General features: G+C 34.5%; 6 protein-coding genes, 1 long non-coding RNA gene and 1 other non-coding gene across 9 annotated transcripts; 4 read left to right on the forward strand and 4 right to left on the reverse strand.

Moving 5' to 3' along the window:
- Positions 1-7,999: 7,999 nt before the first annotated feature.
- On the reverse strand, positions 8,000-11,527 carry LOC107631098 (putative serine/threonine protein kinase IREH1). The gene is made up of 7 exons (XM_088510261.1): positions 11,390-11,527; positions 10,801-10,889; positions 10,050-10,101; positions 9,881-9,937; positions 9,603-9,776; positions 9,291-9,504; positions 8,000-8,133 (listed from the first exon to the last, which is right to left on the reverse strand). Exons 1-7 carry the CDS (start codon positions 11,525-11,527, stop codon positions 8,000-8,002), a joined length of 858 nt encoding a protein of 285 aa, XP_088366387.1.
- A 4,389-nt stretch (positions 11,528-15,916) lies between these two features.
- LOC107631097 (PLAT domain-containing protein 3) lies at positions 15,917-16,843 on the forward strand. Its single transcript, XM_016334426.3, has 2 exons — positions 15,917-16,124; positions 16,216-16,843. The coding sequence occupies exons 1-2, from the start codon at positions 16,053-16,055 to the stop codon at positions 16,687-16,689; spliced, it is 546 nt and encodes a 181-aa protein (XP_016189912.1). The 5' UTR covers positions 15,917-16,052; the 3' UTR covers positions 16,690-16,843.
- Positions 16,844-17,490: 647 nt separating this feature from the next.
- LOC107633661 (inactive TPR repeat-containing thioredoxin TTL3-like) lies at positions 17,491-19,528 on the reverse strand. Its single transcript, XM_088510260.1, has 5 exons — positions 18,651-19,528; positions 18,367-18,562; positions 18,113-18,285; positions 17,701-18,034; positions 17,491-17,607 (listed from the first exon to the last, which is right to left on the reverse strand). The coding sequence occupies exons 1-5, from the start codon at positions 19,526-19,528 to the stop codon at positions 17,491-17,493; spliced, it is 1,698 nt and encodes a 565-aa protein (XP_088366386.1).
- Positions 19,529-47,149: 27,621 nt separating this feature from the next.
- On the reverse strand, positions 47,150-49,650 carry HCC2 (Thioredoxin superfamily protein). Its single transcript, XM_016334424.3, has 8 exons — positions 49,438-49,650; positions 49,257-49,337; positions 49,056-49,179; positions 48,906-48,981; positions 48,071-48,277; positions 47,885-47,974; positions 47,622-47,754; positions 47,150-47,537 (listed from the first exon to the last, which is right to left on the reverse strand). The coding sequence occupies exons 2-8, from the start codon at positions 49,319-49,321 to the stop codon at positions 47,423-47,425; spliced, it is 810 nt and encodes a 269-aa protein (XP_016189910.1). The 5' UTR covers positions 49,322-49,337; positions 49,438-49,650; the 3' UTR covers positions 47,150-47,422.
- Positions 49,651-62,968: 13,318 nt separating this feature from the next.
- Positions 62,969-65,161, forward strand: LOC107631095 (uncharacterized). 2 transcript variants are annotated; one of them, XM_088507585.1, is made up of 2 exons: positions 63,119-64,230; positions 64,867-65,161. In XM_088507585.1, exons 1-2 carry the CDS (start codon positions 63,261-63,263, stop codon positions 64,974-64,976), a joined length of 1,080 nt encoding a protein of 359 aa, XP_088363711.1. In that variant the 5' UTR covers positions 63,119-63,260; the 3' UTR covers positions 64,977-65,161. The 2 variants fall into 2 exon arrangements, with proteins under 2 accessions (XP_016189909.1, XP_088363711.1); XM_016334423.3 differs by lacking the exon at positions 64,867-65,161 and having other exon boundaries at positions 62,969-64,639.
- Positions 65,162-83,411: 18,250 nt separating this feature from the next.
- LOC110270330 (uncharacterized) lies at positions 83,412-86,854 on the forward strand. Its single transcript, XR_002359745.2, has 3 exons — positions 83,412-83,525; positions 84,425-84,504; positions 86,279-86,854. It is a non-coding gene; the product is annotated as an uncharacterized LOC110270330 (long non-coding RNA).
- A 5,377-nt stretch (positions 86,855-92,231) lies between these two features.
- Positions 92,232-95,802, reverse strand: LOC107631094 (protein neprosin). The gene is made up of 7 exons (XM_016334422.3): positions 95,355-95,802; positions 94,643-94,729; positions 94,246-94,494; positions 93,979-94,143; positions 93,845-93,898; positions 93,616-93,762; positions 92,232-92,954 (listed from the first exon to the last, which is right to left on the reverse strand). The coding sequence occupies exons 1-7, from the start codon at positions 95,511-95,513 to the stop codon at positions 92,577-92,579; spliced, it is 1,239 nt and encodes a 412-aa protein (XP_016189908.1). The 5' UTR covers positions 95,514-95,802; the 3' UTR covers positions 92,232-92,576.
- Positions 95,803-135,859: 40,057 nt separating this feature from the next.
- Positions 135,860-135,967, forward strand: LOC148572453 (small nucleolar RNA R71). Its single transcript, XR_015908196.1, has one exon. It is a non-coding gene; the product is annotated as a small nucleolar RNA R71 (small nucleolar RNA).
- Positions 135,968-144,179: the final 8,212 nt, after the last annotated feature.

Below are 144,179 nucleotides of genomic sequence, written 5' to 3' on the forward strand. Positions count from 1 at the left end.
CTTAGCTGAAATATTGAACCTTGATTCTGCTGATGTTGTGGTTGAAAATATTAGTGTTATATCTGGTAGATAATTTTATTTTAGCTTATTAGGAGAGTTGATATTTGATTCTAATTTTTGTTTTTGTGTTCTATTATTTTGATTCTAGTTTTTGCTTTCTTTTTCAGTGATTTTGATTCAATTTTTTTTTATATTTTTGTGTTTGTGAATTGAGTAAAGTAGGTAACTACGTGATCCTTAGTAACATAGAAATATTGATTAAATTTTGTTATTAATTTTGTGTATTTTACATTGCATTGATTTAGGATAGTTTATGCTTCTCTACTCATCCGGCGTTGTCCTTTGCCTCTGCTGGTCTGATTCGGCTGTCTTTCTTCTCCTGCTGGTCTGGTCTGGTCCGATTACGTCTCTGCTAAAGGTAACTTCAGTTTATTTGAGTATTGTTAAATATGTTGTTAGTTGATAATCTTAGCTGAAATATTAAATCTTGAGACTGCTGATATTGTGGTTGAAAATACTGTTAGTTGATTATGCTGATGTTGTTGTGGTTGAAAGTATTGGTGTGTAACATGGTTGATTATATGATTTTTTGGTTATTTGGAGAGTTGATATTTTTATTCTATTTTTTGTTTCTGGATTTTATATTTTAAACTTCCAAAAAATTTGCAGTGCCATCCTAGAACCGGTGTCGAGCCTGACATCCAAGAATTGTGGCAAATTACTCATCAAAAGACTAATGGAGAATGGGTCAATGAAAAAGCTAAACAAATTGATGTAACATTACTAACCTTTTCCTTTTTCTGTTGCATGAAAGTTAAATTTTATTCATGAAATTTTTGGTTTTGAACCACATTCGGTTTTGCCAATTGGTGTTGTTGCGCTTGCCGACAACACATGGTTTATGCCTATTCCAAAGATAAAGGTTCTTGCTAGCAGTGCGGTAAGACTTTCGCTTGAGAATTGCAACTCTGCTTTGTAATTGGTTCTTAAGTATGTAACATTAAAATTTTCTCAATTGATGCATAGGTATTCTATACACCATTTTTGAGACACATATGGACATGGTTGGGTCTTACACCAGCAACAAGGAAAAACTTCCTCTCCCTCTTGGATAATGGCTACAGTTGCATTTTAATACCTGGTGGAGTGCAAGAAACATTTCTCATGGAGCATGATACCGAGGTGTGTTCCATCTCACTCCTTTTTAGTATTTCTATTCTATTTTTGATAATTGTAGTACTATGATTGATGCAATGTTTAGTATTATATTGTTATGAAAAATTTTCCTTCTAATGCTATATAAATAGTTGAGGCCAACTATCCTATAACATGACATACTAGGAACTTGGCATTCTACATTTTTCTTGTATGATTATATTAGTGTATAGTCAAAAAATTCCTAAAAAAGTTGTAAATATAATTAAGGAGTACATTGTGTTAGTTAGATCTTTTAGTGCCTACATCTTACTGGTTTTTCTTGATATTTGGTTTTGTACTGTATTTCTCCTTTCTACTGATTTTAAAGACAGGCTGAAAAGGATTTGAAATAAATTGTGTCTTTCAAGATGAGCATCATTATTGTCATTGCATGATTTATGTTAAAAACTTTAAATGGGTCAGTGATATTAAGATATTTTTACCCTGTAGACTGCCTATCTCAAAGCAAGAAAAAGATTTATCTGCATAGCAATGCAGAAGGGCCAACCCCTTGTTCCGGTTTTCTGTTTTGGACAGGTACTTATTTCTTGTCCAAATCAGCTTTACAACACTAAAAATTATTTAGTGTTTCACATCCTTATATGTTAGTGTTACTGATTTATGTTTATCATTAACTACCATTTCTCATTTTCCTTCGTCACTGCAATGTTTGCTATAGTCAGATATCTATAAGTGGTGGAAACCTGGTGGGAAGTTAATTCTGAATTTTGCAAAGGCTATCAAGTTCACCCCCATATACTTTTGGGGAATTTTTGGGTGTGTGTTTCTTCTACATCCCAATTTGTTAATCCTCATCATTTTCGTTATCAATGTTTTCACTAGACAATGTTTCTTCCATGAAAAATCAGAGTAACTAAATTTATATTTGAAGTTGAGTTGGTTTAATCTTTTAACACAAATCATCTCTTCAACTTCTAGATCTCCAATACCATTCAAGCATCCAATGTATATTGTTGTGGGTAGACCGATTGAGCTTGACAAAAATTCAGAACCAATAACAGAAAAGGTATATGTCCTTCATGCAGCGTTTATCCATTAAGTTATCCTGGGATAACATATTAACATGCTGCATTCTTTTTCTCTCTTGTATTGTTCCCTATTCATCTTCAAAATGTTCATTACATTGACTTGTGTTATGCTTTCACTAAAGATTCTAGCTTCCATGAAAAAAAAAAACTTTATTCAAATCTTTTATGGAACCTTATATTTCAATGTAAAGCATGTGGGGTATCTCTAATATTGTTTGTAAATTTGATATCTTTCTCCATATTAGGTTGCTACGGTGCATAGTCAATTTGTTGCATCACTTCAAGATCTTTTTGAACGGTACAAAGCTCGTGCTGGATATCCAAACCTTGAGTTGAGAATTGTCTGATGATTAGTCCAACATTCTGGGGAATTACACCAATCTTTCTTGGTGATCATATGCTACCTTGAGGGCTCAAGACTATTTTGATGCATAGAGACACTAATCTATGTTAGAACTTTTATGTTTTGGTTGAACTTATATATGCAAGACATATAACTTGTAGAACTTATAGAACTTGTAGATATATACTCACTAATATTATTTTGTTTGAAAACAATTTTAGCTAAAATGATCTTGTTTGACTTATGTATGTTTTTGCATATTATATAGATGTAAACTTGCTTATCAAAATAGTTAATATATTAGTTAATTTAAAAAATAATTTAGTAAATTATGCATGCAATTTGTATTAAAAAAATTGTTACAAAATAATTAATTTGCTTTTCTAACTAAAGAAAAAAATGTTACAAAATCATGTTACATTTTGTAATAAAATTTGTTGATAGAAAAAAATAGATTGTCACGAAAAATACCTTCAAGATCAAAATTTGTTACCACTTTTGTAACGGTTTTTAGTTTTTTGTTTCAAAACAAATTGTTACAAAATATCATATTGAATTGTAACAGTTCTATTTTTCGTTACAAAAACCTTTTGTAACGGGACTTACTGCAACAGCCCCTTTTTTTGTTACAAAAAACTTTTGTTTCAAAATTTCGACGTTTTGTTTCAAAATTTCGACGTTTTGTAACAATTTTTTTTTGTTACAAATACGCTTTTTTCTTGTAGTGTTAGTGTCTTGATTAGAATTGGAAACAAGTTCAAATTGATGAGAAACTTGATTATTCTTATATAGAAAGAAATTTTCATAAAAAATTACATTTTTAGAAATGAAAAATTGTTTGTTATTAATGTCCATCAAAAGATATCCTTTTGTTTCTGTTTTAAAGTCAAGAAAAATGCATTTTCTTCCTCTTTTATAAAATTTATTTTTATTTGCAACCAAAGTTAAAGCAAATGCAAGACATCCAAAAATTCAGAAGTGTTGAATGTTTGGTATTTTACTAAAAAGAATCTGATAAGGACTTTTATTATTAATAGATGAACTAGGCACTCTATTGAGAATATGTACAGCATGTGATGCAGCATATCTCCAAAAAAAATGGAAAAGTCTAGGGGGCCAGCACCTTTATTAAATTTTGGCCAGCATGTAATCAGCAAAAGAAAAGTGAATAATTTCTAGCCATTGGATGAAATCTCACACCATTAAAATCATCATTGATGGCTACTTGATGGCTACAAATTACAAAAGTTGCTGCCCCCTGGCACTCCTCAGGAATATGAGCCTTAAAAATGAGTGCCCCAGCAATATTCAAAATATCTTGATATTTTTATTCTACAACTTCATTTTGTTGAGGTGTCTTAACACATGAAGTGTGATGAATTATTCTCTATTTTTCATAAAAGGAACTCATGATGAATTCAGCTCCATTATCAGTCCTGATATTTTTTATTTTTGTTTGAAATTAGATTTCAATTAGTTGCACAAATTATTGAAAAAAAAAAAGAAGTTTCACTTTTATTTTTTATAAAAAATAGCCAAGTGAATCTGCTTTTTTTTTCTACTATTATTAAAAAATACTTATGACCAGCAAAAGATGGAGTAGAAATAGGTCCCTAAATATCCATGTGAACTAAATCAAATAAATTGACAAGATTTTTTTTTACTCAAATGAAAAGGCAATCTTCTTTGTTTTGCATAATGACATGGTTCATAAGGTTCATCTTTTAATGGAAATACAATAAAAAGATAACTCTTTTTCATTTCTTGTAACCTATCAATTGAGACATGTCCTAACCTATAATACCAAGTTTTATAATTTATAGTGTCTGTGATAGCATTAACACTAACTGAATTATTGGTGTTGACTAATTCTCTATTCTTTATTTCTAAGTTGACATAAGTTGCATTTGAATTGAAGATATACAAGCTACCTCTTTGTCTAACATGACCAATCATCTTCAAGAAAAGGTTGTCCTGTATCTCACAGTGTGTATTGTTAAATAAGAATTGACAAGGTAAAAAATTAGTTGCTTCAGACATAGATATGAGATTAAAATTGAAAGAGGGCACATATAATACATTTGTAAGGTAAAAATCATGGGTTAAAATTATAGTTTCACTAATGGTTGATGTGGTCTCAATTCTATTTGGACCTTTGATTAATATAGGATCTATTGTATGATGAGAGTGAAAAGTATGAAGAGAAAAAGTAACATGTGCAGTGGCACCTGTGTCAATTATCCAGTTATATATTGTAAAGGAATGTAAGAAACTGATAAAATATGGTGTATACTTGCTATAGGAGCTATCACTGTGTTTATGACTTGTGTTTGAAGAGAACTATGAGCAAGATCATTTTTATGTTGCTGGAATAGAGAAATCAATGCTTGTTTTTTTATCTTCAGAAAATAAGTTGTCTAGGCTCTTACTATTCTCCTCTTGAGTTGAACACACATCAAGTATGTTGCTATTTTCACCTGTTTTATCAACAACAATCATATTGTTCACATTTGCTACTCTAAATTTTTTTACAAATGAGGAGGAAACTCATGCTTATGGTAGCAGGTCTCTATGGTGTGTCCAGTCTTCCCGCAATGAGAACAACTTCTCATCATTCCTCTTCCACTACTAACTCTACTTCAGCCTCGGCCACGTCCGCCTTTGTCACCTCGATTTGTGATACCAGAATTTGCATTCAAGATCATACCAAACTCTCTATTGTTTTCATTACCAGTTCTTCCAATATTGACAGCATTAACAAGCATTCTTTTTTTACTTTGATCTAAGTTGGTTAATTGTCTTTCTTGTTGCAAAAGCAAAAAATAGATGGAATTCACACTGGGCAGTGGCACCATCAACATAATCTGTGATTTCACTGTGTTGTACTACTCATTTAACCCTCTCAAAATTCTAACATCATATTCTTGGCCTCTATATTCTCTTATGATCTTTAGTCCACATGAGCATGATACTCCACAAGCACATGATGGGATTGGTTTGAACTCATCAAGTTCTTCCCAAATTCCCTTAAGTTTAGTGAAATATGCAGTGATGGATAGATCTTCCTGCTTCACCGTAAACATCTCTTCTTGAAGATCAGTTATCTGAAATAAATCACCTTCATAGAATTTGTGCTTGAGATCATTTCAGAGCTCCGAGGCCACATTACACCAAAGAACACTCTGAAGAATCTCTGTACTTAGGAAAAATGCAACCATATAGTATAAAGGTGTTGCATCTATCCCAAACTTCATAAGTTGAGTCAGTTTTTTCAGGTTTCAGAATGCTTCCATCAATGAATCTCAACTTATTCTTCGATTTGATGGATAGTCAAACCGATCCTGCCCATGAGTAGGGGTGGAAACAGGCCAGGCCAGGCCAGGCCAGGCTTTGCTCTTAACAGGCCTGGCCTGTCATACAGTTGATTGGCCTGAGCCTGGCCTGCAGCCTGTTATAGGCTCTTTATAAAGTACTAGGCCTGGCCTGTTATTCAGCCTGGCCTGGCCTGAAGCCTGTTAAAAGGCCTGCTAATTTTTTTTTACAAAAATAAAAATATTATTTAAAAAAATTATTTTTTAATAAAAATAGTTACATGTAATATGTCATATATTTAATATTTGTAAAAAATTTTAAACTTTTAACATATTTAAAATATACAAAAATATTTATAATAAAATATAATAAATTTAAAATACCTCATAATTTTATTAATAATAAATAATTATTTATATATTTAATTATATTTTAACAGGCCCAGGCAGGCCTGACAGGCCTATAAGGCTAATTAGTGAGCCTGGGCCTGGCCTATTAATGTATTAAGGCTTTTAAAAGAGCCTGGAGCTGTACCTATTTTATAACAGGCCAGGCCAGGTCAGGCCAAACACAGGCCAGGTTGCAGGCCCCTGGCAGGCCGCCTGGCCTTTTTCCACCCCTACCCATGAGTGATAATTTCGAGTTGTAAGAGAAGTTTGAGTTAGTGATAAACCTAAACTTTCATTTGGATGGAGGTAGAAGAGACTTGTCTGATCTGGTCTTGAATCGAGTTCAATATTGATCTCCCTACTTGTGTCTGAAGGCTAGCAAGTTGATTCATCAATCTTGTGATATTTTGTAAATCACTCACTGAAAATGTTTGCAGGTTGTGAATTTTCTAGATTCTCCACTCCAGCTTCTCGATCTACCATGGATGTCGCAGAAATAAGGGGCAAAGTTCACACTTCTTGCTTAATAATATTTGCAGCTCTTCCACACTCACCGCACCATGATGAAATCTATTTTGAGCTGCAGATTTCTTAGTAGAAAAATAAATAAATTCTGCTATGCAAGATAAAAAAGAGAGAAATGCATGTATCTATTGCATTAATAGAGAAATCACACTTTTATAAAAACAAAAGGTACAGTTATATACCCAAAAAGAAAAAAAATTATACTAGTTATCTCTTCATATTCTATTATACAACTGTGATCTACTAATATCACACAATATCCAATAAAACAAGAAGTACCGAGAATACTAATAGTATTGATACATTAATAATAGTATTCACACTACAAGAAAACAAGCTTTTTTCTACACTTTTAAAGCGTGGTGAAAAGTCAAAAAAAGTGTAACGATAGCTTTTCGCCACGTTTTTTGAGCTATCGGCACGCTTTTGAAAGGGTCACAACTGCAAGGGTGCCGGTTGCTCTATCGCCACGCTTTTGGTGACCTACCGCCACGCTTTTTTTGTCGCCACGCTTTTATCTATTGCCACGCTTTTAAGCGTGGCCATATGTGAGAGATATGGCTACGCTTTTAAAGTGTGCCAATAGCTAGGATATGGCTACGCTTTTAAAGCGTGCCAACAGCTAGAGATATGGCTACGCTTTTAAAGCGTGCCAACAGCAAGAGATAACGCTACGCTTTAAAAGCGTGCCAATAGCTAGAGATATCGCTACGCTTTTAAAGCGTGCCAATAGCAAGAGATATCGCTACATTTTTTAAGCGTAGCTGTTGATGACTGCGGTACAATATGGCTACGCTTTCAAAGCGTGGCTATAAGTTTATTCAGGTTCTGTTGTTTTTTTTTTTTCGTAATAAAATCTTACAAAATTCATAGATAAGTGTAAAATTTAGACAATGACAATTATCAATCAATTTGTTTGAAGACTTTTCTACAAGTTTCAAAGATCAAAAGATGAATAGTTGTGAACATTGCATTAAATGAGTTACACGAAGAGTATTTGTGCATATTATGGTAGTACCACGCTAAGCTAAAAAGCACAATGCATCAATTTGAAAGTGCCACAACAAGAAACTAAGATTGCATCAGGAAATCAATGGTACATTATTTACATTGACATGAAACTGAACAACAATATGGGGCATTCCCCCCTTTGACCACAATTCCAAGTTCATCACTTGAAGCAGCTAAGGATCTGCTTTACCAGCAACCTGTTCATCACTTGAATCATATTGATCTTCACTTATTTCCTCATCATCACTTGATTTCTCTTCTGGTGCAGCTCCTACATCTTCAGCTTTAGCATACTTCTCACAGTACTCTGAACAATTCAAGCACACTGTGTTAAATTAAGAACTTTATTGATTCTAAAGTTAAAGACCATTAAATTATGCATAAATTAGTCTAATGAAGAACTCAAGCCTAGAAAAGGAAATCCAAGTGATAATGGCTTCAAGTAATAGATAAACATAGACAACAGCAGCTGTATAAAAAGAATTCATAACTATGGCTTACCCTACTTATGTGCTTTCTCTTGTACTAATTATATCAATGAGTGAAGCTAGTGTGCATTTCATTTTTCTTACTTGAATGGAAAATTTCTACAGAAAATATTCAGATAATGTAAATGACACCACATTGACAGATCCATTTAAATGTTAGATATAAACCAAAAATTAGAAAAGAACAAACAGACGGTGAACCCCTTATAGGGTTGTGTGTAAGTGTGTAAGTGTGTAAGTGTGTAGTGTGAGTGAGTTGTAAATTTGTAATATGAACCAAAAGAAAAAAGGTGAGAAAGGGACAAACATCACAAAAACATGATGTTGAAAGGTTCTACCCAAATTAAAAACTAAAAAATTGCAGCTAGCCAAGTTATGGAGACACAACACAATATAAAAGAAACTTGGTCACCCAAAATAGCAGGACAAAAGCATATTCTCCCATGCAAAAAAATAACATTATGTTACCGTACAAGCAGATGGATACTTAACACTACGTTCCAGTAAAGGAACCATATGTATATAAATCTGTATGATGTTTTTGTAATTTTATATCCGCGAGTGACCATAGCACATTTGCAAAATGAATTCTCAAGGGATTTCTCGTCGCACCTAGGCATATAAATACGAGTATCTTATCTATTAGCTTTGTATTTAATTGAAACAATTTGTACTTTTCCCAATTTGTACTTTTCAACTATTACTAGTATTGTCTATTGTGTCTAAACCTGTAATACATATCTGGATAAGAATTCACAGTAAAGTATCTAGCCCAAGTCTCAGTTAGTTGTCTACTTTAGTTTTTCACAAAATGAAACTGATATAAATGAAAAAGGATTAAGAACCCCCCATCCCCCAGAATCAAGGATCGTTAATGCAAAGAAGGGGCAGAAAAACAAACGAGGAGAAAAAATACGAGAAAATTTGTATGCTCAGAAAATTTGTATGCTCAGAAAGAAGGGGCAGAAAAACAAACGAGATGTATCTGTCAGCATATAAATCTCGGTTGTCAAGTATATTCCTGCCAAGACAGTGCGCTTGGCATTCCAATCAATATCAGAAGCATTGTCACCTGTAGCATGCCAAATCTCATCCACGAACATTGCCCTCTGTTTAAAAGAGAAATTACTAAAAGAGTAGTTGACTGATGAACTGGAATCAAACTCAGCAAGACCCCCACATTCGTCTCCCTGTTTGTATATTTTTCACAGGAGAAAGTCATCACACAAACTTCAAATTGATGTGACAGTTAATATTTTATGTTTAGAGATACCAATAAATGCAGTACCACTTCATCTTGGCGATTGCTCAAGCAACTACTGCTACCACTTAAGCTATCAGCATCACTAGAATCCTCAGCATCACTTGCATGATATACAAGACCGTCTGAAGTATTCCATGAGTAGCGAGAAGTGAAGTAACTAGTGTCTAGAGCACTCTCAGAAGCAGGAACAAACGCAGCCTGCAAACCAGAACGTTATTATGTTGTTCAGCATACAACATCTACTACATCAAGAGACATGCAGTACAATGAACAAAAATTATGACTTGAGAAGCATTACATACCTTCTGTCTAGCAAGTGTGTCCCAATTTATATCCTTAAAGAAAACATGTTCTTTCACCTGGATAATTAAGCATCTATCAATGTGACGTTTGAAATGCAAGTAAAATGAAACATGATCATAAAAATGGGGAACAAGCATCTGTATGCTAATACAGTAATAATTAAATCACCTCTGATGCACCTCTAGCTCCAAGTCTTTGGTTAGGATCTTCAGTAAATAATCTGTAAATAAACACATTTCAGGTACTAATCCAAGAAAATATTCATTTTTCTATCCTAATCGTGACTTCAATTTAGCACAATAACGCAGGACAAAAAACCATAATTTATAACAGATCGGCATCCAGCTAAGGGAGCATAAAGAAAAAGCTTTAGATAGAATAAAACCTAGATTTTGTACAGATTATAATTATATTTTCATTTTTACACAAAGTCACAGTTAAGAGGGGGTAAAAAATGAATCATGGGCTTGTTATGTAGTTGACAACAGTCAAATCATTCAGAACACCAAATACAACGAGATTGTTGCTTTGTGACATAAGTTCAAATACTTGAAACAGCTTCCTGCATGTGAGGGTAAGGCTGCACATCTACCCTCCCAAAAAGCCCCACCTAGTTGAAGCCTGTTCTCATGGTTTAAGGATAATGCCATGTGAAACGTGAAACAGTAGTGGTCACTGTCACAAGATTATTAACATAAAGTTCATATTTAACAGATAAAGTATGGCACCAGGATTGCTGAACAATATACATTCGCAAATGCTATCTTCAGCTTAAGCAGTCAAGCTAAAATATCCAAATTAATGGAAGCATACTCAGTATTGGAAACATAAACAAAGCATTCATATTCTAAAATGCTTACCAGAATAAACAGTTTGCAATTGCCAGATACATATAACATGAACATAACATGATTATTACCGATCAATAAGATCTTGAGCTTCAGGACTCATTTCTTCAGGAACTGCAGGCCATGGTATCTTACGATTAAGAATATTATCAAATATAGTCTACAAACACCCCCAAAAAGAAATATCTGTCAGTAAGAGCTAAACCATACAGTAAACAAGAACAGAAACGCAAAAATCCTGGCAAAAGGTATGCTATAAAACCCAAAAGCTGCATGCAAGATATATATCCAATGCCTAATAAAACTTTATAGTCAATTAGGTATACTCGTCACAATTTATTCTTCTTTATGTTTTCCAAATAAACATCTCATTGATTCTACAGCTAGTATAACTTATTTAAATATACTAAAGTTATTGTGAAATTACAACAAATATGCAAAAGTGAGTTGGTGATATGAATAAGCATGTCATGTACTGAAGAAACAAGCAATTCTAACACATCATTGGCATTGCAAAGGGTACTATCATACTATTTATTTCTATCCCTATCTTACCCTTTTGAGTTTCCTACAAACAAAAAAGAAAATGAAGATTTTGGTCTCAATACTAGTCTTAATTCAGGTTGATCCATTTTCATAATACAATAAACATAACAAAACCTGATACTTAGTCTTGTAGATGTTAACAGCAGCTGCATGAGCTAGTAACTGATAATGTGACACTATATAAGGTTCAGTGGCAGAATCACCCAACACTGCAATTAAGGTTTTGCCATGATGAACATCTTCCAGGTGCATAAGCTCCAATTGCGTAGGCGAATTTTCCAATAGACCATGGCTCGTTGACTGTGATCCAATGCTTCACTCTGTCTCCGAATTCTTTAAAAATCTTTTGACAAATATAAGTAAGAAATTTGAATTACACTATCTTAGGACTTAAAAGGCCACCATATTCATCTTCTAAGACTTGAGGGATGTCCTAATGTAAAATAGTCACAAAAGGTTGAATATCTACATTGAGTTCCAAATGGAAGGTACTAATATCATATTTTAGGCCTAAATTATTGAAACAGAAAAAGAAAAGATTGGATTAAATAATCAAATATTTTAGCCACATATACAATATGATGAACCTTTAGCTAGTAGCTCACTGATGAGGTTATTATAGTACTTGATTCCTTCCTTATTTACACCTCCACTGAGCTTTCCCTCTGCAATTAACCAAAGGATCTAACGTTTAATTAACTTAATAATAATTAATGAACCACTTCACTCTGATGAATAACATGACATAAGTAAGAATAAGAAATATATATTACTGAATTTAAATTAATGAAGATCACAATATAGCAAGCTATATAATATGTTGATGACTTCATGTCTTCATTTTCATATTGGACTTTTACTTGGTGTTCCCTTTAAAGACAGAGACAAGGAAAGAGAGAGAATTAGAAATGTATTTAATTTTCCCCACATAACAAATTAACAATCTAATAATCTTAAAAAGATAATTCAAATCTATTATATTAAGTTAATTAAGAGATAATAGTTTCAATGGTCTCTGAAAAGATCACATGTAATTAATTTGGTCTTCTAAAAATCAGAGACCTCAATAGGACCAATTTAAAGTGTTTTATCTTTCGAGTACTAAAATGACGCGAACCATTTTGATTAACTCTTACAATTATTTTGCAAACTTAAGAGTAAACTAGTGTCATGTTTCTTACTTAGTAGTATTCTGGACCAAGAGATGGAGAATCTATAAGCATCCATGTTTAAATCCTTCATGATCTCAACATCTTTCTGCATTATCAATGTTTTTCTTTTTTCAGAAGAATCAAAATGATTATGCCTAATTTCTCTGTTCTTGAATTGTTACATACAAGCTAATGATTCAGGTGATTTGAAGTACTGCACCTTGTAGCGATGATATTCATCCATGGCTATCTCGCCATTACTTCTATCTTAACTTTAAAATTAATTCCTCACACTATCTTATACTTTTGTACCTACTTAATGATGATAAAGGATGGTTAACAACAATACAACCAAAGGTTATTATCTCACTAAGTACAATTTGATCAAACAAATTAGAAGCATTTATATATAAATATAAATTAAAGCTTTAATTTCAAAAAGTAGAAAATAACAGCTGCATAGTTCACACAGTTGAAAATCCATAATCATGAATTCTGAAAATTTACATAATCATAACACAATTCAACCAAATAATAAACAACCAAAAAATAAAACACCAAAAGACAATAGAAGATACCTTCAGAGGCATCTCCAATCGGGACTGGGAGAAGGAGCAGGGGAGTCGACGAGCAGAGAGCAAAGGAAAACCTTATACTAATAAAAAAACCCTAGCGCTTCCCTTTCATATCAATCAGAGAATCTGAGAAAAACCAGCAATTGTTTCTAGGCCCAGAAAATTCCAAAAAAGAAAAATGGAAGAGAGAAAGAAAGCTCACGGTGGCGAAGGGAATCTGAGAAAAACCAGCAATGATGCCAGAGGTCTCAAAACAGCTCCACGGAAGGGTTTCTTTTGGCCATCAACGGAGGGCTTGCGACGGACGGTGAGCGCCGAAAGAGTAACCACCTACGAGAGTCACCGCCGAAGGAGCAGCGATGGTGGGAGTTCCGAAAAAGAGAGTAACGACGGAGGCATTGCGAGCGCTGGGGTTCTTTGGAGGGTTGGGTTCTTCGCGGAGGGCTGGGATGAGGGGCTGGGGTTCTTCGAAGCTTTTAGGGTTTCTGGGTTCTTTGAAGAGAAAAGGGGTTCTTTGAAGAGAAAAGGGGTTCTTTAATTTCGAATAATGAAGGAGAAGAACGCAGCGTTTAAAATCATGAAGGAACGCAGCGTTTTGTTGTTTGGAGGACCTTTTGGCCACGCTTTTGAAGCGTGCCAAAAAAGTTACAAGAAACGGCCACGCTTTTAAAACATCACCCTAACAAAACCTTGTCGCCACGCTTTAAAAGCGTGCCTGTTTCCCTCTATGGCTACGTTTTTTAAGCGTTACAAAAAAAAGCGTGACTAAATCTCGAATCAATTGTTACTCTCATAAAAGCGTGGCCGTAGACCCTTTTCGCCACGCTTTTTAAGCGTAGTAAGAAAAAAAGTGGCCAAATCTCTAATCTATTGCCATCCTCATAAAAGTGTGGCCATCGACCACTTTTGGCCACGCTTTTAAAGCGTGGCAAGAAAAAAGCGTAGCCATAGGCCTTTTTTCTTGTAGTGTCATACATTAATAAATACCACTACAAAAGTATAAAACCAATCATAATCTAGTAGATAAAGGTGATGTGTAAATAATTTACATAGTTTATTTTCTAGTATTAAGTTTAGTTCTTTATTATAGTAGTTTATTTCCATTCAATCTAGTCGTATTAAATAACTTTAGTAATATATAAGTATATAATTATATATATGAAAAATAAAGAAGGTTTAAAAAAATTAGTAAGTACAAAAGAATTTTTTTTATTATAAAATTATTTTGAGGCGTATTTAAAATGGACTATATGCGATTGGGTCTTGAGTGATATGGTTAGATATGGTGGTGAAGATGTTGACAATAACTTCAGTTCACCTCAATCTTAGAATAGTGAGTAAGAGGTACCTGCAAAAGATTCTAATACTTAAGTTAATAAAGAGTTAATTAGGTTTTATGTAGAATAGAATTGAAAAGTACCTGAATTTGATAAAATATTTATAGAGAATAATGATTTGATCATCACTTCTTCTGTAAATAGATAGTGGGTGATTTTCTTCCTTTATATCATAAAAAATTATTTCAGATTGTGATAGTTATTGATCTATAGATAATACCATAAGTAGTAAGGTGACAAATTATTGCTTGCCGCCTAAGTCAGGTCGGACACATATATATCGTGGTACTCGTGCCTTAACTATGTCGAATAGGTTAATCCATATAGCTTTAAGATTGATCTTTTTAGATTTGGATAGCTTTCACATAATGGACCAACTCTTTTGGACCATAACTTTAATTATTTGAGCTATGGTATTAAAAAAATATGAATATATATGTATATATTCATATTTATTTTACATATTTTTTAATAAAATAATCAATAATTAAAAAAATTAATGTTAAATAGTCAAATTTTTTATAATGGAATAATCAAATTACTTTACTAATCAAACTTTAAGAAAAAATCAAGGGTATTTTTTATTTCTGAAATTTGATAAAAATTTTAAAAATATCCTTAAGTTTTATTTTGTTTCAATTTTGTTTCAAAAGTTTTCGATTTGCATCAAATATACTCATGATGGCTAATTTTTCAAAAATTTTAAAACCAATTCAACAATAATTTCATAAGAACAACCCTCAACATAAGCAAATCAAACATAATTTTTATACATTATTGTTAGATTGGTATTAAATTTTTTGAAAATTTAGTCGTTTACCTTTACCTGTTTAGTTTAATCAATCCTTGGGATACTAGACCCACTCTTTAGCACACCATAAGATCGGATATATATAAGGGCTTTAGCCCGAGGGAGAAGGGGTCCCAGATCTAGTTGTGATTGCCATTGAGCTTTATCTCATTCGATAGAGGACAGTAGATCTATTCCCAGTAGAAGAGATTATGATCCGAAGGAAGCAATGCCTTCTAATTGAGTCTGATCCTACTCCCTTAAGGTAGACGAAACTAATAAGAAATCCAATAACCCTGGCTTTCGCCCCTTAGATGAAATGCTAATTCTCTCCTCTTTAGGAGGTCTTACGGAGGGTCTTTACTTAACTCGACCTCTAAGCCGTAGAGCCGATAATATATTTGATACAAATAGAAAATTTTTGAGACAAAATTGAAATAAAATAAAACTTAAGAATATTTTTAAAATTTTTGTCAAATTTTAAAGACAAAAAGTATACTTTATCCAAAAATCAGTATAAATTACTAATGTTGTATATTTTTACTTGTATTACTTACGATTATATTCCTAAGATATTTATTATATATGAGTCATTAGTTTCAGCCTTTCAGGTGTATATATAGTATATATAAAGTAGTATAGTTGTTTTTTAACGTGTATTTCTTTTTTCGACACATTTCGATTAAATTAATACAAACAAAATATAAGAGAAATGAATTTTATTTCAATAAAAATAAAATTGTTTTGTTAAATTAATGTTTTGATACAAATTAAAAATCAATGGTTTGTATATGTATGTAAGAGAGAAAATGAAGAGAAAGTGTTTTTGTGAGGGAGGAGTTGATTGAATCCAGCAAGCATGTGACCCACGCTGTCTGTTTTCAATATATAACTATATGCGGATCTTACACTTATCACATAAGCATGGCTTCCTCAACAGCGTTCTTCTCTCTCCTCTTTCTACTGTCTCTCTCGTTCGCCGCAACCATCAGATCCGTAAGAACACTGCCCTCCAATCTCATCTATATATCGTTTTTTGATTTCGTGCGTAAGAATGTGAATGAATATAATATTGTGATGTACGCAGGATTCTGATGCGGAGTGCGTGTTTACGGTGTACGTTAGGACGGGATCGGTGTTGAAAGGGGGAACGGACTCCAAGATCGGATTGAAGCTATACGACAAGTACGGTTACTACATCTACATCAACAACCTCCAGGCCTGGGGAGGCTTAATGGGCAAGAACTACAACTACTTCGAACGCGGCAACCTCGACATCTTCAGCGGCAGGGGACCGTGTCTCGAATCACCTGTATGCGCCGTTAATGTCACCTCCGACGGCGCCGGTTCTCATCACGGATGGTACTGCAACTACGTCGAGGTCACCACCACTGGGCCCCACGTCTCCTGCGCTCAAGAGCAGTTCGAAGTGGAGCAGTGGCTTGCTGTTGATACCGCTCCCTATCAGCTTTGGGCCGCTAGGAATAAGTGTAGGTACAGCTTGGACCAGGCTCGCCCCAGGCCCAACAATGGAGGAGCCAGTCTATCCATGTCTCTATGATGTGCCTCCGGTCAGTGCTGTTTTGTTGTTGTAATGCTTGAATGCTTCGGGGCAACTTTGAGAGCTTTTCCTTTAGGCAACACTCTACTGTTTTGCGAGTCTTTGTAATGTTGCCTAATAATAATGAAATGAAAAATGATCTTTTTGTGAGTCTTTTTATGGTACAAATCATAAATTCTTTTATACGAACAATAACGAAAGTGGTAGATCTCATCTCTCTCGATAATGTTGTATTCAAAATATGGCAGGCTGGCTACGTGGTGATCACATCGCTGCGCGGGAGGATAAACCCTAATACTTGTTATCTGCATTACCCCCCATGGATCTTACTCCAAGCAATTAGGTGTCAAAGTCAATATATTGATGCAAGGAATGTAGAGATCCAAATCAACCTAATTACTATTGCTTCCATTTTGAAAATCCAATCACCTAAATATTTAATTGAACCAGTTCTTCATGTTAGGCCTGTCACATGTGAATCTCGCGGTCGCAGTGGCACATTAGAAAATGTGAAAGACATACCCCCGCGAGATTTAGGGTCTCAACGTAACATAATTATTTAATAATTTGCATGTGACTAAGGGGAAAAAATGTACAAGCTTGTACGAATATTATTCATTCAATTTACTATTTACAAATTACGAATTTAACAAACAAACAAATCAAATGTATACTAGTCCATAAACAAATCGGCCCTAATCTTTGGACATTAATGATGCAATTCCTCCATATATTGGAGGTAGCTGTTTCTCTAACTATCTTCTCATCTAAACTATACCATACAAGTAAGGCCCTGGCTAATTACTTTTTACTGAGTTGCTCTTTGGCCTCCAACAAAGCCCTGCTTACTTCCTCATCTTCCGGTGTCTCTTTTACCAATATTTCATAGTCTTGTATTGCAGCTTCCCATTTTTTCAACTGCAATTTCACCATAAATATATCACAGTTCAATTTCTCTTCTTTTTTTTTTTTATAAAAAACATGGAAATTGAAGTTTAGGAAATTGAATACCTTTGCATTACAATTAGCTCTTCTCAACCTGGCCTTGGTGTAAGATGGGCGCAAACTAAGAGCAGCCGTACAATCTTCCACAGCTTTGTCGTATTGAGCTAAGTTTGCTCTACAAGCAGCTCGGTTGCATAGCAAAACCGAGTTATAAGGATCATGGGCAAGACCCTCTTCATAGGCAGCACAAGCCTCGGAGAATTTCGATTCCTTGAAAAGGTTGTTGCCGTTTGATCTTGCAGCTGCCATGCCTTTCGCCTTCCTCATCACTTTGCTAACCTCCCTGTTATTTGAGTCTAGCCTACCTGCTTCTTGAACTGCTTCTAATGCAGCTTCAAATCTGCCCAACACTTAAGCCATTAAGCACTTAAAAATCAATATTCACCACTGACCACTCTACTTGTTTTAAGACACTAACCTGCCAGCAACCAAATCAACTTGAGCCCGAGTCACCAACAAATTTGCATTGCTTATGGCTCCAAAGAACTTGGTACAATCCTCAACTTTAAACTTTGGACCCTTTGACATTGCTTCGTCTGCATCTTGATGCCTTCGGAGCTTTAAAAATGCTTCTGCTTGCAATGCAAATATCTTCCAGTACAGCCACAACCAGAATCATATCAGCAAATGCACATGCATCATGCATGTATGTGTAAGATAGAAGTTGCTCACCTGTGGAGCGGAATCTGCACCGCATGATATAGCGTTATTAGTCTCCTTGATGAGGTTGTTCCAATCTCCTAACCTGCGAGCCTCGGTGCACTTGTTTAGCTGGAGCTGAAGATTCTTTGCTCTTGCAATCTCTTCTGGATTAACCTCAGGTCCTGCATGTTTATAATGATAAAGGGCCTTATCTGTTTCCCCTAATCTGCAGAAACAAACGAGTGAGTATGACAACACCCTTGTAATTGACAAGTTAGTATCCAACCACATGCACGTTTTCATATCACACTAACCTTGTGTACAAGTTTCCCAATCGATGATGAGCTCTATGGTAATGAGGCTCTATTTGGATGGCTTCTCTACACTCAAACACAGCTTCCAAGAGCCTACCACGTGCAGTTAATGCTGCACTTCTGTTGCTCCTATACGATGCCTTATTCGGATCAAGCGCAATCGCAGCATCATACAAAGCTAAAGCCTCTTCAAACCTCCCATTCTTGTAATCTTCATTTCCCATGATCTTCAACTGCTCTGGATCCATTCTAATAGATAGTGCTCTGCAAAAAGAAGCAGAGTCTTTCTTTTCTATTCTGGCCACATTTTGCTCCGTAGGATTTGTGTTTCTTCCGTTATAAGCAACCGGGTCTGGGTTTTCTTGCCTAATATGTTTGCCCACAGCACTATTGCTTGAATTGGTACTCTGTTGCCTCAGGTTACCTAAATCACCAGCCAGCATGACATTGCTTGATGAAGCTCTAACAAGGGTACTGCTTCCATTGGACTTGTGGTGATCCATGATCATTCTTTCGAGCTCGCCAGATATGCCAACGGCTTCTTGGGGCACCCTCTTTCCTTGAGTGACATAGCCCTCAGCAGGTGAAACTCTTGATGTGCCTCGTACTTTATTTTCGGTCACAGCAAGAGTTGGCTTGTATTGATGAGGCTTGGAGGAGTTAGAACGTGATGAATAATCCTGGGCTTTGGACGTAGTTGTTGGCACCGAAGATGCATCTTTGGAGCCACCTCCATACCTTTTCATGTTTTTTGGGTTCGGTTCCTTCACAAAATTGTTGTCATTGATTTTGGCAATGGGAGTAGAAGTCTCCGAGGTTGTTCCGCGTCTCCAGAATACTAAGCAGCAACCATATTTATGCGGCAATATATCTCCCATCTTCTGGTGATCTTATGTTGAGGATGTTCTATCGATGATTTCTTAAGCTAAAGCAGGAGCTAAGACAAGACAAGAATGGCTGCTTAAATGTCTTGGTCCATAAATGATGAAACAATGAAAACTAATTAATGCAACATGAACAAGGTTATAAATCAGGACTAAACATCTCGAAAAACGGCAACTCCTTCAAGTCTGAATGTCAACAAGAGACGAAATGGCAGGATATATTTATTATCAATGCAATGGAATAAGTGAGTTTGTTAAGAAAAAAGTGAAAACGATAGCAACAGCTGGCTTTTCAGTTTTGTTTGGTGGTGCAGTTTCAATATCCATAGGGATCCTTTACATAATAATCCAGCTTAACGGTCTAAAAACTGTAACACGCATATCATCAAAACTCCTAGCTTATAGCTATGTTGGCCTCTGCCAATAACATCTTTTTCATTCAATCCACCAGAAAAACCTGACTCTTCTATCTGAAATAGGTCGAGCTCCATTTGGACAGGTTGATTCAATGGATTACCAGTAGTTGTTGGTGGAAAAAAAATGGTTTTCAATATTTTCCCATTTATGAAATACATTAAGTACCCGATATGGACCATTAACCTTGTAACACCCTACCATACAGAGTCTTATGCTTAAGTCATAATTCAGAGATGACAAGTTATTACGACCTCTAAAACCAAAATTTAGTACGTTTAGTAGTATGAATAATTGATTATAACTAGGAGCCTTTGTAGAAAAAGGGGTAAACAAAAACCGTAACTCGAAAGCGCAACACTCCGATCGATAACGTAACGAACAGGGATAAGTTAACGCGAGATCATATATATACAAAGAAGTGTCAAAAACAGGAATATCAAGACTCAAAATCCGGCTGCGAAGATAACCGGTCCGAGCATAGCAATATATACATATAATAAAATAAGGAAAACCCCAAAGGAAACCCAAAGGGACACAAATACAGAAATCTATTCTCCAAAATCCCCTCTAGAAGGAGTCATCACAGTTTGTATTATATAATGGAGATAAAAGTATCTATGCAAAACATATAAACCAAAACAGAGCCCCGAGAACAAATATCTTCGCTAATCCGGAAGTCTCCAGCATGCCTTAACGAGAAGCCTCGCGTCCTGCATCTGAAAACCACAAAATACGCATGGGTGAGAACCAGAGGTCCCCAGTACGGTAACAGCTTCCACATATATAATACATAATAATAGAGGAAAGTCGAAGGCAATCCTAGAACTTCCTCCAGATAATATCAAAGCTTATAAACAAACTAAACCGTAAGTGGCAACTGACTAAAGATCCTTCAGTCTAACTAATACTTCCCTTTCCAATTCCTTCAGACCTCCCAACCACCAGCAGGAGTATAATATAGCAAACACAGTTATATCAGACAAGAGATTCACAAATAGGATCGAATAAGGCATTTAGACAATTAGCAAGTAATATGCAGTCAAATAGGCAATCTCAAACAATTCATGTAGTATGCTTATGATGCATGCCTGTCCCTAGTGGCTGATGATATCATCTGTCGGTTATAGAGCCAACCCGACAAGTCCTGGTAGCTAACCATTGGATTGTCCCTCTGTCGCGCATCCCCAACTCGAGTTATACTCATCATAAACTTGATCATAATCATGATTGATATCCATCACCCTCACTGGTGAATATTTACGGGGGCGAGCTCATCCGAGCCTTTCACAGTGCCCGGCCACACTTACGACATAGGGTTAAAAGAGCTTCGAGTCTCAACCTGGAGCACGTGGTGGCTAGCCACTACTTCCTCCCAGGGAAACCCTCATCTCCGATGGTGGAAGTGCAAACATTCACAATTCATTCAACAGCATATATGCATTTATACTTAGCCATAATCATGGCTCCGCCGTAACACGGCAATAATCTAGCCATCTGGCTCACGGTTAAATCCATAACCAGTCAATTCATTAATAATTACGGCCCTTCGGTCCATGGCACAACAATCACTTCCACCGCCATCCTCCGCATCTCACATAATCATCTTTGATCCTCAATGATCATTCATTTTTCCCCTTACTTCACTCGCAAGTTACCACATTTACTAGCCCTTTTTCTCATGCTAGGCATATCATAATGATTCAAGACATAAGTGGTGAGATCGGAGGCTTAGAAGTATGAAATTTGGCTTTTAAAACTCAAAAATCAACTTTGGGATGAAAGCAGGACCACGCGTACGCGCACTCCACGCGCACGCGTGGATGGCCTTAAAACTCATCGACGCGCAAGCGTCATACACGCGAATGCGTGGATTGAAAATTAGCCAAACGACGCGCAAGCGTCAGCCACGCGTACACATGGGTGCTTTTGCGCCCCAGGCACAAAACTGGCACAACTCTAGCACAACTTTCGGGAAAATGGCTGGGCATTTGGTGCAGCGCACCGACGCGCCCGCGCACACAACGCGCACGCGTGGATGGTGCTTTCTCGAAGAACGGCGCGTATGCACCAAGTGCGCCTACGCGCGGGGGTCATTCTGCTAAAAATTTCTAAGTTAAAAGCTGCAAAATTTACAAATTCAACCCCCAATCTTCCGAGGGACATAACTTTCTCATTTTAAATCGTTTTTCACCCGTTCTTCGAACGGCATGGACATCCCGGATCCAATTTCATTTCTAAACAGATTTGGTACAATTCAGAGATCCGTAGTCCAAGTTATATCCCATCAAATTATGCCCAAAAACCGTGTTTTCATACAAAACCATAAGGTGCCATTTTCAAAATAAGCCACTTTCAACTCTTTTCAAAATCAATCAAAATGTACCAAAATCAATGGTGCACGAAATTGTGATGTCCAGGCTCAAACAATCCCTGGCAACGTGAGCAACTTGGTACGTGCAATCGTGATTACACTTTGATTATGTAAAATTCATGGCTCTTTCTTTCCCTGGCAATGGCGCCAAGAACATGGTGCCAATACCATGGTTCACAATTTCGATACAACTAACCAGCAAGTGCACTGGGTCGTCCAAGTAATACCTTACGTGAGTAAGGGTCGAATCCCACGGAGATTGTTGGTATGAAGCAAGCTATGGTCACCTTGCAAATCTCAGTCAGGCAGATATAAATTGATAATGGTGTTTTCGAATATTAATTAATAAAATAGGGATAGGGATACTTATGTAAATCATTGGTAGGAATTTCAGATAAGCGAATGGAGATGCTTTTCGTTCCTCTGAACCTCTGCTTTCCTGCTATCTTCATCCAATCAGTCTTACTCCTTTCCATGGCTGGCTTTATGCAAGGGCATCACCGTTGTCAGTGGCTACATCCCCTCCTCTCATTGAATAATATGCTCACGCACCCTGTCACGGCACGGCTATTCATCTGTCGGTTCTCGATCATGCTGGAATAGGATTCACCCTCCTTTTGCGTCTGTCACTAACGCCCAGCACTCGCGAGTTTGAAGCTCGTCACAGTCATTCAATCATTGAATCCTACTCGGAATACCACAGACAAGGTTTAGACTTTCCGAATTCTCTTGAATGCCGCCATCATTCTAGCTTACACCACGAAGATTCTGGTTAGGAGATCTAAGAGATATTCATTCTAGCTTATTTCATGTAGAACGGAAGTGTTTGTCAGGCACGTGTTCATAGGGGAGAATGGTGATGAGCGTCACACATAATCATCACCTTCATCACGTTCTTGGGTGCGAATTGATATCTTAGAAGCGAAATAAGATGAATTGAATAGAAAACAGTAGTACTTTGCATTAATCTTTGAGGAACAGCAGAGCTCCACACCTTAATCTATGGAGTGTAGAAACTCTACCGTATGAAAATACATAAGTGAAGGTCCAGGCATGGCCGTGTGGCCAGCCCCCATGGTCTAAGAACAATGCATTCCAAGATGGTCAAAAAGACGTCTAATACAATAGAGAAAGGTCCTATTTATAATAAACTAGCTACTAGGGTTTACATGAGTAAGTAATTGATGCATAAATCCACTTCCTGGGCTCACTTGGTGTGTGTTTGGGCTGAGCTTAAGTGTTGCACGTGTAGAGGTCCTTCTTGGAGTTGAACGCCAGCTTTTGTGCCAGTTTGGGCGTTCAACTCTGGTTTTGGCTCCTTTTCTGGCGCTGGACGCCAGATTTGGGTAGAGAGCTGGCGTTGAACGCCTGTTTACGTCGTCTATTCTTGGCCAAAGTATAGACTATTATATATTGCTGGAAAGCCCTGGATGTCTACTTTCCAACTCAATTGGAAGCGCGCCATTTCGAGTTCTGTAGCTCCAGAAAATCCACTTTGAGTGCAGGGAGGTTAGAATCCAACAGCATCAGCAGTCCTTCTTCAACCTCTGAATCTGATTTTTGCTCAAGTCCCTCAATTTCAGCCAGAAAATACCTGAAATCACAGAAAAATACACAAACTCATAGTAAAGTCCAGAAATGTGAATTTAATATAAAAACTAATGAAAACATCCCTAAAAGTAACTAGATTCTACTAAAAACATACTAAAAACAATGTCAAAAAGCGTATAAATTATCCGCTCATCACAACACCAAACTTAAATTGTTGCTTGTCCCCAAGCAACTGAAAATCAAATAGGATAAAAAGAAGAGAATATACTATAAATTCCAAACTATCAATGAAACAGAGCTTCAATCATATGAGCGGGACTTATAGCTTTTTGCCTCTTAAATAGTTTTGGCATCTCACTTTATCCATTGAAGTTTAGAATGATTGGCATCTATAGGAACTTCAGATTTCGAATAGTGTTATTGACTCTCCTAGTTCAGTATGATGATTCTTGAACACAGCTTCTTTATGAGTCTTGGCCGTGGCCCTAAGCACTTTGTTTTCCAGTATTACCACCGGATACATAAATGCCACAGACACATAACTGGGTGAACCTTTTCAGATTGTGACTCAGCTTTGCTAAAGTCCCCAATTAGAGGTGTCCAGGGTTCTTAAGCACACTCTTTTTTTGCTTTGGATCTTGACTTTAACCGCTCAGTCTCAAGTTTTCACTTGACACCTACACGCCACAAGCACATGGTTAGGGACAGCTTGGTTTAGCCGCTTAGACCAGGATTTTATTCATTTTAGGCCCTCCTATCCACTGATGCTCAAAGCCTTGGGATCCTTTTTATTGCCCTTGCCTTTTGGTTTTAAGGGTTATTGGCTTTTTGCTCTTGCCTCTTGGTTTTAAGAGCTTTTGGCTTTTTCTGCTTGCTTTTTATTTTTATTTTTTTTTCGCCTATTTTTTTTTCTGCAAGTTTTGTTCTTTGCTGCTTTTTCTTGCTTCAAGAATCATTTTTATGATTTTTCAGATTATCAAATAACATGTCTCCTAGTCATCATTCTTTCAAGAGCCAACATATTTAACATTCTTAAACAACAATTTCAAAAGACATATGCACTGTTCAAGCATACATTCAGAAAACAAGAAGCATTGTCACCACATCAATATAATTAAACTAAGTTCAAGGATAAATTCGAAACTCATGTACTTCTTGTTCTTTTGAATTAAAACATTTTTCCTTTAAGAGAGGTGATGGATTCATAGGACATTTATAACTTTAAGACAAAGTCACTACTACTAATGATCATGTAATGAAGACACAAACATAGATAAGCACATAACATAGAAAACGAAAAACAGAGAAAGTAAGAACAAGGAATGAATCCACCTTAGTGATGGTGGCGTTTCCTTCTTGAGGAACCAATGATGTCCTTGAGCTCTTCTATGTCTCTTCCTTGTCTTTGTTGCTCCTCCCTCATTGCTTTTTGATCTTCTCTTATTTCATGAAGCATGATGGAGTGCTCTTGATGTTCCACCATTAGTTGTCCCTTATTGGAACTCAATTCTCCTAGGGAGGTGTTGATTTGCTCCCAATAATTTTGTGGAGGAAAGTGCATTTGAGGCATCTCCGGGATCTCATGGAAATGAGTTTCTTGCGCCTCTTGAGCTCCATGACTGGGCTCTCTTGCTTGCTCCATCTTTTTCTTAGTGATGGGCTTGTCCTCTTTAATGAGGATATCTCCCTCTATGCCAATCCCAGCCGAATTGCATAGGTGGCAGATGAGGTGAGGAAAGGCTAACCTTGCCATAGTGGAGGACTTGTCAGCCACCTTGTAGAGTTCTTGAGGTATAATCTCATGAACTTCCACCTCTTCTCCAATCATGATGCTATGGATCATGATGGCCCGGTCTATAGTAACTTCAGACTGGTTGCTAGTGGGAATGATTGCGCATTGAATGAACTCCAACCATCCTCTAGCTACAGGCTTGAGGTCCAATCTTCTTAGTTGAACCGGCTTGCCTTTGGAGTCAATCTTCCATTGAGCTCCTTCTACACATATGTCCATAAGGACTTGGTCCAACCTTTGATTAAAGTTGACCCTTCTAGTGTAGGGGCGTTCATCTCCTTGCATCATGGGCAAGTTAAACGCCAACCTCACATTTTCCGGACTAAAATCTAAGTATTTCCCCCGAACCATTGTAACATAGTTCTTTGGATCCGGGTTCTTACTTTGATCATGGTTCTTGGTGATCCATGCATTGGCATAGAACTCTTGAACCATTAGGATGCCGACTTGTTGGATGGGATTTGTTAGAACTTCCCAACCTCTTCTTTGAATTTCATGTCGGATCTCCGGATACTCATTTATTTTGAGTTTGAAAGGGACCTCAGGGATCACCTTCTTCTTGGCCACAACATCATAGAAGTGGTCTTGATGGGCTTTGGAGATGAACCTTTCCATCTCCCATGACTCGGATGTGGAAGCTTTTGTCTTCCCTTTCCCTCTTCTAGAGGATTCTCCGGTCTTAGATGCCATCAATGGTAATGGAAAAATAAAAAAGCTATGCTTTTACCACACCAAACTTAGAATATTGCTCGCCCTCGAGCAATAAACAAAAGAATAGAAGAAGAAGAAATATGGAGAGGGAGAGGGAGATTTGGTTTCGGCCAAGAGGAGTGTAGAGGGGTGTGTTGTGTGAATTTGATGAAGAATGGAGGGCTTTATATAGGGAAGGGAGGGGGGAAAGGTTTCGGCCATATGGGTGGGTTTGGGTGGGAAATTGGTTTTGAATTTTTGAAGGTAGGTGGGGTTTATGAGGTAGGTTTATGGGGAAGAGTGGATGGATGTGAGTGGTGAAGAGGTGATGGGGAAGAGAGTTTGAGGTGATTGGTGAAGGGTTTTTTGGGGAAGAGTGTTTATGGGGTTGTGTGAAAGAGAGTGGTGAGAAGAAGTGAGTGGAGGTAGGTGGGGATCCTGTGGGGTCCACAGATCCTGAGTGGATCCTGTGGGGTCCACAGATCCTGAGGTGTTCAAGGATTTACATCCCTGCACCCATTAGGCATGTAAAAATGCCTTTGTACACAACTCTGGGCGTTCAGCGCCAGGTTGGTGGCCATTTTGGGCGTTCAACGCCCATTTGTGTGCCATTTCTGGTGTTGAACGCCAGAACCATGCCTGTTCTGGCGTTCAGCACCCAGAAGCTGCCCATTTTGGGCGTTCAGCGCCAGAACCATGCTCTGTTCTGGCGCTGAACGCCAGACAGATGCTCCTCCAGGGTGTGATTTTTCTTCTGCTGTTTTTGATTCCATTTTCAATTTTTATATTTATTTTGTGACTCCACATGATCATGAACCTACAAAGACATATAACTAAGGAAAATATAGTTAGATAAATAAAAATTGGGTTGCCTCCCAACAAGCGCTTCTTTAATGTCAATAGCTTGACAGTGGGCTCTCATGGAGCCTCACAGATGTGCAGAGCTTTGTTGAGACTCTCCAACACCAAACTTAGAGTTTGGATATGGGATTTCAACACCAAACTTAGATTTTGGTTGTGGCCTCCCAACACCAAACTTAGAGTTTGACTGTGGGGGCTCTGGTTGACTCTGCTTCGAGAGAAGCTTTTTCTGCTTCCTCTCCATGGTTGCAGAAGGAGATCCTTGAGTTTTAAACACAAGGGAGTCCTCATTCCATTGAAGGACTATTTCACCTCTGTCAACATCAATCACAGCTCTTGCTATGGCCAGGAAAGGTCTTCCTAGGATGATGGATTCATCCTCTTCCTTTCCAGTATCCAGGACTATGAAATCAGCAGGGATGTAAAGGCCTTCAACCTTTACTAACACGACTTCCGACTTAACGCATCCGCCACTACATTCGCCTTTCCCGGATGGTAATTCAACTCAAAGTCATAGTCCTTCAATAATTTCATCCACCTCCTTTGCCTCATATTAAGCTCTTTCTGGTCAAAGAGATATTTCAAGCTCATGTGGTCAGATAAGACTTGGAACTTAACCCCATAGAGATAATGCCTCCACACCTTCAAGGCAAACACAACCGCAGCAAGTTCCAAATCGTGCATAGGGTAACTAACTTCGTGAGGTCTCAACTGTCGCGAGGCATAAGCCACCACATTATGATGCTGCATCAGCACGCACCCTAGACCCTTTAGTGAGGCATCACAGTACACCTCAAAAGGCTCGTTCGGCTCAGGTAACACTAACACAGGTGTAGTGGTCAACTTTTTCTTCAATGTCTGAAAGCTTTCCTCGCACTCAGGAGTCCAAACAAACTGAGTGTCTTTGCGGGTTAACTTTGTCAACGGCAAGGCTAATTGCGAAAAGCCTTTGATGAACCTTCGGTAATAGCTAGCTAAACCTAGAAAACTCCTTATCTCAGTTACTGTGGTTGGTTGCTTACAATCCATCACAGCCTCCACCTTAGTTGGATCTATGGCTATTCCCTTCTTACTCACCACGTGACCCAAAAACTTCACCTCACTCTTCCATAACTCACACTTAGACAGTTTCGCATAGAGTTTCTTCTCCTTCAAAATCTGCAACACGGTCCGCAAGTGTTCCGCATGCTCCTCTTCAATCTTGGAGTAAATTAGTATATCGTCGACGAAGACAACAACAAATTTATCCAGAAACGGACGGAACACTCTATTCATGTAATCCATAAACACTGCAGGAGCGTTCGTCAACCCAAAAAACATTACAGTATACTCGTAATGACCATAACGAGTCCTGAAAGCGGTCTTAGGGATATCCTCACCCCTCACCTTTATCTAGTGATAACCGGATCGCAAATCGATCTTGGAGAAAACCCCAGCTCCTTGTAACTGATCCATGAGGTCATCAATTCTCGGCAATGGGTACTTATTCTTTATGGTGACCTTGTTCAGCTGCCTGTAATCCACACAGAGCCGCATACTTCCATCTTTCTTCTTTACCAGTAACACTGGAGCACCCCACGGGGAAACACTTGGTCGGATAAAGTTCTTACCCAACAATTCCTCTAACTGAGACTTTAGCTCGGCCATTTCTAATAGTGACATTCTATAAGGAGCACTTGAGATTGGTCCCGCCCCAGGCACCAATTCAATAGCAAACTCGACCTCTCGGTTAGGTGGAAATTCATCAATGTCATCGGGAAACACTTCCGGAAACTCATACACTACCGAAATCTGATCCAACCTTTGGTCATCACCCGAAACACCCGCGGTTAACAACAGGATACCCTGACATTCGATTCTGGAACAGTTCACCATCATCGAATTCAAGTAATAATTATTCACCACGATCGGCCCTTCCGTATCCTCCGGCATAAAGTACACCGACTTTGTAGAACAATCAAGCAGGACATGGTTCTCAGATAACCAGTCCAATCCCAAGATAAGATCAAGACCGATCATCGGTAAGCAGATTAAACTATGGATAAAATCACGCTGCTTGAACCTAAACGAAACTTTCGGGCATCCTAGCCTAGTTACCATGGCTTCATGGGTAGCATTATACACTTTTAGGTCATAACCTAAGGTTACGATCTTCAATCCTAACTCATGGGCTTTCTCAAATGCAATGAATGAATGCGATGCTCCCGAATCAAATAAAGCATTTAAAGTTTGACCAGCCATTTCACAGTTACCTCGAATGAGTGTCTCGGATCCCTCTGCACCCACAGCTGAGGTGGTGAACACCCAACCAGTTTGTTGTGCTTTCCGAGCACCTTGCTTCTGCCGCTTCAGACAACTTGCGGCTTTATGCCCCGCCTTTCCACAAGTGTAGCACAAACCCCATCCGGCCTTGTATGGTACTCCCGGATGGTGACTTTCACACCTAGTACAAGCTTGATCATTCTGAGGCTGCTTCCCAAACCTTTTCCCTTGGGAGTAGTTGTTGTTGGGCCTCCTAAAGGAACCTCCCTTCTTGAAAGGCGGACCTCTAGGTGCAAAACTCTTCCCTCGGTTCTGGGAAAATGATCCTTTGTGACTTCCTTTTTAAGTGGCTGCCCTCTTCACACACTCTTCAGCAACCCTACACTTGTTCACCAACTCGGAGAAAGTCCTAATCTCCATTGGCCCCACCGAACCGAAAATATCGCTCCGGAGTTCTCATTCGTACTTAACACACTTCCATTCCTCATATTCCACCGGAGTCCCTTGACACATACGAGAGAATCTGAACAGCTCCTCAAACTTGTCAGTATACTCAGATACGGACATAGTACCCTGCTTCAGCTGCAACAATTCAAGCTCTTTGGCCGTCCTAGCAGAAGTCGGAAAGTACTTTTTATAGAACTCCTCTTGGAAGACATCCCAGGTGATATAATCATTACCCTGCTGCAGGAGGCGTCGGATACCCTACCACCAATGCGACTTTTCACCAATGAGCAAATAGGTAGCGAACTCCACACGCTGCCCTTCAGGTACCACCTGCGCTTGCAGTGCTCGTTCCATAGCCTGAAACCATGTATCGGCTTCAGTCGGGCTAGTAGTTCCCTTGAACTTCGGGGGATTAACCTTCAAAAAGTTCGCCAGTGTCATCGGGCCCTGAACTCCACCTCCGTCATTACCATGGTTGTTCATCTGTTGACCAAGAGCCTCAGCAGTGGCTTGCATAGCAGCACCCATGTTCTCCAGCGCAGTCATAAAGTTCACCGGGTCATTAGGGTTATTCTCCGGCGCACGAGCATTATTACGACTCCTCCCACGACCCCTACCGCGTCCACGAGGCGCCATCTGGTTCCTATATACACCAAACAATCGATATTAAGTTGATCAGTCTCAATATCGGAAGTCTAGTACTTCAAAGTCCCAAATGTATGCTCATGAACGTTTATGCCAATTATATCAAGTAGATATACTAACAGCACATAACACACATACAGAGAATGCACAGAAGCATAGTCAGTCCGTCCCTCAGGCTCTACAGGAACGAACTGCTCTGATACCATAATGTAACACCCTACCATACAGAGTCTTATGCTTAAGTCATAATTCAGAGATGGCAAGGTATTACGACTTCTAAAACCAAAATTTAGTACGTTTAGTAGTATGAATAATTGATTATAACTAGGAGCCTTTGTAGAAAAAGGGGTAAACAAAAACTGTAACTCGAAAGTGCAACACTCCGATCGATAACGTAACGAACAGGGATAAGCTAACGCGAGATCATATATATACAAAGGAGTGTCAAAAACAGGAATATCAAGACTCAAAATTCGGCTGCGAAGATAACCGGTCCGAGCATAGCAATATATACATATAATAAAATAAGGAAAACCCCAAAGGAAACCCAAAGGGACACAAATACAGAAATCTATTCTCCAAAATCCCCTCTAGAAGGAGTCATCACAGTTTGTATTATATAATGGAGAAAAAAGTATCTATACAAAACATATAAACCAAAACAGAGCCCCGAGAACAAATATCTTCGCTAATCCGGAAGTCTCCAGCATGCCTTAACGAGAAGCCTCGCGTCCTGCATCTGAAAACCACAAAATCCGCATGGGTGAGAACTAGAGGTCCCCAGCACGGTAACAGCTTCCACATATATAATACATAATAATAGAGGAAAGCCGAAGGCAATCCTAGAACTTCCTCCAGATAATATCAAAGCTTATAAACAAACTAAACCGTAAGTGGCAACTAACTAAAGATCCTTCAGTCTAACTAATACTTCCCTTTCCAATTCCTTCAGACCTCCCAACCACCAGCAGGAGTATAATATAGCAAACACAGTTATATCAGACAAGAGATTCACAAATAGGATCGACTAAGGCATTTAGACAATTAGCAAGTAATATGCAGTCAAATAGGCAATCTCAAATAATTCATGTAGTATGCTTATGATGCATGCCTGTCTCTAGTGGCTGATGATATCATCTGTCGGTTATAGAGCCAACCCGACAAGTCCTGGTAGCTAACCATTGGATTGTCCCTCTGTCGCGCATCCCCAACTCGAGTTATACTCATCATAAACTTGATCATAATCATGATCCATATCCATCACCCTCACTGGTGAATATTTACGGGGGCGAGCTCATCCGGGCCTTTCACAGTACCCGGCCACACTTACGACATAGGGTCAAAAGAGCTTCGAGTCTCAACTTGGAGCACGTGGTGGCTAGCCACTGCTTCCTCCCAGGAAAACCCTCATCTCCGATGGTGGAAGTGCAAACATTCACAATTCATTCAACAGCATATATGCATTTATACTTAGCCATAATCATGGCTCCGCCGTAACACGGCAATAATCTAGCCATCCGGCTCACGATTAAATCCATAACCAGCCAATTTATTAACAATTACGGCCCTTCGGCCCATGGCACAACAATCACTTCCACCGCAATCCTCCGCATCTCACATAATCATCTTTGATCCTCAATGATCATTCATTTTTCCCCTTGATTCACTCGCAAGTTACCACATTCACTAGCCCTTTTTCTCATGCTAGGCATATCATAATGATTCAAGACATAAGTGGTGAGATCAGAGGCTTAGAAGTATGAAATTTGGCTTTTAAAACTCAAAAATCAACTTTGGGATGTAAACAGGGCCACGCGTACGCGCACTCCACGCGCACGCGTGGATGGCCTTAAAACTCATCGACGCGCAAGCGTCATACGCGCGAACGCGCGGATTGAAAATTAGCCAAACGACGCGCAAGCGTCAGCCACGCGTACGCGTGGGTGCTCTTGCGCCCCAGGCACAAAACTGGCACAACTCTGGCACAACTCTCGGGAAAATTGCTGGGCATTTGGTGCAGCGCACCGATGCACCCGCGCACACCACGCGCACGCGTGGATGGTGCTTTCTCGAAGAACGGCGCGTATGCGCCAAGTGCGCCTACGCGCGGGGGGTCATTCTGCTAAAAATTTTCTAAGTTAAAAGCTGCAGAATTTACAAATTCAACCCCCAATCTTCCGACGGACATAACTTTCTCATTTTAAATCATTTTTCACCCGTTCTTCGAACGGCATGGACATCCCGGATCCAATTTCATTTCTAAATAGATTTGGTACAATTCAGAGATCCGTAGTCCAAGTTATATCCCGTCAAAGTATGCCCAAAAACCGTTTTCATACAAAATCATAAGGTGCCATTTTCAAAACAAGCCACTTTCAACTCTTTTCAAAATCAATCAAAACATGCCAATTTCATCCCTTTTCTTTGAAATCAATCAAAATGTACCAAAATCAACATCAAGCCATCCTCAACTCACACATTAACATTTTACCAAATTTTCCAAAATCACCATCCAATCATTTTAACACTTCTCAATCAAATGGCTAAAGGACAAACACAATATCATGTCATACATCCTCCCTCACCCCAATTTCCAATAATACCATTTTCAATCAACCATCATTATACATAATCAACATCATACTCACCATCAACATGGTATCACCCATCAATTCAACCTCAATCATCCATCAAGCATATATCATAACATGCATTTCTCATATATCACACAATCAAGGCATCAATATTCATAATCACATATATGATCACATCATATATCTCAATCATTCAACAACATCAATAATTCAATGCCTATCTTAGGGCCTCTAGCCTAAGTATTTCCTACCACATTACATATTAGATACGGAAAACCGAAACCATACCTTAGCCGATTTTCCACGCTCAACCGGAGCACTTCCAAACCACTTGTCCACAAGCTCTCAAGGTATCAACACCTCTAAAAACAGATTTTATCACACAAAACTCTTTTCCAAGCTTTCCAAAATCACCAATCAAGCTCCAATATTCACACATACACAACCTAAGCCACAATCATCATATCCATACACAACATCTCAATACCCAAACATCATAGAACAACAATTTACACTAGGGTTAAGAATCTTACCACACACAAGGTCCAAAGAGATAAGATTAACCTTCTCCTTCAAGAGAGTTGGGTCCTATAACATCAAAGAACCCAAAATCTCAACATTTCACCCATGAAACTCGAAAACAAGGGCTGGAATCTCGAAGAGCAAAACGTGGCTTACCTCAAGATTAATTATATGGGTTTTGTAGAGCTCTCTACGGTGAGCACGTGGCCGCAAACGGTGCGGCAATCGGAGCTCTAGATCAAAAGTTATGGTGGTTTGAAGATCAACCAAGGGAGAGAACTTGAGAGAGTGTTCTTCCCTTCATGGCCTCCATTTCAGCGTGTGTGTGTAACAAATGAGGAGAGAGAGTGCTGAAAACTAGGGTTTTGATTTAGTTTAGTTGGGCCAAGGGCCCACTTTGGGTCCAATTGGACCGGTTTGGCCCGTTCGGTCCAATCTTGGTCCGTTTTCTATAAAATTGGTACCAAAATTCTCGTCCCAATCTCCTCTATCATATTAAGCCATAAAAATAATATTTTTGGCTTTTCTAGAATAAATTCTCATTTATGGGTTAATTAGCCATTAATTAACCATGTCTTACAAACCTCGGCCCAGAAAGCAATAAAGTCGGCGTTATCCACATTCCTAAAACGTCGGATAAGACCAGGTAAAAGATCCTGAAAACAACCACTCCAGAAAAGGCCGAGAATATCTCGGAGGCCAACCTCTTAACGGGAGGAATCTCCACTTTAAAAAGACTTGAAGAGGATGACATAGGGAGAACACACAGCATCACTACTTCTTTCTTTTTCCTTTACTTTATCCGCAATTCATTTTAAAAGATCTCTTCTGACTTGGGCGTCGGAGATTCTTTTGCAGGTGTTCCACCCACGGTATTTTGAAGACAGCCGACCTATACCTCACCTTGACGAACAGCAGCACCATTCACCTGTGATTACCAAAAGCTCGGATTGCAGGAAGGTCAGCTTGGATTACTCGGATGGAACATTTGGCGCCCACCGTGGGGCCCGAACAAGTGGGAACCCCACTAAGCCTAACACTCCTTATATTCTCTTCGCAGTTCTTTTTGCTCTCCTTTTTTCAGGGTTACTCAAACCTCAAAGGATGGCAGACAACGGAGTTCAACAACCCACGCAAGCATAGCTTCTGGCTCAGATAGCCGAGCTCCAGGCGGAGGTTCGAAGAATAGCCGAGTTGTCGTCTAACAACCGAGATGGAAAACATGATGCAGGGGACCCCAAAGGCTCAAACCAGAACGGCGGGAACACCCAAAAGCTCGTACCCCCAAAAGAGAAGCTGACCATAGACAATCCCTTCTCAGAAGACATCACGAAATTCCAAATGCCACAAAACTTCGTGCTGCCAACTACCCTTGACCCATACAGGGGGTTTGGTGATCCGCGCATTCATATCAGGAAGTTTCAATCTATGATGTTTTTTAATGGCGCTTCTGAACCCATACTTTGCCGAGCTTTTCCTACTTATTTAGATAGTCCTGCATTACTCTGGTTTTCTAAGTTGTCTGCAGGTTTGATTTTCTCTTTTGAACGGCTAGCAAGATCTTTCATCGATTACTTCGCCGCGTCAAGGATATATGTGCACGGGTCGGATTATCTAAGCACCATCAAGCAAGGGCAGCATGAGAGCTTAAAATACTACATGACGCGCTTTGCAGAGGTGACCATGGAAATCCCAGATTTGAGTCCAGAAGTCCACCTCCATGCCCTCAAAAGCGGCCTCAGACCAGGAAAGTTCCAAGAAACAATTGTGGTAACAAAACCAAAAACATTGGATGAATTCAGAGAGAAGGCCGCAGGACAAATGGAGGTTGAGGAACTCCGGGAAGCCCGGAAGACGGACAAACATGAAACCAAAAGGGAGGAAGACAAAGCCCTCAGGTCAACAAGCAACAAAGAACTCAAAAAGCCTTTCAAGCTTACCCCGAAGTTTGATAACTATACCCGATTCAATACAAAGAGAGAAGACATTATAAAAGAAATCCTACATGCAAAGATAGTAAAACCTCTAATCAGGGCCGGTAATTATCAAGATCAAAGGTTCGTTTACAAAACAAAACATTGTGCCTTCCATCAGAAGTTCGGCCACACGACAGACGACTGTGTTGCGGCAAAAGACCTACTGGAACGATTGGCAAGGCAAGGACCATTAGACAAATACATTGATGGAAGAAGGAGCAGAGGAGAAAACAAGGTACCGGGAACAACTGGTCAAGGGACAGAGGAAAATGACAAAAGACACTGGGCAAACTCAAGCCAGCCACGAGGAGTCATAAATTGCATCTCAGGTGGCTTCGCCAGTGGAGGTACTACAAGCTCGGCCCGGAAGCGGAGTTACCGAGCAATGCTAGCAATCGAAGGGGCGACCTTCTTCCCCCAGAAAGATACGCCAAGAGGAGAGATTACTTTTACATCCTCAGATTGCACATCAGCAAGCCCGAACCTCGACGATCCAGTTGTTATCTCAGTACAGGTCGGAGACCTGTTGGTAAGAAAGGTCTTGCTAGACCCAGGTAGTAGTGCCGATGTTTTGTTTTACTCAACATTCCAGAAAATCAACTTGTCTGATAAAATCATACAACCTTACTCCGGAGACCTCATAGGATTCTCGGGAGAAAGGGTGTCGATAATGGGAAGTGTGTGGTTAAAGACCATGCTGGGGGAACATCCCCGATCAAAAACAATCGATATACAATACGTCGTAGTAAACTGCACAAGCCCATACAATATTATATTAGGTAGACCAGCATTAAATTCTTTCGGAGCAATAGTCTCCACTTTGCATCTGTGTGTTAAGTTTCATGTGCAGGGAGACAGTGTAGCTACAGTACATGCCGACCACAGAGAAGCACGGCAATGCTATAACGCCAGCCTAAAACAACAAGTAGCACACAGAATAACCTCGGCACCAGTGCAAGCCGTCTACAACTCGAAAGAGCTCCCTCTCCTTAACGAGTTGGACCCCAGAGAAGACTGTCAAGAAAGACCACAACCAACGGACGAACTAGAAAAGGTAACATTTTATGATAACCCTAACAAATTCACATACATTGGTGGTGCACTTTCATGGCAGGAAAGAGCTCGGCTAATAAAGATTTTACAAGACAACGCCGATCTTTTCGCATGGACCCCGGCGGACATGCCCGGAATAGACCCCAGCATCATTTGCCACAAACTCGTTGTGGACCCATCGGTAAAACCCATAGCACAGAAAAAGCGCAACCTCAGAACAGAAAGGAGACAAGCTTCCCTTGAGGAGACGACAAAGCTACTAGCAGCAAGCTTCATTAAAGAAGTAAGATTCACAACATGGTTATCAAACGTCGTCATGGTAAGAAAAAGCACAGGTAAATGGCGCATGTGCGTCGACTTCACTAATCTCAATAAAGCATGCCCTAAAGATGCATACCCGTTACCTTGTATTGACAAACTAGTGGACAATGCTTCAGGCTTCAAATGTTTGAGTTTCATGGATGCATATTCTGGGTACAACCAGATCCTAATGCATCCAGAGGACCAACATAAGACAGCTTTCATAACAGAATTTGGCAATTTTTGTTACAGAGTAATGCCTTTTGGCCTTAAGAATGCAGGTGCAACGTATCAACGCCTAATGGACAAAGTCTTTAGTCAACAGATTGGACGAAATATGGAGGTCTATGTCGACGACATGGTGGTCAAGACCCCAACAGGAAACTCCCACTGCACTGACCTAACCGAAGTCTTCCACCAAGTCCGAGCATACAACATGAAACTTAATCCAGAAAAGTGCACCTTCGGCATACAAGGAGGAAAATTTTTAGGCTTCATGCTAACATCTAGAGGAATCGAGGAAAATCCTGAAAAATGCGCCGCCATCCTCAACATGGCCAATCCGAGGTCTATGAAGGAAGTTCAAAAACTAACGGGTAGAATTGCAGCCCTGTCTCGGTTCCTGCCAACAATAGGAAACAGGGCATACCATTTCTTTCAAACCATATCAAAAGGCAAACAATTTGAGTGGACCGAGGATTGCGAGAAGTCTTTTACAGAATTAAAGGCCATGTTAACATCTCCCCAAATACTACAAAAACCAGAGTTCGGTAAGCCATTATGTTTATATTTATCTGTCGCTGACCAAGCTATAAGTTCAGCTGTTGTAGTTGAAACAGGGAAAGCACAAAAGCCAGTATACTTCGTCAGCAAGGTCTTGCAACCAGCCGAAAAAAGATACCCGAAGTTGGAACAATTGGCTCTGGCCTTGGTGATCACTGCTCGAAGGCTTAAGCACTATTTCCAAAGTCACACCATAATAGTTCGGACAGACCAACCCCTCCGACAAATCTTAACAAGACCGGAAGTAGCAGGAAGACTAATAAAGTGGTCTATTGAGTTATCAGAATACGACATCCAGTACCAACCAAGGCCAGCACTGAAATCACAAATCCTGGCCAACTTCATCTCAGAGTGGACCAATCCACGCGAACAGCCTGAAACAAAAATCTGGGTTATGTATGTGGATAGAGCCTCTAACAACGACGGAACGGGAGCAGGAATTATATTGGATGATGGAAGGAACATAACAGTCGAACAATCAATACGATTCTGCTTCAAAGCTAGTAATAACCAAGCAGAGTACGAAGCTCTTATTGTAGGAATGACCCTCGTAGTAAATTGTGACTCCCTTCTGGTGGTACAACAGGTAAAGGGAACATTTCAGGTAAAAGATGCTCTATTAGAAAGGTATTGGCATTTAGTGAAGGAACTCATCTCAAAATTCAAAAATTTTGAGATTATTCACATACAAAGAGAAAATAACAGTAGAGCCGATATTTTATCCAAATTGGCAACAACAAGAAAAACAAAAAATATACCAAAACTCACGCAACTGACACTAGAAAACCCTAGCGTAAACCTAACACATATATTAAGCATTTCGTAGGATGAAGATTGGAGGACTCCGATAATAACATACATCAGCAGTGGAATACTCCCGTCGAACGAAGCTAATCCAAAACTCTTCAAAAGACGGGCTAGTTTCTACACAATGCTGGGAACCGAGCTATACAAGCGTGGATTCTCCATACCACTCCTCAAATGCCTTAGCAAGGAAGAGGCAGACCTGGCAATAGATGAGACTCACGAAGGAGTCTGCGGTAACCACATTGGTGGCCGAGCACTTGCAGCAAAGCTAACCAGGGCTGGGTACTACTGGCCAACCATGAAAAGAGATTGAGCGAGCAAGGTCCAAAAGTGTGACAATTGTCAGAAGCATGGGAAGGTGATACACAGCCCGGCCGAGGTCTTACATAGCTCGGAAGTAAGTTGGCCTTTTTACAAATGGGGAATGGACATCCTAGGACCTTTTCCAACGGCACCAGGTCAGGTAAAATTTCTTTTAGTTTGCATAGATTACTTCTCCAAATGGATAGAGGCACAACCATTAGCACGAATCACAGCAGACAAGGTAAGATCTTTCCTTTGGAAGAACATAATCTGCAGATATGGTATACCAGGTGAACTCATATCTGATAATAGAAGACAATTCACTGATTCTCGGCTTGCTTCATTCTTACAGAATTTTCACATCAAACATCGTTTTAGCTCAGTCGAGCACCCTCAGACAAATGGTCAGGTAGAAGCCGCCAACCAGGTCCTCTTACAAGCAATGAGAAAAAAACTGGGAGATGCAAAAGGTGAATGGGCAGAGCTAGTCCCAGAAATACTATGGGCTTATAACACCACAGTACACTCCTCCACAGGGGAAACCCCCTTCCAATTAGTATATGGCATAGAAGCAGTGATCCCGATAGAGGTATCCAACCCAACGCTTAGAGTCCATCTACAAGATGACGACAACAATGATAAAAGAAGGAAGGCCGAGCTTGATGTAATTGAAGAATCTAGAGAAGAGGCGTCCCTCAAACAAAGGGCATTACAACAGGTGGTGCAGAGAAGATACAATAAGAAAGTCATCCCCAGAGGATTTACAGAAAGAGATCTAGTATTAAGAAAAACAGAAGAAGCTCGGCGACAACCTGGACATGGCAAGTTATCAGCCACATGGGACGGACCTTACAGAGTCACTAGAGCATTCGGAAAGGGGGCTTACTCAATGCAAAAACTCAGTGGGGAACCCATCTCAGGAACATGGAACATCTCATCACTCAAACAATATTTCTCTTAGCAAATATAGCTCGGCAAGTGATGGTACTCTTTTTCCTCCTCATGTGTTTTTTCACCCACATTGGGTTTTTGCTCAAGAGAAGGTTTTAATGAGGCCGGATGCCAACTACAAGTTTCCTGTAAACATTATTTCTCTTACATGAATAAACAATACATTTTTCTATGAAAAACGAATCATAGTAAATATCAGGTCATAACCATTACACTATCAATAGTACCTACAAAATATAACCGAGCTTCATACTCGGATAAACAATACATACAAAGCCAAAGTCAAATCGGCAAAACAAAAATGACAGAAAATTCCATACAATTCTTCTAAAAAACAAAGAGTGAAACAACATTTGTTACAAGGCTCAATCATCTCTTTCCCCAATGCTGGAATCATCATCTTTTTCTTCAGCAGGAACCTCATCATCAACCAGATTCCCATTAATCACAATCTTCGTAGCATCCAATTTTCCAGCATCAACCTCAGGAAACAATGCTTTCAACTGCGACACGGCTCGATCAAACCCTTGAGCAAACGACTCATAGACCTCCATCTCCAATTCCTTCACCCGAGCAAGCACTTGACCATTTTGAATTTTCAGCTCATCCATCTCTTTGTCAAGAGCCTCTTTTCGACTCTTAAATTCAAAACTCTTGGATTCGAGTGATAAGGTAAGTTCTTTAATTTTCTTATCCCTCTCCTCAGCCTCTTTAGTTAATTCAGCAATAGTGATAGAGTTCATCTTCTCAGCCTCAAAAATAAGCTCTTGTGTCCGGCCAATGGACACAAGACGAGCTCCAATAACCTATAAAACCACAACTACTCAGAAAACAAACAGATAATATGGAAAAGAAACAAAATTCAAAACAAACATACCTGCATAAATCGACTAACTCCCAAAGGGCCGACCTTACTAACCATCTCCATGTCCTCGGGAAACTGAGTACATTGGTCGGCCAAGGTCATAAAAGGAAACAACTTACTCCAGAGAGATTTTGCATGATCCTCAACCAAATAGCCATGGAGGACCTTTTGAGACTCATAGGATGACTCCACCAAATCAAACCGAACTCCATCCGCATCCCTTAGGTCAGCAGTCTTTGAAAACAACCCCCTCTTTCTCTTCCCTTTCCCCTTCGGCTCAGACTGAACCGCAGTGTGAGTAGTTTCCTTGTCAACATTTGTTGTGGAACTCTCTTTCTTAGCCTTTTTTCTCTGACTAAAAAATGATTTCAGACCAGCCGTAGTGATAGTGGGAACCTTCTCCCCTGAAAATGGTAAACAGAGGCAACATAGATCAGATAAATCAAAGATTTATGCCAATACAGTACAAACACATAAAATCCAAATCTTTACCCAAATAATCTAACACAGCCTGCTCGTCTGAATCCCATTTCAATATCTCTACAACCGAAAGAAGCTCCTTATCCACCATCTCCGCAATTAGAAATTCTAGCAACAACTTATCCATAGGGAGCCTATCCTTAATATCTAAAATTTGGTTCGACTCAGCACACCAACAAACAGGAAACCTCCCCTCTAAATTCTCGTTAACATAAAATGGAAACTGATCCGAAGCAGCTCTAACCTTCACAAACATCCTTTTAAAATCTTTAAAAGATATTTATAAAGCACAAACAACGACCTACCAGGGTGGCTACTCAGGTTCACCCACAAACCCCTACGAACTCCCTTAGCTTGGAACAAGGAGAAGAACAGTCTTAAAGAAGGTGGCTGTTGCAAAATAGCCATTAGAATCTCAAACGCCCGCACAAACCCCCAGGAGTTGGGATGCAGCTGCGACGGAGCAGAATTCAGCCAGAACAATACACCGCATTGAAACTCCAAAAAAGGGAAACGCACTCCCAGTTCTGTCAGGAGACAACTATAAACATAGAAATAGGGCCAATCACATAATCTTTCACACACACGGTCATCCTCCTCACATGGCAGAATCTCTACCCGAAGACCACTACCTTCTCTAACCCAGACATCTGACCCTAGTACTTTCACAGACTCAATGTCATCAAAACAAGATACAAACGACTTCACACTAAGATCAACCCACTCATATGGATCATCTTCCGAAACTTAACGCAAGGTTTCTCCATTATTTTTTCCAAAACCAATAAGATGCAAAAGTGCAGGGGAAGACAAAAAAGAAAATGCCTGAACAAAGGAAAATAGCATGTACTAACCTTTCTTATTCATTTTTTCAGAAGACGAAGCACAGGTATTCTATTTTCAAAAATCAACAAATGCATCTCTTATGCAGCAACAATTTTTAATACATGATGAATGGTTGATTTTTTCAATAAATCATCACAATGCATCTTTACCGTTGAAAATAAATCAACGAGTGAGGAAAATTGAGAAACGTGCAGTCAAGTCATGTCAAAAAAAAAAAGAGAAGTTAGTGGGTTCAGTCAATTAAATGTTAGTGGGAAGAATGGGAAATAAATTTTTTTCACTATAAATATTTGATCTTTGCTTTTTTATTGCCAAAATAAAAGTTAGTGGGTTCAGTAACCAAGACCCACATCCGAAAGTGGCCCCTCAACAAAATAAACTCCCTATTCAAAACTAAGGATAAACTCGGAAACAGTCCAACCTTGGGGGCTAGATAAATACACCACACAGATAACACTATAATGGTCGAGGTTATTACAAAAGCTTAGCCTATTTCCTTTCCACCAAGACCAAGCTTGGGGGCTATGATATGGACCATTAACCTCAGCCCAGAAAGCAATAAAGTCGGCGTTATCCACATTCCTAAAACGTCGAATAAGACCAGGTAAAAGATCCTGAAAACAACCACTCCAGAAAAGGCCGAGAATATCTCGGAGGCCAACCTCTTAACGGGAGGAATCTCCACTTTAAAAAGACTTGAAGAGGACGACATAGGGAGAACACACAGCATCACTACTTTTTTTTTCCTTTACTTTATCCGCAATTCATTTTAAAAGACCCCTTCTGACTTGAGTGTCGGAGATTCTTTTGCAGGTGTTCCACCCGCGGTATTTTGAAGACAGCCGACCAATACCTCACCTTGACGAACAGCAGCACCATTCACCTGTGATTACCAAAAGCTCGGATTGCAGGAAGGTCGGCTTGGATTACTCGGACGGAACAGTACCGATAATATTTTAAAGAAAAAGTCTAGGACCAGCAATTTTATTGAATTTTGGCCAGCATGTAACCAGCAGAGAAAAGTGAGTCATTAGATGAAATCTCACACCAATCTCACACCATTAGATCATCATTGATGGCTATTTGATGGCTACCAATCACAAAAGTTGCTGGCCCCTAGCATTGCTCAAAGATTTTGTTAATATAATACTGTTATATTGCATGTACACCAATTTCAACCACCGCATGCATATACAAACACAAATATAAAAATTCAAAAACTAAAACACAAACCTCACTTTCACTAATAACACACGCTCCACTCCATTCTCACTCATAATACACTCTCCATCCAACTCTCACCAATTTCAGACGCGATTCTCTCCTTTTTTTTCTTTGTCTCAAGTGCAATTCTCTCCTCTTTCTCTGTCTTAGGCAAGATTCTCAGCTATGTTCTTTCCAACATTTCTTCCACTGATTTTTGCTATATTTTTGTTTTTTTAGTTTGATTCTAGATTTTTGTCTTTACATCAAGGTGACCTTCTATTCTTTATATTTTTTTTATTTCTGTATGCTTCATTTTTGCTACTTCTTATATTTGATTTTGCTACTTATTATTTGATTTTAGGTCTAATTTTTGCTACTAAAAAAAAAGAGGAGCGCAATTAGCAAAACTCCTTTAAATAAAGTATCCAACTTGTTCCTATCCTTTTTTGCAAATGACAATCCGACCTTGACCAAAAAATGATTACTTAGATTTTTTTTTTAATTTCTGTGAGACAACACAACCTTTCTGTCAATATCACTCTCATGCAGTGACGGACCCAGAAAAATTTAGTTGTGGGGACAAAAATATAATAAAATTTAGGTATAGATATATTTTTTTTGACTTCCCACGATACCCAGTAAGTTAACAATTTATTGTGAATTTGAGTTTCATTTAAGAGGATCAATGAATTTCTACACATACGAGATGAAATTCGAATTCCCAACACTTGCTTAAGCAGACGACTAAATGAATCACTCGACCAACCCAAATTTGTTTAAATATATTTAAAATTTTAAATTAGAACTATTTAAGCTATACATATTAATAAGAACTAGAAATTTACACACAGTCACTTATTATAATATTTAAAATAATAAAAAAATCATTTCAAACATAATATAATATTCAAAATAATAAAAAATAATTTATAATGACTTTTTTATTTTTAACATGACTAAATATTATTTTTCTATATATATATATATATATATATTCTTAAAAAATTATTTTATTTTTATTATCTTATACTTAATTATGAAATCTATTTATTATAGTCTTTATGATATAAATAAATTTTTTAACCGAAATAATAACTATAATCAAGATATTTTAATAATGAATATTAATAGAGTATATTAATATATTTTAAAAGTCACTAATAATTTAAGTTTTATTTAATTAAAAAACTGAATTTTAATTTAATTATCAATTAATTAACTAATATAATAAAATTAATTATCATTATTTATTTATTTATTATTTTTATACTAAATTAAATTTAACAATATAATTATTATTAAATATTAAGTTTAACAAAATATTTTTTTAATATAAAAGACAAAAAAATTATTTATATTTTATTTTGAGATAAATATAATATAATAAAAAGCATATATATATAAAAGTATTAGTTTTTTTTTTTTTTTTTTTTGTGGGGCAAATGCTCCCTCTCCACTAAACGTAGGTTCGTCCCTGCTCTCATGTGTTAATGAAAGTTGTTAATGTGTCATGTTAACATGATGAGTTAGACGTTAAGTACTAACATGAATTGGATGGAAACTTATTTGTTTATAAATCAAGTTGGTAACGACTTATTTGTTCATATTGACTCAAACAAAATAATATTTTAACGTTAAATTGGTCATGAATCTATTTATTTTAAAAAATTTGATACATCTTTTTTTTAATTGTTAATTATTTTTTATTATTACAATATTCTTTACATTAATATTTTTTTTTAGTAAATTCTTGAATGAATTGTATAATAAATATAAACTAATTAATTATTTTTGTAAATTTAAAAAATATTATTTATTATTAATTATGATGAATTTTAAGAATTATTTGCATGTATAACCATGTATAATGATTTGGATTAAAATATACGTAAATTTATTTATAGTATTGTTAATAATTGACTAACTTTTTTAAAGCATAAACTAATCAGTGTTGTTGACTTGATGTTACTCTTAATAGTTTCTTATCTTGTAATTTTAGCAATCCTTTTGAGTAGGTTTGAGTGTTTTCACATAAAAATTAAAATAAAATAAAATAAATTACTGTTTTGAATATTAAAAATACACTTATTTAATGTCTAATAATATATTAACTATTATTATATAGCCATTACAAAAGAATACAAGAGATTCTAAATTCTAATTATAATTTCATAATACTAGTAATATATTACAAGGCTATTTTTAAATTATATTAATTTTTTTAGGACAAAGATAAATAGATCCTTGACTAATTTAATGTTAAAAGGATATCATTTTTTTTTACATAAATATAGACAAATAAATTTCTAACTAATTTAGATTTAGAAATGAGTAAATTACCATTTCTATTCACGAAAGTTGAAAATGCTGACATATTTACCTATAGAAGATGAAAATTACCATTTGTATCCATAAAAAAATAGTTTTTTCAAGTAAAATTATCCAAACCTTAAAAAATTAAATAAAATTCCTAAACTCTCTCTCTCTCTCTCTCTCTCTCTCTCTCTCTCTCTCTCTCTCTCTCTCTCTCTCTCTCTCTCTCTCTCTCTCTCTCTCTGCCACCCAATTCCAACATCAACCACATACCACCATATCACCCTCTTCATCACTATTCACCCCCTTCTCCGCCAGCAAGGTCGCAGACCTACGCCGAGCCTAGGAGCACCGCGCCAGCTTCTCCTCGCCACCATCATCATCGGCCTCGAACCAGAGCCTACTGTGTTAGAGACCCTCCTCTTCACGCTACCTTATCGCCGCCATAGCCAACCCTCTTCACCTCTTTCCGCGTCATAGAACCACCACCGTCGTTGCCCGATCCCTGCCGTTGTTATATCTACCTCTCCCCTGATTTTCTTTTGCTTTGTTCTTCATTACAGGTTCATGAACCAACCCATTTTTTGCAGGCTCCAATGGTGTCTCTCCGCAGGTGGAGCATCAGGCCTTCACCCCCGAAGAGGACGACACCATAATCAGAGCTCACGCTCGGTTCGCGAATGAGACATTTTCCGGCGAGTCGCGACAGCGGAGAGTGATTAATAGCGCGATTGCGCCGCCGAGAGATTCGGAGTAGAGGAAGGAAAGAAGAGAAGGATCGAAGCGAGAGCGAAATTCGTTGAAGAAGGCGATGCAGTCGTCGACGACGGGGTTGATGTTAGGGATGTGGGCGATGAGGTCGTCGGAGAAGCCGTGGCCCTGATGGTCAATGGCGCAGGTGGCGAATCTGGCCTTGGCGAAGTAGATGGCGGTGAGCTGGAGGAACCAGCTGGATTCGCCGGTAAATCCGTGAACGAGGACGAGGGTTCCGGTGACGGTTGCGGGGGGTAGCGGGAGCCACCATTGTGTGAAGAGCTTGAGGGGTGGTGGTGGGTGAAGGTGGTGATAGTGAGATTTGAGATTTGAAAGGAAAAGAGGAGTGGTGGTAGGGTGAAGAGGGTTAGGGTTAGAAAGGTGATTGGGTGAAAGAGGTGGTATGGTAGTGAAGATAAGGGTAATTTAGGGATTTTAAGTAATTTTTTAGTGTTTGGATAATTTTGTTGTGTAAAACCCATATTTCATGGTAATTTACTTTTTCTATGGATAGATATATCAGCATCTTCAACTTTCGTAGATATAAATGGTAGTTTCCTCTTTAGCAATAAATAGATCCTTATCTATTTCATGTTGGCATTTAACATCTAACTTTAACATGACACATCAACAATTTTGTCAACACCTGGACAAAATGAATATTTGTTTAGTTAGAGGTCGCTCATTACTTAAATTCCTTATACTAAATAAAACATAAATTAGCAGCTTCAAGTTTATCATGTAAATAACAAAGATTCATCCCATTCTAGTTTTCATAGTTAACCTAGCTAAAGTTTTTAATATCAGTCATACACGCAGTATCAAACTTAAGGAAAAAATTGTTAGATTAAGGTATCAATGCTAAAACTGAGACATCCGTGTAAAGCTTCTATTCAAAATGTTATCAAAGAAGATATCAACCAAAGTTAAAATGATAAGATCTTGTACAGATCATATCGCCACCGCAAATGTTTTTCCCCTTTATGCAGTCTGATAGACATTTGAATTCATTCTTCAACCGCCAAAGTTGCTTCCTCAATGTAAATTATTTGGGATTTCACGAGGGAAAAAACAATGGTTAAAAGAAATATTGAACTGGATTATACAGTCAAGGGTTTTCTCTTTAGTTCTTTCGATATAGCTTCTGACAACTCCTTTGCATTATACTCTACTCCGAAGCATCTCACAACCTCCATGTTGGGGTTTAACAAATACCTGATTGTTTTAAAAAGAACTTATACCTTTAGGTAAGAAGCAGAACAAATTACAGAAGGAAACAAGGGTAAAAGAAGGGCTTACATGCTATGGGAACAGTCAACAAGATAATCGCCACCATCATCTTCAACTTTTTTAAAATAAACACGATATTCTTGTGCCATCTGCCTAATAGCTGTGACAGGCCCAGTTAATCCAATGATTCTAGAGTCAAACTCTGCAGTACATCAAAAGGAAGCCAGATGACAAATGTTCATGAGACAAACATTATTAAGGTAGGGGAAGGATGAAAACATCAAGCATAATTTTGCAAAGGCTGAAGTTTCAGTAACGAGAAACAATCTAACCTTTAAGGTATGCATGAAGCTGCGAGGGAGTATCACGTTGAGGATCAATGGTAACAAATACCGGTAAAATCTTGAGATGTTCTTTAGATTCTTCATCCAAATACGATATATAATGTTAAGGTTAATTCATAAATGGAACTGACTTATATAATATGGTAAAGGTAAACATAGACAGAAGTGTCAAACCTAAAATATCAATTGCCTTGGCCATGATCAAAACTTGCTCTGGCCCAATATCAGGGGATGAGGTATAACCGAAGTAGAGAAGAACCCAATTCCCAAGAAAATTACGTTCTGTAACTGTTTGTTTGTCTGTATTAATAAGCGAAAAGGGACCTCCAATTATGGGTCCATTGACAATATTTCTGCTGCGGCTATCAGCCTGTTGATGACCTGATCCAAATCAAATGAGCAATTAATACAACAAACAGCAGCTAATCAGTAACAGAGATGTCCTGTGTGCATATGAGATTATATTACAAGAATAACAAACAAGAATTTGAAGGCAGATTAAGGGAAACAAACTTATTTTTTATCCTGAACTTGAATTTTCATCGACAACAAGAAACAAAGGGGTATGGAACTAAGAGAAATCAAGCATCCACCTGAACATGTTTGTCCACATACACATAGGTGTAGGCAAGCAATCATAAAATCACAATTGGCCTAGGCGGAACTGGCACATCACATTGTCATTATCCATAACCTTAAGATTTATAATAAAACTAAGTGCAAAAGATATTTGCACATGATTTAAAGATACCTAATGGCACTCAAGACAACGCCTTGTATTCAGCAAAACTCAAACAGCGAAATTTGCGACAATCAGCGGCACTATCCCAAGATATTTCTACACAACAAATGATACCTTACGACACACTCATCGCTGAATCAAAAGTGACTGAATGACAATATAACAAGATAAGGATGAAAAAGAGAGCATGAATGAAACAGCTGCATAACAATAGATAAACAGAAGAAAGCGTTTGAAGCAGATAATGTGAGAATGGGAATTAGTTACCTTTGGGAACAGCTCTCCTCTCATCGTTGTAATGAAAGAAAGCAGCAAAGCCAGCAAATCCTAGAAGAGCAGCTGACTGCAGGAGAAGATACAGTGAGAAAAGCAATAAACTCGAAAAGAATGATTTCCTCTTAGAAGAAGAGAACTTACAAGAGCATAAGTAGCGAAGGAGCGAGAAGGCTGGGAGGGCGGTCCACTAGGGTATACAGAACGACCATTGGACTTCGCTTTCAAGTGTGGCGTCGACTTGGTATAGCTCACAGATGGAACAAACCTATCACAGAAACCGCACTCAAAATTGAATTCAATTGGAAAACGAAATCTGAAATCGAAGATGTGTGTCTAGTGTACCTGGGAAGAAGAGCTGTGAGAGCGTGGCGCCTCGAGGGAAACAGCACCAACCTTGAAACGGGCATCGCTAATTAATTAAACCTGGAATGGAGACAAACCCCATGTCAATGCTCCTTCACCGTTCAATCAAATAATTCTATTATTTTACGCCCAGATGCTAACTAGTAACTACGTTGTTCACCTGCTTTTCCAATCATTTTCTCGTGCTGCCTCAAATCCACAATACTCATTCCCGCGGCGCTCTGCTTTGGGGGTTCATACATCCGTTTTTGCTTTTGGGTATTCAACGGGGCCTAAGCCCAGAGAAAAACGGACATTATAGAGCAGAAACTAGTAAACTACTCGGGGCATACAGACTCCATTAACATCATCAATAATGAGAGCTTCAAGCTCTACTGGCGGGGTATCTAAAAACTCAAATCCAGGTTTGCGTTTTGTTTTTTTGGGTCTAGGAAGGTTGTGCTTTAAGAGTTATTGTTCATGTATATGGGCCTTATAATACCAAAAACAATATTTATTGGACTTACATACCCAACGACCATCATTATTAAAAATTGGGCAATAGCGTTTTTTTTCTTAAATAGATTGGATAAGCTAGTTTTATTTTTGTTTTGGGCTTAGTGCCCCTTTGTTAACCAAAACAAAAAAAAAACAAAAAAAAAAAGGATAGTATTTAAAAGACTGGCTGAAATTAAGAACGAGAGCCTAAATTAAATCTTTGTATTGTATTTGGTGTAAAGTGTATATGACTGAGTTATTATATCTTAGTATTTTATTTAGTTTAAGATAAGTATAAAATTTAAACAAATAAAATTATCTAAATACTTTTATTAATTAAAAATAAAAAACAAAATAAAACAAATAAAATACATTGCTTCTTAAAAAGTTTTATTGTCTTTGAAGTTTGCAAAAAAATTTTAAAAATATTATGAAGTTTTATTTTGTTTTAATTTTGTCTCAAAATTTTTTTATTTATATTAAATATATTTCTGACAGCTAAAATTTCAAAAAAATTATGATCAATTCAACAATAATGTATAATAACTATGTTTGATTTACTTGTATTGAAAGTTGTTTTTATAAAATTATTGTTAAATTGGTCATAAATTTTTTGAATAATTAACTGTTAGAAATAAATTTGATACAAATTAAAAACTTTTAGAATAGAATTAAAATAAAACAAAATTTAAAAATATTTTTAAAATTTTTAACAAATTTTAAGAATAAAAAATATATTTTACCCAGGATAATATTATGATTATCACTATGGAATTAGACTTTTATTATTAGGGGTGACAACGGGGCGGGTAGGGGCGGATTTTTTCTCTACCCGACCCCGCCCTGCCATACAACAACCCGCATGAAACCCGCCCCACTTCTACCCGCGGGTAGTAAAACGTTGAACCCTAACCCTCCCCTGCGGGTACCCGCCCCGCTCCTACCCGCCCCTATAATTATTAAAATTCAATAAATAAAATTAATTTTCAAAATTTATATAACCATCATCACATACATAACATAAATTAAAGTAAAAATTTAAATATGATACAATATTATTAATCATTTACTAATTATTTTACATATATTATATATATTATATATATAGCGGGGGGTATTACCTAAATCCGACCCCGTCCCCGCCCCTCCTAAGAACCCGCCCGGAGCGGGTAGGGGCGGGATGGGTACCTATGAGTTCGGGTAGTATTGCCATCCCTATTTATTATCTAAAACACAGTTGAGTGTTAAGTGCAGGTAGAATAGTTCTAAGAGAGGAATCAGCCCATTGAAGGAAAAAAACATGAATTCTGTTTTGCTGCTTGCATTTCTACGTGTATCACTTTTTCTACGTTACATCGTAGCTGATGCACCTCCATTCGCAACTGGAGACTTCACTGCTTCATAGTAGAGATTGGAATGTTGTTGTCGGCGAGGTGGTCGACAATAAAAGGAAGATGGCAGCACAACACGGAGGTTGGCAATGATGATGATGAATGAGGATGTGTTGAAAGAAGGGAGAAGGAGTAAAAGAAGAAGAAAAAAGTGTGACAAGTGGGATAAGGGTAATTTTTGAAGTAAATGTTATTAAAATTTTAGTTTTTATCTTTAAAAATTTCAGTCTCTTGTATATTCACTTTCTAAAGGTACTCAAAAGATTAAAATTGTGTTCCGATACTAAAATTTTAGTTGCAATCTCTGGCCACAAAATATAATATTAAGCCTCAGCCTTCAATTCTAGTTCTAATCTTTGAAAATTATATAATACTACTTACGAGTTCTATCCACACTTGACTTAGCTAAGTTTTAAATCCACATATATTTGTTGGAAGGCATACATGATGACCATTAAACTAAGGTCTTGCGTGTGGGTAATAGTGTTTGATTATCAATACTGTCTAGGATCGCATTGGGTCGTACAACAAGGGCCATAAGTCTCTTGCCTCTGACTACCAAACCAAAAAAGAAAAATAAAATTATTGAAGAGCCATTATATTTCAATAACTTTGCTAGATAACCAACTAGGACGTAGGTCGCAACAAAAAATTCAATAACACAAAAAATTATTCCAAACTCAGTTAAACTTAATCCTAATTTCACTTCTCACTTTTACGCACTGCAAAATTCAAAAAACAACCACACACCCATTTTCCTTTCTTTTCACGCTGCCGCTCCACTTTCTGTAGCTACACCATCACCTTTTATTGGTGCCGAAGATTCTCACATCGGAGCAACAAGCGGCGTGTCAATCCACTGACGACGATGAGAGGAGCCCCACGAAAGCATACCCGAGCACCGTCACCACCCCCCCCCGCCCCCCACACAACCCATCTGCCCGCCCTCGACCCGCTGCGACTGTCCAACTGACTAAGCAATTGCCCGCAACCCCCCTAGTCGACAATGACATCAGCAACCACGAAAGGATGTTTTTTCTGTAAGACTCTGGATATTGTTTTTGTTAAATTTGAGATGTTTCTTTTGCCGAAATTGGAAGTTTTCTTTGATTAAACTTGGGATGCTTTTTCATTTCAGTTATGGATGTTTCTTTTGTTAGACTTTCGATGTTTCTTCTCTTTAACTTGGAATGTTTTTTTTGGTAGACTTTTAATATATATTTTTTTTTGTTAAACATGGGATGTTTTTAGTTTAAACTTGGGATATTTCTTTTGTTAAACTTTGAATATTTTTTTGTTCACATTGAGATATTTTTTTCGTTAAACTTATGGATGTTTTTTCTTATTAGACGGCTGCCAACAGGAGGACCTTGACATGAAAGGACCGACGGGCACGGCGAGATTTGAGCGGCCCGACGTCACAGCAAGTCCTGCCGTAGGGGGCCTCGCACACGATCAACACTTGATGAAAAAGGAACAGCATCGCCACAATTGGAGGGAGGTTGATGGAGAGGACGCCGTCGCGAGTGGCAGATGCAGTGGAGGGAAAGGACATAGGGGCGAGTGGCAGACGCGGTGGAGGAAAAGATGTCAGTTATATAATGATAGTCAATGGAAGGATACGTTGCGCTAATCCTAATTTCGTGACACTAATCCTAATTGTTATTTAAAATTCTTTTTTTTAATTTAAAATTTTATTTTTTTAAATAAATTGTTCAAATTAGCTAATGGTGTAGTTGGCTCTCTATACTTTTTTATATTTTAATGTGCAAAAAAGATTTTGAATCTATGATCAAAACAAATTAATTCTTCTTAATTTTGAACATATTTACCAAGTCTTTTTTAATTAATAAGTGATTTATTTAATAAGGTATTAATTTCTCAATTTTTTTATATTTTAAAATTTTCAAATTAAAATATTAAAAAAAGTAACTTTTATAAATCATGATATCTGTGTACTAAAATTATTTAGTAATTAGTCTTTTATATAGAATAAATATTAAAATATAAATATATATTAAAAATAAAAATATATAATAACTATTTTTTTAGTGTTTATATAGCATTTTATATTTCTATATGTGTTGCTAAAAGGTAAAAACCACCAAGGGTTAGGAGAATAAAGCCATCTGCCCGTATGACAAACTGTTGGTAGATCTCTTTATTTATCGTAGCTAATTTATCGTAGGATTTAACTATGTTGCATTTAAAAATACATTTTAATTGTATTCAATGTATTAGAATATATAAAAAATATTTTTAATAAAACATTTTTATACTTTTACAATATATTGTTAAGACACATGTTATCAAAATTATTTATGGTATAAATATCTGTTTCAGTATTAAAATATATATTTCTGACTAAAAATTTAGATTTGAATTTTTATTTCTTCACTCTTTGAAAGTTGAAATGAGCATAAATTTTCATGTTGGTAATTGTGAGTTGTGACCCCAAAAAACAAAGAATAATGAGGAAAGGTGAGCGGTCAATGCCTGGGATCGGGTGCAGATTACAATACGTAGCTCCAAGTCAGGTTTCCTGGGCACTCGGCACCATTACCATACACTCACCCACTTCGTAGACTTGTAATACCTTTGACTTGGTCCTCCTCCTTTCATTTTTTCCCATTTTATAAAACGTTATTCGCATACATACACGAGGTTCCATTTCCCTATTTGTTAACGTAATAGGAATAATATCTAATAACGTGCCCCATAAGAAAGAAATGGCTAAACAAATTAGGTAGCATTGGACTTGTCAAAAGGGCGAGTGGTATCAACTGCTTCAAATCTCAGTCATCGCATTGATCCCGACTTGAATGAAAACTATGTTTGTCTATTCACATCATTGTCTACATAACATAACCAATAATCTTCATATCAACAAAACAGGTGTCCTACCCCACCTTAGCCTGCACCTGCAGTGTAGAGACACACACCCTCTCTCTTGTTTGTACTCTTCTTTTTCATTTCTCGTGCTTTCGAATTTTCAAGACTTTACCTCAATCTCAAAGGAATATATGCCAACACCCTGTCCCTACCGCATTTTACATGAGCCACGCAAAATTTAATAATTCGCAATTATATAATCATTCTTAACAGTATAATAATTCAATAAATAGTCTTATGAAACAAAAAAAGGATGTGAACAATATAATATACAATCAATAAACGAAATTTGTTTTCCATATTAGGTCACTAGGGTTGAATTCTCCAAAAATATATAAATTATATGTTATATATTGTTGTCAATTCTATAATTTAACTATTTTATCCATTTTAAATAGGAGTGTTTATGAGTAGAATTCGATTCACAAATTTATAATAAATATTTAAATTCGATTCAAAAATTATAGATAAAATTTAATCCACACACTAACAGAATTAGGTTGCAGATTAATGATAAATATTTGTGGATTTGATCACAAATTAGAGAATCTTATTTCTCCAATTCCTTTCCCTTCCCAATTTGATGTTCCTCTTGGCTCATTCCTTCAATCCCTCTCCTCAGTCCCCAACCACCACCATCGTTCATCTTTTTTGCCGCGCTGCTGCCAAGCTAGAGGTTGATCTTCACATTTCTAGCACTTGTCACGTTTGAGGATCCTCATTCCTCTCTCTTCCTCGGGTTTGGAGTTCATCGCGTTGTACATCGCCGCTTCGATCATTTCTGCTTTGCCGTTCATCAAATCACAGCTTTTGTTCTTCATTGAATCTCTATCTCTATTCATCGTTGCCTTGTTCGCCTATCCTCCTCCGCTCTCGTCCTCCATGCTCAACCTATATCACTGTTCTTCATGTTCATCCAATCGCGATTTTACTTCATTTTTTGTTCCTGCATTCTTGTTGTTTTTGTTATATGTGTTGTAATTGGTGTTCTGCTTGAGATTTGGAGAACCTAATTATTTTGTTAGTTTTTGTTAAATTTTATTATTTTTGTTAATTTTTTTTATAGTTTTTGTTAATTTTTTTATAGTTTTTGTATATTTTGTTAAATCTCGAATAATTTTTTTTTCGGATATATCCGAAATTTGATCCTATTCGCAAATGTGCGGATCGGATTGGATCTGAGTATAAAAAATACAGATATTATTAGATCTGATCCAATCCGATAGTTTTAGTGCGGATCGGATTGAGATTTTGACCATGTTTGATTCGGTTCGATCTGTAAACATCTCTAATTTTAAATTTTTCTAAAATTATAAAACGTTAATAACATTTTGTCTTTAGATAATTTAAAAAATATTCCAAATACATAATTGATATTTTACCTTTTAGAAGATTAAAAAAGATTATAATACCTGAAGTAGAGTTTCCAAACTTATGAGTAACGATCCTAATCCATGTCGTGTTGGTACTAAATTAGGAGAATAATCTGTAAAACATTTTGATACCTAAGTCAATAGTGCTTTTAGGTGATAATTAGAGAATCGTGTGTACCTACTGTGTTTTTCTTTTTCAGTTTTTTCTTTATATCATCTTTTCGATGTAATGCCATGATTTGGCAATGTATCGAGTTATTATCTTTTATGTTCTTTGATTACCTTTCTATTAAACTTTGTTTGAACTTGTAACGTAATTGATACACCAATATTTCGTGGTATATTTTAGGCTGAATTGAGTGGATTTTATCCATTATTCTCACACTTATGCATAGAAATTGCATGTTTTACATTTTCCTTCCAAATTTTGTGTTTTGATTGAAAACATGCTTCTTTAGCCTTAAATTTGTTAATTTTAATCCGTCTTTGTTACCATTCGACGCCGTGATATGTGTGTTAAGTGATTTCAGGTTTTCCGGGGCAGGAATGCCTTAGAGGATGGAAAGGAAGCATGCAAAAGTGGAAGGAACACAAGAAATTGAAGTTTGGAGAAGCTGGCAGTGACGCGTACGCGTGGGTGACGCGTACGCGTGGTAGAGCGTCACGTGCTGCAATTTGTAGAAAATGATGGGGGCGATTTATGGGCTCCTTTTGACCCAGTTTCAGGCCCGAAAACACTGATTAGAGGCTACAGAGTGGAGTTGGAAGGGTCATTCAAATCATTCACACTTATCATTCACATTAGTTAGGTTTTAGATGTAGTTTTCTAGAGAGAGGCTCTCTCCTCTCTCTAGGTTTTAAGGTTTTTAGGCTTTTCTCAATTTCAGATTTCTACTTTGCTTTAATTTAGTTTTCTTCTACTCTTACTTGTTCTAGCACTTTAGTTATCTATTACTCTTATTGATTCCTTTGTTTTGTCCATTTAGTTTATGAACTCTTATGTTACTCTCAATCCCCTTTTTTAATGCAATTTTATGTTTCATGTTTATGGCTTCTTTATTTAATTGTTGGTTGTTGATTTATTGCAATTGTTAGTCTTAGGTTTTATTATTTCTTATTACCTTTCTATGTTTTTATTTTGTGCCTCAAGTGTTTGATAAAATGTTTGATTGGATTTTAAATTAGAATTCTATGTTCTTAGCTTAGATTGAGTAAATTGGAGACTCTTGAATTGTCAAAGTCTCTTGTTAGTTGGTGATTAAAAGTTGCTAGTTGGTTTGAGTTTCACTAACTCTAGTCTTTGATTAGGACTCGTGAACTCAAGTTGAATTACTCACTTGACTTACATTCAATTGTTAGAGGTTAACTAAGTGAGAGCAAAAGGCAATTACCATCACAAGTGACTATGATAATAGAGATAGGAATTCCAATTATCAATCTTTGTAAAAAATTTTCTTAATTGTTAGTTTACTTTTTTATTGTTTATATTTCTTGTTTCTTATTCCAAAACCCCAAAAACATTTTTCCATAATCAATAGTAAAAACACTTCCCTCTAATTCCTTGAGAGACGACTCGATATTTAAATATTTCGGTTAATTTTATTAGGTTTGCTTAATTGACAAACAATTTAAATTTTGATTGAAGTTTAATCCTCGATTTAGACTATACTTACAACGCAATATTTTTGTAAAAATCTTTACCGACATTTTTCCTCCGTCAGTAATATACTCGTTTAATCATTATTGAAAAAGGATTATTCTTATCCATAACAAATACGTTATTTTTAATTGTGTTGTTACTACAATAATATAAAATATTAAGATAACTAGATATTCTCGTATTTTACACATAAATTAATAATATGTAAAAACTTTAGTCTCAATATACATGTGGCAGTGCTTCCTTTTATTCTCTAAGGTAGCATTTAGTAATTGAGATTGGAAATTGAAACTCAATATTATAATTGATGGTTAGAGATTAAAATTAAAATTTTAATTTTAAAATACAAAATTTTGTTTTTTTAGGTAGTATTTGAAAGAGAGATAGAGACTGAGAGATTTAGATTGAGAGACAGAAATTGAAATAAATCTTAATATAGTATTTTGGTGTAAAGTGAAAGACAAAGACTAAAATATGAATGAAGCTCTAATTTAATTTGTACAAAAGGTAAAATTGGAATTAATTAATTGAAATAGGGGTATTTTAGATATAAAATGTTATTAAAATTTCAGTTTCTGTCCCTAAAAATTTCAATCTTCCGTGTCTCTACTTTTTGGAGATACTAAAATACTGAAATTTTGAGGATAGAGTCTGAAATTTTAGTACTATTCTTTGGGCCAAGAAATATGATATTGAGTCCTAGTCTCCCAATCTCTGTCTCCGTATCTCAAAACAAACGCTACCTTAGAACTTCCAAAAAGTGAAAACATAGGAGATTGAAATTTTTAAGGACAAGGACTGAAACTTTAATAACTTGTTCTTGAAATACCCACATTCAAAATTTTATATTCCAAGTCTACTCTTCACCCCCAACCCCACCCCACTTCTCACCCTACCCCACACCACACCACACCTCTTACCCCACCACCACACCTCTGTCACCACCAACAATAGTGTCGCATAAATCAGATTCAACAACAACAATCGCATAGCACCATGTCCTACCACCAACAACAATAATATCAAAAACAACAACAATCTCATAACATATATCAAATCATATTCAAAAGAGGACTTCAAAATCAAAATAGAAAAGAGAAGAATAGTAAGGCATAGAGGCAAAACGACAATGCGAAACTGGAACAGAGGCGTTACAGTGAACACAGGGATATAGAGGCGGCGTGACGAGCATAGAAAACGAAGGCGGCACGATGGACCATCAGTGAGCACAGGGAATAAAGGCGTAATAATCACAGTCTCAATTGAACCCACTTTGGGATGTTGTCGTGTTGCACAACCACTGACAAGAGATCAGATCAGAGCAGAGCTTTGACAAATACAAAATTTTAAAGAGGAGCAGAGTAAAATCTGTAGAGCGACAGAAAAAGTAGAGTTTGGTGAGGCACGAGACGCAACACAACAATTCACTGAAGAAAGAAGAATATAAAGATGAGAGAAAGAGAGAGAGAGAGAGGCTAGGGTTTAGGGACGAATTGAATAAAATTTCAAGGAGTTAGGGTTTTATTTTAACTAAAGTATATAAATAGAGGTAATTTAGTAATTCTATTTTTTATTTTATACCAAATAGATCAGAATACTAAAGGAAAAGTATATGGAATTAAGAGGTGATCAGCCAAAAAGTAAACAATTTAACTAATTTATAATTATATTTAATTAATTTTATTTATTTTTAATTTATAATATTTGATATTAATTACTTCTCACCCCAAATTAAAGTTCTGAATGATACGTTGGAGAAATAGGGACGGGGATCACGGAACTTCGAACAATCCCGATTCTTAGTATATAAAAAAATTTATAAAATATATAAAAGAATTTCCATTTAGTATGAAAAAGAAACATTCTGATACTTAGTAGAAGAAACATCCTAATGCCTAGCATAAGCACCATCCACGTAGAGATTTTAGATTCACCCATAGGCATTTGGCTAGTGTTTAGCTGGTACCCTCTTAATTTCCTAGCATTGTTGAATACTAAAACATAACTCAATCTTTTATATTTTACAATAAATATAATATTCTAATTTAATTTAGTCTTTATCTCTTAATTTCTATCTTTTAATTTCGGTCCCTATCTCAAATGCAAGTTAAATATATATATTTTTTTTAAATCATATAGATGTGCCTAGCCCGTGAACGAGATGCAGTGGCGGACTTAAATCCAGTAATAAAGTAGAGTATTAATTCATTTTAAATATAATTTAGCTTTCTCTATACTGTACAAGAATATTGCAAAAGATGAAAAAATATCAATTAGTGCTGTCTAATCATACATACATGTACATGTGAAGCATTTTGAATTTTCAAATTGTTCCCCTGGATAGGTTAGGTATATCTCATAAGCATCATTGATAAGAAATTTTGGCTTCCTCTGTAAAATATCATTCTTGTTTGTGTCGCGGTGACAAAATTGAAACGCAAAAGGAAAAACAAAACAAGAAATTAAAATGGATAAATATTATCCAAACACAACTGATTATCTTTTATTTTATTTAATTTGAATGTACAATTTGTAAAGACTCCAATAATAGTTGAACAATAATCGTCTTGTTTGATTGCCTATGCCTTTTCTACATTCGTTGCATTTGACTGTAGTATTATTATATATAGTAGATGTACAGCTTGATCACACCTTATAAAAAAAGGTTAAAAATTGACCACTTCATTGACCAAAAATATTTCTTTTTGATTTTCCTAATTTATCAATCTTGTTAATTTCGTATGATTTGTCTGTTCTGCTCATCTATTATACTGTTTTCAGTTATTATGGTACAATTCTATGTAGCTATATATGGTGATTGATTGGTGGTGGAGAATAAAACCAAAGAGGAGAACCACGAATGCTTATAGCTAGGTGAACGAACGAAAAAGAAATCAGAAAGTTGAGGCAAAAATATATTCTTCTTAGGGGGTTGCACAAGAGTGAAAGAAATCGCGATTTGGGGAATATATTCGGGGAACTTCAATAAACTTTTTCTTCCTTCAACCACTTTTCAACTCACTATTTTTATTTTTTCTTTTCCAAGTAAAAAAGAAAATTCACAACTCTTTTTTTTTTTTTTTTTTTTTTTGTATGTTGTATTCGGGACAATCTTATTTAAAATACAATAACTGATCAAACACTAAATGTTAGTGTCTCTCTCCGAAATAAACTAAAAAATATGTGTGAATTATGCGCCAACATCATCAAGAATTCACTATACTGCATAGTATATAACTATATATGCATGCAATGCACACTACGAAAAAAAAAAAAAAAAGACAACCTCTTTTTCTATCCGGTTGTATTTCAATCTTCAACAGGTGATAAATATGGATGCTCATCAAGGATCAATCAAATCAGAGAGCCAACATCATGAGCAGGAAAAATGTGTGTATGCCCAACATTTCAGTTACTGTTCATTTGATAAATAATGGATATATATCAGATTAGAGGTCCCATCAATATCATTTCCAAACCTTTCGTTGATTCACTATCATCACATAAAATTAATTTGTAAGTGGAAGGGACGATTACCACATACAGGAATACGAATTAAAGTAGTTTTACATGTTTAAGCAACATATATAGCACAACATAATTATTAGTTCATCAATATTCTTGGCGTATTAATTAATGGAGGGACACGTTTATAATGACCAAATCCACCTACGGTTTTGTAATGTACCGTAATTGTTTTGGAGTTTAGGTAGCACTGTGCTTTATATGAATAATATCTTGGTGGGAGAAAATCTCGGGGTAGGAAATTAAACGTTACAATGATCTACTATATCTAACCCAAATATTAAAGAAAAGTAAGCATACATAATATGAATAGATTGTAAAAGTAGCACTAGCAGTGTATGACCGAATCCTATAGTGTCTCCTCTTAGATACTCACTTATTCACATTTAATTTGGCTAATTATGATGATCATAATTGACTATATATCTCGACTCTTATAATATAGAAATTCTCTTAAACTGAAATTACAATCACAGTTTTATATATGTATACGTGTCAACAAAAAAAAAATGTATACGTATTACATATATAAAGAAAATGATTACCAATTATACACTGTATATAGTGATTCTTAATTCCTAAAATATAATTAGAGCGTGGTTAATTTGACAAAACATGCTAGTAAGTATACTAAGAAAAATGATCGAGAGTACTAACTAGTAATTGGTGTTTTAGTATTTCTATAGATAGTTAATATAGACTATAATTGAATATTCAAAAATTTGTGTGCCGTAAAAATTAGTTATGACATATTCGTATCTAAATATATGTGTTGTTTTACAAATTTTTTTTAATAATTATATTACGTATATATAAAAAATTATTATCAAATTAATCAATTATATAAAATAATATTAAAATACAACATCACATATATTTATATATAAAATAAATACATAAATTAATTTTTATATATTAACATAACATTTTTGTATTTTTAAAATATATTTTGTAGTCTACATATATTTTATACTAAAAATGTTAAGTACATACCAAAAATTATATACTTATGTATATTTATATAACTGAATTATATATTTTTAACTGAATAATCAGCTATTATAATAAATCTCTCATAATAAAATTATTTAACCTGTTATAATAGAATAATTAAATTTTTTATGATAGAATAATAATTTTTTTATAAAATACTAAATACATATTTGTATACCGTAACTAATTTATAGTTGATTTTTTATATATTGATTATATATAAAGGACTATTTTTAGTATATGATTATTAAATATAATATGAAAAGAGTAATGATTGAAATTGGTTTCTAACAAAACTGTTTTTTATTTTATATTTTAGTAAACAAATAAACAGTGTAAATATGTTATGACGAAGAAATTATACGGACCGGTGCTGCCAGCGCCACAAACCGAGTTGCTTCTTTTTAAAATACAAAGTTCATAGTAGATAATTGAACGCTAATACTTGTTCGTTATTTGAATTTAAAAGAGAAAAAGAATGTTTCTGTTCCTTTTAACATCTTAGTTTCGTTTGTTGGAGCGAACTTAGTTCGATGTTGTTGAACTAGATTCATCGACCGAGCACCTTAGATAGTATCAGGCTATCAGCACATTTAAGCACAAAAAAGACGCTACTGTAAAAGTATTAAAGTAATCCTCTGAAAGACTGAAGCATAATATATTATTGGCTATTAGGCATAAATGATCAATCATGATTTTGAACTGAGGAAGGCTGTGGAAGATTCCTTCAGCTTTTGTATTAGATGTTTTTATTTATTTTCCTTGCTAATTCGTGACCCGGATGGTCAAAGCTTTTGGAAATGAGGAGCTCGCATATTTAATTTCTTAATATTTTGTGAGTAACAGGAAAAGTATAGATCAAATAATGATTTGTTTATGGGATATCGTCAAAACAATAGAATAAAATTATTTATTTATATTTATATTTATATTTATATATGGATGTATTTTCAATTCGTTTAATTTCTTGAAGCGATTTAATTTGAAAAGTGCTAATAATAAAATAGAACTATGGTTGCTCTGGTTTTGCTTTATGCAATTCAACAACCATGACTCTAATTTGGTTGCTTGCCCGCCTCTCATTATATTCCCCAAAATAAAATATATAATAAATAATTAATAATAAACTAAAGACTTTTTTGTTTTGACTAAATGTCGTCTCTGCATACTATATAAATTTTTTTTATGTACATTAACAATTAATTATCAGTATATTTATATATATTACATATATAACTATGAATAATATATATTTGATATTTCGATATTTATTTTAAATAAATAGTTGATTTTTAGTATAAAGTAAATTATTATATGTACATAAATGTAAAATGTGTGGCCTAAGATGGGCAGTATTTGAGAATGAGAAGCATATAATTAAGATAGTTTGACCATATATAGATGGAGCCTACCATTGATGAGTAGTAGTGATATTTTCTAGGCAAAATTAAAGCAGAAGGGAAGGGATGAGAGGCAACCTCCCTACTTTAATTTATCTTAGAAGAAAAAGGTTAGACAAGTATCCCTTTCTATTTTCTTTCCCTCACTTGAAACCCTAATAGCCTCACCCTCCTAAGTCCTAACTTGCAAACATACATATTTAAGTGCGTGCGTGCGTTGGAGTGTTTCCCCCAAACCCCATACCTATGAAACCCTCAAAGTCTTTCCATTAATGGATTCGGGTAACAGCAGCGGGAGTATGAGTAGCGGTGCCGATGAAGAGCACGAGTCACGCGCCCACTCGCTCTCTTCTTCTTACATGACACCACCTCCTCCCCTCACCACCGCCACTAACAACACGCAGCAGCACATGTTCCTGCAGGACCCTCTATTATCAAACTACCTTGACATCATGTGGTCCAAGCCCAACAACCAATCGGATCTAGCTTCCTCCTTCATCATACCCTCTTCATCACAACAAGAACAAGCTGGAGGTGTCGCTGATGTGGCAACTAATCAGCAAAACCAGGGGGTCCCTGCTTCTTCCCCAGGGGTAAATCAACTACCCAACAGAGCGGTGAGAAACAACCCCAAGAAACGGTCTAGAGCTTCTAGGCGTGCACCTACAACTGTGCTCACCACAGACACCAGCAATTTCCGAGCCATGGTTCAGGAATTCACCGGCATCCCAGCTCCTCCTTTCCCAAGAACCAGGTTCGATCTATTTGCTTCTTCTTCTTCTTCCGCTCTCATGGACCCCTCACCGCCACCGCCATCTTATCTTCTTCGCCCTTTCCCACAGAGACTACTTAACAACCACCCGCTTCCCCCACCCTCCATTAACTTCCAACAACCCATCTCTTCTTCTTCTTCTTCTTCGTCTTCTTTAGGTACTCTCAGCTTCCAGAACATGCTGCAGCAAGCACCACCTCCAAACTACCCTTCTCATCATCATCATGCTGCTTCTGTTGCCGCCCAAGTGGGACTGAGGCAACAAGCGCATCTTAACAACGAGAACAGGTTGATGAGTAGTAGTAGTAATGATTCATCAAGGGAGGAATGGGTCCAGAGAAGAAGTGATGGTCAAGGAGAAGCTCTCTACACTGACGTTGCAGAAAACACACTACTCACAAATACTGCCGCCAAAGTACAACAACACTACTCTTCGAATACTAAGGGGACAGATCAGTGTACAACTCAAGGTATGCTAGAATCATTGATTCATTGTTCTTCTCGTCATAATTTAAGACCGATAACACAATATGATGAGGACAACAACAATGACATACAACACAAACAACATTATTAATTGTTTTATGTTTGTTTCTGATTTCGTAAAGTTTGAAGCAACTCAGTCACTGTAGTATCAGTCAAAGACAGAATGTAATCTCTTGCTTCGCATCGTCATCTTAACCACAACCATCACATTAATTAATTAAATTAGACACTCTTGTTCTTTTTCTTTTCTTTTGTGTAGTTGTGTACATAAGTAGAAATATGTATCTTTATTCTTGCTATTTCACTCTTAATTAATTATTTTTATTTTGCAAGAATGTTGAATCTTTTAATTAATCATCATAATATATATACAACTGTGAATGTTGGTTTTGACTTTGACGAGTTCTGAAGTGCAGCATACGCGTTAATCAAACATCTAACACAGACACAGCACAAACAAATGCATCCCTTTTTCTATCTCTTTTCTCTGTCCTTATATTATACGTCATCCATTCTCATTTGGCTTCTAATGCCTCTAAATTAAAGCCCTCTCATCTCCTCTATTTTTTTAATTGTTTTTCATAACACCGATTAAATATATCCATGACTCTACATTGTAGGAGTAATTGGCGGCGAGATTTCGGGATTACGTAGCCGCCGCAATCTTGTTTTATTGAAATCAAAGTCATCTTTCATGTGTTGTTTTCATTTTCAACTTTCAAAGTTATAATCTTGCCACTAAATACTAGTAACACTCTACACATGGCTATGTATGTATGTGCATGGGTCCATATAATTCTTTTCATCTTTTCTTTGAAAACAAAAGAAGAAAACGAAAGAGAGACAGGTAACACTGTAACAGTTGACGAAAACGTCTCATGCTTGCGCATTCAAGACACAATCCCTGCTCTTTAATCTTTTGCCGATTTTTCTTTCTTTCTCTCAATTCTTTTATGCATTTTAGGAATAATAGCCACATTAGAGAGGTACATATACCACATCCGTGATCTATCGAGTAATGCCAAGTAAACAAAAAAAATAGTCAGAACTTATCTTATTTAATATTAATTAATTATTGTAACAATTAATGAATACTAAATAAAGCAAATTATGGCTATTTTTGGGTGATTTTTTTTGTTATCAAACATTTTCGCTGCCAAAATACTATGTAGCCAAGTATATATATATGACGCGTCTTCATTGGGTTTTTTAGTTTTTGATTTGGTTAAACTTAATTATCTTATAATTTGTTTCCTTTTTTTTTCTTGATACATTATACTTGTTTCTTTAAGAGGTAAGACCTCCTTCACTTAAATCGTGTATTTATTTATTTTCTTTTTTGTAAAATGGTGTTACGCGAGTTTAAATTAATACATATTCACTTCAAATTACCCTAGTTTAAGAATATAACCGGTGGCATAAAAAATGGTAGAAAAGCGGATTTTGATTTTTGAACTGAACACCACTTCCAGTGAAGATACTTATATACCTAGGTGCATATATATATATATATATATATATATATATATATACATACATACAAGATCAAATCATTTTTGAAACATTGAAATTGAAATTTGTAAACAAAGTCCCCTGGATTATTTAAATTATCATTTTTTTTTTATCATTTTTATATTTCTTTTAGAAGATCGTACATCCATATATTCACTGCATATATACTCTACATGCTTAGTTAATTAACTTGCAGTAATATCTAGTTAAGTACTGACCCCATTTGCCGTAGGGAGGCTTGTGGGGGTAGTTCAATCTTTTGGTGTTGTTTCTTATGTTCTTGGTTTGCCTGATTATCATGTATACCACTATTTTATTTATAGAAAAGTAAAGTATTAAAAACAGTATTTGTCAAGAATTCAAAAGAAAAATGTCATCAAAAAATTAAAGGTTTATCTAATTTATTGTGATACGCTATGGAAAAGTAAATATAACATGGACAGGGTTAACTATAGTCTATATTATTTGATTTAGTTTCTTAATAGGACTTTTCTTTAGAATATGATGCCAAATTTTCATTTGCTAGCTTCGCAAATCGGCGGAAAGTGAAAATTATATGCGATTGCGGCTAATGTTTCCAGCGTTTGTATAACCTTTTAACTCATGAGTCTCATGCCAACAGCGGCAATTCCAATTCAAATTATAAGAACGTGTACTTTGTTGTTTCATTTATATCATAGATGACTGCGTCAACTTATTCATATGGCTCTTATTACTTTTATACTAAACAAACACATCTCTTGTTACTACACTCATTTACTAGATTTCAGTTACTCTAGTAGTCTAGTACAATCTAACTATCTTCATAAGGGATTAATAAACTAAAAATAGCTAGAAGGAGGAAATATCCATAAAGAAAATAGAAGTTTCATTATAAAAGCATTCGCATGAATAGTGTATATGAAAATTCTGAAATCAAATGATTAAAGTGCTCTGCTTAAATAATAAGCTTCATTGCTCGTGTGTACGGCTAATCATGAAAGAAATCAAGGACACACTCGGACAAAAAATGAAAAGGAAAAAAAAAAAAAGGAAAGCATACAATATTGTGCGAGTTTGGAGCAGTAGTGCAATTTTTTTTTTCTCATTAAATACTTTAGAGGGACAATCACCTAGGTAGACGGAACAGCAGAGGGAGATAAACGGGAATTTAAGTCTTAAAAATTAAACATCTGGTATCATCGATTGTACATTTATCATTTCTACCATTACCTACGTATAGATTTAACACAAGCTAGTCTAATTAAATTGTAGATATCATCAGCATGGTCACATAGACATTAATTGATCACACACACAAAAATGATCATTTTCTTTCCTAGTTATTATATGGCTTGGGCTACAACCTAATTACCTATACATAATTACGTTCATCTAATAATGCGGTTCTCAATGAACTTGAAATATCTACCTATTAAACGACTGTGGCTATTATATTGTTAGTTATAATACGATGATCAGTTTGAAACTTGAGAGGAGAATTTTGAAAGGGGATCATTGTAGGTAGCTAGCTAGCTACATATAAAAGATTAGTTCAACTAAAATATTTCTTTTCTTAATTAATTAACGCCCGCGCAACAAAAAGGGAAGCATTAAAAAATGAAGGAAAGGATATGATAACAGATTAATAAAAAAGAAATTGGGGGGGGGGGGGGGGGTCCATCTGAAGCACTCAGATCGTGAGGCCGGTATAAGAATGGTTATAATTCGAGAAAGAAAGTGGTGGGCCTGTTGTCTTTTGCATGTAATGGCCGGGGATAATTCCCTCCAAAAAGTTAAATATCTTTTTGATTTCATTGATTGAGAGATCATCATGTTTTGATTATTTCACCTTGGGGGTTAAATCTAGGGTAATGATGATACAGGGGGACAATGGGATGGATATGATATCCTCCAATGCAAGATTTTTCTATTGAAACTGTTACACCATGGGAGTGCTTTCACAAAAGGCTAGCACCTTTCACATTCATATCTTTTTATTCACTCTTATGACTAATGAGTATAGTTGTTAAAACCAGATTAGACTAGTTGATGGTTAATTAGAACAACTGATTAGAATTGGTGCGAATCGGTATAAACTAGTCTCTTTAAATTTAAATTTGGATCTTTTGTATGTATAACTGTCACTAAATCAAATTATTTTTTATTACATTTATATTTATTTTTAATATATAATATATACAAATTAAATTATTTTTTAAAATATATATTTATTAATTATAATTTAAACGATTCAACTAATGAATTACCCATTGAATCAATAAAGCAATAAACTAATAATTTGATCAGTTCAACCATGAGTTCGGTTATGACAAATATGCTAACGAGTATCAAATTTTAAATGATTTTGTAATACTTTTGGTAGCTAGGAGAGTAGGAGAGCAGAGCATAGGTTCTCCATGAGATGTGGATGGCACAAACTTTAGAGAGCATGATATATGATGTGCATGGTGGCCCATTGCCAGTGAACAAGCCTTCACTTGTGTGCACTTTTAACAGTGATGGCTTTCACTCTCTCTCTCTCTCAACCTACAGTGTATGTGCCCTATAATTTTGAGCCTAAACATTAAAAAGATGAACAACTTTTTTCACTCCTAATGATGAAAAAGGCTGCACTCCCCCCTTCACTTGATGAAAGGACAACGCCTGTGTTTGAAATTTGGACATATATTAATTCATTCTTTTATTTATTACATTTATCTTGTATTTAAAGAATCTGTCTAAAATATATCTCGTCTAAGTTGATGTTGTCCACTAATTTTTCGATCTTCACCTGGGATGAGATGTATACTCGTAGAAAAAATTCTAACGTTCAACTTAATAAATATGGGAAGTATAGTTCAGAATAATGTATGTGGGGAAAGAAGTAGAATCACTCTACCTTTATTTATTACTCAGTTCGTGTATTTTTTTTTAAAATAATGTTATATACTAAATTTTTTTTTATTAATTAAGTCTTATTAAATTAATCTAACATAATAAAAATTAATTATAAATAATATTATTTTAAATTTTATTATTATTTAATTTAATTAGACTTGAATCATAAAAAAATTTAGATGTGTAATATTATTTTTTTTATAGAAATATTATTTACCGTTATTTATAGTGGTATACCTCAGTTTAATTCAAAATTAATATACGTTTAGTAGTCGATTTTACTATAGATATCTGTTTTTACTTTTTACTTTGGGACAACTTTTCTATTGTTAGTCCAACTTATCATAAACATATCAGTAGTACTAAATAATAATAATAATAATAATAATAATAATAATAATAATAATAATAATAATAATAAGAAGAAGAAGAATAAGTATATCATTTAGGATTAAATTTTTTAAAATGATAAAGTTAGTAAAATTTGAATTTTATATTCTATTTAAAAGATTCTGAATTCAAATTTTAAAAAATAAACAAAATAACCTGTTTGTGAATATGCATAAAAAATTGTAGATTAAGTTCTTCTAATCCCCATCATATATTAGGATATAAATATGTATCATAATTAATATATTTATAATTAGTTAAAATGATAATCAACTTATATAAAAGTTTGAGTTCAAATCTTATCAATTATAAAAAAAGTTGTTTTTTTTAATAAATATATACAGCAGATGATATTTTAAAAGGGTAAACTATTGTAAATGTATTTAAATAATTTTGTTGCAGACAAAAATTCACTCAAATTTTGTTATTGGTAAAAAGTCTTCAAATAATATAAAAACACGACAAAATTACTCAAAAAGAATTTTATTTTTTAAAATGACAAACAACTTTTGTATTTGACAAATCGTTTATGCATTTAATTTAAAATTTTATAAGAATATTTTGATAATTATTTAAAAAATACACACAAAAAACGGGATAAAAATTTGATCTAAATATATCTTTTTTTATTTATTAAAAATATTATTCATTGTTGACAAAAAAATCACAAAAAAATATATATACTTAATAAAAAATTACCAAAATTTAAGAATAAAAATATTTCATTTTTCTAATCATATTTATAAAAAATATATCAAAATTCAATCTCTAAAATATTTTTTTTAATTATATATTTAATATTAAATATTTTTATCATATTTTAAAATTATTTAAGTATATTTTTATGGATAATAACATTTGAATATATTCTTGTCTGTAACAAAAATATTCTATTATATTTTTAGTAATTTACTCATTTTAAAAACAAAAATTTGAACATCAAACTCTCACGTATCCATATCCCTATATATCTCACTCAAATTAATATTTTGAAAAAGAAAAAAGGTTGTCTCTTCTAAATCCTGATGTATCAATTTTCATCTGAATCATTAATTGATAAATCAATGACGGTGCAAAAGTATGGCACTTACCTGTATCGAAATTATTACATATCTCTGACATATTCGGAGTAACAATGCAACTAATCTTATTATTACTAATTAAGGGTGATGAATATGCTCCTATATGAAGGGAACAGTGTTCTTCCATCCCGAATTCCCCATACAATAGTACAGAAAAAAATTTAAACACCAACAAAATTTATTATTTTTGGTCAATATCTTTAATTATTAATTTAATTTTTTAATTTAATAATTTAATAATATATTTTTAATTTATATTTTAAATATTATTAACTAATTAATAACAAAAATAATAAATTTTAATTTATTGACCGTCTAACATTCTCCCAATAATTTATACTCGCATTCTGACACGCACCATGATATAAAACATATGGTTTCAATTCAATGAGAATAATATATTATATGGCCTTACCTATTAGATTTAGTAACAAACTAACAACAACGTACACTTTTTGTGATCCTGTGACAGTGGAATAATATGCGCGCAATAATAATAATATTGATGGTGAGATAGACTTTATACGCTGTTCGTTTGTTTTAGATCGATCTTGCTCATCAACTATGCCAGCTTATTACCATTAACTAGTGTATGTTCGGTGCCAAAATTACGGGTAATACATCAAATTATATAAAAAAAAATTTATTAAAAAATTAAATAAAAAATATATATTTTATTTGTCTGATTAAATAAATATTTGTAGTTTAAATTTTGTTTTATGTGTATAATAATCCATCAGTTAGTGATAGATTCTTAATAAATAGAGTATCAATATGTGATGGATTAATCTTCAACTTATTGAGTTAAAAAATTCATAAAAAAAATTGTATTTGTCTTTAAAATAAATTAATTTCTTATTAATAGCAATATTTATAGACTTTTGTTTTTGTTAAAATTTATCTGTGACAATTTTATTTGTTAGTATCGTATTTATTTTTGAAGTCAAAATAATATGATCAACATTGTTATTTGTTAAAACTTCACATTTTATGAAATAATTTTTAAATTTTCAAATTTATAAACTTATGTCACTACAAAAGTTATTAGATCGATTAATATTTATTGGTAATATGATATACGGAAACACCATTGTTGAGTATTAGTTAGTGTGAAGAGAAACCAATAACAACTTTTGTTATTCAATATATCATTTATTCCATTGAAAAATAAATTAATATTTTCTGAACTGGTAAATACATTTTTTTCTAATTTCTTACACCATTTTATTAGATAATATTTATCATTAAAAAATAACAATGACCATACTATCCTATAATATATATGATGTACAAAGTAATTTCTTATCTTGAAATCAATCATAGTTAGTGAGATAAAATTTAAACTATTTTTTTTATTTTCTTACTCAAATCTAAATTTAAATTTAAAATTGATTAACAACTCATCCTTTTTTAATTTTAATAACAAAAATAAAATTGGTTAGATACAAAATATTCAGCATTTAATAATTTTAATCATTTAAATTTTAGTTACCGAAAATTGGGTTAAAAATTAATTATAAACTTAATAATCGATAATATATATTATATTAGTACGTAAATAATAATATCTAATATATTAATTATTTTTTTTACAGGACTAATATATAATCTATTGAAAATTGATTTATTATCCAAAATTTTTTTTATAAACTTTGTAATATGTAAAAATAGTGATCTCATTTTTTATTATTTAAAAAATTATTTATAATTTTTTAATTATGTAATCAATTTAATTAATAACTTTTATTATTGCTTTTATACTAAAAGGTATCAATTTATACTATTTATATATTTTTTATTATTAATAAATAAGTAGATATTTATACTATTATACTTATTGTCTTAGATGATGACTTAAGTTACTTATTTTGTATGTTAAATAATATTTTGTATGTAAAATTTATTAAATATTAAGATGAGAAAATTGTTCAATAAATTATATAAATAGTAATTACAGAAAAGAAAAAAAATTATTTATCATATATAATAATCCTTGATATATGTAGTGTTATGTATATATTAGGATTATCTATTTAATTATGTGAGTGATTATTGCTATTTTTATTTTTTCGTTACATTAGTAAATAATATTTAAAATTAAAAAAAGATAATTATTTTTTTATTTGAAATAATTTTTTTATGTAAATATATCCAACTTTTATATATACTAAGTGTTATAATATATTAAATAGTATAGTATTTATTATAATAATGACTCAAAATATTAATTCAAGATATATTTGGGTCTAGTGAGACCTCAATGCAAGTAAGATCAACCTTAAAGGCCCATTGTTAGGGTCCCAAATCCGACTTAGGTTCATTACCTTAGAGGTCCAATGCAGATGACGTCCATGCGTCCCTTCTCAAATCGGTTGAGATTGGATCTCCGTTACTAATTAGGTATGATAATGGATACTCAGGGGAGTGTGACAAGGCCCTTTTCCATTCCTCACTCCTATTTAAAAAAAAATACCCTGTCTCTTCTCTGTCTTTGCAAGTTTCTCTTTAATTATCCCTTAGAAAATACAAAGAGAGAGAGAGAGTTCAAATTAGAAGATCCCTTAGGGAGGGAGGAATTTAAATTAGAGGCAGGAATTAGAGTTACTAAATTCAAGAAATAGATTTATTTATATATAAATTAAGATACATTAATAATTGTATATTCGCGTGTATTTAATATGTTTTATGGGGCGGATATTTATGTCCGTATCCCCATTAAGGGTGGCAAACTGGGAAGCCCATCCTACCCGACCAAAAGTCCATCATCTGGCAGACTGGACCGTCCTGTCTCTCCTAACGGTAGGTTGATGGGTTGGCGGGCCATGTCCACCAAATCTCTCTTTTTTTATAAACTATTAAATATTAAACAATATATATAATTTCACAACCATTTCAATAATTATAAACCAAATTTTTTGAAACAAAATAATAAAACTAACATTGTCCAAAGCAAAATAAATATTGTCCAAAACATATAATTAAACATCTTCAAGTTTATAATCAATTAAATATAAAACATAATCCAAAATATAACTTAGAACATCTTCAATTATCATTTTCATCCTCTTGTAGATCAATAACATCATTGAGCTTTGTAAAACTATAGCCCTGACAAAAAAAAAAACACTTGGCCCGGCGGGGAAGTCCGCCCCGCCAAAACCCACGGATTAGGCGGTACAGGGTAGACGGACTTTTTAAATTTGGCGGTCTCAAATTTCCACTTCACCCCGCCTTTTTTGGCGGGTTACACGACCCGATCGACCCGGTGAAGATTTCACGGGTCCCCATCTAGCCCTAAAACACGAGTGATCCCTGTAAATACCTGTTTCGGCTGTTTTTGTGATCATTCTTATTGCTAGTATTCGTTGGCTCGTGACGTGGAGTTATTCCAGCCACTCAATAAATTCTCAAATAATAAAAGTCTAGGTGATATCATTTTTATAAAGTCACATATATCCTTGTTATAACAATATTAATAGAAGATAAATAGATAAACACTAAACTATTGTTTGGATATAAGATGAAAAATAAGAAAAAAGAAAATAGAAAGAAAGAAAATGAGAGGAAAAAAATAAAAAGAAAAATATACTTTTTGCATGCTGTTTAGACGAAGAAAAATGAATGGAAAAAAAAATAGAGAAACATTTTTCTTTTACTTGGATGGAAAGAAAAGTAAGAGCGAAAATTATAATAGAGTAAAATTACATTAATGTGTTTATAAATTATGTATAAATTATAATTCAAAGGGTAACTTTGTACTTTTATCCATGTTTGCACTTCTCCTTCAATTTTTTTCGCAACTTTAAAGAGAAAAAATTTACATGAGCTTCACATACACTTTTTTATTTTCCAAACAATGAAAAATTGATTTTTCCATCTATTTTCTTCTCCAACATTTTATTTTCCTACAAATTCTTCTAATTCAAACAATGTTTAAATAAGTCATATTTTTTATATATATAACAATAACTAATATCATATATTATAACTTGTGAAATCATAATATTTTGAGAAGTGATGTATAGACAATTTAAATATTGATAAGTCTAAAAAATTTTAGAAAAAAATATAAAAAAATTACATGTTGATCCATAAGATTTTTTTTAAAAAAATTTGTTCATAATCTATGATTAATAACTTTAAAATTATATATGTTATTTATCTTATATATTTTTTTATCTTCTAATGATATTAAAGTCAACCTATTTTATTATCTTGTGCCTTCAAAGAATTTACACGACTGACATAAAAATTTAATAATTGAAAAAAAATTCATTACAATGAGTATATTCATTTTAACAAATATCCTTCTATCTAATACTATAAAAAAAATACACTGGTCACCTTGAAGTACTACCGGTCAACTTTCATCCACAGTGGTAGAATGCCTAAATTGACATATATTCATCAAACAAACAATCAATAAAATATTATCCGTACTTTCCCATTTTGGGTAGATTTATACATAAAAAAATTATACATAAAGAAAAAAGAAGAAGAAAAGAAGAGTTGAAATAGTATTTGCGATAAAAATCATTATTCTTATAATTTTGTGTGGCCATCTATATATATAGTAGGCCAAATGACTATGATTATCTAACAAAATTAATTTGTATTTATTATATTCAATTTAAATAAGTAAAAAATTATTTTATTTTAATTTAATCCTTAATTCACATTATTTGGATTTGGCTCAATATTAATAATTTGATTTGATTTGATTTAATTATTAGTTAAAAATATTTCAGTTGCCTATTTTATTCATAGATTTATTATTTTAATGACTAATAAATTAATTAAATTAATTAATTAGTACACACAATAAATTTGGTTTAATAAATTAAAAAAATAAAAAAATACTAACAGAAAATTAAAAGAAATAAATTAGGAAATATTACCAAATCAAATTGATATAAATTATAATAAATGATGTGATATTTAAATATCTAATCAAATCAATTAGTTTATGTAGTTAGTTTATCGTAATAACTTGTATTTAATGAGTTAAAAGAAATAAATTGAAAAACACTCTCAGAAGTATGCTACGTCAGCTCCATCATTAAGTATAAAAATCCGATTTTTATATAATAAAATAGATAGATAAAATAGATAGAATAGATTAACATTTAGAGTTATGCTATACATACAAGTTTTTTTGGCTTACAACTCTTACAAGTTGGGCCAAATCTAACAAAAACTACATTCATCCATTGGAGCGTGATAACAGACGTGTCACTCAACCATTATTTCCAAAGCGCTCTCTCACTCACCATTATGGAAGACACTTCTTCTTCTTCACGTTCCTCCTTCTCCTCCTCATCTTCCTTCTTCTTCTTTTCCTTTTTCTTTGGTTTCTCCTCCTTTTTCTTCGTGTGTTTCATCTTCATCGTTATTTTTTTATTACCGTTGTTGTTGCTGCATTTTTTTCCTCCTCCTCTTTCTATTGATTTTGTAATATTATGCTTTTTTTTGTTTGATTTTTTTCCCAAGAAGAATTATAAGAAAACGAAATAAGAAGATGAGGAAGAAGAAGCAGTAGAAGATGAAGAGGAGGAGGAGGAAGAGTTTTGAATTATGCAAAACTTATTAAAATAAAAATACACTCAAAAATTCTTAAAATACACCCAAATATCTTCGTATTACACTCAAATATCTTCGTGTTACACCCAAATTTGCTGCAAATACAGAAAACTATTTTCTTCTTTTTTTTTCCTAATTTCTTTCTTTCTTTTGGTTAAATGAATGTAAGTTCATCCTCTTTCAAGTAATTTTGCAGCATTATGTGTTTCTTCTTTTTCTTTGTTTAATTTTTTTGTTTTTATTCTTGTTAAGAGAGTAAAACAAGAAGAAACTTGAGAAGGTAAAATAAAAAAGAAAAGATGAATAAGAAAAAAAAGAAGAAAAAGATTGTGATAATGATAAAAAAAAGGAAAAAACAGTAGAAGATGAGAAGGAGGAAGAGGAAGAGTTTTCAATTATGCAGAACTTATCAGAATAAAAATACACCCAAAAATTTTTAAAATACACCCAAATATCTTCGTGCTACACCCAAATATCTTCGTGCTACACCCAAATTTGCAACAAATACAGAAAAATATTTTCTCTAATGCTGCATTTTTTTCTTCTTTTTTTTCTTATTTCTTTCTTTCTTTTAGTTAAATGAATGTAAGTTCATCATCTTTCAAGTAATTTACTGCATTGTGTTTCTTTTTCTTCTTTGTTTGATTTTTTTGTTTTTATTCTTGTTAAGAGAGTAAAACAAGAAGAAACTTGAGAATGTAATATAAAAAAAGATAAATAAGAAAAAAAAGAAGAAGAAGATGGTGATGATGATAAAAAAAAAAAAAAAGAAATAGTAGAAGATGAGAAGGAGGAAGAGGAAGAGTTTTGAACTATGCAGAACTTATCAGAATAAAAATACACCAAATATCTTCGTGTTACACCCAAATATCTTCGTACTACACCCAAATATCTTTGTACTACATTCAAATTTGCTGCAAAAAAATCTTTTCTCTAGTGCTATATTTTTTCTTCTAAATTGAACCACACCTTAGCCTTGGATTCAAAACAATAATCAATTTTGTTCTGGTTCAATTGACAATCTGAACCTTAATTATTTATTATTTTCAACAAATGAGATAACTGGTGATGAAAGAGAAAGAGAAAACGAAAAGAAGAGAAGAAATTTCAATGAAAAAAGAAGGAGGAAGAGAAGGAGGAGGAAGAGGTGGTGTTGACGACGACAATAACAAGAGAGAAAAATTACGAAAAAGAAGAAGAAGAGGCACGAGAAAAAAACATAAAAACCGCGTAAATATAAATGATTTGTATGAAAAAACGCTTGTACGTGGAGAATAACTCTAAATTTTATTCAACTTTTTCACTTATATTTATTCTAAAAAATTATTATATATACTATTTATGTGTATATTTTTTCATACCTTTTATTTTTTATATAAAAATAATTGATAAAAAATGAAAAAAATATTAAATACGATAGACGTCAAAGACATACAACAATATATATAATTGACTGCATCAACGGAACAGTGAAGGCTTAAAGTGTATAATAAGGATATGTTTTCTTCACAAAAACGGGGTTTGAGTAGGAAGAAACTTGGTTGAAGTCTTGAAGAAAATATTTAGAAGATCAAATCAGCAATTTTTGTTTTGGTAAACTCAAATCAGGCATATATAAAAGGTGCAAAATAATGGATTTGTTTTCAAAAAAATAAATTAAAGATTTTTTTTAAGTCATATCTCGAGTGTAAACGAGATATGTGTGAAAATTTTAACGACTATATCTCGTTTGCAAGCAGTGGAAACAAAATACGTTACTAAAAAAATAGCTCTATTGCTACGTTTTTAAAGTGTGACGAAAAGTTAAAAAAACGTAGCAGAAAAATTAAAAAAGCGTGGCGATAGTTTTTGCCACGCTTTTTGAGTTACCGGCACGCCTTTGAAATGGTCACATCTGCTAGTGTGGCGGTTGCTCTATCGCCACCCTTTTGGTGACATATCGCCACGCCTTTTAAAGCGTGGCGATAGCCTTATCAAATTAAAAAAAAAAATCTTTTTTTTTTTTACTTTACCTTCATCATTGCACAATATAAATTCAGTCCTTTTTTATTATCAAACCTATAAATATAGTATGCAATTTTTATTACAAGACAAATCAAATAGTAATTAGTGACATATATAATTTTGCTATAATTATTTTATACATTAATAGTCAAATACAAAATAAATCTCGAGTTCAAAACTTTGATTTCTCAACAAGTTTCTCAACTTGAGCATGAAAGCATAGAAATAATCAAATGGCATCATCTCCATATATTAGTCCCACCAAAAAAGAAAACACTAGGGCACTCTTTTTATATGGATAAAAGAACGGAAGAAATTTAAGAATTTAAAATTGTAAGTCACATTATATATAATAAATTTTATGCTTGTCCTCTACCAACTAACAACAAAAATGAAATTCTTTAAATAATATAAAATATCGTCGCCCGATTCACAAGTAATTTCCATAACCCCTCATAGATTGTTTTCTTTGATGTCTCCATTTTTGCCACCTTCGATAGCCACAGCAGCCATCAGCTCATCAAAGTTTGCAGTCTTCCCAACTCTCAAATAATATTTCAATCTAAAACACCATTTATCATATGTAGCAGTCAGAAATCAATGCAGCAGATCATAATGATTAAGACAATAAACATAATCTAAAATCAGCAAGCATAAAATGTCTTACTCCTTTCAATAGCAAACCCATTATTTTTCAATATTTCAGCAACGGTTACCAATGTGGCAATAGTTGCAGTAAAAGAAAACCAACTAATTCAAAAATATCAAAATTACAATCACAAAAAAAAGTTGAGAAATATTGAACTACAAAGAAACAACTCATAAATAAATCACTAAAAAAATCATGCATATATTATTCATTAATTTTGAAATGTAATTCTCCTATCACAGGAAAAAATGTGTTGTACTTCAAAAACAGTAAAGGGCCTCTACAAATATTGTATTTTCAAAACACAATACTATCTAATACTTCAATTAGCTTATCAAATTTGACAACTATTACACAGATTTTTCAAGTTCCATTGTGAATCCTTGCTCAAATATGCTAGTTGCTACGAATTATTAGTAGACTTTAGAAAAACAAGCACAAAAAAAGCATATTCGCAACATAGACATTCATAATCCTTCTATAATCAGAAACTATTATACTAAGTTTATGAAAGGAGGAGATAACAAGATAATGTATCAGAAAAATAAATAACATCTAGATTCAGTGTCAAATTTTATTCTTAAATCATAATCTACTCATTATTATACTATTAGAACTAGCAAAATAAAACCTTTTCTTTTCAATAAACATATAAGAGAATGGATTTGATGTAAAATAATAAACATTATAAACAATGTGCTACCACATCATAAAGGATACATGAGAGAAATAGAGGTGATATGGATCTGAGTTTTCTTGGCTGCTTTTTATTAAAAATACTCCTAAAATTTAACACATGATAAGACCATGGATAGACTTAGTACTATGAATCAAGAAATTCAATCTTGAGATTTCAATTAGTTCATGCAAGTAAAAGTGCTCATTAGGTCAAATGCAGATGAATCAAGCGGTGCTGAAAAAATTAAACAAAGTAAAAACATTAATAAGAGAGTTATATATAGATACCATTGAATCAATGAATTTCTGGTTCATGCAATACTCCTCAAGCTATTGAAGCTCTTAAGAGAAGTTCTACAAATACGGGAAAAAGGCACCTGAAGCTGAGATTGAAACACAGAGTCAAGTAGCAGCAGCAAAGTAGAAGCAGAATAAGAGGTAGCAGGGACAGCGAATAGCAATATGTTGAGCTCGTCAATATTTATATATAGTCACTTTGAAACATTGGAGACAAAAGTGTTTGGGATCCCAGGATAAGCTATTTAACCAATCAATTCATAATTTCTTATAAATATAAATCAAGCTAGAGCATTAACAGCTTCTCATATCAGATTATATTGTTCTAGTATAATTTTTAAAAGAAAAAAAAATATAGAATCCATGAATTACCTTTTTCAATGATTTAGAGTGCTTACAACTAAAGAACCACACTCAGCAATGATTTTGTTCTGCATAAACACAAAAAAAGAACAAAACTTAGTTGCACAAATAAACCAATTAACCTTCTTAGATTTAACTACTATAATGACAGCAAAAGAATTATGTTCGACATTATTATATGAGGCTCAAATAATTATCATTTAAACTTCTCTAACTACTTACGAACTGAAGAATTAGAGAACTAGAGAAGCACAAATGAATCAGAGAATAAAAACATAAACAAAGAAGCACAAATGAATTTTGTTCAGATGAGAAGCCATACCTTGCTAGTAACTTTGTTCTTTGGAAACTTGACAGTGCATGCAGTTCTCTCCTTTCACCGGTTTCCTTCCTTGTCGAATCGGTAAAACTTCGATTTCCTAAAATCAATTGAAAAAAAGTAATAACAATTAAAAGCACAGATTTATTGTAATATTCAAAATAAATGATTAAATGATGATCGAAGATTTACTGAAAAAGCATGAGTTAGGGATTACAGATCGAGGATGGCATCTTCGTCCTCTTCGCCGGTTGTGACAGCAACCCCCTCAAGCTTGACGATGGAAGGGAGTGGCACTGAACAACAAACCTTCTCCAATGCTCCGACAGAAGGAAGCGGCGGTGGAAAGGGTTAGGGGTTTGCAGTGACGAAAGGGAGCGGCAGCGGAGGGAGCATCAACGGAGGGTTTGCGATAGTGCTGAGGGAGTCACTGCCAGAGAGAGTCACCGCCGAAAGAGGGTTTAGAGTGTGAGCAGCAATGGTGTGAGTGCCGGAATAGGGAGCGCCGACGGAGGCATTGCGAGCAACGGCGATGTTCTTCGGATCGCTGGGGTCGCGGAGTGCTGGGGTTCTTTCGAAGGGCCTTTCTTTTTAGGGTGAGTATAAAGGGTTCGAATGAGAAAGATAGAGTTTTGAAGAGGGTTTGCAATGTAATTAACTAATTATATCCTTTTCGAAACGTTTTTTTTTTGCAACCTTTGGCCACGCTTTTGAAGCGTGCCGAAAGAGTTGTCGAAAACGGCCACACTTTTGAAACGTCACTATAACAAAACCTTGTCGCCATGCTTTAAAAGTGTGCCTGTTTCTCTTTATGGTTACGCTTTTTAAGCGTGAAAAAAAAGCGTGGCCAAATCTCGAATCAATTCCATCCTCATAAAAGCGTGGCCATAGACCCTTTTCGCCACGCTTTTTAAGCGTAACAAAAAAAAACGCGGCCAAATCTCTAATCAATCACCACCCTCATAAAAGCATGGTCATTGACCACTTTTGGCCACGCTTTTAAAACGTAGCTATATGCCTTTTTTCTTGTAGTGTGTGTATATACTGTAACGAGATATGAATATTTGTATATTGGATTAACAACACTACTCAAATTAATAAGTACCTATGAGGTATGACAGAGTCGGATTTGGATAATACCCATCCTGGTATATATATATATTTAGTAAAATAATTAATAATATTGCATTATATTTAACTTTATGTATGTACAGATGATTATAGAAATTTTAAAATTTAAATTTATTTGTTAAATTTTAATAATTTTAAGAGTAGGTAGGATAGGACGGGTTTTGTGATGATTATTGTAGGGTGAAGAAGGGTCGATAAAATTAAAACTCGCCCCATTGCCACCTCTATTTGTAGGTATAAAATATTTAATATCCTCAAAATTAAAAAAAAAATATTATATAATTTGAATCGTTTTACAAAATAAAAATCGATATAATTTATTACTATTTAGATCAATTTATCAATAAAATTTAGACATAATATAATATAAATTAAAATTTTTAAATAATTATAATAACCTCCACTGATAAAGTGGTTTTATCTCTCCCATTCTCCGCATTTAGCTCTTCACATTGCAACGTTGAACCATATTCTAAATTTTAAATTAAAAGAATATCCAAATCGATATATAATAATCATTTAAATAAATTTGAATTCATTGAAAGTAAAATTAGACTGATATAAATTAAATCATAATAAATTATATTAATTTTATTTTTTTAATCGACTCAAATCATATTGAAAATATTTTTTTTATTGTTACTGTCCTCGTATCTTGTTTGCAGATAAATAATATATATATATATTTTGTAAAATTTTTAAATTTCACTTGCAAAACAATTTTGTCAATACAAAATACATAATATTTAAAAATATAAATATTTTTTAAATAATATATATTGATAAATAAAATATTTAATTTATTTATAAAAAAAATCGAAAAATATCCGTTTCAGAAATAAACTCCGAAGTCCCAACTATGATTTGAACTAAAGATAAAAAAGATGGAATGACATATACTTCTCTACATGTGAGCTGTTTTTTTATTTATTTACATGGATTGGAGTTTGGACGCTCCTAATTCTAAGCATTATATCATAAATTTATTTATCCTATACCTTTGTATATCTAACACTTATAGTTTTTTATTCATATTTGAATTTTAATAAATTTTAAATCCAAATATAACATAAAGAGATATTTAATTTATCATTTGAATTTGTTCAGATCTTTTATTGAGGTAACGAACTAATAGAATTCAAAAATCTTAATTTGACAATATTAGAACCAAATAAAGAGAACAATTTACAAAATATTCCAATACTTAAGTCATTCGGGTTTTAAGTGATAACATATTGAAAAAAAAATTACTTATCAATTTTTTTCCCTCTTATTTATACCTTATGAAATAATGATTAAAACCTTTATTATTTTTAATGTACGTGTTTAATATTATAATTTAATAATTTTATAACTTTATTAATCTTAATAACATATCTATTAATTAATAACATAACATACTCATTAACTAATAAAAGTAATGTCTCTAATATATAATATTTTCGTCTAATCATAATCTCGAATATTATTCTTGTTACAATCTCAGTTGCCCTTAACAGTCCTTTGACATTAAGATTGGTACACAGCAAAAACCATATGTGAGTGAGTGAGACATTTCTTTTCCCTACGGTCCAATCCCAATCTTCTTCATCATGCCTATTCCTAAAGCCCTGGGCCATGCTAACAACATCATATTAATGGACCCAATTATGGACCGACCTTGCATTCGGGGACCCCGCAATCCCCATTAGATTATTACTCATTCACTCGCAGCTTTTCAAAACTTTTATTTTCAATAATTAAGGAAGATTATCCAAATTGTTAATACAATAAGGTTTGGACTGGACTCATTGAGGTCATTTCATCGTCATGCATACATCGAAACGACACTCTTCTATTTTTGCGTTATTCTATACTTGATTAGCAGCCACTTATTAGTTATTACAAAGGCATGGCCTCTATTTTTTTGGTTTGCACGAGAAAATCATTATTATTGTAAATAAATTATTGGGATGATTAAGTAGATGAGCAATTGTAAGTGGGGCATATTATCTGAATTCTGAAATGATCTAGAGTGGTCTGTACCTGATGGGTTGTACGGACTCAGAAGGCCATGTAGATATACTGACACACACATGCCAATGTGCCATTATGCCATTATGCTCATTATTATGCCTAATAGCCTAATGCATCATCATCATCATCACTACTCACCGCCACCACCACCATAGTTTTCATTCTTTCCTTTAATTATCATTGTTCAATTATATGATTAAGTAATAGTACAAAAAGAACTTTTACATTGCAAAAATTAAAGATAAAATTACAATACTAAAAGAATGACAAAGCAGAAGGCAATGTTCTTCCATCCCAATATTACAATATATACTCACACTCAGATAGGCACGATGATATGGCCTATCCTATTAGATTTAGTATAAACAATGTGCAAAGGTATCATTTTACTATCACAGCAATCCAATTTCAGCACCAAGCCTTTTTGTATGTGTGGATTTCTCAACGGGGTTTCTGAATTTAGTTTGTTTTGAATATGTATGTGTCCTTTATATAGTGCAAATTAAAGGTGGGAAATTAACCGGAGACGAGTTTGCTCTTTTCACATCATCCCTGATTTTAAAGAATTGCTTCTACTTGCTTTGTTATGTGATTGTAATTGTATATGATTTTGGTAACATGTTATGATAAAAATATTTCTTGATGATGTAGTGAATTTGCAATGTGGAGGCTATATGACTTTTGTGTCATTTCAAATATCAAAATTCTAATGGGGTGGCATGCTTCCACATGGTTATTTCAACAGTGTGATTATAACTTTATAACATCTCCAATTTATTTTCTTATGATTATAAACTTTGGTTCTTATTCACTGCTACTTGCTAGAAAAATAGAACCGAGATTTCTGATTGGTGTTTGTCACACTATACTCTAGTATTTCTTGCAACTACATTTTGGTGGCTATGTAGCATTTGGGGTAACAAAATGATATTTTCTGACCCTCGAGATATATAAAAATACCAGCGATGAATTGATGATAGATAAAATCTTAATGAGTTGCCATAATGGAGGAGATTATGAATCTTTCTATTATTTGTATCAGAGACTGGCCACTATGAGTATCTTTTTTATACATGGAGTTCAAATTTCTAAATTTAGTTTTATTGGGTTCATTGTCATGAAGTGGATCAAATTTCATAACTATTGCCATTTGTTCATTTTTCTGTTTTCGTTGTTGTTATTATTTTCTATTTTTTCCCTTTTTTTAAACATGAGTTAGTTCCTAATAACACAAATAGAAAGTACTTAATTTCATTGTGCATAAAACATTTCTGCAGGCAATCATTGCTTTTACTTATAAACAAAATGGATTGCTTATTGGTTGCAAGTTTAGAACAATGGAGAAAATATTTGGCAGGTAAGTTTTCCAGTGTTGAACTTCGTTGGGGTATTAATCTTGTGCTTTGAACTTGATGAGATGGCTTGTATAATTGTCACTAAACCAATAATGCAACATAGATATGCAAGTTCATGTAATAAAAATAATTGATCCAATAGGAAAAGATTTGTTAGTTTGCCACACCAACGATGATTACCGAAAGGACTCAGCACATGATGGATTGTGAAAAGATATAATAAAAAAAGATATTAGGGAGAGTAATATAAATCTATAGCATAAAGTTACATTGAAACAATAATCCATCTTTGATTTTCTCACTGTACAACCGTTGATTTTAGCAATCAACTGCCGATAAGTTTTATATTATCAGTAGATCTACTAAAGTTAGCTTTTAAGAAAGAAATGCATAAAACTTAGGGCAATACCATTGTTTTCTAAAATCTTTGAGTAAGTGTTTGTGTGAATAAGCTTTTTGTACTTGTTGATATATAATATAAAAGTGATGCTAAATTGGATGTTCAAGTAAAAGGCACCGAGAAGATGCTGTGTGGAATTGATCACATTAATCAGGCCTCTGAAGTCATCATTGTAAATCCTGTTCACTTATATATCCTATCCTTATCTTTTCATTTGCCAAAACTTCTAAAAATTTGAATTGAAGACATTTTGACACTAGGTATGCTAACAGGTTGAAGGAGAACTTGATAAGCTTTCATTTTAGGAGGTTAGCCTCTAGAATTGTGTCAGTGTTATAGGGACTTAGGGAGTGCACCTGAAAAAATTTCAAAAGATTTTTGACCAATAGAAAAGGTTCTTGAAATTAATCATTCATAAGGTTCATTTGATTACGCACAAAAACATGGAATAAAATTGTATCATTAATTCTTTTCCTGTTGATACTTGATACCATTCTTATTTGTCACGCTAAATAACCCATTTGAGGTATATTGACAAAATGAAAAAACTTACATGAGGGTAATCTTTTCTCAATGATTATTAAACCATTTGTTCCAAAAACAATAAATTGACCGTGTCTGATTATAATCTCATCCGTATATCATCAATGACATTGGTATTAGTTTAAGTAAATTTATATGGCTAATTTTTTTGTATATTAAAAAAATTTTGGTATAATACTTAATGATTAGATTTTATGGTATTTTTTAAAATTGTGAGAATAGGACAATACGTTTTTTTATATTGACAATATGTCTCCTTGTATTGTATATTTTAACAAGGGAGCGTATTATTAATACAAGGGGTGTATTGTCTTGCTCGCACAATTTTAAAAAATACCATAAAATTCAATAATTGAGTATTACACTAAAATTATACCAGTACGTACAAAAATGAATAAATTTATATAGCTCATAAATTTTTATAGGGCATTTTTTTTATCAATTCACTAATGAATCACAATAAGTCAATAACATATAATAAAAAAGATCATCTATGTTAAATTTCACTACAATCAGACATCAATAAGCATGTAATTAAAAAATATTTTGTTTATGTATATTTGAACAAATATAATACGTCGATTTTCAAGTATATAAAAAGTATAGCAAATGATTTTAAATTAACATAAAATTTTCACAAAATAATCTATAACACAAAAGCTTTTAATACAACGACTATTATTTTTAAATTCGTAACATTTATCTATATATATATATATATATGTGTGTGTAATCACAAAAAAAAATATATATGTGTGTTTTTTTTTTTCTCACACACATATCCATCCTTCATTTTTGCGTGCTTCTATTTTTTCCCATTTTCTTGTTCGCAGAAGGGGTTGTCGTCAGAGTACGGGGGTTCTGTCTTCCGTGTCTTCGCCGGTATGGTGTAGAGGGGAACTAGATTCAAGGTCCGATTTTGGCCGAAAGCGGTTCGGACTCGAATACTGGGCCGGTGTGTGCTACTGAGGCCCAAGGTGGCAGTGCTTTTTGTTCATATAACTTTGCTACAGATCCTGTTTGGACATAAGAAGTGGGCTGAGATGAAAGTAATTAACATTTCAAATGTTCCTGGAGCTTAGCAACAGACAAAAAGATGATCAACTCCACTTATCCATGAAACCCTATTAGTTAACTCCTCAAATTGACTATGATATTCCTCCGTCGTACCATTCTTCCCAAATTAGAGACTCCCACGTGTATTGGATGTTGTTGTTCACCCCCCAGCGATACCATGCATAAGCAGCTCCCACCAAATGGAAGGACATCACCCTAATCCTTTGTTCAATATTGCCGAGCTCGAAACACCCAGTCATCCAGACCATCGCCTTCAAACATTGGCAGCTCGGCCATCTTCACTTTCCCCGGACCCGTGACTAAAAGCCACCCCACATCGAGTCGTCCCCTGGCCCGACGGAATCCTCAACTTTCTCCTTCAACTTCACATTTTTTCGTAACAACTTCCCAATTGACGGTAACGACAACTTCAAAGACTTAAGTTGATGCTGAGTCTCATCTGCCCTCTCGTTGGCCTCGGCGAGTTCCGTCCGTCATCTCCGGACACTCAATGAAAGCACCAATTGATAGATCACTGCAATATAACAATAACAGCACATTCCACACTAGAGTGAACAACACAATCAAGTATGCGAGAATCAATAAAAGAATAGCGAGTAAAAGAATGTATATCACCCAAGAAAGGAACAAAGCAACGCCAATTCTCCCTATTCGAGTTGGGAAGAAACTCCACTCAATTACCAAATCAATTACACACCTCACTCCACAACATTCCACTCCCCTCTATTCATACCCCTAAGAGGAATGCTAGAAGGCCAGCAACTTTTGTAATTTGTAGCCATCAAATAGTCATCAATAATGATTTTAATGATGTGAAATTGGTGTGAGATTTCATCTAATGACTCACTTTTCTTTGCTGATTACATACTGGAATTTAACAAAATTGCTGGCTCTTAGACTTTTTCTTTCCCTAATTCTAGTTCGTAACTAAGTTTGAGAATTATTCCTCTACTGTGCATCTTCTCATGCATGGTAATCTTTCTCATCCATGTTAGAAGCCTTCTCACTCTTTTGTTTTGGATTCCTCAATCTTAGGTTCTTGGTTCGGCCCACCATGAGATGGGCCATTGATCGTATCATTTAAGGTCCTTCCATTGCTGCTTGTTTCCAATTGGATGCACAGCTTCATTAGTAGACGAGAGTAGTTCAGTAACTTCATTAAAATTTAACAGTTGGGTAGATAAATAACTATTGACAAAATGTTTGGGATATTTTGTCAAAAAATCTAAATTTTTGGACGTCATTTGTTATTATTATCTTTTGAGTAACATTGTATTAAAATTGAAATTTTTTGGGGGGCTAAATCACTGTTGACTCTTATATCTCTAAAAGAACTATGTGAATTATTTATTTTAAAAAAATTGTTATATATACTTTTAAAAAATACAATGACGTCATATATAATTTTTTTATGCACTAAACCGATTTAATAAGTATTTTTAGAGTCTAATGTCTACGTTAAAGAGTAGATTGACGTCAATTTTTTTAGAAAAACCTAATTGATATACTTGTATTTTATAGGAATAAATGCGCCTCGTATGGGAAAAATAACAGATACATGTAATTAATAATTATACACACATGTCCAAAGAAATTTAAGGTTTTTTTTATATGCATTCTTAATTTTATTATTGTGAAAAAACAAAAATAGAAGGCTAAATTAAAAAAATATTATTTAATTATTTTTACTGTTATTTTTCAAAATTTTAAAATTAAAAAATATTGAATATAAAAACAAAAAATAACAATTCAATCTCAAAACAACACAACTACACATCCAAGCATTTTTGTATCAAAGTCTAACCAAGCAGACCAAAACTCAACAAAAATCACTTTTATTACACTCGCATATACACACGCGCGTTTCAATAATGCTTATTCATCTTCGTCTTCGCGTTCTTCCTTTTTCTTCGCTTTCCTCCTTCTTTGTCTTCGCATTCGTTCTTCTTCTTCTTCGTCTTCCTCCTTCTTCTTTTTCACGTTCCTTCTTCTTCTTTGCGTGTTTTCTCTCAATTGTCATTCTTTTATTGTTATTGTTGTTGCTGCATTTTTTCTTTTTCTCCTTTTAATTGAGGTTCATTTGAATCCAGAAATGAACCGAATTTGATTTAGATTTGGTGAATACTTAACAGTAGTATCAAGTGAACCTAACTCAATTCACAAATGAACCGAATTCAATTCAGATTTGAACAAAAAGTGATAAACATTCAATCAGCAAGAAAATCACATTTCAATTCATTTCTGCATGCAAATGAATTCAATTAAACTAAGAGATGAACCGAATTTCTTAAGGAATAACAGATTTGGTAAGTACTTAAAAATAGTATCAAGTAAACCTAACTCAATTCATAAATGAACCAAATTCGGTTCAGATTTGAACAAAAAGTGATCAACATTCAATCAGCAAGAAAAGCACATTTCAATTCATTTCTGCATGCAAATGAGTTCAATTAAACTAAGAGATGAAACAAATTTCTTAAGGAATAACATATTTGGTGAATACTTAAAAATAGTATCAAGTGAACCTAACTCAATTTGTAAATGAACCGAATTCAGTTTAGATTTGAACAAAAAGTGAATGCAAATGAACTTCATTAAACTAAGAGATGAATTGAATTTCTTAAGGAATAACAGATTTGGTGAATACTTAAAAGTAGTATCAAGTGAATCTAACTCAATTCACAAATGAACCGAATTCAATTCAAATTTGAACAAACAGTTAAAATTAAAGAATAAAAAATTTAGTCAATACTTATTAGCAATATCAAGTGAAACTCAATTAACACACAAATGAACCGAAATAAACTAAAAAATGAATCAAAATTATTTAATAATGGCATCAGAAAAAATCAGAACTAATAAAGATGTTAGCAAAATATTGGTGTTATTGGTGATGACGATAACGAAAAAGGAAAAGAAAAAGAAGAAGACGCAACATACCTACGTGTGCTATGGAAAGTAAAAGTAGTGTATTTTCATGGGTTATGGTCACGAAGACTTTGGTTACAGATTATGGGATCCGGTGATCAAGAAGATAACTAGAAGTCGAGATGTGATTTTTCTTTAAGACCAAACTATTGAAGACCTTGAAAAGACAGATAAGTCAACAATAACTGTTAGACGTTCTACTGATGATGAACCTGGTCCTTTCACTAGACCTCCTATTGATGGGGGAGATGTACAAGTTGATAATGATGGTGATGATTTGCATGATGAACCTACACCTCAACCTGAGGTGCCAGATGTAGAAGTTCCACCAGATGTTGAAGTTCTACCTGAACCATCAGTTGAGCCTAAATTGAGAAGATCTACTAGAGAGCGTCATCCTTCTCAGAAATACTCTCCTCATGAGTATGTGATGAACATTGAGACTGGGGAGCCAGAAAGCTATCAGGAAGCTATGTCTGATGAGCATAAGAAAGATTGGTTGAAGGCCTTGCAAGAAGAAATGAAATCCTTGCATGAGAATCATACATTTGAATTGGTGATGCTACCGAAGGGTAAGAGAGCATTGAAGAATAAATATGTGTTCAAATTGAAAGTGGATGAAAATATCTCATGGCCAAGGTACAAATTTCGATTGGTTGTGAAAGGTTTTGAGCATAAGAAATGTATTGATTTTGATGAGATTTTATCTCCAGTTGTGAAGATGTCCTCTATTCGAGTTGTGATTGGATTGGCGGCTAGCTTGAATTTAGAGGTTGAGCAGCTTGATGTGAAGACTACATTCCTTCATGGTGACATAGATAAAGAAATTTATATAGAGTAACCAGAGGATTTTGAGGTTAAAAGAAAGGAGCACCTTATATGCAAGTTGAAGAAGAGCTTATATGGGTTGAAACAAGTGCCAATGCAATGTTACACGAAATTTGATTCTTTCATGGAAAGTCATGGGTATAGTAAGACTTCTGATCATTGTGTATATGTTAAGAAATTCTCTGATAGTGATTTTATAATTCTCTTGCTTTATGTTTATGACATGTTGATTGTTGGTCATGACACTAAGAAGATTGAAAGTCTTAAGAAAGACTTGAACAGTTCCTTTGCTAAGAAGGATTTAGGTCCTGCAAAGAAAATTCTTGGTTTGAGTATCACTCGTGACAGGAAGAATGGAAAATTGTGGTTATATCGCAGCAGAAGTATATTGAGAAGGTTTTAGAGAGGTTTAGCATGAGTAATTCCAAACTTGTTAGTACTCCACTTGCTAGTCATTTCAAGCTGAGTTCGTGACAATGTCCTACAAGTGAGAAAGAGAAAGTAAAAATGAAGAAGATTTCATATGCATGTGCAGTTGGCAGTTTGAACTATAATAGAAGAATAATAGAAGTATAATGAACTAAATTCTCAATGACCTATTTATCCTTCGAACTTTATTTGCAAAATGACGTCAAGGACTTATTTGTCCTTCGAACTTTATTCTCCTTCCAGCGTGGCACCGTAACGAACACCTGGACACCATTTCAGCCACGTCAGCCAGTTCTGTTTGGTGTATGAGAGGCAAATAGACGGAAGGACTAAATTGTCCTCCGTTTGTTAAAGTCATGAACTTTTTTGTATTTAAATTTTGTTAGAAATGTATTTGTCAAAAATTTAAAAAGTCAGGATCTATCTATCTTTTTTCCTATTTTTTATTTCTATGAACACAAAACGTCATTAATTTTTTCACTTTATTACAACACATTAGTGACGTTTTGACTAATTTTAATTTTTAAATTTATTAAAATAACAAAATGGCGATGCCAGTTTTTACTTTCATAATTAAAATAAAAAAGTTAAACACAAAACGACAATATTGTTTTTTTATTTTAAATAAATAAAAAAAATTCTTTACACAAAATGGCATCAACGTTTTGTATCTTCTGACAAGTGAACAAGTTTTGTATAGTAGGATAAAACTCATGTAAAGCTAAATAACATAGTGTAACACATCTTTGAGCAATATTAAAAAAAATTAACCATATAACTTCTTAAGAATTTTTAAAATTTTTAGATAATTTTTTTTTATAAAGACGAATAGTATGATTTTGGGATTGAATTGTCTAAACGAAATAAAAATTTGAGAACTGATTAATGAGTAACATTTATTAATGATTAAAATATCCGACTATAAATTTTTTAAGAATTGATTTAGAGTTTTTTTGTTGACTTACTCAATTGACTATTAACATTAGCATAATAATAATTTTATAATTAGGTCCAAATAGAAATTAGTGGGGCTAAGACTTTTTGGCGGAGCATGTTTGAGTGTTTGACAGGCTTTAATTGTGAAATGGGGATTGATTTTGCAGGTTTGATGTAACGTTGTGGAAGTGGCCCCCCTTTTCCAAAAAAGTTGATATGCAAACAAAAGTGCTGTCAGCCACTCACATGCATAGTTTGCTACTTTTTTTCCAATCCAAATTAAATAAAAATGTTTTTTAATTAATTAATTTTTTTCATTTTCCTCCTTGGCCTACGCCAACTTAGCTTTAATCTAATTAATTGATTGATATTCCTAACCGGAGAAATATAACCAAGGTTTCTCTAATTACATTATCAAATGTTTAATATTAGTAATAAGATTCGAATACTATTGGCAAATAAAAAAATTGAAACCTGAAACTAGAAACTCCAATCCAAGCATGGGGATTGTTTCATAATATAGACCATGAAGAAACAAGATCAATAACTAATTGTTGTAGCTAGTTTCAGTAAATTACAAAAATGACATTAGGTGAAGGATTTGATCACTTAATTGTCATTGACAAGCAAACAAATAAAAATACAAAGGATGTTAAAGGCCTTTGTTTCTTTAGGCTTTTAAGAAACTTAGCCACACTTACCCACTAACCTTACATGGAGAATCGTTCAATATTTTTAACAAAAGAAAAAAAAAACAAAACTTTCCACTAGAAAAAAAAAAGGGTATACAAGAGAAGAGGATAGAAAGAAAAGAAAAAAGAACGGGGATTTAACATTAGGGTTTAATAATGATACAAGGGAGAAGACTAGGCTAGGATAATTTGCATTTTCTTTTTTCAATTTTTTTCCCTTCATCTTGGATTTTTTTTAGCCTCATTGACAATTAGGGTTTTTACCAGGTCCTCCATAGTAGAAGTAATGTCCCCAGTCACCATTACTTCCTGTTTGAACATCATAGCAATTTGATTGCTCAGTGAAGGTTCCAAGTCCCTTTGGAGCTTTGAGATTGTTGGAGCTATCAACCACTTGAATGTTCTTGAAGTAGCTTGATTTTCCAAAACCCTCTTCAGGGAAATGGCCACTTCCCATTTGAGTTGAAGTGTGTTGGCCATCAGGCTCAGAATTCACAACCTCACCACCCCATTCAATCATGGAGGCACTGTCTGCCAAGTATGAGAACAAGAATGAAGGCCAATATCCCAATACATAGTCATTCCCAAATTGCATCCACCAGTGTCCCTCTTTTGGATCCTACATGGAAAAAAAAAAAAAAAGAGAAAATAGAAAAGGTTTAATACTTAATACCATTAACGAATTTGATGGTTTAAAGAGAGGGTCCGTTTCGTGATGGGCCGTCTGTGTCTTTGTATTTTCTGTCCTGAAACAATTACTAAATGATGCCTAAAAGAACATGTGAATATCTTATACAAACTGTTGCTAGTGGTGTAAATGTGTTTCCGCATTGCGCAATCATCGGTGTTAGTACATAAGCAAGTTCATCACAGTTGCTTTGCCCCACTCATCAATTACAGTTGGGGTCCATTATCATGATCAAATTTCAAAAAGGAGATGAGAAAAGAAATAAATGGATCCTTAGGATCCTACAAAGATGATTCTAATTTCCAACTATGCTGCCAACAATACTGGCTAAAATGTCTTTTTTACTGGTCAGTTGATGGGTGAAAATATGAAGAATTTAAGATTCCAATCAAACCTATAACATGTTATAAACTGACAACTTGACTCTTCCACATGACATGTCTTATACCTATAGAAGAAAAAATGAATCCAAGCACTCATGGACATTATTAAATCGGTCCCAAAGCCAAACAAACACTAGCTGGGAAGATGATTACCCGGTGCTTATGTTCGCAGATAGATAATGTGATGACCTTTTTTTTGGGATTTTTACCTTCCAGATAAGGATGCTGATATCATACTGGGAGTTTCTGTAAGCAGAAACCGGAGATATGCTTGCACCCATTGATATTTCGCTGTTGACCTGAATAAATCCTGAGCAAAGAAGATTGTAGCAACCTGTAGCTTGATATGCATCACTCTGTAGAACATAGCATGTGAGGTTTGATTGCAAAATAAAAGCAATATATGAATATAGGAAAGGTTAAAAGGTAAATACTTACTGTCCAGTAGGTGAATAACCGAGTGTTGTTATCGCCGTATAAATCAGGGCTAACCTGTTATCATCAATAAATAGGCATCAGAATTTATACAAACTAAATGTGGACTTCAAAAATCAATTTCTTTCTTAGCATACCTGCCAGCCAGCTTCAATGCTGTTAAGATCTTGGCCGAACGAGCCTCCTAATATCCAGAGCTGCGACAAGCTGAACTCATTCGCCTGCTGAATCTTAGGTTCCCACACATTAATAGTGGCTTTTGCTCCATAGTACTTGTCCCCTTCAACATATGCTATTGCATGCTGAATCAACAACAACCAGCAAGTAAATTAGACCAATGCCAATTATAAAATAGAAAACATCAAAATTGAAAAAAAAAAATTAAGAGGAACAATCGATAATACCTGATGACCACTCTGGTTAATAAGATCAGGTTGTGCTGACCTAGGCTTCGGGATTGACCTGTGCTTCTTCCTTCCATATCTTTTAACTGAGCTAGCTCTAAGGACATCCTCTTCCTTTGTTCTCCGAATTGGTATTGTGTCTTCGGGGCATTTCCCATTCACATGCCACAGCTGATTAATCTTCTCTTTGGGTTTTTCAGAAACCTTGTTCTCATCAAATAGCCCTTCAGGGTGGAAACTAGGCCTCATCTAAATCAATTAACCAATAATGCAATCCAGTGTTAGGGAAAAACAAACATAAAAGTTTAAGAAAAAAACTGATAATAATAATAATAATAGTAATAATAATAGGAGAGAATAAACCAAAGATTAGATTCTGTGTGAAGATAATATGGACCTGAATTTTGTGATCTTTAAGGAAAGGATGATCAAAAGCCGGTTGCTTAGAGATATGCACACAATCTATGAAATCCCCATCTGGACTCTGCACAATCCATAAATCACACTATTAACACTACAAAAAAAAATACTAAGCAAAATAAAATATTCAAAGCAAAGCTTCGTTAATTATATTTCCATTTTTTCTAATGTTCAGTAGGTGATTTTGATAAAAAGTGGGGAATGCCAAGAAAAGAAAATCATCGCCCAAGTTCTTTCCTTCCAGTACTTTCTAGTTGCTACTGCTTCAGAATCCAGCCAATAATTTCTTAGACAAAGGGAATTTTTCTTTTTCCAGGAAATAAGAAGTATGAACAGGTAGAAGAAAATATTAAAAACATAGAAGTATAGAACATAGCTTGAAGAAATCAAAATGTCAACATAAAAGATCTACATTTTTTTTATACAATCCGGGGAGGAAATACGTCAAAAAAATAAACAGTAGGAGCCAAAGATTATTTTGATTCCTGAGTGAAAAATATCTGAAAGCCACACAAATCACTGTTCAAACACAACATCACCCCCTTTAGCTTACCCAAATAAAAAAATAATATTTTTTCTTCAAAACCAAACTATTCTTTGGGAGGAAAAAGAAAAACCCTAATTAAAAACATTTTTTTTTCTTTTGGGGGAAACCAAAAAGGGAAGAAGAAGAAGAAGAAGAAGAAGACCTGAATGGTCTTAACAGGAGGCTTATTCAAGCGATTCAAATGCCTATTGACTTCAAGCTTCTGTCTTGAACCACCGAGCCTAGCAGCACAGGAGTGAGAACTAAAGAGACCCAACAACAACAATAACAACAGAGAAAACAACACTACTGAAGAAGCCATAGCTGCTTGCTTTGAAAGAAGAAGAAGAAGAAGGAAAACGGAGATGCAGGGTTAGGGGTTGTGTTGGAGGGTGTTGAGAGAAAGCATTGGAGAATGCAACGCAACGCAAAAATCCAATGGAAAACAATGGAGACCTCACTTTTTTGTGCTGCTCCGCTTTCTATGAAGGAAGCCACTCACTCCCCCACTCTCACTTCACATTAAGCTATCTCCTTTCTTTTATTCATCTCACTTTCTTCTCTTTTGTTAAAATTAATTTAATTTTGATGCCCCTTCGTTTTAGACATGCATCAAATTAGTAACGTTTTTACTTTTTATATTAAATATATAAATAATTATTTAAAAAAATAAACATAATTATATAATTATATAAAATATTTTATACGCATTAAAGTTAAATTTATTAAAATGAAAGAAAGATTGCCTTTTTTTGAAGAATAGATTTTCTCTTTTCACTTTATGAAAACATTATTATTATTATTATGTTAACAATATTATTAACGAAATGATAATTCCATAATGTTATTTTAGATATAATTTTTTGTATTATATATTTGTATAAATTTATAAAAAAAATAATAAGATCATTAGAATAAAAATAATAATATTTAATTTTATTAACTATTAATTAATTGTTCATAACCGAAAAAATATATGAAGTGCCATGACATGTCATATAATATGTAAGATTAAGACTAATAATAATTTCAATATACTAATTGTGTAGAGAATTTTATATTATTATATTTAAATTATTTTTTAAATAATAAATTTAAAATTAATTATTTTTACTATAATAATACATAATTAATTATTTATATAATGGAAATTAAATTCTAAGTAAATAATATATATAATATATATTAATTGAAATCAACGGTTAAAACAATTAGAATACCGGTGTTGCTCGATACATTTGAAATTTTTCCTAATATACACTAAAAAAATGTATAGGCCTACTGTTAACCTAAAATGCTAACTTGCTAACTGAACATGTGCCTTAGTCATTTTTTCGGTATTCAAAATGCGAATATTAGAAAATACTTATTAGTTCAATCCACCATGCGTTGATGTTAATATGTGACATCTAATTTTCTTAATTTTGGTCAGTTGCACTTAATAGTAGAGCTATAACCAAGACCAAAACTATGAATCATATAATTTAACAAATTTTAATATAAGATTTTAAATAAAAGAAATAGTTTAGTTTTGTAAGGCAAATCAATGAAAATAAATTTTAAAATTAACATTTAAAATATTATTATAATCTAAAGAAATATTAATTATTAATAAATTAAGGAGAATCACCTTCTAGCTCTCCCTACTACCTTGTCATTTTTCCCTCTCCTTTTTCATGTCATAACAGTGTTCAGTTGTTCACAGTAAAGCGAAACGTTGAAGGTGGAACATCACATGACACAACCATCATCATCTTCAATTCCATCACAAATATTCGTACCCGAAAAAAATATTGGAATATATTAATCAGACGTTGAAAAAAATGTATTAAAAGAAAATTAACCTTAGAAATTGCACGAGGGGGAAAACCAAAAAGCATGGGGAAAAGTTTATTTTTAATAAAAGGATAAAAACGAAGAATATGTGGGTCTGTGCATTCGTATTTTTAATGCATTTTTTCATGAATGTGTTGTGTCTTCAGTCTTCACTCTAAGCTACTTTTGTCGTTTCAATAGACGCACTATGCATTCTTTTTTATCGTATTATACTGTATGTATTTATTAAACGACCCTTAGGGTTAGCCACTTTACCGTTTTATCCTTTTTCGTTTCAAATTTGTTCCAATTATTATTCATTTCACACGAGAGAGTAATCGATTAAATTAAATGTGTATTTATTTTGTAACGTGCCTTACAACATCAAATTATTCTTAGCTTTTAGGACATTTGGGACTACAACCCCTCCTTTTTATGAACTTAAAAAGACCTACTTTTGTTTTCGTTCCAACTTTAGTGTTATTCTACTATGTTTGTATTTGAAGACATTTATATCTTAAAGATTTTGTTGACATATACTCTTAAGATAAGGACACATCATAAAATTATTATTAAAAAATAAATTTTTTATTTCAATAAATATATAATAAATATTTAAAAATTTTAAATTTTAAATTTTTTATAAAAATTTTAATTAGTAATTTTAACATGTGCTATTGACACATATTTGATAAACTCATATGATGAAGTTATTATTAAAAAAGGTTTTCAACTTTTTATTTTCACAAATACACAATAAATATTTTAATATTTTAAATTTTGCACCTTTTTTTAACCCATATCTTAATTACATAAACTCTCAAGTATTTATGTGTAATTAGAATTTAAAGGAATAAGTATTGTTTTAGTTCCAAGTTGAGGGTTTAGAATCGAAACAGTCTCTAACGTAATTTTTTATTTAGAATTATCCTTAATGTTTTTTTTTTCGTTTTAAAATCGTCCTTTTAACTTTTTCTGGACAAAAATATCCTCCACCACTACCAGCACCTTTACCTCCCACCAGCACCAACACTTCCACCACCAAGAATAACAAGATCAATGAAATCAACACAAATTCAACAAATCAACACAAATTCAACAATCAAATCAACATACAACAACAATAAAATCAGAAAACAACAAATTAAAATCAGAATTAAAAGTAAAAACAGAAGCAGTCATAGAAGCAGAAGCTCAAGCAGAAGCAAAAAAACAGAGGCCAAAGCAAAGAACAGAAGTCGAAGCAAGAAGAAGAAGCAGATGCAAAAGCCGAAGCAGAAGAAGTAGAAGAAGAAGTAGATTCAGAAGAAGAAGCAGATGCAGAAGCTGAAACAGAACCACCGGCGCTTCCCCGACGGCAGCTTGTGGGCAAATCGGCGGCGACGACTCAGCGGCGTGGTCTCCCAATGACGATCTGACGACGGCGGCGAACCCTAGCAGCGCCGACGCATCACCTTTCCCTCTTCTCTTCTCCCCTGTCGTAGTCCCTCTCTCCTTTCTTCTTTCTTTCGGCGACGACAGCTCCAAGCTTCGCCGGCGCCGTCCCCCTCCCCTCCCTTCCTCTTCCCCTTCCCCCTCTTCTTTTCCCCTTTTTCTCCCCTCCCCCCTTCATGTACCCTTTTCCTTTCTCTCCCCATCCCCCCAAACGGCTTCTTTTCTTTTTTTTTTTTTTAAATTTTATAATTTTTTTATTAAATAGGGGTATTTAGGAATAAAATTAAAAATTTTATTAAAAATGACGATTTTAATACGAAAAAAATGTTAAAATGATTCTAAATAAAAAATTATGTTGGGAACAGTTTCGATTCTAACCCTCAACGTTAGAAACAAAACAATACTTATCTCAAATTTAAATTTTCATATATTATATGTTAAGCGACCCAATTTACTGAAAATAAAAAGTATGAAAAGCTAATCATGTTGATTAATAAATCATCAATAGTTAATTAACGAATGAGTAAGTGGGTCCATTTTCTGTGAATAAGGTATTGATTAATTTTTTTTAAAATGATTTGTAGGGGGAATCCAATGATAATATTTCACTGAAATTGCATGGTCATTGACTCATTGTACACTTATCAGGGAATCACTGCAACTTGCGTCTCGTCCACGATCATGTGTGTTCTTAATTGTTTTTTAATTTCATGCTAATCTAAAGACAAAGATTCCTTTGTTCCAATTCTAAATTATGTTTTTTTTTTCTCCTTTGAATCATCATATTCCATTATTATTTTGCCTTTTTTTAATTTCCACTAATCATATATACTGCAATCTTAGCTTCATCGTTCTATAAGCATAAACAAATCTTTTGCAAACACAAATAACTCGAAAACTTCAAAATTTCACGCTAATATAATATATAACTTACAGATGAAATCATGAGTTTTCATGCTATTTATTCACATAGGACATGTCACATAGAATGTAGTTTAATAAAATGTCATTATGTCAAAATTAGAACAACTACATATTCGTCTGGTCTTTTCTCACGAAAGACAAAGCGATTTTTTATTAAAAAAAATCATTTCAGTTTTTGTTTAACATAATTTTTTTTTATAAATTTTATTATCAAACGTTAACGAAAATTATTAATTTAACACGTTAAATTGATAAGGTGAATGTTAAATGATGGTTAGAAAAGATCAAAGGTCAATTTATTCTAAAATTTAAATTCGTTAAGAATCTATTTGTTCCATTTATTTAGACAAAATAATGTTATTTTAATGCTAAATTGGTTTATTTGTTAAGAATTTATTTATCTTAAAAAAATTGATATAATATTTTTTTAAATTATTTTTTTATTATTGTGATATTTATTATATTAGTATTTTTTTTAATAAATTCTTGATCGTATAGTATAATAAATATAAACTAATTAATAATACTTGATACATTATTATAGAAATTAAATAAACGAGAAATGATTGGGAGAATTCAATAATAAACTTAATTATCCTCTTAATTCAATAAAATCGACACTTATCAATTTTTTTTATATCTCATAAATAAATATTTTTCTTTTTTAATTATCAATTTTTTGTTCCTATTTTTTTCACTTATTTGATTTTATATCTTTTTTATTCTCTCAAACTCTCTCTATTTTTTCTAAACTTACAAATATGAAATAATGATTTATTGTCTTCTAAGTTTAAAAAATTAAAAATCTTTCATGTGCCATAATAAACTTTTTAAATCAACCACAAGAATCATTTGTCACATAATTTACCGAAATTATTGAAACATTAAAATAAAAATAAAAATTTTTATTTTTACATAATTTTGCTTTTAGGTTAATTGGTGTACTAGATTTGTGATTTTACTTTATTATTTAGTTTTCATTAATTTAGTTTTTTTGTTATATATAAGAGATTATCACTTTATATATGGCTATATATATATACAAACAGTATAACTCTTAAAATTCATCATAAGTTATCACTCTTTAATTATATTATTATTATTATTATTATTATTATTATTATTATTATTATTATTATTATTACACATATGTTAAATAATGTATTTATTAATTTCTACTTTATTGTTTAAATTATCTAGAATTCTAGATCATAAAACTAATAATACATCATAGAATTATTATTACTAATTTATTAACTGCATTCTAATTTTATTATTTATATATTTAAAAATTTTATTGAGAATTATTTATGTAATTCTATAGTAAATGATATTTTTAAATTCGAATAATTTATTAATTAGTTTGTACTTATACTATATATTTAAGAATTTATTGAAAAAAAAATATTAATATAATAAAAAAATAACTTAAAAAAACATTGTATCAAAATTTTTTAGGACAAATAGGTCCTTGACTAATTTGGCATTAAAACGATGTCATTTTGTCTAAATGAATGGAACAAATAGATCTCAAACAAATTTGAATTTTGGGACAAATCGATCCCTGTTCTTTTCTAACTATCCATGTTGGCAATTAACTTCCATCTCACCATCTAAACGTGTCAGATCAGTAACATCTGTTAGCGTTTGATAACAAAACTTATAGAAGGGTCGCGTTGTCTCACGGAGATCAGGGACAGGGATCGAAGTGGTTCTTTTTTTCGTTAGGGATCACGTTGTCCTTTGTGAAAGTCGAGTTGGTAGTTCACTCGTCAAAATTATGAACTATAAGTCGACAATGTCATATTTGTTAAAAATAAAATTATATAGAGATCAGTTTATAATGTACTGTGAGCAAGATCAATTCTGCTAGGTAACTAACAAGAGGTGCGAACAAGACCAGCCAATATCCTTACTGGGCTACAGCTCAAGACCCACTAAATATGAAAAAACATCCCGATCCATTTACCTCCTCTTAATCTAATTCACCTTTTACCTTTTACCATTTACCACGCAAACCCTAATTCCCCTTTTCACATCCACGTGACAAATCCTAATCCCTCTCCCACATTTTCACTGACCACCTTCAATCTCTCCGTCGTGACGTGTATCACCACGGCTCCTCCACTCGCGACGGAAAAGAAACATCCAAAAATCTAAAAAAGAAAAAACATTTAAAACCATTTTAAACATTCCAAAATTCATTTTAAAGATTTATTTTAAAAAATCGAAAGTTGTTTTAAAAATTCCAAAACATCCGAAAGTAATAAAAACAAACATCCAAAACTTAATAAAAAATAGATATCCGATAATTTTAAAAAATAACAAAACAAGACATTCAAAAAATATTAAAAAAAGAACATCCAAAAACTAAGAAAGAAACATTTAAAACTATTAAAAAAATTATCCAAATTCCAAAAAAGAAGAAACATTCAAAACATCAAAAAAATAATCATCTAAAACTAGTAAAAAGAATCATATAGAATTTAGAAAAAAAAACATCCAAAACATTTGGGGTGGTCGGCGACGACGTCTTCGACGGCTCTGCATGGACAGTGGGGGACTCGTGGTGGCGTTCGGCGGTAGCGCATCGCAGGACGAAGCCGCAGAAATCATGGCGCCTCAGAACGACAACACGGCACAATGCAGCAGCAGTAACTCCACGGGAGAAGGCGCACGACACAGTAGCAACAACGCAAGGGAAGAGTGGCGTGAGACAGTAGCAACGACACAAGGTTGATCGCGAGACACCGGCAACAACACAATGGGGATCGCGCACGATTGCGTCACTCGTGCACCTTCTTCCTACAGCGGTGATGTGATGACGGGGATGAGAGAACACGCGACAGCTGCTACTAGTAGCGAAGACACACTGCAGAGGGGGAGATATGCCAGTATGAGCAACAACCTGAGTGGTTGGTATGCAAATTGTGAACTCATACAACTTAACCGGCAAGTGTACCGGGTCATCCAAGTAATACCTCAGGTGAGTGAGGGTTGATCCCACGAGGATTGTCAGACTGAGCAATAATGGTTATCCAATTGGCTTAGTTAGGCAAATAGAAAAAGTCGTTTGATGGTGTAATTCGCATAAAACAATAAACAAGAGAATAAAGAGAGAAAATAAAAGGTTTGGTGTAAAAACAATGAGAGAAAACAGTTAAGACTTCGAAGATGTTTACTTTTCCAGATTAAAAGTTCTTACCAACTATTTTAACAATGCATGATTTATTTCATGGCAAACTGTAAATGACTAAACCCTAATCTCTTAGTGATTCAGTCTCCTCTAACCTTCATTAACGGCCACTCTCAAGTTCAAAATCTAGTTTATGGCCATAAAAATCCTAATTACCCAAAACTAACAGGATTATATATCACATATCCCAATTAGTTCATGTAATTAGCAATTTAGGAGGAATTTGTTTTCAAACTGTTGTTCAAGCGAGATAACTCTCTCGAGAATCATAAGAACTCATGTAGAATAAGGGTCATACTCTCGTTCCACCCAGATTCATAAGATTAAGAACGAAAATAATCCTTGAAACTGAATCAAAATATTAATTAAAATAAAAAAGCAATAGTCTTAATCCATAGAAATAAATAGAGCTCCTAACCTTAACTAAAGAGGTTTAGTTGCTCATAACTTTTAGAGAAAACTAGGGCTCCGAAAAGTGAAATGTGTGGAAGATAGAGAAGATCCCCACAAAGGGTGAATCTTTTCCCTTTTATACTAACCTAATTTGATTCAGAAATAAAATAATATAATAAATCATAAAACTAAAAGATATTTTTTGTAAATAAAAATTACAAAAAGAAAATAAAATATGACTAATAAATGCTAAATGCACTTAAGATGCCCAAAGAGAGTGAATTCGGACTTCCTGCCCCGGCGCTAAACGCCAAATGGGCGCTATTTGGCATTTAGCGCCCTAGAGGGGGGGGGGGTAGCAACGATGCTAGATTGTAGCCTTGCTGGTGCGAAACGCCAGCTGGGCGTTTGGCGCCCAGGGGGGATGCTGCCAACTTCTCTTTTTTAGCTCAAAACTCTGCCAAATTGCTCCGAATTTTACCTTAATTCATAAAAATATTAAAACAACTCAAAGTAGCATCCAAAGAAGATTTTTGCACTAAAATAATATAAAAATTAATAAATTCTAACTAAAAATAACTAGAAAACTAAGGGAAAAAAGGGTATAAGATACTCACGCATCACAACACCAAACTTAAACTGTTGCTTGTCCTCAAGCACAACCAAAATAATATAGGACCAAGAAGAGAAAATACTTAAGACTTGAGTTGTCAATTAAGCTCACGTCTAGTTACTGAGTGGGGCTGATGACACTCTAACTCTAAATAGTTTCGACATCTCACTATCTTGTGAAGCTCAGAAATAGTGGTATCCTTTAGATTTAGAACTCGGATGGTATTATAGATTCTCCTCTTTAGGCTCTAATTGATTCTTGAAGACAGCTTTTTCTTTTTTTTCTTTGGTGCTTTGCACCTTGAGCCTAGCCGTAACTCTTAGTGTTTTGTCTTCAAGCTTACCTTGATACAAGAACACCACAAGCACTTAACTGGGGAACTCTTTGAGTTCTAATTTTTCTTTTTATTTCTCCCAAACAGTGGTGCTCAGAGCCTTTGGCATACTCTGTAACAGCAATGGGTCATGACTTTAGGTGTTTAGTCTCAAGGGTTACTTGACACTTTCATACCACAAGCACATGGTTAGGAGAAACCCCTCTTTTGAGCTTTTAGATCAGTTTTGACCCTCCTAACCATTGATGCTCAAAACCTTGGATCTTTTTCTTTTGATTTTCTTTTCTTTTTCTTTTTGCTGTTGGTTTTACTTCAAGAATCAATTTTTTACTTATTTTAGAGAATCAATAATACTTTTCTAAGTTCCTGTTCCTTAAGAACCAATATTCTCAACTCCAATATCAAATATGCACAGTTAATTCATACATTTAGAAATAGAGATAGTGCCACCACATCAAAGTAACTTAGAACAATTCAAAATATATTATATATATAACTCAAATCTCATGTAGTTTACTACTTCTTTTTCTTTTGATTTTTATTCAAGCTCAGTGCGCAATACATGAGACATCTTTTAAGACATAAACATAAAGTACTAAGATAAACAACTAGCTAGAAAGTAAGAAAATCCTACTAGTGATCATGCAAACTTATCATAGAAAATAGAAAATAGAGTGAAATATTGAAAAACAGAAATAAGATAAGGGAAAGTAGAATCAAACTCAACCACCTCAGTCATGGTGGCTGCTGCTCCCTCCGGGGAATCCTCGCTGGTGCTTCAGCTCCTCTATGTCGTGCCCCTACCTCCTCTGCTCCTCTATCAGCTGGTGGAGAAGGTCAGAGTGATCCTGATGCTCTATCCTCAACTGATCAATATATGATGTCAGCTCTCCTATGGATGTGGTCAACTGGTCCCAGTAATCACGGAGAGGGAAATAGACTCCCTGAGGCATCTTCAGAAGATCTTGTAGAGGCGGTGGAACTGGCCCCTGCTGTGGTCCATGCCCGAGCTCCTTAGCGAACGTGCTCCATACCCCCTCCTAGTGATCGGTCTATCAATATCGATCGGGGTATCTCCATCAATGTGAGCTCTAACTGTTGCACAAAGGCGATAGATGAGGTGAGAAAAAGCCAGTCTCGCAGAGGTAGGAGACTTGTTAGCTATCTTGTAGAACACATGAGGGATCACCTCGTACACCTCTACCTCATTTTCGAGCATGCTACAATGAATCATCACTGATCGCTCAACTGTAACCTCAGAACGGTTACTCATAAGAAGGATAGAGCGTTGGATGAACTCTAACCATCCTCGAGCAGCTGGATTGAGGTCATACCTACCCAGCTGGTATGGCTGACCTCTAGAATCCCTCCTCCACTGAGCTCCGGAAAGGCAAATGTTAGCAAGAATCTGATCTAACCTCTGAGTGTATGAATGAGGGTCTTTTCCAGATGGTGGTAACTGCAATGCCACCCTCACACTCTTCGGGGTGAAATCCATGATATGCCCTCTAACCATGGTATACCAGTTCTTCGACTACGGGTTCACACCACGGACATACTTGTAAGTAACCCAAGCATTGGCATAGAACTTCTACACCATCAATGCTCCAACCTCGTTACGGGATTGGCCATAACTTTCCAACCCCATCTCAGAATCTGATACTGGATCTCCGAGTAGTCCTCAGGCTTCAGATCAAAGTGGACCTCGAGAATCACCTTCTTCTTATGTGCCATCTGATAAAAATGATACTCATGTGTCTTAGACGAGAACTGGGTAAAGTCCCATGGGTCGGAGATAAGAGCCTTCTCTTTCCTTTTTCTTAAGGAGGATTCTCCAGTCTTGGGTGCTATGGAGATAGTAAAATGGATAAAAGCAGAGTGTTCAACACGAAACCTAAAAGATTTGCTCGTCCTCGAGCAAACTAAAGATAGAGAATAAGGAAAGGGATAAAAAATTAGAAATAAAATAAAAGAGATAGAGGAGAATGGAGGAGGGGGCTTCAGCCTTGGTGAAGAGAGGTGAAAAGAAATTGGAAGTGTATAGAGGGAGTAATGGGAAGGAAGAGAGTAAATTAAGGTGTGGGAAAAGTAGAAAAGGAGTTGGGTATTTATAAGTGGGGAAGGAGGAGGGTTCGGTCATGGGGTTAGGGTGGGGGAGGGAATTGAATTTGAATTTTGGGTTGTTAGGAGGAGAGATTGATGGGATAGATGATAGTGGATTGGGTGGAGTGAGAGGTGAGTTGAAGGAATCAAGGGATGTGATCGTGGATAGGATGGATGAATATAGATGGGAAAGTGGGTAAGGAAGACAGAGAAGGAATAGGTTTAAATGGTGAAGGTGGATGGGTTGGGGTTTAACCATTGGCCAAAACCTTTCTTCATTCTCAAAATCTACACACTGGGCGCTAAACGCCGGTTCTGGCGTTTAGTGCCAGCAAGGGACACTTTTTTTTTGAATGGGGACGAGCACCCTAGCGCTAAAAGCCGGGGCTGGCGTTTAGCGCCCCAAGGGGGGTGCCTAATTTGGGCGTTAAAATGCCCAATCCATGATCCCCTTCTGGCGCTAAACGCCCTCCCTGGCGTTTAGCGCCCTGCTCTGCTCCTCTTCTAGCGCTAAATGCCATGGCAAGCCTTCTTGCTCCAGGGCGTTCTGTTTTTCTGTCTAAGTCTTCCTGCCCATGTTCTAAGTATTGCGCATGATCGCAAACATTAGAAAACCTAGGAAAACAATGAAAATAAAAATTGAAAACCATGAAATTAAAACTGAAATCAAAATAGAAATAAAACGAAAATACTAAAGGATACTTATGGTTGGGTTGCCTCTCAACAAGCGCTTCTTTACCGTCACTAACTTGACGGTCAGCTCTTCTAAGGAGGAGGATCATAGGGGCTCAGATCTTCACCCCTCATTGTGAACTTCTTTCCTGTGCTCTCATGAATCATCTCAACATATTCCAGAGACAGGATCCTATTCAGAGTATGTGGTATGACTAGACTTTTAGTGAATACCATTCTCATCCCAAGTGAGAAGTCCTCAGTGGGAATCTTCTTTTTCCTCCAACCCTTAGGTATCTTCTTCTTGGGTTCTTTTCCCTTCTTGGTGGGTGGTGAATGCTTAACACTAAACTTAGGTTTGATGTCTGGAGGAACTATATGAGTTTTCACCAATGGGGAGGCTTAAGCAATGAGCTCTGCATACAAGTATCTCCTTTGTCAGAGAATGGTGGAGGTTTAAAAACCTTGAAAACCATCCAATCCTCATGCAACCTCAGCACCATTTCACCTTTTTCAACATCTATCAGGGCTCTTCCAGTGGCTAGGAATGAGCTTTTTAGGATGATGGAGTTGATGAGCGGATAATTTATACGCTTTTTGGCATTGTTTTTAGTATGTTTTTAGTAGAATCTAGTTACTTTTAGGGATGTTTTCATTAGTTTTTATGTTAAATTCACATTTCTGGACTTTACTATGAGTTTGTGTATTTTTCTGTGATTTCAGGTATTTTCTGGCTGAAATTGAGGGACTTGAGCAAAAATCAGATTCAGAGGTTGAAGAAGGACTACTGATGCTGTTGGATTCTGACCTCCCTGCACTCAAAGTGGATTTTTTGGAGCTACAGAACTCGAAATGGTGCGCTTCCAATTGCGTTGGAAAGTAGACATCTAGGGATTTCCAGCAATGTATAATAGTTCATATTTTGCTCAGGTTTAGATGACGCAAACTGGCGTTCAACGCCAGCTCTCTGCCTAATTCTGGCATTCAGCGCCAGAAACAAGCTGCAAAGTGGAGTTCAACGCCCAAACTGGCACCAAAACTGGCGTTCAACTCCAGGAATAACCTCTACACGTGTAACACTCAAGCTCAGCCCAAGCACACACCAAGTGGGCCCAAGAAGTGGATTTATGCAACAATTACTTACTTTTGTAAACCCTAGTGGCTAATTTATTATAAATAGGACTTTTTACTATTGTATTAGACATCTTTTGATCATTTTCAGATCTTTGGATGCCTGGTTCTTAGATCAGAGGGGCTGGCCATTCGGCCATGCCTGGACCTTTCACTTATGTATTTTTAACGGTAGAGTTTCTACACTCCATAGATTAAGGTGTAGAGCTCTGCTGTTCTTCAAAGATTAATGCAAAGTACTACTGTTTTCTATTCAATTCATCTTATTTCACTTCTAAGATATTCATTCGCTCTTCAACCTGAATGTGATGAACGTGACAATCATCATCATTCCCTATGAACGCGTGCCTAACAACCATTTCCGTTCTACCTTCGACTGAATGAGTATATCTTAGATCTCTTAATTAGAATCTTCGTGGTATAAGCTAGAATGATGGCGGCATTCAAGAGAATCCGAAAAGTCTAAACCTTGTCTGTGGTATTCCGAGTAGGATTCAATGATTGAATGACTGTGACGAGCTTGAAACTCGCGATTGCTGGGCGTAGTGACAGACGCAAAAGGATAGTAAATCCTATTCCAGCATGATCGAGAACCGACAGATGAATAGCCGTGCCGTGACAGGGTGCGTTGACCATATTCACTGAGAGGATAGGATGTAACCATTGACAAGGGTGATGCCTCCAGACGATTAGCCGTGCCGTGACAGGGCATTTGGATCATTTTCCCGAGAGAAGACCGAAAGTAGCCATTGACAATGGTGATGCATCACATAAAGCCAGCCATGGAAAGGAGTAAGACTGATTGGATGAAGATAGCAGGAAAGCAGAGGTTCAGAGGAACGAAAGCATCTCTATTCGTTTATCTGAAATTCTCACCAATGATTTACATAAGTATTTCTATCCCTATTTTATTATTTAATTTCGAAAACTCCATTACTATTTTATATCCGCCTGACTGAGATTTACAAGGTGACCATAGCTTGCTTCATACCAACAATCTCCGTGGGATTCGACCCTTACTCACGTAAGGTATTACTTGGACGATCCAGTGCACTTGCTGGTTAGTTGTGCGAAGTTGTGAACCATGGTATTGGCATCATGTTTTTGGCGCCATTACCAGGGAAAGAAAGAGCGATGAATTTTACATAATCAAAGTGTAATCACAATTTCTGCGCACCAAGTTTTTGGCGCCATTGCCGGGGATTGTTCGAGTTTGGACAACTGACGGTTCTCCTGTTGCTCAGATTAGGTAATTTTCTTTTTGTTTTCTTTTCAAAAAATTTTCAAAAATCTTTTAAAATTTTCTCCTTTGTTTTCGAAAAAAGATAAAAATTTTAAAATAAAAATGTTTTCAAAAAAAAATATATTCTTCTTCAGAATTTTTAAGAATGAATTCTAGTGTTTCATAAAGCATGTTGAAGCCTGGCTGGCTGTAAAGCCATGTCCAAATTCTTTTGGACTGAGGTTTCACTTATACTCAAGAGAAGAGCTTTTTTGTCTTTCTTAGCAAATTAGCAAATGCAAGTGATAGCATACTAAAGCTTGGCTGGCTATTAAGCCATGCCTGACCCTTTGATTGGAGCTTTAGATTAAAGAGCATAAGATTCCTGGAATTCATATTAAAAATTTTGGAATCCTTATTTTTCTTTTTCACACTAATTTTCGAAAAATACCAAAAAAAATTTAGAAAATCATAAAAAATCAAAAATATTTTTGTGTTCTTGTTTGAGTCTTGAGTCATGTTATAAGTTTGGTGTCAATTGCATGTGCATCTTGCATTTTTTTCGAAAATTTCATGCATTCATGGTGTTCTTCATGATCTTCAAGTTGTTCTTGGTAAGTCTTCTTGTTTGATCTTTGCATTTGCATGTTTTGTGTCTTTTCTTGTTTTTCATATGCATTCTTGAATTCTTAGTGCCTAAGCATTAAAGAATTCTAAGTTTGGTGTCTTGCATGTTTTCCTTACATTAAAAATTTTTCAAAAATATGTTCTTGGTGTTCATCTTAACATTCATAGTGTTCTTGGTGTTCATCTTGACATTCATAGCATTCTTGCATGCATCACATGTTTTGATCTAAAATTCTCATGCATTACATCATTTTTCTTGTTTTTCTCTCTCTTCATTAAAAATTCAAAAATAAAAAAAATATCTTTCCCTTTTTCTCTCTCATAAATTCAAAAATTAGATTTGACTTTTTCAAAAATTTTTAAAATCTAGTTGTTTTTATGAGTCAAATCGAATTTTCAATTTAAAAATCTTATCTTTTTCAAAAATCAAATCTTTTTTCAATTTTCTTAGTTATTTTCGAAAATTCTAAAAACATTTTTCGAAAATATTTTTCTTATTTTTATATCAAATTTTCGAAAATAACATCACCAATTAATGTTTTGATTCAAAAATTTCAAGTTTGTTACTTACTTGTTAAGAAAGTTTCAAACTTTAAGTTCTGGAATCATATCTTGTGATTTCTTGTGAATCAAGTCATTAATTGTGATTTTAAAAATCAAATCTTTTTCAAAAACTAATTTCAATCATATCTTTTCAAAAATATCTTCTTATCTTACCTCTTTCAAAAATTTGATTTCAAAATATCTTTTCTAACTTCCTAACTTCTTACCTTTTCAAAATTTGTTTCAACTAACTAACTAACTTTTTGTTTGTTTCTTATCTTTTTCAAAACTACCTAACTAACTCTCTCTCAATTTCGAAAATATCTCCCCCATTTTTCAAAATTTCTTTTTAATTAACTAATTATTTCAATTTTTAAATCTTAATTTTCAAAAATTACTAACCTTTTTCAAAAACTATTTTCAAAAATCACTAACTCTTTTTCAAAAATTATTTTCGAAATTTTCCCTCTCTCATCTTATTCTATTTATTTATTCATCTACTAACATCTCTCCCTCACCCACCAAAAATCCGAACCCTCTCTCTTTCTTTCTGAGTTCAGATTTTTCTCTTCTTCTTTTCTTCTACTAACAATAAGGAACCTCTTTACTGTGACATAGAGGATTCCTCTTCTTTTCTTTTTCTCTTCTCTTTCTTATGAGCAGGGACAGAGAAAAAGGTATTCTTGTTGAAGCTGATCCAGAACCTGAAAGGACTCTGAAAAGGAAACTAAGAGAAGCCAAATTACAACAATCCAGAGACAACTTGATTGAAAATTTCGAACAAGTAAAGGAGATGGCAGCCGAACCCAACAACAATGCAAGGAGAATGCTTGGTGACTTTACTGCACCAAATTCTAATTTACATGGAAGAAGCATCTCCATTCCTACCATTGGAGCAAACAATTTTGAGCTGAAACCTCAATTAGTTTCTCTGATGCAGCAAAACTGCAAGTTTCATGGACTTCCATCTGAAGATCCTTTTCAGTTCTTAACTGAATTCTTGTAGATCTGTGATACTGTTAAGACTAATGGAGTAGATCCTGAAGTCTACAGGCTCATGCTTTTCCCATTTGCTGTAAGAGACAGAGCTAGAGTATGGTTGGACTCTCAACCTAAATATAGCCTGAACTCTTGGGATAAGCTGGTCACGGCTTTCTTAGCCAAGTTCTTTCCTCCTCAAAAGCTGAGCAAGCTTAGAGTGGATGTTCAAACCTTCAGACAGAAAGAAGGTGAATCCCTCTATGAAGCTTGGGAAAGATACAAGCAGCTGACCAAAAAGTGTCTTTCTGACATGCTTTCAGAATGGACCATCCTGGATATATTCTTTGATGGTTTATCTGAGTTATCAAAGATGTCATTGGATACTTCTGCAGGTGGATCCATTCAGCTAAAGAAAATGCCTGCAGAAGCTCAAGAATTCATTGACATGGTTGCTAATAACTAGTTCATGTACACTTCTGAGAGGAATCCTGTGAGTAATGGGACGCCTATGAAGAAGGGAGTTCTTGAAATTGATACTTTAAATGCCATATTGGCTCAGAACAAAATATTAACTCAGCAAGTCAATATGATTTCCCAGAGTCTGAATGGAATGCAAGCTGCATCCAACAGTACTCAAGAGGCATCTTCCGAAGAAAAAGCTTATGATCCTGAAAACCCTGCAATAGCAGAGGTGAATTACTTAGGTGAACCTTATGGAAACACCTATAACCCATCATGGAGAAATCATCCAAATCTCTCATGGAAGGATCAAAGGCCTCAACAAGGCCTTAATAATGGTGGAAGAAACAGGTTTAGCAATAGCAAGCCTTTTCCATCATCCACTCAGCAACAAACAGAGAATTCTGAGCAGAATCCATCTAGCTTAGCAAATTTAGTCTCTGATCTATCTAAGGCCACTGTGAGTTTCATGAATGAAACAAGATCTTCCATTAGAAATTTGGAAGCACAAGTGGGCCAGCTGAGTAAAAGGATCACTGAAATCCCTCCTAGTACTCTCCCAAGCAATATAGAAGAGAATCCAAAAGGAGAGTGCAAGGCCATTGACATAAGCACCATGGCCGAACCTGTAAGGGAAGGAGAGGATGACGTGAATCCCAAGGGGGAAGACCTCCTGGGACGTTCAGTGATCAATAAGGAGTTTTTCTCTGAGGAACCCAAGGAATTTGAGACTCATCTAGAGACCATAGAGATTCCATTGAACCTCCTTATGCCATTCATGAGCTCTGATGAGTATTCCTCTTCTGAAGAGAATGAGAATGTTACTGAAGAGCAAAGTGCCAAGTTTCTTGGTGCAATCATGAAGCTGAATGCCAAATTATTTGGTATTGAGACTTGGGAAGATGAACCTCCCTTGTTCACCAATGAACTAAGTGATCTGGATCAACTGACATTGTCTCAGAAGAGACAGGATCCTGGAAAGTTCATAATACCTTGTACCATAGGCACCATGATCTTTAAGGCTCTGTGTGACCTTGGTTCAGGAATAAACCTCATGCCCCTCTCTGTAATAGAGAAACTGGGAATCTATGCGGTGCAAGCTGCTAAAATCTCATTAGAGATGACAGACAATTCAAGAAAATAGGCTTATGGACAAGTAGAGGACGTGTTAGTAAAGGTTGAAGGCCTTTACATCCCTGCTGATTTCATAGTCCTGGATACTGGAAAGGAAGAGGATGAATCCATCATCCTAGGAAGACCTTTCCTAGCCACAGCAAGAGCTGTGATTGATGTGGACAGAGGAGAATTGATCCTTCAAATAAATGAGGACAACCTTGTGTTTACAACTCAAGGATCTCTCTCTGCATCCATGGAGAGGAAGCATAAAAAGCTTCTCTCAAAGCAGAGTCACCCAAAGCCCCTACAGTCAAACTCTAAGTTTGGTGTTGAACTCCCATATCCAAACTCTAAGTTTGGTGTTGGAGAGTCTCAACAATGCTCTGAACATCTGTGAGGCTCCATGAGAGCCCACTGTCAAGCTATTGACATTAAAGAAGCACTTGTTGGGAGGCAACCCAATTTTTATTTATCTAACTATATTTTTCTTAATTATATGTCTTTGTAGGTTCATGATCATGTGGAGTCACAAAATGAAAATAAAAATTAAAAACGGAATCAAAAACAGCAGAAGAAAAATTACACCCTGGAGGAAGCACCTGTTTGGCGTTCAACGCCAGAACAGAGCATGGTTCTGGCGCTGAACGCCCAAAATGGGCAGTATCTGGGCGCTGAACGCCCAAAATGGGCATCATCTGGGCGCTGAACGCCAGAATTGCACCCTGGAGAGGAGCTGGCGTTGAACGCCCAGAACAAGCATGGTTCTGGCGTTCAACGCCAGAAATGGGCAACAAATGGGCGTTGAACGCCCAAAATGGGCACCAACCTGGCGCTGAACTTCCAGAGTTGTGTGCAAGGGCATTTTACATGCCTAATTTGGTGCAAGGTTGTAAATTCTTGAACACCTCAGGATCTGTGGACCCCACAGGATCATCTCAGGATCTGTGGACCTCACAGGATCCCTACCCACCTCACCCTCTCTTTCTCCATTCATGACCATCCCTTCTGTTTTCTATTCACCACTCACATCCATACACACGTCCCTTCATCTCCTCCATATCTTCTTCTTCTTCTATTCTTTCTTCTTTTGCTCGAGGGCGAGCAACATTCTAAGTTTGGTGTGGTAAAAGCATAAGCTTTTTGTTTTTCCATTACCATTAATGGCACCTAAGACCGGAGAAACCTTTGGAAAATGGAAAAGAAAGACAAAGGCTTCCACCTCCGAGTCATGGGAGATGGAAAGATTCATCTCAAAGGGTCTATAGCTCAGTGGTAGAACATTTGACTGCAAATCAAGAGATCCCTGAGATACCTCAGGGGATACAGTTTCCTCCACAAAACTATTGGGAGCAAATCAACACCTCCCTGGGAGAATTAAGTTCCAACATGGGACAATTAAGGGTGGAACATCAAGAGCACTCCATCATCCTTCATGAAATTAGAGAAGATCAAAAATCAATGAGGGAGGAGCAACAAAGACAAGGAAGAGACATAGAAGAGCTCAAGGACATCATTGGTTCCTCAAGAAGGAAACGCCACCATCACTAAGGTGGATTCATTCCTTGTTCTTATTTCTTCTGTTTTTCGTTTTCTATGTTATGTGCTTATCTATGTTTGTGTCTTCATTACATGATCATTAGTAGTTAGTAACTATGTCTTAAAGTTATGAATGTCCTATGAATCCATCACCTCTCTTAAATGAAAAATGTTTTAATTCAAAAGAACAAGAAGTACATGAGTTTTGAATTTATCCTTGAACTTAGCTTAATTATATTGATGTGGTGACAATGCTTCTTGTTCTCTGAAAGAATGCTTGAACAGTGCATATGTCTTTTGAAGTTTTTGTTTAAGAATGTTAAATATGTTGGCTCTTGAAAGAATGATGGCTAGGAGACATGTTATTTGATAATCTGAAAAATCATAAAAATGATTCTTAAAGCAAGAAAAAGCAGCAAAGAACAAAGCTTGCAGAAAAAAAAAAAGAAAAAAAAATAGGCAAAAAAAATAGAAAGAAAAAGAAAAAGCAAGCAGAAAAAGCCAAAGCTCTTAAAACCAAGAGGCAAGAGCAAAAAAAGCCAGTAACCCTTAAAACCAAAAGGCAAGGGTAAATAAAAAGGATCCCAAGGCTTTGAGCATCAGTGGATAGGAGGGCCTAAAGGAATAAAATCCTGGCCTAAGCGGCTAAACCAAGCTGTCCCTAACCATGTGCTTGTGGCGTGTAGGTGTCAAGTGAAAACTTGAGACTGAGCGGTTAAAGTCAAGGTCCAAAGCAAAAAAAAAAAAAAAGAGTGTGCTTAAGAACCCTGGACACCTCTAATTGGGGACTTTAGCAAAGCTGAGTCACAATCTGAAAAGGTTCACCCAGTTATGTGTCTGTGACATTTATGTATCCGGTGGTAATACTGGAAAACAAAGTGCTTAGGGCCACGGCCAAGACTCATAAAGAAGCTGTGTTCAAGAATCATCATACTGAACTAGGAGAATCAATAACACTATCTGAACTCTGAGTTCCTATAGATGCCAAAACTATTCAAGAGGCAAAAAGCTACAAGTCCCGCTCATCTGATTGGAGCTATGTATCATTGATAATTTAGAATTTATAGTATATTCTCTTCTTTGTATCCTATTTGATTTTCAGTTGCTTGGGGACAAGCAACAATTTAAGTTTGGTGTTGTGATGAGCGGATAATTTGTACGCTTTTTGGCATTGTTTTTAGTATGTTTTTAGTAGAATCTAGTTACTTTTAGGGATGTTTTCATTAGTTTTTATGTTAAATTCACATTTCTGGACTTTACTATGAGTTTGTTTATTTTTCTGTGATTTCAGGTATTTTCTGACTGAAATTGAGGGACTTGAGCAAAAATCAGATTCAGAGGTTGAAGAAGGACTGCTGATGCTGTTGGATTCTGACCTCCCTGCACTCAAAGTAGATTTTCTGGAGCTACAGAACTCGAAATGGCGCACTTCCAATTGAGTTGGAAAGTAGACATCCAGGGCTTTCCCGCAATATATAATAGTCCATACTTTGACCAAGTTTAGATGACGTAAACTGGCGTTCAACGCCAGCTCTCTGCCCAATTCTGGCATCCAGCGCCAGAAACAAGCTGCAAAGTGGAGTTCAACGCCCAAACTGGCACCAAAACTGGCGTTCAACTCCAGAAATGACCTCTACATGTGTAACACTCAAGCTCAGCCCAAGCACACACCAAGTGGGCCCCGGAAGTGGATTTATGCATCAATTACTTACTTCTGTAAACCCTAGTGGCTAGTTTATTATAAATAGGACTTTTTACTATTGTATTAGACATCTTTTGATCATTTTCAGATCTTTGGATGCCTGGTTCTTAGATCAGAGGGGCTGGCCATTCGGCCATGCCTGGACCTTTCACTTATGTATTTTTAACGGTAGAGTTTCTACACTCCATAGATTAAGGTGTAGAGCTCTGCTGTTCTTCAAAGATTAATGCAAAGTACTACTGTTTTCTATTCAATTCATCTTATTTCGCTTCTAAGATATTCATTCACTCTTCAACCTGAATGTGATGAATGTGACAATCATCATCATTCCCTATGAACGCGTGCCTGACAACCACTTCCGTTCTACCTTCGACTGAATGAGTATCTCTTAGATCTCTTAATTAGAATCTTTGTGGTATAAGCTAGAATGATGGCGGCATTCAAGAGAATCCGAAAAGTCTAAACCTTGTCTGTGGTATTTCGAGTAGGATTCAATGATTGAATGACTGTGACGAGCTTCAAACTCGCGATTGCTGGGCGTAGTGACAGACGCAAAAGGATAGTAAATCCTATTCCAGCATGATCGAGAACCGACAGATGAATAGCCGTGCCGTGACAGGGTGCGTTGACCATATTCACTGAGAGGATAGGATGTAACCATTGACAAGGGTGATGCCTCCAGACGATTAGCCGTGCCGTGACAGGGCATTTGGATCATTTTCCTGAGAGAAGACCGAAAGTAGCCATTGACAATGGTGATGCATCACATAAAGCCAGCCACGGAAAGGAGTAAGACTGATTGGATGAAGATAGTAGGAAAGCAGAGGTTCAGAGGAACGAAAGCATCTCTATTCGCTTATCTGAAATTCTCACCAATGATTTACATAAGTATTTCTATCCCTATTTTATTATTTAATTTCGAAAACTCCATTACTATTTTATATCCGCCTGACTGAGATTTACAAGGTGACCATATCTTGCTTCATACCAACAATCTCCGTGGGATTCGACCCTTACTCACGTAAGGTATTACTTGGACGACCCAGTGCACTTGCTGGTTAGTTGTGCGAAGTTGTGAACCATGGTATTGGCATCATGTTTTTGGCGCCATTACCAGGGAAAGAAAGAGCGATGGATTTTACATAATCAAAGTGTAATCACAATTTCTGCGCACCAGGAGTCATCTGTTTCCTCTTCCATGTCAAGTATCACAAAATCTGCAGGGAAGAAGAGGTCTCCAACCTTGACCAGTACATTCTCTACTAGTGCGTATGCCTGCCTCAAAGACTTGTCAGCCATTTGCAAGGTTATCATTGTTGCCTGTGCTTCTTGGATTTTCAACTTCTTCATCACAGACAGACGCATCAGATTTATGCTTGAACCAAGATCACACAGTGCTTTGTCAAAAGTAATAGTCCCTATGGTACAGGGAATCAAGAAGCTTCTTGGATCGGGCATCTTCTTGGGTAACTTCCTCTGAATCAGTGCACTGCACTCCTTGGTCAAGACCACAATTTCATCTCCCTTCAAGGCCTTTTTCTCTAACACCTCAGCAAAAGGAATATTGATGTGCAACTTTTTAAAGGTTTCCAAGAACTGAGTGAACTACTCATCCTTGGTTTCCTCTTGAACTTCTGAGGGTGTGGTATTTCAGGCTCCTATGCTACCAATGGGGCGTGTAACAATGTGCTTTTAGCATTTTCTTGAGCATTTTCTTCCTTCAATTTCTTAGCAACATGCACCTCCTTAGACTCGGCCTCTTTGGCCATGGTGAGAGCCTTACACTCTTCTCTTGGATTTACCTCTGTGTCACCGGGAAGAATGTTTGGAGGTCTCTCATGTATCCTCTTACTCAACTGAACCACTTGTACTTCCAAGTTCTGAATTGAAGCTATTGTCTCCTGCATAAAGCTGTGAGTAGTCTTGGAAAGTTCAGCAACTAATGTGGCTAGTCAGGAGTGTCTTGGCTCTGAGAGAGTCCTTGTTGCTGATGAGAGGGTTAGAACTGCCAGTTGTTAAATCTATTCTGATGAGAGCCACCCTGGTTGTTGTTGAAGTTTTATTGGGGCTTCTGTGGCTGCTCTCTCCATCCAAAGTTAGGGTGATTCCTCCATCCCTAATTGAATGTATTAGCATAGGGATCATTATTGAAATTTCTAGAGGAATTTTTCATATAATTAAATTGTTCAGTGGTGGGTTGAGCATAGCCATAAGCGTCTCCTTAGTTGTAGCTTTCATTCATGTCATGGGATACATCTTGGGTATTGACAGCTGAGACTTGTATCCCACTCAAATACTAAGAAATCATACTAATCTCCTGTGACATGATCTTATTTTGAGCCAAAATAGCGTCCAAGATGTCCACCTCCAAGACTCCTTTCTTCTGAGTAGTACCAGAGTTCACAGGGTTCCTCTCAGAAGTGTATAAATATTGGTTGTTGGCAACCATCTTAATAAGCTCATTAGCCTCTTCAGGCGTCTTCTTCATGTGCAAGAAACCACCTGCAGAGTTGTTCAGTGACATCTTGGCCATCTCAGAGAGGCCATCATAAAAGATCTGCAGCCTGGTCCATTTAAAAAATATGTCAGGAGGACACCTCCTGATCATCAGCTTGTATCTCTCCCAAGCCTCATAGAGGGACTCTCCATCTTTTGTCTGAAGGTCTGAACATCCACCCTAAACTTAGTCAGCTTCTGAGGTGGAAAAAATTTGGTCAGAAATCTAATGACCACCTTGTCCCATGTGTCCAGACTCTCCTTGGGCTGAGAATCAAGCCATTGCTTTGCTTTGTCCCTCACAGCAAATGGGAAGAGCATGAGCTTGTAGACCTCCGAATTTACTTCATTTGTCTTCACAGTGTCATAGATCTGTAGAAAGTTGGAGATGAATAGATTTGGATCTTTCTGTGGGAGTCCATGAAACTGGCAGTTTTGCTGCACTAGAGTGATTAGTTGCGGCTTAAACTCAAAATTATTGGCACCAATGGCAGGTACAGCTATATTGCGCCCATAAAAGTCAGGAGTGGGTGTAGTGTATGAGCTAAGCGTTCTCCTTGCTTGCTCATTAGCATTCGGGTTCCCACCATTAACATCCATAGCTTCCTTCTCAAAATTTTTCTTGAGGTTCTCTCCGGCTTTGTAAGCTTTAGCTTGATGCAAACGCCGCCTCAAAGTCCTTTCAGGTTCAGAATCAAACTCAAGAATAGGTTCATTATCCCTGTTCCTGCTCATAAACAAACAAGAGACAAAGAAAAGTGGGAGTCTCTAAGTCAAAGCATAGAAAGCTCCCAATGAGATATCCTATATAAAAAAAAGAAGAAATAAAACAATACAAAGCAAGCAACTAAACTAAAAAATTTTGAAAATAAGACTGAGAAAGTAACCCAAAAATTTTTTAAAACTAAAAAGAGAAAGACACTAAAAATTTCGAAAAATAAAGAGAAAGAAAAAATACTAAAGGGACACCAAACTTAAAATTAGAAATTAAGGGAAAGTAAATTAAATAAAACATAAATTTGAAAATTAAAGGAAAAATAAATAAACAAACTAAGAAAAGTACCTAATCTATGCAACCAGACAACTAGTAGTTGTCAATCACAAACAATCCTCGGCAATGTCGCCAAAAACTTGGTACACGAATTGTGAACTCGCATAACTTAACCGACAAGTGCACCGAGTCTTCCAAGTAATACCTCAGGTGAGTGAGGGTCGATCCCATGAAGATTGTCGGACTGAGCAATAATCGTTATCCAATTGGCTTAGTTAGGGAAACAGAAAAGGTTGTTTGATTGTGTAATTTGCATAAAACAATAAACAAGAGAATAAAGAGAGCAAATAAAAGGTTTGGTGTAAAAACAATGAGAGAAAACAGTTAAGGCTTCGGAGATCTTTACTTTTCCGGATTAAAAGTTCTTACCAACTATTTTAATAATGCATGATTCATTTCATGGCAAACTGTAAATAACTAAACCCTGATCTCTTAGTGATTCAGTCTCCTCTAACCTTCATTAACCGCCACTCTCGTGGTCACTTAATTCCGATTATAGGGTTAAATTCAAAAACTAGTTTATGGCCACAAAAACCTTAATTACCCAAAGCTAACAGAATTATATATCACATATCATAATTAGTTCATGTAATTAGCAATTTAGGAGGAATTTCTTTTCAAGCTGTTGTTCAAGCGAGATAACTCTCTCGAGAATCACAAAAACTCATGTAAAATAAGGTCATACTCTCGTTCCACCCAAATTCATAAGATTAAGAATAAAAACAATCCTTGAAATTGAATCAAAATATTAATTAAAATAGAAAAGCAATAGTCTTAATTCATAGAAATAAACAGAGCTCCTAACCTTAACAAAAGAGGTTTAGTTGCTCACGACTTACAGAGAAAACTAGGGTTCCAAAAAGTGAAACGTGTGGAAGAGAGAGAAGATCCCCACAAAGGGTGAATCTTTTCCCTTTTATACTAACCTAATTTGATTCGGAAATAAAATAATATAATAAATCCTAAAACTAAAAGATATTGTATGTAAATAAAAATTACAGAAAGAAAATAAAATATGACTAATAAATGCTAAATCCACTTGAAATGCCCAAAGAGAGTGAATTCGGATTGCCTGGCGCTAAACGCCAAATGGGCGTTTAGGGAATGGATTCTCTCAATTTTTTTCAACAATTGAGGGGGTAAAGTGTGATCTCTCACCATTAATTTTGTAAGTGGGACTAAAAATAAATATGAAAGAGAGAACAATGAAAGGTTATAGATCACACTTTACACCCTCAATTTTTTTTTAACAATTGAGAGGATCCATTCCCGGTGTTTAGTGCCCTAGAGGGAGTAGAAACGATGCTGGATTGTGGCCTTGCTGGCGCTAAACGCCAACTGGGCGTTTGGCGCCCACGGGAGATGCTGCCAACTTCTCCTTTTCAGCTCAAAACTCTGCCAAATTGTTTCGAATTTCACCTGAAATTATAAAAACACTAAAACAACTCAAAGTAGAATTGTTAGTGTAAAAATGTTAGAATTAACGAAATATTTCTTTGCATATTTAAAGTACCCACAATTAAGAACCCAATTAGATCTTTGACCACATATTTTTTAAGAGAAATATTCTGTTAATTTTAATACTTTTGACACAAAAAGACCCGATTACAAAATTAAAAACAATGTGAGAACCCAATTGAAAAGGAAAAAAAAAGTATAGAGACTTAATTATAAATTTGGTAACTTATATCTAATCGAGCCCGCTTTCGACTCAATAAGTCGAGCTTAGCTTATTTAGAGCTTGTTTGAGTGAACTTCTAATAAAAGATTTTTTTCGAGTTATCTTTTTTTAAAAGATTTTTTAAAAAAGTAAAAATAAATTTATATTTAAATATTTTATACAAAAATTTTTTTATCTATTAATTATATTTAAATATAATAGTATAAAAATATATTTTTTATTATATTAAAAATATTTTTTTTTAAATCTTTTTAAAAAAATATAAAGTATAGATTCTTAAAGTTATAAATTATAGCCATGCCCGGATGCCGCTCCCCTCCCAAAGTTTACAAAAGTTATTAGTTATATATATATATAAAAGAATTTTTATAATTGATTTAGTTAACTTGTTAATTTTTTTTATTTGTGGGTTCAAATATTATTCCTAGTAATTCTCAAATAATATAATTTTATATCTCTCTCTTTTCTTATCTTTTATAATTTTTTTAAATTAAAAATTATTCTTTTTAAAGTACTTGTTATGCTAATATTTAATGTAAATTCTTTTTAAATTAACATAAAATAATATTGAGAAATCCTATATATTTTTATTTTAAAAAATTAATTTATCACACTTATATTGTTCTTTAAATTTTACCTTATAATATATAGATAACTTGATGAATTTAAATAATACGTAACGTGTTTACAAAAATTTTCTTGAAAAAAAAAAACATTTATTGAAGAACTAAAAATTATTTTTTTTAATATATTTATTGATTGATAAAGGTTAACAAACAGTTTTCAACCAAAATTTAATTTAATTTTGTTAATATTATATATTTTGTATTAAAAAAATTGATCTCTTCACAAAAAAAAAAAAAAAAAAAATTCAAACTCCACCACTCGAATTCTACTTATTAAAATGTTAACAAATCGAATTTGAATTGGCTCACAAACTAGTTTGACTCATTTCGAGTACTAATGTGGTATAATAAATACTTTTGTCTTAAAGTTAAAGACAATACTCTCGTGTGATTAAAGAGAGGTAAATACCAATTTAGTATCAAAAAGATTCAGACGCTAACAAAATAGTACCTAACAGATGTTATCGATAAAATAGTCCCTGGACGATTTTTGAATTTAACAAAAGTGACCATCAATCGTTTGACTCCGTTTTCATTGACAAAAAACGCTGAATTGACAAAATAAATTGGTAAAATTTTTAATTTATCTTTGGTTCTCTCTATCTTTCAAAAACAACTCCTCCTCCCCCACAGAAAAAAATGGAGGATCATCATCATCAACCCTTAGTCACAAATTCTAATCCCATCCTCTCCCAACTCCTCTCCCCTACCTCTTGCCGTCACGAGTCTCTCATCCTATTCCAATTCTACTATCGCTTTAACTTCTCACAACACAACTTCATTATCATCTTGTTCTTCATCAATAATAACAAAAATATTTTTTTTTATAAATAAAAAATAAAAAAGACAGATTTAGAAAAAAATATAAAATCTAGAAAGAGGGAGGAAGAGGATGGAAAAGTCAGAAGAGGCAAAGGCCGAGAGAAAGAGCTTGACGAATCAAACAATTAGAAACCCTAATTTCTTAGTGAAATCATTCTTTTTTTTATCTCTTACTCCTATTCAAATGAAAAATCACAAATTTCATGAGATCATGGGAGTTATATTGCTAAAAAAGAATATCGCCCAGTGCTCTAAGCTTCTTCCATGGTCACTGCTGCTGCTAATTCTCCATGAGACCATGAGAATCAGATCTGATTATCCACGGTATTTCCCAACTCGATAGGTTAAGGACTAATTCGTCGCGGATCGGAGCTCCATTTAAGAGTCTGCCGCTGGCCAATAGGTTGTGCATGCACAAGACATGATTAGAACTAAATCTGGTATTTGTGTTCTTCTTATATTTGTTGTGGCGATGGTGGTATTTTTGGAAGTAGAAGTCTTTTTCGTTGATGAAAGAGATACTCTTATGCGGTGCTATTTTCATTTTTCTTTTTTTAGGAAGAATTCACTAATTTAATTAATTAAAATAAACTGTAATATATATATTTCTTATTTTTATTTAGATTAGATTGATGGGCTTTTAATTATTGTTTTAATGTGTGTTATTTTAATTATATTTAATTGTCGTTGTTTCTATTTTTTTTGTTACACTTCCGGTTTTCTTCTTTTTCACATCTCTATTCTTAAGATTTTTGTGAGTAATTGTAGATAAAAAAATTGGTTCATTCATAAATTTTGATTATTGTTTAGTTGCTAAAACTTTTATCCTTCTTCTAAAAAATGATGAGTTGATGTTACAGATTTGATGATCATTATTCATTTTTATCTGTGAAGAAAAAAGGAAAAAAATACAGAAAATTTTTAGAAGAGAGAGAATGATAGTAGAACCAATAATAAATTAAAAATTTTATCAAATTTTTTTGTCAATTCAATGTTTTATGTCAATGAAAATAAGTTAAACCACAAATAGTCATTTTTATTAAATTTAAAAATTTTTTAGAGATCATTTTATTAATAATATCTATTAGATATCATTATATGATTTTATCAACGTCTGAATCTTTCGAGTACTAAATTGATATTTATTTCAATTAAAAATGATAATTCATTTATACCGTAGAGAAAAAATATATAGTATCTCCATATTAACTAACTATCATAAGATAATTAAGGAAAAAATATTATACCATATACATAATAAAAAGGGCAAAAAACAGAAATAAGCCAATGGAAAAAATAATTTACGTGAATAAGCCAAAACAAAAACTGTTTCATGAATCCACCAATGCACATTTATATGTAGTTCGAACCAAGCTGGTTCGAACTCCATTTCTACATAATTCGAACCAGTTCGAATTACACACAAACACACGCACACACTAATTCGAATCAGCTTGGTTCGAATTACACACAGTAATTCATGGTATAATTCGAATTATGCTGTTAAAAATTTAATAATTTACTAAAAAAAATTTATTAAAAAAATTAATAATTTAAAAATTAAAAAATATATATTTTATTTCATACGTTAAAAAAAAGCTAACAAAATATTTAATTACGAGACTTCTTTAAAATATTAATGAGCTATCAATTCGAATTCCATACAATACTTTTCTGTCCATTTTTAATAGCTCATGAATATTTTTTAATAAATTTTTTTAAATTATACTACAAAAAATATTTTATCCTATGCAAAACAATTTTTAAAAAATTGCTTAAAAAATGTTAGGAGTACTATAAAAATTTGTAATATTATAATAACTTAGGTAAATACATGCATGTACTCAAATTTTAAATAAAATATTTTACATAGTCAATAATAATTTAGAAATGAAAGAAAATATTTTATTCCATACAAAATAATTAAAAAATATTTTATTTTATACAAAATAATTTTAAAAAATGGCTTAAAAAATGTTATGAGTACTATAAAAGTTTGTAATATTCTAGGAATTTAGGTAAAAGGATGATAAAAATATTTTTTCTATAATTTCTAAATTATTAGTGACTATGTAGAGATAATTAAATTATATGGTGAGATAATATTCTAGTGATTTAGGTAAAAATATGATAAAAATATTTTTTCTTTAAGTTTGTAATATTCATGATAATTTTATAATAAATTTATTTAAATTATATGGTGAGATATTACATGATTCAAATTACGCATAGGGAAGTTCGAATCACTCTGATTCAAATTATATGGTGAGCAATTCGAATTCTATACAATACTCTTCTGCCCATTCTTGATAGCTCATAAATATTTTTTAATAAATTTATTTAAATTATACCACAAAAAAAATTTATTCTATGCAAAATAATTTAAAAAATGGCTTAAAAAATGTTAGAAGTACTATGAAAATTTGTAATGTTCTAATGACTTAGGACATTAAAGAAATACTCTACATAATCACTAATAATTTAGAAATTATAGAAAAAATATTTTTATCATCTTTTTACCCAAATCACTAGAATATTACAAACTTTTATAGTACTCATAACATCTTTTAAGCCATTTTTTAAAATTATTTTGTATAGAATAAAATATATTTTTTAATTATTTTGTATAGAATAAAATATTTTCTTTCATTTCTAAATTATTATTGACTATGTAGAATATTTTATTTAAAATTTGAGTACATGCATGTATTTACCTAAGTTATTATAACATTACAAATTTTTATAGTACTCCTAACATTTTTTAAGCCATTTTTTTTAAAATTGTTTTGCATAGGATAAAATATTTTTTGTAGTATAATTTAAAAAAATTTATTAAAAAAATTTATTAAAAAATATTCATGAGCTATTAAAAATGGACAGAAAAGTATTGTATGGAATTGGAATTGATAGCTCATTAATATTTTAAAGAAGTCTGTAATTAAATATTTTGTTAGCTTTTTTTTAACGTATGAAATAAAATATATATTTTTTTAATTTTTAAATTATTAAATTTTTTAATAAATTTTTTTAGTAAATTATTAAATTTTTAACAGCATAATTTGAATTATACCATGAATTACTGCGTGTAATTCGAACCAAGCTGGTTCGAATTAGTGTGTGCGTGTGTTTGTGTGTAATTCGAACCAAGCTGGTTCGAATTAGTGTGTGCATGTGTTTGTGTATAATTCGAACTAAGCTGGTTCGAATTATGTAGAAATGGAGTTCGAACCAAGCTTATTCGAACTACATATAAATGTGCATTGGTGGATTCATGAAGCAGTTTTCGTTTTGGCTTATTCACGTAAATTATTTTTTCCATTGTCTTATTTCTGTTTTTTGCCCTAATAAAAATGATAAATGAATGCTTCTAAACAAATGTAGAATAAAAATTTTATATTTCATAAGAAAGGTTAAAATCCGTCTTGATTAAATTGCAAGGGATGTAGTCACCAAAAAAAAAATTGCAAGGGATGTGGTTTATTTCTATAATTGATATATTTTTAAAAAAATTGTTCAGAATTATAGTTTGGAAGTCAAATGGAATCAATTTTTTTAGCTTTTTTAATGTATTTATTTTCTTATCTTGTATTTATTAATTATTAATTATTATTAAAATAAATAGATAATTTTAAATATAATACATATAATTATATACGTTATATATATATAAAACTATGAATGTTAAGGTAAATATAATAATATTCTATAACTAATAAATATTATTCATTTGGATCAATATTTAGTTATATTTAAAAAATTTGTATACATGAAATATATAGTTTATATTTAATATAAAATTTATACATATAAATTAATATAATTTATATTTATTTATCAGAATTTAAATATATAAATCAGTAAAATTTATTTATTAAAGATAATTTATTATTTGTATTAGTTAAATACAGACCAAAATTATTAAAAAAATGCTAGCCTCTAAAATTTTTTAACTTAAATATAGTAACTTTTTGTGTTATTACCCCTCTAGTATTATTGTTTTTTTATTAGCCAGCATCGGTAGTAGTTTTAATTAAAATATAATCCCTTATTACTTAATATTTATATTTGTATTTATATCTAACAATATAAAATTTTAATAGAGATAACTTTATAGCATTATAGCAAAAATTTTTATGACTAAAAGTTTAGAATTTAAAATATTTTGTCTTTTATTTCATTATAAACATAAATAAAACTTCAAAGTAAAGTAGTCGGAAAAAGAAATGTGTTTAAATATAAAATTATTTATATATGAATTTAATTTCTCTATCCGAATTGAATAAAAAATTTTATACAGACATTTAATTTTATGTTATTATATTATCAAAAGTAATTATTTTTAAAATTTATTATTTAAAAATAATTATGTTAGATATACATTAAATATTAGTTATTGGGTGTAAAAAACACATTAAAAATGAATTTAAATAACAAATATATTTATACATAAATATATAATAACTAATTTAATAACTGAATTTTATATGCACATAATATTTTTTATTTCAAAAACATCTAAATACATGAATTTCATTTAATTTAATAATCATGTAAAATTATTTATATTATTTATATTATTAATTGACTTGTCAGATTAAGAGATGCCGTAAAAAATCAAAATTTAATTATTTACATATACTAGTGTATTAATAGACGCTAATAATTTATTTTTTTATAAATTAGAATATAGATAATAATAATAATAATAAATTTGAGATTAGGCAATGTAGTACATTGTTTGCAATAAAATAAAATAAATCATGAACTTTGAGAAAAAAAATTATAAAGCAACTCTCTTCAATTTCCTATAATAATAATAATAATAATAATAATAATAATAATAATAATAATAAAGAACATATGCTAAAGTTCTTGATTATAATAATTTTTTTTATAAAAAGTATATAAACTTAAACTTTTAACATATTAGTTATTTTTACTGAATAGTAATACAATATTAGTTATTTGTGTAATTTTTTACAATGAAAATAAATGAAAAATAATTTCTTCTTATATATTTATTAAGAAAATTATTAATAATAATATTGATATATATTGTTAGCTAAATCTTATGTACAAATAGGAAAATCACGGAGAGAAAAAGAGAAGAGAGGTTAACGTCATGCTGGTTACATAAATTAGTTACAGTTACGGTTACTTGGATAGCACATCATGGCCCTACACGTGTACAGTGAGAGGCCTCAGGGTCAGGGATCAGAGGCACGCTCGTGACCCTCACAGTCACCGAATCATTCATCTGTACGGTCCGAGGCACCTCTCTTTCTCTCTCATCTTTGAATGGTAAATTTATTCATTTTACTTTTATTTATAAAATGTGGAATTACGCAACGGTTCAAAACCACTTGGAACTAGCGAAAAGGATGAGGAATCCTATGTCTGATTCTCTTCCAAAGTGATACTACTTCTGCGATACCATACCACCCATTCATGTTGTATAAAATGATTAAAATCTTTCAATAATTTTCTATTTTTATAATAAAAAATAAAAACTAAAAACAATAAAATAATTTTTATTCTTCAGCTAATTTTATTCCTTAAATAAATATATTATAATTTTGTTATCAAATATTACTGTCACCCATAACCAATATGTACGTACTATCTGTCTATCTTCTTTTTATTTTGTGTCTTTTTTTTTAAATACTAATATAAAATAAAAGGTAAAGATTTAATGTAATTATTTTTTTATAAAATTAATAATTTAAAATTATTAATTTTATATAAAAATAAGTTCACGTGACCAAAATTAAATTTCACTTCGGTCAATATTTTTTGTTCCAAATTGTAGTTTATTAGGTAGTGTTTGTTTTGAGGTACTGAGATAGAGATTGAGAGATTGAGATTCAGTATTATATTTGTTAGTTCAGATATTGGTACTAAAATTTCTGTCTTTGTTTCTAAAATTTCAGTATTTCAGTACTTCCAAAATATAGAGACACAAGGGACTAAAATTTTTAGAGATGGAGACTAAAACTTTAATAACATTTTATATCTAAAATTTTAATTAATTAATTCTAATTTTACTCTTTGTACAAATTAAATTAAAATTTCATTCTTATTTCAATTTTTGTCTCCTATTTTATACTAAACAAAATACTAAAATTTATTTCAATTTTTATCTCTTAGTTTCAGTCTCTCAATATCAATCTTTTTATTTTTGTCTTTCTACCAAACACTGGCTTAGTGATTTAACAATTCCACTTCATCTTAATTTGTGTTGTCGTGTATCTCTTATAAGAGACGAGACATATTAATTACGTGACATTCTTGGCTAGATATTCTTACCACTCTCATGAAAGGAAAATTTTTCAAGATTATAAATTTGGTATCCATTATTCAAAACCAAACTTTACTCACTTTCTCTTTGCGATATTTCGGAGTGAAAAAATGATAATGCTAAAAAATAAAAAAATCAGTTTAAATTATTGATTATATATAAAAAATATAAATTTTTATATATGAATAATTTTAAGATGGTTCAAAATATAACTAAAAAAGAGTAAAATTTTTTTTAAAGGTGTTAGATTAAAAGGATGAAATAAAAAAAATGTAAGAAGTTGAATTTTTTTTAGTGAGAACTAAACCGGTAAAAGTGAATTGGTTAGATATAAAGTGTAGAGAATGACATTTAGATAAAAATAAATCAAACTAGATGTCCTATCACTAATGTCACATATTATGAACACTTTTTCATTAATGTCACATGTTATGAGCACATTTTCATTCGGACACCTCCTTGCCATAGACACCCGAAATAGTATAAAAACTTTAAGAAAAAATAGAAGCTAAAAGATTGAAGAAGAAATTAGAACAATACTTTTATCAAAAAGGAGAGTTGTTCAAGAAGAGTTTTACCGGAGAGGTGCTAAAATGTGTTCAAAATGAAGAAAAATACAAAGTCTTAGAAGAAGTCCATCAAAGGGTATGTAGAAGACACCAAGAAGGAAGGGTCTTGTGGCACAAACTAATAAAGATTGGCTATTTATTGGGCAAAAATGAAAGAAGATGCAATCAACTAGGTCAGGAGATATCCGCAATGTCAAAAGCATGCAAACTTGATACATGCATCAAGCGTGTAGAAAAATAACCACAAAACATCATATTCATTTTATACATGGGCTATAGATTTTGTGGGACCAATCAACCCCTATCAATATGAAAGAAGTGGATTCTAGTTGTAACAGAAAGTTTCACCAAGTAGGTAGAAACCGTGACTATTAGGAAAGCAAATACTGAAACAGTAGTGAGATTCATCAAAGAAAACATAATATGCAGGTTTGGGCTGCCAAGTGTTCTGGTATCTGATAATGGAATCCACTTTGTTAGCCAAAGAGTAAAGGGTATTCTTGAACATTACCAAATCAAATATCACAAGTCTTTTTCCTACTACGCATAGGACAATGGCTAGGTAGAGTCTACTAATAAGAGCCTTTTGAAAATACACTTAAAGATGGTGACCGATGCCCATAAAGATTGGAGTGAATACTTACCACTTGCTTTTTGCTCTTACAAAACAACCAGACATAGAACAATCAGAATAACACTCTTTTCGTTGGTTTATGGGGCAGAAGCTATTCTTCCAATAGAAATTGAAGTTCTTACAGCCAGAATGTTGTTAGACGAAACAAGAAATTGTGAAGCTGAGTGGTCCACGAAATTGTGATGTCCAGGCTCGAACAATCCCTGGCAACGTGAGCAACTTGGTACGCATAATCGTGATTACACTTTAATTATGTAAAATTCATAGCTCTTTCTTCCCCTGGCAATGGCGCCAAGAACATGGTGCCAATACCATGGTTCACAACTTCGATACAACTAACCAGCAAGTGCACTGGGTCGTCCAAGTAATACCTTACGTGAGTAAGGGTCGAATCCCACGGAGATTGTTGGTATGAAGCAAGCTATGGTCACCTTGCAAATCTCAGTCAGGCAGATATAAATTGATAATGATGTTTTCGAATAATAACTAATAGAATAGGGGTAGAGATACTTATGTAATTCAGTGGTAGGAATTTCAGATAAGCAAATGGAGATGCTTTCGTTCCTCTGAACCTCTGCTTTCCTGCTATCTTCATCCAGTCAGTCTTACTCCTTTTCATGGCTGGCTTTATGTGATACATCACCACTGTCAATGGCTACTTTTGGTCATCTCTCGGGAAAATGATCCAATGCCCTGTCACGACACGGTTAATCGTCTGGAGGCATCACCCTTGCCAATGGCTTCATCTTATCCTCTCAGTGAATAATATGCTCACGCACCCTGTCACGGCACGGCTATTCATCTGTCGGTTCTCGATCATGCTGGAATAGGATTTACTATCCTTTTGCGTCTGTCACTAACGCCCTGCAATCGCGAGTTAGGAGCTCGTCATAGTCATTCAATCATTGAATCCTACTCGGAATACCATAGACAAGGTTTAGACCTTCCGGATTCTCTTGAATGCCGCCATCATTCTAGCTTATGCCACGAAGATTCCGGTTAAGAGATCTAAGAGATATTCATTCTAGCTTATTTCATGTAGAACGGAAGTGTTTGTCAGGCACGTGTTTATAGGGGAGATGGTGATGAGCGTCACACATAATCATCACCTTCATCACGTTCTTGGGTGCGAATGGATATCTTAGAAGCGAAATAAGATGAATTGAATAGAAAACAGTAGTACTTTGCATTAATCTTTGAGGAACAGCAGAGCTCCACACCTTAATCTATGGAGTGTAGAAACTCTACCGTATGAAAATACATAAGTGAAGGTCCAGGCATGGCCGTGTGGCCAGCCCCCATGGTCTAAGAACAATGCGTTCAAAGATGTCTAATACAATAGTAAAAGGTCCTATTTATAATAAACTAGTCACTAGGGTTTACATGAGTAAGTAATTGATGCATAAATCCACTTCCGGGGCCCACTTGGTGTGTGGTTGGGCTGAGCTTAAGTGTTGCACGTGCAGAGGCCATTTGTGGAGTTGAACGCCAGTATTTGTGCCAGTTTGGGCGTTCAACTCTGGTTTTGGCTCCTTTTCTGGCGCTGGACGCCAGATTTGGGCAGAAAGCTGGCGTTGAACGCCAGTTTGCGTCATCTATTCTTGGCCAAAGTATGGACTATTATATATTGCTGGAAAGCCCTGGATGTCTACTTTCCAACACAATTGGGAGCGCGCCATTTCGAGTTCTGTAGCTCCAGAAAATCCACTTTGAGTGCAGGGAGATCAGAATCCAACAGCATCAGCAGTCCTTCTTCAACCTCTGAATCTGATTTCTGCTCAAGTCCCTCAATTTCAGCCAGAAAATACCTGAAATCACAGAAAAACACACAAACGCATAGTAAAGTCCAGAAATATGAATTTAACATAAAAACTAATGAAAACATCCCTAAAAGTGACTAGATCCTACTAAAAACATACTAAAAAACAATGCCAAAAAGCGTATAAATTATCCGCTCATCACAACACCAAACTTAAATTGTTGCTTGTCCCCAAGCAACTGAAAATCAAATAGGATAAAAAGAAGAGAATATACTATAAATTCCAAACTATCAATGAAACATAGCTTCAATCATATGAGCGGGACTTATAGCTTTTTGCCTCTTGAATAGTTTTGGCATCTCACTTTATCCATTGAGGTTCAGAATGATTGGCATCTATAGGAACTTCAGATTTCGAATAGTGTTATTGACTCTCCTAGTTCAGTATGATGATTCTTGAACACAGCTTCTTTATGAGTCTTGGCCGTGGCCCTAAGCACTTTGTTTTCCAGTATTACCACCGGATACATAAATGCCACAAACACATAATTGGGTGAACCTTTTCAGATTGTGACTCAGCTTTGCTAAAGTCCCCAATTAGAGGTGTCCAGGGTTCTTAAGCACACTCTTCTTTTGCTTTGGACCTTGACTTTAACCGCTCAGTCTCAAGTTTTCACTTGACACCTACACGCCACAAGCACATGGTTAGGGACAGCTTGGTTTAGCCGCTTAGACCAGGATTTTATTCGTTTAGGCCCTCCTATCCACTGATTCTCAAAGCCTTGGGATCCTTTTTATTTGCCCTTGCCTTTTGGTTTTAAGGGTTATTGGCTTTTTCTGCTTGCTTTTTCTTTTTCTTTCTATTTTTTTTATTTTTTTCGCCCTTTTTTTTTTCTGCAAGCTTTGTTCTTTGCTGCTTTTTCTTGCTTCAAGAATCATTTTTATGATTTTTCAGATTATCAAATAACATGTCTCCTAGTCATCATTCTTTCAAGAGCCAACATATTTAACATTCTTAAACAACAACTTCAAAAGACATATGCACTGTTCAAGCATACATTCAGAAAACAAGAAGCATTGTCACCACATCAATATAATTAAGCTAAGTTCAAGGATAAATTCGAAACTCATGTACTTCTTGTTCTTTTGAATTAAAACATTTTTCATTTAAGAGAGGTGATGGATTCATAGGACATTTATAACTTTAGGACAAAGTCACTACTACTAATGATCATGTAATGAAGACACAAACATAGATAAGCACATAACATAGAAAACGAAAAACAGAGAAAGTAAGAACAAGGAATGAATCCACCTTAGTGATGTCCTTGAGCTCTTCTATGTCTCTTCCTTGTCTTTGCTGCTCCTCCTTCATTGCTTTTAGATCTTCTCTGATTTCATGAAGGATGATGGAGTGCTCTTGATGTTCCACCCTTAGTTGCTTCCAATAATTGTGTGGAAGAAAATGTATCCCCTGAGGTATCTCAGGGATCTCTTGATTTGCAGTCAAATGTTCTACCACTGAGCTATAGACCCTTGATGGAAGCTTTTGTCTTTCCTTTCCTCTTTCTAGAGGCCTCTCTGGCCTTAGGTGCCATCAATGGTTATGGAGAAAAACAAAAAAGCTATGCTTTTTACCACACCAAACTTAGAATGTTGCTCGCCCTCGAGCAAAAGAAGAAAGAATAGAAGAAGAAGAAGAAGATATGGAGGAGATGGATGGATGTGTGTATTCGGCCATATGGGTGGGATTGGGTGGGAGAGAGATGATGAGGTAGGTGGGGATCTTGTGGGGTCCACAGATCCTGGGATGATCCTGTGGGGTTCACAGATCCTGAGGTGTCAAGGCATTTACATCCCTGCACCAAATTAGGCATGTAAAATGCCTTTGCACACAACTCTGGGCGTTCAGCGCCAGGTTGGTGCCCATTTTGGGCGTTCAACGCCCATTTGCTGCCATTTCTGGCGTTGAACGCCAGAACCATGCTTGTTCTGGGCGTTCAACACCAGGATGTTGCCCATTTTGGGCGTTCAGCGCCAGAACCATGCTCTGTTCTGGCGTTTGAACGCCAGGCAGATGCTCCTCCAGGGTGTGATTTTTCTTCTGCTGTTTTTGATTCCGTTTTCAATTTTTATATTTATTTTGTGACTCCACATGATCATGAACCTAAGAAAACATGAAAAACAATAAAAATAAGAATTAGATAAACATTGGGTTGCCTCCCAACAAGCGCTTCTTTAATGTCAATAGCTTGACAGTGGGCTCTCATGGAGCCTCACAGATGTGCAGAGCTTTGTTGAGACTCTCCAACACCAAACTTAGAGTTTGGATATGGGAGTTCAACACCAAACTTAGAGTTTGGTTGTGTGGGGGCTCTGGTTGACTCTGCTTGGAGAGAAGCTTTTTCTGCTTCCTCTCCATGGTTGCAGAGGGAGATCCTTGAGTTTTAAACACAAGGGAGTCCTCATTCCATTGAAGGAATATTTCACCTCTGTCAACATCAATCACAGCTCTTGCTGTGGCCAGGAAAGGTCTTCCTAGGATGATGGATTCATCCTCTTCCTTTCCAGTATCCAGGACTATGAAATCAGCAGGGATGTAAAGGCCTTCAACCTTTACTAACACGTCCTCTACTTGTCCATAAGCCTGTTTTCTTGAACTGTCTGCCATCTCTAATGAGATGTTAGCAGCTTGCACCCCATAGATTCCCAGTTTCTCTATTACAGAGAGGGGCATGAGGTTTATTCCTGAACCAAGGTCACACAGAGCCTTAAAGATCATGGTGCCTATGGTGCAGGGTATTATGAACTTTCCAGGATCCTGTCTCTTCTGAGGCAATGTCAGTTGATCCAGATCACTTAGTTCATTGATGAACAAGGGAGGTTCAACTTCCCAAGTATCAATGCCAAATAATTTGGCATTCAGCTTCATGATTGCACCAAGAAACTTGGCAGTTTTCTCTTCAGTAACATCCTCATTCTCTTCAGAAGAGGAATACTCATCAGAGCTCATGAAGGGCATAAGGAGGTTCAATGGAATCTCTATGGTCTCTAGATGAGCCTCAGAGTCCTTTGGTTCCTCAGAGGGAAGCTCCTTATTGATCACTGGACGTCCCAGGAGGTCTTCCTCCTTGGGATTCACGTCCTCTCCTTCCCTTACAGGTTCGGCCATGGTGCTTATGTCAATGGCCTTGCACTCTCCTTTTGGGTTCTCTTCTGTATTGCTTGGGAGAGTACTAGGAGGGATTTCAGTGATCCTTTTACTCAGCTGGCCCACTTGTGCTTCCAGATTTCTAATGGAAGACCTTGTTTCATTCATGAAACTTACAGTGGCCTTAGATAGATCAGAGACTAGATTTGCTAAATTAGAAGCATTTTGTTCAGAGTTCTCTGTCTGTTGCTGAGTTGATGATGGAAAAGGCTTGCTATTGCTAAACCTGTTTCTTCCACCATTATTAAAGCCTTGTTGGGGCTTTTGATCCTTCCATGAGAAATTTGGATGATTTCTCCATGTTGAGTTATAGGTGTTTCCATAAGGTTCACCTAAGTAATTTACCTCTGCTATTGCAGGGTTCTCAGGATCATAAGCTTCTTTTTCAGAAGATGCCTCTTGAGTACTGTTGGATGCAGCTTGCATTCCATGAAGACTCTGAGAGATCATATTGACTTGCTGAGTCAATATTTTATTCTGAGCCAATATGGCATTCAGAGTATCAACTTCAAGAACTCCCTTCTTCATAGGTGTCCCATTATTCACAGGATTCCTTTCAGAAGTGTACATGAACTGGTTATTAGCAACCATGTCAATGAGTTCTTGAGCTTCTGCAGGCGTTTTCTTTAGGTGAATGGATCCACCTGCAGAAGTGTCCAGTGACATCTTTGATAGCTCAGATAAACCATCATAGAATATATCCAGGATGGTCCATTCTAAAAGCATGTCAGAAGGACACTTTTTGGTCAACTGTTTGTATCTTTCCCAAGCTTCATAGAGGGATTCACCTTCTTTCTGTCTGAAGGTTTGAACATCAGCTCTAAGCTTGCTCAGCTTTTGAGGAGGAAAGTACTTGGCTAAGAAAGCCGTGACCAGCTTATCCCAAGAGTTCAGGCTGTCTTTGGGTTGAGAATCCAACCATAATCTAGCTCTGTCTCTTACAGCAAAAGGGAAAAGCATGAGCCTGTAGACTTCAGGATCTACTCCATTAGTCTTAACAGTATCACATATCTACAAGAATTCAGTTAAGAACTGAAAAGGATCTTCAGATGGAAGTCCATGAAACTTGCAGTTCTGCTGCATCAGAGAAACTAATTGAGGTTTCAGCTCAAAATTGTTTGCTCCAATGGCAGGAATGGAGATGCTTCTTCCATGTAAATTGGAATTAGGTGCAGTAAAGTCACCAAGCATCTTCCTTACATTATTATTATTTTCGGCTGCCATCTCCTTTTCCTGTTCGAAAATTTCTGAAAGGTTATCTCTGGATTGTTGTATTTTAGCTTCTCTTAATTTTCTCTTCAGAGTCCTTTCAGGTTCTGGATCTGCTTCCACAAGAATGTTCTTATCCTTGCTCCTGCTCATATGACAAAGAAGAAGGCACAGAAAAATAATAATAATAATGGAGATCCTTTATACCACAGTATAGGGATCCCTGTGTGAGTGGAAGAAGAGGGGGAGACAAAGAATGTAATATAATGGAAGAAACACAACTGTGAGGATGAAAGAGAGGTGAGATGAGATGTTAGGATATGAATGAATAAATAGAATGAGATGGGGGAGGGATAATTTTCGAAAATTATTTTGAAAAAGAGTTAGTGATTTTCGAAAATGGTTTTTGAAAAATGTTAGTAATTTTCGAAAATTTTTGAAATCAAAAATAAAAAATAAAAATAATTAGTTAATTAAAAAGAAATTTTTGAAAAAGAGGGAAGATATTTTCGAAAATTAGAGAGAGAGAGTTAGTTAGGTAGTTTTGAAAAAGTTTAAGAAACAAAAAGTTAGTTAGTTAGTTGAAACAAATTTTGAAAAGATAAGAAGTTAGGAAGTTAGAAAAGATATTTTGAAATCAAATTTTTGACAAAGATAAGATAAGAAGATATTTTGAAAAGATATGATAGAAATTAGTTTTTTTTTTTTTGAAAAAGATTTGATTTTTAAAATCTCAATTAATGACTTGATTCATAAGAAATCACAAGATATGATTCTAGAACTTAAAGTTTGAATCTTTCTTAACAAGCAAGTAACAAACTTTAAATTTTTGAATCAAAACATTAATTGATTATGTTATTTTCGAAAATTTGAGATAAAAATAAGAAAAAGATTTTGAAAAAGATAAGATTTTCAAATTGAAAATTTGATTTGACTCATGAGAAACAATTTGATTTTAAAAATTTTTGAAAAAGTCAATCCAAATTTTCGAATTTGATGAGAGAAAAAGGGAAAGATATTTTTTTGATTTTTGCATTTTTAATGAAGAGAGAGAAAAACAAGAAAAATGATGCAATGCATGAGAATTTTAGATCAAAACATGTGATGCATGCAAGAATGCTATGAATGTCAAGATGAACACCAAGAACACTTTGAATGTCAAGATGAACATCATAGACACAATTTTGAAAAATTTTTTTATGCAAAGAAAACATGCAAGACACCAAACTTAGAATTCTTTAATGCTTACGCACTAAGAATTCAAGAATGCATATGAAAAACACCAAAAGACACAAAACAAAAAATCATCAAGATCAAACAAGAAGACTTACCAAGAACAACTTGAAGATCATGAAGAACACTATGAATGCATGATATTTTCGAAAAAATGTAAGATGCATATGCAATTGACACCAAACTTATAACATGACTCAAGACTCAAACAAGAAACACAAAATATTTTTTTTTGCTTTTTATGATTTTCTAATTTTTTTTTTGGATTTTTTTCAAAAATTAATTGAAAAAGGAAAATAAGGATTCCAAAATTTTTAACATGAATTCCAGGAATCTTGCATTCTTAGTCTAAAGCTTCAGTCCAGGAATTAGACATGGCTCACTAGCTAGCCAAGCTTTCAAAGAAAGCTCCAGTCCAAAACACTAGACATGGCCAATGGCCAGCCAAGCTTCAGCATTTAACACGAGAGTATATTGCTCTTGATAACAAATTGCAAGCCTCAGTCCAAATAAATTTAGACATGGCTTTACACCAGCCAGGCTTTACATGCTTCATGAAACACTAGAATTCATTCTTAAAAATTTTGAATAAAATTTTTTTTTTGAAAGCATTTTTATTATTTTCGAAAACAGATGAGAAAATTTTAGAAATATTTTTGAAAAATTTTTGAAAAGAAAATAAAAAGAAAATTACCTAATCTGAGCAACAGGATGAACCGTCAGTTGTCCAAACTCAAACAATCCCCGGCAACGGCGCCAAAAACTTGGTCCACGAAATTGTGATGTCCAGGCTCGAACAATCCCTGGCAACGTGAGCAACTTGGTACGCGTAATCGTGATTACACTTTAATTATGTAAAATTCATAGCTCTTTCTTCCCCTGGCAATGGCACCAAGAACATGGTGCCAATACCATGGTTCACAACTTCGATACAACTAACCAGCAAGTGCACTGGGTCGTCCAAGTAATACCTTACGTGAGTAAGGGTCGAATCCCACGGAGATTGTTGGTATGAAGCAAGCTATGGTCACCTTGCAAATCTCAGTCAGGCAGATATAAATTGATAATGATGTTTTCGAATAATAACTAATAGAATAGGGATAGAGATACTTATGTAATTCAGTGGTAGGAATTTCAGATAAGCGAATGGAGATGCTTTCGTTCCTCTGAACCTCTGCTTTCCTGCTATCTTCATCCAGTCAGTCTTACTCCTTTCCATGGCTGGCTTTATGTGATACATCACCACTGTCAATGGCTACTTTCGGTCATCTCTCGGAAAAATGATCCAATGCCCTGTCACGGCACGGCTAATCGTCTGGAGGCATCACCCTTGCCAATGGCTTCATCTTATCCTCTCAGTGAATAATATGCTCACGCACCCTGTCACGGCACGGCTATTCATCTGTCGGTTCTCGATCATGCTGGAATAGGATTTACTATCCTTTTGCGTCTGTCACTAACGCCCTGCAATCGCGAGTTAGGAGCTCGTCACAGTCATTCAATCATTGAATCCTACTCGGAATACCACAGACAAGGTTTAGACCTTCCGGATTCTCTTGAATGCCGCCATCATTCTAGCTTACGCCAAGAAGATTCCGGTTAAGAGATCTAAGAGATATTCATTCTAGCTTATTTCATGTAGAACGGAAGTGTTTGTCAGGCACGTGTTCATAGGGGAGATGGTGATGAGCGTCACACATAATCATCACCTTCATCACGTTCTTGGGTGCGAATGGATATCTTAGAAGCGAAATAAGATGAATTGAATAGAAAACAGTAGTACTTTGCATTAATCTTTGAGGAACAGCAGAGCTCCACACCTTAATCTATGGAGTGTAGAAACTCTACCGTATGAAAATACATAAGTGAAGGTCCAGGCATGGCCATGTGGCCAGCCCCCATGGTCTAAGAACAATGCGTTCAAAGATGTCTAATACAATAGTAAAAGGTCCTATTTATAATAAACTAGTCACTAGGGTTTACATGAGTAAGTAATTGATGCATAAATCCATTTCCGGGGCCCACTTGGTGTGTGGTTGGGCTGAGCTTAAGTGTTGTACGTGCAGAGGCCATTTGTGGAGTTGAACGCCAGTATTTGTGCCAGTTTGGGCGTTCAACTCTGGTTTTGGCTCCTTTTCTGGCGCTGGACGCCAGATTTGGGCAGAAAGCTGGCATTGAACGCCAGTTTGCGTCATCTATTCTTGGCCAAAGTATGGACTATTATATATTTCTGGAAAGCCCTGGATGTCTACTTTCCAACGCAATTGGGAGCGTGCCATTTCGAGTTCTGTAGCTCCAGAAAATCCACTTTGAGTGCAGGGAGGTCAGAATCCAACAGCATCAGCAGTCCTTCTTCAACCTCTGAATCTGATTTCTGCTCAAGTCCCTCAATTTCAGCCAGAAAATACCTGAAATCACAGAAAAACATACAAACTCATAGTAAAGTCCAGAAATGTGAATTTAACATAAAAATTAATGAAAACATCCCTAAAAGTGACTAGATCCTACTAAAAACATACTAAAAAATAATGCCAAAAAGCGTATAAATTATCCGCTCATCACTGAGTTACAAGAATTAGAAGAAAAAAGAGAAGCTACGAGAAGTAGGATGCACGAGTACCACCGAAGACTAGCATTAGCTTATGACAAGCATGTTCAGTCTAGGGTGTTCCTAGAAGGATATCTAGTACTAAAATCAGTAGATGAAATAATGAGGAAGATGTCTTTGCTAAAATGGACTTCCAAATGGGAAGGTTCCTACATTGTTTTTAAAGTATACTCTAACGGACATTGCATCCTGTTGAACCCATATCACAGAATATTCACCTGCCCCATCAATTTCAAATATGTCAAGAAGTATTATGCATAATTTCAATTTTAAAAGTTAGATTTCAATTTCAAAAAGCTTCATTATCAAGAGCCAATATTTATGCTATATAATTTCACAAGCATCACATAATGCATGGAAGAACTTCATTAGAAATTATGTTGTAAATGATTCATATTAAGAAATTTACAATATAATATATTTCTAAAAAATGAGATGTTCAACCATGCAAGCTTCTTAAAAAAAAAGAAGAGAGCATAAATAGAACAAGAAATTTTTTGGGTACCTTCATTTTTTACTTTAAAAAAAAGGTAAAAATAATAATAATAATAAACAAAAGTAAATAATTTTGCTCTTCTTAGAACCATTCCATCTCCCTGCAAAAAAAAGTGTGTATTCAAAATGAAATTATTACACAAGTAGGCACAGAAAAATAAAATTCCTGAAGGAGTATGCATAATATTAAACAAAAAGAAAAACATAACATCTAAAAAGAGGTGTAACAATGAAAGTCATAAAGACAGTAAAGCAAAAAAATATTTTGTCAAAGTCTTACATATTTTACAAAATAAAGTGTTGGAAAATTATGATAGTCACAAAATATCACTATAAGATATCACAGAAGAAGCAGCCTTCTTATGTTTAGCCAATTACTCTCTTTCCAAACTGATGCTAACTAGTCTAGCTTTCATGGTGTTCAGTTCAGATGTAAGCTTGTTAATCTTTTTTTGAAGAGCAAAAACACCAGAAGAAAGAGTATTATACTCTTTAAACAATAATTCTTCTCTAGCAAGATCGGGTACTCTATGTAAAGGCTCCAATTTAAAAGAAAGATTCTTAAGCCAACGACCACTGAATTTAAATAACTTAAGGTTATTTAGATTTTTTTCCATCATATCTCGATGAGTACCCCACAAGTCTGCAAGGGAGTGTGAAATAAATAACATCCATGCGTCCAGAAAAGCTTGATACCCAAGCTTCTTGAAAAGACTATTGATGTCAGTTAGAAGCATGAAGGAAGGAGCCTAGGATGCAATCTCCGACAATAACATCTTCGCATCGCCATGGAAATACTAACATTCATCATGAATAGAAGTTGCAAAATGCTGATGCACCTAACAACTGAAAAAAAAAACAATGAGATACACCAGAAGAAGCACTAGTTGAGAGTTCCTTTATGATATTAGAAGTGTTCGATGCTTGAAAAGTGGACCGAAAAACAACATAAAAAGCTGAAAAATAGTGATGGATACAAACATACACACAAACATAGTATGAACAAAATTATGTATGCAAATTTCAAATATTGAAAAGAAAATAATGAAGAAAAACAGTAGTACCTGCATCAGAAAATACCATTTGGATGGGAGTAAGATCACTTATAGTAAGATTCCTTTGGCAGGTAACATCCAGCTCAATACGAACACTATTATTAGAATTCGCTACTGCTTGGGGGCTATCTTGAGTAACACCTTAGGTTGTACCCTTGATAAACCCCTATTTTATGATTCATCTTGTGCTCAAATTGAATGCTTTTATTAATTCTTCACCCACTTATTCATATGAATTGCATGGTTTTACTTTCCCTTCCTTATTTTATGATAAGTGTGAAAACGTGTTTCCTATGCTTTAAAGGTATTAATTTTAAGGTTTAATTACTCTGTTGCTCCCTATAGTTTCGCAAAATTTTCAATTAGGTCCCTATACTTTTTTTCCTTTTAATTGAGTCCTTGCACCAAATTTTTTTTAATTGGGTCCCTACACTTTTTTTTTCCTTTTATTTAGGTCCCTATACCAATTTTTTTAGTTGGATCCCTATAAAATGAAGCCAATTACTACTGAGAAGGACTTAATTGAAAAAAAAAATTAGTGCAAGGACTCAATTAAAAAGAAAAAAATATAGGGACCTAATTAAAAATTTCACGAAACTATAAGGACCAACAGAGTAATTAAACCTAATTTTAATTATCTTTTATTACCATTCGATGCCGTGATTTGTGTGTTAAGTATTTTCAGGTCTCATAGGGCAGGAATGACTTAGAGGACAGAAAGGAAACATACAAAAATGGAAGGAAAGCACGAAAATAGAGTTTTGAAGAAAAGGGCAGCGATGCGAACGCATGGATGACGCGGACGCGTGCCTAGCGCAAAACACAAGCGACGCGCACGCGTAGACGACATAGACGCGTGCCTTGAGCAGAACGCAATTGACGCAGACGCATGACTGACGCGTTCGCGTGACAAGAAAAACTCCCAGATGACGCGAACGCGTGACCCACGCGCTCGCGTGACAGACGCCACGTACAGGAATCTGTAGAAAACGCCTCCAGCGATTTGTGGACCCTTTTTCGGCCCAAATCCAAATCCAGAAACACAGAATATAAGCCAGAGAATGGGGAAATCAAACAGAAACTGGCAGAACAACAATCAATCATACATTCATTATTCAATTTTAGGTTTTAGATGTAGCTTTTAGAGAGAGAGATGCTCTCTCCTCTCTCTCAAGTTTTAGGATTAGGATTCCTTTTATTTTATGATTACTACTTCAATGCCAGGTTCAATAATTCTTTTACTTTATGTTTCTTTTCTACTTTTAGATACTCTAATATTTTTATTTGTTAATTACTTATGTTGCCAATTTAGCTTATGAACCTTTTCATGTTGAGATTTGAATATTCTATTTAATATTTTTGAGGTATTTCAGATTAATGATTGTTCTATTCTATTTATGATGCTTTCAATTTAATTTAGATTTATTTTCCCTTTTGGTTTCGATTAAGCAATTGGTAACACTTGAGTTATCAAACTCAGTAGTTGATTGGAAATTAGGATTGCGAATTGATTTGCATCCCTCCAAAGCTAGTCTTTCCATAGGAGTGGACTAGGACTGAGGAATCAAATTAATTAATCCACTTGACTTTCCTTTGTTTAGTAAGGGTTAACTAAGTGGGAGCAAGATCCAATTCTCATCACACCTGATAAGGTAAACTAAGATAGGATTTCCGGTTCTTATACCTTGCCAAGAGATTTTTATAATTATTAATTTATTTTTCTTGTCATTTAAATTACTTGTTCCTTATTTCAAAAACCCAAAAAATATACAATTTTTCATAACCAATAATAAATCATACTACCCTGCAATTTCTTGAGAGACGACCCGAGGTTTAAATACTTCGGTTATAAATTTTATTGGGTTTTGTTACTTGTGACAACCAAAACTTTTGCAGGAAAGGATTCTTTGCTGGTTTAGAAACTATACTACCAACGCGATTATATTTTTATAAAATTCTAAATTAGCAGGAATCCGATCGTCAAAATGGCGCCGTTGCCGGAGATTTGCAACTGTGTGCCTTATTATTGGTTATTGTAAATATTTTCTTTTAGTTGTTTATTTGTTTTTATTTTTGTTTTTAATTTTTATTAGTTGCTATGAGTTCTCACCCCCGTCGCTTTGAGTTTGGTTCTAATATTGTTGAAAGGAATGGAAGCTATAACAGGAACATGCATCAAGGTCAAAACAATCAGAGATGGACGGAGCCACGAGGATTTGATCAACCCTTTAGGCAACAACACCTTCCAACGTACCATGGACGACGACCATTCAACAATGCATGTCGAGACAATAGCTATGGTGGACCCTTTCGTGACAACCAACACCCACCAAATTACTATGGTCAAAAGCCATTTCGAGGTGCATACCAAGATGATAGATATGGTGGACCCCCTCGTAGTTACCAACAAGCACCATCATATGCCTATGAACCACCTCCT

This window comes from Arachis ipaensis, chromosome B3 (genome assembly GCF_059453495.1).
Source record: "Arachis ipaensis isolate K30076 ecotype BB chromosome B3, ASM5945349v1, whole genome shotgun sequence".
Taxonomy (NCBI): Eukaryota; Viridiplantae; Streptophyta; class Magnoliopsida; order Fabales; family Fabaceae; genus Arachis; species Arachis ipaensis.

Coding starts and splice junctions, on each gene's coding strand:
- LOC107631098 (XM_088510261.1), bottom strand. CDS start 11,527: ATGCACCTGGAAGATGTTCATCATGGCAAAACCTTAATTGCAGTGTTG. Junction 9,938..10,049: donor GAGCTAGAGGTGCATCAGAG/GTGATTTAATTA, acceptor TTAATTATCCAG/GTGAAAGAACATGTTTTCTT. Junction 8,134..9,290: donor TATGCTGACAGATACATCTC/GTTTGTTTTTCT, acceptor TGAATTGTTCAG/AGTACTGTGAGAAGTATGCT.
- LOC107631097 (XM_016334426.3), top strand. CDS start 16,053: ATGGCTTCCTCAACAGCGTTCTTCTCTCTCCTCTTTCTACTGTCTCTC. Junction 16,125..16,215: donor TCGCCGCAACCATCAGATCC/GTAAGAACACTG, acceptor TGATGTACGCAG/GATTCTGATGCGGAGTGCGT.
- LOC107633661 (XM_088510260.1), bottom strand. CDS start 19,528: ATGGGAGATATATTGCCGCATAAATATGGTTGCTGCTTAGTATTCTGG. Junction 18,563..18,650: donor TTGGGAAACTTGTACACAAG/GTTAGTGTGATA, acceptor TTGTTTCTGCAG/ATTAGGGGAAACAGATAAGG. Junction 18,286..18,366: donor GTGCAGATTCCGCTCCACAG/GTGAGCAACTTC, acceptor CTGTACTGGAAG/ATATTTGCATTGCAAGCAGA.
- HCC2 (XM_016334424.3), bottom strand. CDS start 49,321: ATGCCCGTTTCAAGGTTGGTGCTGTTTCCCTCGAGGCGCCACGCTCTC. Junction 47,975..48,070: donor CAAGGCAATTGATATTTTAG/GTTTGACACTTC, acceptor ATTTGGATGAAG/AATCTAAAGAACATCTCAAG. Junction 47,755..47,884: donor GCTTCATGCATACCTTAAAG/GTTAGATTGTTT, acceptor GATGTACTGCAG/AGTTTGACTCTAGAATCATT.
- LOC107631095 (XM_088507585.1), top strand. CDS start 63,261: ATGGATTCGGGTAACAGCAGCGGGAGTATGAGTAGCGGTGCCGATGAA. Junction 64,231..64,866: donor AGATCAGTGTACAACTCAAG/GTATGCTAGAAT, acceptor TCTACATTGTAG/GAGTAATTGGCGGCGAGATT.
- LOC107631094 (XM_016334422.3), bottom strand. CDS start 95,513: ATGGCTTCTTCAGTAGTGTTGTTTTCTCTGTTGTTATTGTTGTTGTTG. Junction 94,730..95,354: donor CTCCTGTTAAGACCATTCAG/GTCTTCTTCTTC, acceptor TGGATTGTGCAG/AGTCCAGATGGGGATTTCAT. Junction 93,899..93,978: donor GCATTGAAGCTGGCTGGCAG/GTATGCTAAGAA, acceptor TGATGATAACAG/GTTAGCCCTGATTTATACGG.